Source organism: Nomascus leucogenys, chromosome 21 (assembly GCF_006542625.1).
Source record: "Nomascus leucogenys isolate Asia chromosome 21, Asia_NLE_v1, whole genome shotgun sequence".
NCBI lineage: Eukaryota > Metazoa > Chordata > Mammalia > Primates > Hylobatidae > Nomascus > Nomascus leucogenys.
In genome coordinates, this window is record NC_044401.1 from 66,506,517 (window position 1) to 66,650,695 (window position 144,179).

General features: G+C 39.5%; 1 long non-coding RNA gene across 1 annotated transcript; it reads right to left on the minus strand.

Moving 5' to 3' along the window:
* Nucleotides 1-12,480: 12,480 nt before the first annotated feature.
* On the minus strand, nt 12,481-83,299 carry LOC115832127. Its single transcript, XR_004027567.1, has 4 exons — nt 83,187-83,299; nt 82,461-82,509; nt 22,156-22,341; nt 12,481-13,296 (listed from the first exon to the last, which is right to left on the minus strand). It is a non-coding gene; the product is annotated as an uncharacterized LOC115832127 (long non-coding RNA).
* Between the last annotated feature and the right edge of the window lie 60,880 nt (nt 83,300-144,179).

Below are 144,179 nucleotides of genomic sequence, written 5' to 3' on the forward strand. Positions count from 1 at the left end.
GCAAAGGAGACCGAGAAATACAGTCTTCTGTGCCCAGGAGGAAACGGAAACAGAGTGTAGGAAACACATGGCATTGCATCTGCCCCAACTACTTAAACACTTTTGAAAGTGACCTTTTGAATAATCTAGAAAAAGCCATAAAACTTCTCCCTAGGAAAATGCATGCATTCACATCATTTTATATATAATTCACAGGTTGTATGGATCCAGCCTAAAAAACCCCACTCTCCAACTCAGAGTTGACTATGTAGATTTGCCATGAGTACTTTCCATAACAGAAAAAAAAAATCATTGGACAATTTCAATGATTATAAAACATGTATACTCTAGTCTGTCTTCCATATCTCCCAATCATTCTCATAGGAGTGCAAACCCTATTGTGAACTGCACATATCAGAGATCTAGGTTGGATACTCTTTATGAGAATCTAATCCCTGATGATCTTTCACTGTCTCCCATCACCTCCAGATGGAACCATCTAGTTGCAGGAAAACAAGCTCAGGGCTCCCACTGATTCTAGATTACTGTGAGTTGTAGAATTATTTCATTATACCTTGCAATGTAATAATAATAGAAATAAAGTGCACAATAAATGTAATGCACCTGAATCATCCTGAAACCATCCCCTCTCACCACCCCAACCCTCAGTTCATGGAAAAATTGTCTTCCACAAAATTGATCCCTGGTTCCAAAAAGGTTGAGAACTGCTGTGTTAAGCTTTTCAAATATTTGAAGAATTTTTTCTTTCAGTTGCCTAGGTCAGAGGCACAAACCATCTAAGGACTGAAATGGGCTTGCAGACAGGTGTTATTTAGACTGAACTCCTTTTTTAGGCACTGAGGTTGAATGCCTTCACACCAGGCATTTTCTACTCCAGTTTCCACCACACCTTAGTTTATACCCAATGACTTTCTTCATTAAGTTCATGCGTGGTGCCTGAAGGCATGTGAGTTTGCAACCCTCTGCTTTAAGCTACTTCCTTTCTAGGTAAATCAGGAGTGGTAAATAAGTTTATCTCATGTGCCAATTCCGTGAAAAATGTCACAAGTGCATCCAGATACAGTGGCAAAGAATCTTGTGACTGAAGGATCATGTCTGCTGTGAAGACAGGAGATGGGAGGAATGGCTTATGTACCATTGTTTGTAATTCCTGTGCTAATCATTTACTGTCCCTTCAAGCATCTTTTAATAACTTCATTTCTAGATTTGACTTTCCTCTAGTGCCCTAGTTTGTCAGTGAACCTTTTTAAAAATGGTTCGAAGAATGTGGATACTACATGTGGTACAAACAGCAAATGAGACAAAATGGACTATGACTTCTGTAGACCTGAAGGTATTATGCTAACTCAACCTAGGTTGCATATTTGGTATGAATGACATATAAGTAATTTGTGTCAAACAGATAGTGCCACAATATCCCGGAGTATTCTTCACACAAACTGCAATAGCATCTGACTTTTCTTTATGCCATTTTGGGGGTATGATTTTAAATATTATACATATATATATGTATAAAATCTGGCCCAATAAACTCTCTTTGAATCCTATCATTTTAATCTAAGCTATTTGCTATCTTTTCTAATTTTACACTTTTAAATTATCTGTTAATATGATGACCAGCCATTATCATTTAAGATGTTTTAGCTGCAAGAAAAATAAGGGCAAGTCAAATTTGTATAAATGGCAAAGGAGACTATCAGCTTATTACCAGAAGTGCTGGGATAAACCTTGCTTTGGAGATGGATGTTTGATCCGTTTTATAATATGTTATCCAGGACTCAGGGGTTTTCTACTCTTCCTTCAGCAACAGTGTCAGCAGCATCCTACGGCTGTTCTTCCTTATAGTCATGGGTGCCTGCTATAGCAATTGGGGCTATAGACTTCCACGCTTATGTATAAGAGATGATACACCTTCTATTCCAGTGACAATTTTCCAGAAGCTCCAAGAAAATATCTCATGGTTTCCCATGGGGCCACCTCCTCTCAAACCCTGATGTCAGGGAAGTGCCATGAACTGAATGACATAAGCCTGGATTCCAAACCAATCATTGGCAAGGATTATAGGATGGTTATGATGGATTTAACTAATCAAGTCCAATGCCTGGAAATGGTATCAGCATCTAGACCACTTAGTCTTTCACAATGAAGTTGGTGTGCAATGAATATCAGCAAGGTAACATCAGTGTCCAGTATACTGGTCACTTCCATCTTTATCCAAATCATTGATGTATTTTTTTTCTCCCAGGAGTCACATTCTTCCACACTCACCCTTGCAGTTTACCTGGTTCTGTTTTAGTTACCTTTTCTCTCTCATTCAAGACAGCATTTTCTCCATACACCTTCCTTAAGCTTCTATTACTTTCTCTCTCTCTTTGGTGACCCTATACACCCTATAGAACCCTAATCCTGTCATAGTATGCGGGGTATAGTATAGTATGTATCACTTCCTGTTGTTAGTATGTTCTTCTTTCTTTGGCTTCTCACACTAAACTGCAAGTATCTTGAAGGTGAGACCATGTCTTAATACCTATGGCATCCCCGATGCCTACCCCAAGCACCTGACACATGGTAGGACATCTATAAATATTCATTGAAATGAAAAAATGTTGAACAAGAAGAAACTACCTTCAGATTTTGTGATCACACCACCTAGAATGTTTCTAAATTAATTACTTAAATTCAGTAATTTGATTTAAATAACAATAGTTGAAGTCTGGTTGGCCAAAGAAGTGGCAGTATATCTGACTATACTACCACCCTATCCAAATTTCTTCAAATGGATATCCTGAAAACCTAAAACTAAGCCTTCACTGAAATAGACTATAATTGGCCCACATTTCAAATTTAGCAAATGTCAGAAAATGAAATTCATTTGTGGGACTGGTTCTTAGTAAACCTATTCTAGTTTTCTCTCTCTCTTTTTTTTTTTTTTTTTTTTTTTTTTTTGAGATGGTGTCTCACTCTGTCACCCAGCCTGGAGTGCAGTGGCACAATCTTCGTTCACTGCAACCTCCGCCTCCCAAGTTCAAGCGATTCTCCTACCTCAGCCTCCTGAGTAGCTGGGACTACAGGTGCGTGCCACCACGCCTAGCTAATTTTTATACTTTTTGTAGAGACAGGGTTTCACCATATTGGACAGGCTGGTCTTGAACTCCTGACCTCATGATCCGTCCGCCTCAGCCTCCCAAAGTGCTGGGATTACGGCATGAGCCACCGCGCCCGGCACCTATTCTGGTTTTCTAAGATTATTGATGGTTTCTTTTCTTTTATTCCTACATGTCCACAACTAATCTATTCATTAACAACATAAATAGAAATATTCAGTATGGTATCACAGATCTAAGTCGAATGTTTCTAGCCATTGTAATGTAAGGCCAGACTTAAGCACAGACAAATAGTGGATGCACCAGTTTGTCATGTTGCTAACTGGGTCTGAAGCATGGTTTTTACTTTCTATCAGTGTTACTTTCTAAGTATTGATTATCACCCCTCTCCCCTCAGATTGTCAGCATTCCTGCCTGTTGTTACATGGGAGAAATTCAAAGTGTATGAATAATGTATGCTTTTCTTTTGTTATAAAATTTTTCCTGGATTTTTCTCAGGGAGACTAATTTCACATAGTATAAACTGAAATTACATATTTCCATAAGACAATCCAGAGCAAAAGAAAAACCAAGAAAAGCAATGTTTTACACGAAGCCAGTAGAAAGCAGGCAGATTAGCTCTAAATCAACTTGCAGTGTGTCAGAGAAGTAAATTTAACTGCTCAGAGTCACAGAGGGAGAATCCATCTTTGTCTCTGTGGTTTAAGTAAGATTTTGACAAGAAATTTAATAACATGAAAGAATAAATGTGATACTATACACAGTGGTTTGTTTCATGAAAGAAAAGGATGAAAAAGTCACTAGATGTAAGTCATTGTTCTCAATTCATTGTTTCTAATTCATTGCATCTATTCGTGAAAACAATCCTCACTCAGCCTCTGTGACTTTGGCATTTGGAAATAAAAATGGAAGGAGAGAAGGAGTTCCCCAGAGCTTTTGACTGTCTGAGTGTTTGAGGCCATAAACACCAAAGCAATATATTAAAAAATACTGCACCATGAAATGCAATACATTCTTATAGACTGAAATTAAAAATAGATTAATTCTAGATTTTCTGATGGTAAAATTTTGGATAAGTACATCAAAACTAAATGTTTATCTTTTCTCTGGTATTCAAGTTTTACAAGTCTAATAAACATATGCCTGCCAGTTTTGCCAATTGTGTAATCCCACACTGGAATGTCTATTTGTTCCAATGGGTTTCTACTGTTTCTAACCATTTCTTAGCAATGGGAAAGATACCTAAAACATCAAACATCTTGTCACACCTAAAATGCGCTGTGTGGTTTACATGCCTGCTTTATGACTATGTGCTTTATGGAAGAATTGCATTATTTCTAGAGCTTTCCTGGAGTAAGATGTTTCCTAATGAGAAAGTGCAGTTTTCAAAGATAAGCTGAAGGATTTTCTTGATCTCTGAATTTCTTAATACCTAATGTAATGTCTGATACTCTGTGGTGCTCAATAAACATTGCTTGAATAATAACAGAGAGTGGAAAGACCGTGGTTTCAAAACCATTAAGACCTGAGTTCAGATTCTAACTCTTCTATTTATTAGCTCAGTGACTTGGAGCAATTTCCTTTTGTTCTCTGAGCCTTAAATGAAAACAATGACATAAGCTTTGCAGATTGTGCTGAACACTTGAGACCATATGTGAAGGGAAAAAAAAACAGTAGGCATGTAATACAATTGCGGCTGTCAGTTGCATTGTGTCCCCCCACATTCATATGGTGAAGTTCTAACCCCCAGTACCTCAGAGTGTGCGATCTTACTTGCAGATAGAATCTTTACAGATGTAATCAAATTGAAATGAAGTGATTGCTGGAGGGAACCTAAGCCAATATGACTGGTGTCCTTATAAAGAAAGGAAGTCTAGACACAGAGATTTGCATAGAGGGAAAATGATACTAAGAGATATAGGGAGAAGACAGCCATCTACAAGCCAGGAGAGGGGTCTGAAATGGGGCCTTCTTTCATAGCCCTGAGAAAGTACCAACCCTGCCAACACCCTGATCTTGGACTTCCAGCCTCCGGAACTCTGAGACAATAACGCTCAGTGGTTTAAATCACCCAGTTGAAGCCAGTTTGCTATAGCAGCCCTAGCAGACGAATGCACTAGTTCAGTGAAACCGGTTTATTCCTCACACATGACTCTTTGGTCTCATTCTTCTATTGAATTTCTCATTCTTTTATTGAATTTCCCTTCCTTGAACTCACAGCATTTTCTCTTTGCTGTGTCTGTGGGTGTCGTCTAGGAAATGGCCCAGAGTCACCAAATCTTACTCCGGTCCACACTGAATCTTGTGGCCAACAGAACTTAATCACGATCATCATTTTTTTGTGTCCAGGCCATATCTGTTTCAAGCCAATTAAGTGGCCCCAATTTAGGCAAGAAGGTCAATAAATGGAATACAAATCAATGGTTCTTGTGTCTAGAAATAAGTAAAAGGTTTAATATAATTTTATCAAGATATAATTAATAACTCCACTGTGGTATAGTGCTACATTTTCTAAAATTCATGTCTAAGAATTAAAATTAAGAATTAAAGAAGAGTTTCGAATCTCCTGGATGTGGCTAGCTTAATTCAAGAGCCCAGATGATAAACCACTCTCTCATCCATTTTCTTGAGTTCAAATTTCTTTCCTGTGTACTTTTTAGTATAAAGATAAAAATTGTAACCATATCTAGTGCCTTCCTTGGGTAGTAAGAGATGAATCACAGCTTAAAGATTCTGACCCTGCACTAAAATTGCATTTTGTCCACAGCAAATGGACTGAGGATTTAGTAGTCCTGAATTCAGAATCTTTTAGCTGTTCCAACTTGACACAAATGTGCATTTAACTAGCATCCTGGCAAAGAAGCAATTCCCTACTAGGAATTAACTAAATGATGTCTGTTTCCATTATTTGTATTTGCCTCCTTCGGCTAAATGCATTTTCATTTCCCCTTGGGTTTCACTTCTTTCAATATTTCTTGGCTGTGATTGGTTTGATTTCTGACATTTTGGCAGCCTCAGTTCAAGAGATGAATGCAACTAATTTGGTAGATAAAATTCTAATCTTCTCTGTCTTTATTGTCAATTTTTGAAAGGTAATCTAAGATGATGTCTCTATCCTATAATTTATTTTGTCTAGATTTGACTAAAGCCAGGTTTGAGCAGTTGATTACATTCTCTGATCTGATCACCTGAAGGCTAAGACCAACGACACAGGCTCTATTTGAAGAGGGGGAAAAAAAGCATGGCCCTAAAACCTTTTGTGACAAAACATTAGCCCTAAATTTGCCAGTTGAAAAAAAGTGTTGATGAAGTTGCTAATGAGTGAACTTGGCTTTCTTCCTTGAGGTCTGCCTTCCTCTGCTATCCTTGGTCCAGCAGAAAACTCTGTTGGCATATTTATGAAGAACTAAGAAAGATTTTCTTTCAGAGAGAATTCCCTTGGCTCCAAAGAAAACTCCATTCCACAAAGAAAAAACTTGATTTCAGCCTAAACAGGTGCCCGATGCTGGTATCTGGCACTAAGAAATATATTTATTAGGTTACACTTTTAGTTCAGAAGCCGTTGAAAAAGATTTCTACAATTTTAAGTCATCAAAACTGCTTGCATAGCTCTCACTTTTTATTTTAAAATTATGTGTGTGTATATATACATATACATGTATGTGTATGTATATGTGTGTGTGTGTATAATATATACACACACACACACACTCCTTTGGAACTCACTATCCCTTAAATCCTTTAATCTCTTCATCTTGGAAGATTGTTTACACAAATGACTTTGAATGTTTTCACTCAAATTCTGTGTTTTTCTATTTAAGCCAATAATGAGCTTACCCATCCTTCTACATTGCTAAATGGAAAAGCACCCCTGGTGTCTACTGACATGATCACCCCACACTAGGCCAAGGCAACATCACCTCAACTTTCTCGGGTTTAACCTTTAATGTAGTATGCAGCATCCTGAGACCTGCATGCATGATGAATGGAATCTCCAGCCCATCTGAAAACGAGTTTGTGTCAGCAAGAAGATTTAATACCCCCTGTGCACCCTCAAGATAAAAATTCGTCTGGGCTTGTGGGAGCAATTTGTCTAAGAAGAGTAATTTTAGAAATTCTTGCAGTGACTTTAGAGGGGCTGAATTCATAGCAGTTTTCCCCTTGATTTTATTTCAAACACCTGTTCATCATGAACAGGCATAATTCGAAGCCAAGGTAATGGGGACTCACGGATGCACAGAACACGCAGAACTGACTCGTGCCCTTTGTGAGGTTTCTCTCTACAGATCACATGTGAGCCCGTGTGTGCTTGAAGAACATTTGCTAACACTGGTCCTTGCGTTTTCAAAACTAGAGTCTATTATGAGGCACTCTCAGTGTGATAAGTCTAATTGATAAATTATGGAAACAAAAATAGAAAATTGATAGCTGCGATAAGTTTCCTTAGTGCACAGCTGGTGCAAACATCTTGCTCTCCCATCTGTGTGTCAGCGTCTGTATCCTTTCTCCAACACCACAGGCACTTATTTTCTTCTCTGAAGTAAATCTCTTTGCCAGAAAGTCTGTTTGTTTGTTCTGCTCAACAAATGGCACATGTTCTTAGTATGAGCCCTCTCCCAGTTTTTCACAAGAACGCTTTCAAACATTTTTTCCCCTTTTACTTAGACTCTTGACCATGCACAGAAAACTATGTCTTCTCCACATAAGGCAATACTGTAAGCAAAGTGTGTCTCTGGCCTCCTTGGCATTTCTCTCAAAAGCCAAACACTGCGACATTTAGCCCATGCAGTTTGTCCTACTGCCCTTTGTGAGTCGGCCAGTCTTGGAGACCATGAGCACAGGGCTCTAAATCTGGAGACATGGAGTCTCTTATGTTTGCTAAGTGTGTGATCTCAGAAGAATGACTCCATCTGTCTTGGGGCCAGGTTTCCTCATCTGTCTTTGTTCACAATATCACAACAATGACACTTGTCATATATGAAATATAGGCAGGAGATTAATTTAGGCTAAAGAGAGGCTTTATAACACAAAGGCCATGCTAACAGAGAAATTTGTATTTTCCACACCTAAGTGTCTGAAGAGAACATTGCAGATTAGTGGGTGGCTCTATTCAATGCAATCACTCGGAGATCCTTCATTCCACGATCTTACTCTGCTACCCCCTTGAAATTCATTTTTATCTTCTAGATTCAAACAGGCTGGATTTCCATGGGTTCTAGCTTGCTGAAAGGGGGACAGAACATCAAAGAGACCTGCCCGTAGTCTTATGGCACCAGCCTTGGCACCAAACATATCACTTCCATTCATTTTCCATTAGAATGAACATAGTCACGTGACTACATAACTGCAAGGAAGGCTGGGAAATATAGTTTTGCCCAGGAATATGGAAGACAGGTTAAGCATATAGACACAGTTAAGACACAGTTATTGTATCTCTGTCACCATAGGAGTAGATTCTATCTTAAAATCCCAGAAGATTAAGTGAAATAACATATATTTGACCTTGAAATATAGTCAGTGGTCAATAAACGTAAACACACATTACTACTAGTGGTAGTATTTGACAAACTCAAGTGTTAGAGTGAAAACAGACTACTAGACGATTTAGTATTAGCACGAATACAACCCACATCTGACAGGCTATTAGGGATTTCTGCACCATCCAAAAAGGGATCTGGAATGAGTCTACATCTCAATGCTTACTGATCTGGAACACGTAACTTATCTGCCTAAGCTTCTGATATGCCTCAGTGTCCCTCTTCAATTCTTTGCTAGGCTAAGACGCTTCCCACTCCACCTAGTTCCTGCCAGTTTTTTTTTTTCTTCATGGTATGGATCCAGCTTCCTCTAACCCCAAGCATCTAATTGGGCTCCCCTGCCTATTTGGCCACCATGTATAGATTAGGATGGAGACCAGCAGACTAATTCCTGTGCTCTCTGGTGCTATCATGTCACATGGTTCATCTTATTGTAACTGCTTGCTCACTTGACTGTCTTCTGCCCAAAACAATGAATTAGCTGAGGACTAGGACTGTGTATGCCTTATTTACTACATATTCCCAATGCTCATCAAAGGACCTAGCATATAAGTGCTCAAAAACTATCTGAAAGAATAACAAAACAAAAAAGCAGAAAAATATCCCTAGAAACTCAATATATCAGTTAGCATTCTTAGAGATACTGGCAGCTGAAGTAGACAGTGTAAAGATTAAGGCAGATAGAGAATTTATTTGAAAAGGCTAACACATGGGAAGTCACAGAATTATTGAAATAGGCCAAGTGACCAACATAGCACCCAGATCCACACCAGAACCTTGGTCAGAGGAGAGAACTGGCATCACCACTGATTATGATGACATTTGTGTTGGTGCTCTTTCTGCTCTCAGAACTTGATTGTGAAAGAACAACCAAACCATGCATGGCAGCTTCTGATTGTTTGAGGCTATGTCACATGCCAGGCCCCTAGGAGTGCTCAGCATTTGTGGTGTAATTTTATATCTGCTTTACCCCCAATAAACTCAGAAAGGGTTAATTGGCCAAAAAAAAAAAAGATAATTATTTATTACACTCAACTATACCTCTTGCTATTTTCATGCTCCAATCTAGTCCAAAAAGAGCTGACCTAAGACTCAAGAAACACTCCAAGGTCCTATTTCACTTTGTCTTACTTTCTCAGCTCTACATGCATGAATATTTCTGAAAGATTTCTTGATTTATTTATTATGGTACCAAGCCATACTTCAACTCTCTCTGGACGTAGAGAAGAATTGCTCAAAGATTTATCAAAATCCACTACTTTACAAAGACAAGTGCTTATTCATACGCACAAAATTAAGGAGGAGGCAAAGTCTTGGCATGGTGGTATGTTTCCTCCATGAGAGGACACAAGACATATTTTGTATTTGTATATTTATGCGTTTGTTTATTGCCTTGTCCCTTACAGAATACAGTCTTTATAAGGGCAGGGACAAAGGCATTTGTTTTTGTTTGTTTGTCTTACTGCTGTATCCCCAGAACCTAGAACAATTCATGATATGCTGTCGGCACTCAGTAAATGAATGGTGGATGAATAAACAGATGGGTATCTGTTATAGGAGTGGAGTGGTTAGCACACAGGTGAACATTCTGACCGGATTTGTTTCTCCTTCACAAAGTGTTGGTCTTTACATGTTATCTTTCCATTAAGTCAGATAGGGGATTGTGGGAACCCATGAAGAACTTAAGTCCTGTGCTCTCTACCTCTGACATAGTACCTAAACCCCAAAGTGTGCAGTTCTGAAATTTCCTTCTCTGAACAAAGGCCCCCCGCTCCCACTTCTCTCTCCCAACCTGCAACCCTCCTTTGGCTCTCCAAGGCCTCTAGGTTTTTGCATTCATCATCACCCTTGTCCCTTCTTGACTGCCCTGGCAGTAGTGTACACTCATCATGTCAAAGATGCTCTTACCAGCAGCACTAGGCTGCGTAACGATCTCAAAACCTTATGTTAACCCAGAACCTCAGAATGTGACCTTATTTTGAAATATGGCTTTGCAGTTATGATAGAGTTAAAATGAGGTTATATTGGATTAGGGTGGGCCCTAAATCCAATGACCCATGTTCTTATAAGGAGAGAGAGAGATCCAGAGCCAAACATAGACATACAGCGAAGAACACCATGTGAAAACAGAGAGAGACTGGAGTTACGCTGCCATAAACTGAGGAATGCTAAAGCTCTCCAGCAACTACCGGAAGCTTGAAAAAGTCAAGAAGTGATCCTCCCCTAGTATCTTCAAAGGGAGCATGGGCCTTTTGACAAACTGATTTCAGACTTCTGGTCCCAAAAATGTGAAAGAATGAATTTCTGTTGAAGCCACCCCATTTGCGGCACTTTGTTAAGGCAGCCCCTAGGAACGTAATATGCTAGCCCTGGAGTCTTCACCACTCTGCCCTCCAGCCACTGTCATGATTCCCATCCCCAGCCCTGAATCCTTCCTGTTTCTACTGCTGCTTCCCTTTAGCTGAGGAGCCTGCTGGTAAAGCCACACATAGGCATATTTTGTTTTTGTGTAAATACAAAATCCCTCCCTCCCACATTCCTGCCCCCATTTCCCTCCACCTACCCCAGCATCTTATTCCAGCAAAATACCCACCTCCCACAATCCTGCTTCATCTAGAATGCCTCTCTCTCACTGGCCCATTTGTAAGCTTGCTTACCCTGAAAAAAGACCTCCCTATGTCCCTCTGATCTCTACAGGACTGCCTTTCTTCTCTCTCCCTTTTGCCAGGCTTCTTAAAAGAATAAACATATACCAGGTGCGGTGGCTTACGCCTTAATCCGAGCACTTTGGGAGGCTGAGGCGGGAAGATCATGAGGTCAGGAGTTCGAGACTAGCCTGGCCAATATGGTGAAACCCCATCTCTACTAAAAATACAAAAATTAGCCAGGCATGGTGGTGCATGCCTGTAGTCCCAGCTACTCCAGAGGCTGAGGCAAGAGAATCGCTTGAACCCAGGAGGCGGAGTTTGCAGCAAAGTTTGCACCACTGCACTCCAGCCTGGGTGAGAGAGCAAGACTCCATCTCAAAAAAAAGTGCCATCTACCTCATCCTTTAAAACATCAAAACAGCCCCATAAATGTTCTTTACCATCCTTGACAGCTCTGTGGTCTTGGGCACTACTGAACCCTCTCTTCTTCCTAAAATCTCTCTCATACACCCAATTCTGAGACTGTTTTGTCCTGCTCTCTTCCCACCTTGACAACTTCTTTTCAAATTATTTTTCCTCCCTCCCATATCTCTTAATAAAGGCATTCCCTTAAGTTTGGCCTTTTACCTTATGTTTTTTATTGTTTTCCTTGACGATCATACCTATTTTCATGAATTTCTCTGTCCTTTCTACTTAATTTATCACATACTTTGGAAAGATCTCAACACATGTTTGAATAAATAAATGAATGAAACCCAAAATCTTGATCTTTCAGATCCACATTTCTAAATGTGTACAGAAATAGGTTTTGTTATGTGTTTCTAATGCCTAGTTGTGTTCTTTACATGCTAAATGAATGAGAATAAATGAATAGCTATTAAAGAAAGGTTCAATAAATCCAGATTTCTCCATCTGTACCCACAAGCCAGCTCTTCCTTTTGACTTTTTTCCCCAGCTATGAGTGTTTCACCAATACCAAGGGTTTGCAATCTTGGGATCATTTTTCATTTTCTCTCATTCTCTTATACTTTATCTGTTTCATAATCTTTTAAATTCCATATCTTTAAAATATTTCAAATATCTCTTCTTTTCACAATCCCAATGCTTATGCTCTAGTTTAGCATTCATTTCTCTAGTGTTTTCCATGTTCGTTTTCCTCCATCTTAAATATCATAATTATAACTCGATGTATTTGTCTGGTTTTTATTGCTTATAATAGAACACCCAAAACTGGGTAATTTATAAAGAAAAAATTATTTATTACAGTTGTGGAAGCTAAGAAGGCCAAGGTCAAGGGGCTGCATCTGGTGAGGTCCTTCTTGCTGGTAGAGAGCCTCTGCAGAGTCCCAAGGCAGTACAGAGCATCACATGGCAAGGGTGCTGAGTGTTCTACCTCAGGTCTCTCTTCCTCTTCTTATAAACCCACTGTTCCACTCCCATGATGATCTATTAATCCATTAATCATGAATGGAATAATTCATTCATCAGGGCAGAGCCCTCACGATCCAATTCTGGGACTCCATGTTAAAGACCCCACCTATCAGTACTGTTACTTTGGGGATTAAGTTTCAACATGAGCTTTGGAAAGAAAATTCAAATCATAGCACCAAAATTCTCATATCTTATCCTTTTCTATCCAGCCTGATTGTCAAGAATATCAGTTATGGTGTAAGCTGGACTCAGACAGAATCTCATCTCTGCCACTTACTAGCTGTGTGATCTTGGGCAAGTAACATAATCTCTCTGAGCCTCAGCTCCTCTTTTATAAAATAGGGGAAATAACAGTCCTTATTTCACAAGTACAGGGCTTGTTACCTGGCATATAGACAGTGTTCAGTAAATAGGGGGTTCATGAGGGTGAAGGTGGTGGCTGTGGTGGTGGCAGCAACAGTAGCCAGAGATCTGGTCTCCATCCTCCCTTGTTTATGCAGTAATCTTTCATGAGCTCCTGAAAAACTTGCAAGTAGTGACCAACCAACCATTCATTCACAGGTAGCCTTGCAGATCCTGTGAAGAAGAACACAAATGTCAGGAGTCGACCAGCTAAAACCAATTGCTAAAATCAGTATCAGAGAATTTTTATAGGAATTCTAAGAGAAATTTTGTATTAAAAAGGTCAGCCCAGTGCCTGGCCTAAATTAAACAGTCAAGGAATGAAATTATTCTTGGAGACATTTTAGAGGGGTTTGAATTGTAATACTAAAATGAGGATGTATACCAGCTGAGGAGACTGTAGCAGACGTGAAAAGATTTGTGTCTCCTTGCCCTCTTGAATTTAGTCATGTCCAAGTAATTTGCTTTGGTCCATGAAATGCTAGCTAAGGTGACCTTTACTAATTCCAAATAGAAACATTTAAATATTAACACTCTGTTCTCCAAACTTCCCCTGCCAGGCAGAAACTCTCTCTTCACCTTCAATGGAACATTTAGTGTGAGTAAAAAATAATTCTTTGTTTTTCTAAGCCACTGCAGTTTGGGGGGTGTTTATTACTGCAGCATAACCCAGCCTATCCTGACTGTTAGGGTTGATAACCAGTGTCAGGGAGAAATCCTATGGCCTCAGAAAGCCACTTAAATGTTCTTCTCACCCTTGATCTATTCTTATTAATAAAGTGGGCTACACAGTTTTCAAAGTTGAATTAGTTAATAAGATCCTTGGGGCTTTGTCTTTAATGAGAAATAACACTGACATGGGAAATGGAACTTGCTAGAAAACCAGACACTGCAGGAAGCTCATCTCTGCTCTTCAGCTTTTATAACTATTCCACTGCTACTCCAGAGTTTCCTTTTGGCTTATGTCTCCTGCTCCCCACTTCATGTCCACCCATTCTGCCACAGCTCCTCAAGTTACATTAGATGAATATTATCCTAACAACTCCATATTTCCTTCCTTCCCATATGCATACTCACTTCTGCCTCTACCTGGAAGGCCTTAAAAAAATAATCATTCCTTTATCTGCATGTCTAAATCTTACCAATCATTCAAGGTCCATCCTAAGTCCTCTCTCTCTAGAAGACTTCTTGCCCTTCCCAGCAGGGAGTTATAATCCCTTTGTGATATCCATATGGCATTGTATGTATATTTTCTTTGACTTACTATTTTTAAATCTTGTATTATTTTTTATCAACTTATATATGTTAAATGCCTTAATGGATTGAAGCTGTTCAAAGGCTTGATCCATGACTTACATACCTTATCCTGGGCAATTTAATAGATTTCTTTGGCCTTAGGATGTCCTCATAGATAATTGTAATGAATGATGATAAATGGAGTATTGATATTTAGCTGTATGACAAGACTTGGCAATATATAACACAAGAAATAAATTGTACTAAATTTTTTTAATGTCACAATTTGTAGAAAACCTAACCACTCATCATTACCTCTTCTGAATTCTGACTCAGTTTTGAAATTGGCCCAGAAACTTTGAGTGATCATCTTTATTAGTGATGAAACTGAATTGGAAAAGGTAATTTGGATTGAAGGCCAAAATGGGGCTTCCTACAACAGGACTCTGGAACCGATTGTGTCCAACCAGTCGCAGACACAGCAGCTAGAGGTGTGCAGGCCTCCCTGGCAGACTGGAACAGGAGGGCCTGGTCCTGGTGAGATTATGACATAATGGCCAGAGTTACAGGGAGAGAATGCAACACTTGCTGCAGGCGTAAGAGAGAACCAGGCTCTAGGCAAGCCATGAGCAATGACCTTCATCCAGACTCACCAATGAAATAAGAAAGGAATAAGGTTTGGAGAGAAGTATTTCCTGCTTGAGAGGATCAGGAAGAAACTCAGGAAGCAAAAGAGCAGGGTTCTCTAGCAGAAGACATGCTCATAAGGTTAGGTCATTAAGAACTAAACTACATCACTTAATCACAAGACATAAGAATACAGAAGGAAGGACACACAATTTTTCAAATTTCCTGTGGGTTTGATGTCAGATTTTTAAGACATAATACATATGCTAAGAAAAATAGGCTTTAGATTATGTTTGGAGAATCGTATATGCTTGCATTCTCCAAAGTAAATTATTTAAAAATATCGATTTTGTACTGTTTAGTTACTCACATACAAGTTTTGCACTTTAATTAAAGGATTATATTGTTAGAGGTCAGAAGATAATACGTCAAAATGAAGGCCTCAGAAGCAAAAGATTCTCTCCAACCTTTCCCTGTCTTCCTGTCTTTCAGTCCGGTTCTCCCTCAAGGCTAGCCATAGAAACTAGAATCCCTCTTCCCCAAGGTGGTCATAGACTCCAGAACCCCTTTTTCCCAAAGTCAGCCGTAAAACCTAACATATTACTCTAACTTTTGTGTTTTCCTTTCTGTGTAAAAACTGGCCATAAAGAAATTATCTGGCCTATCTTGTTTGATTATAGGTCATAAGACCTTCCACCCCATACCCAGAAGGATGACATGTTGCATAGAGAGGCCAAGAAGAATCTAGACAGACAGACCATGCTGGGATCCCCACTCAACCTGTTAGCACTAAATCATGTTTTTTTATCCAGTCATATTTCTACACAGCTGCTCCAACTTTGTTGATTCTAAGCATAAAAATAGACAGTTTCCCCTGCATGTTTTGGTCTTCATTCTGAAGGCTCCTATGCCCTGTAAAAGTATGATTGAATAAATTTGTATGCCTTTTCTCCTATTAGTCTACCTTTTGTCAGTGATTTTCAGTGAATTTTCAGGGGGCAAAGGGGGAATGTTTCCTTGGCTTCTACGATATTAACTGGGCTGTATTATGTTGACCAAAAGTCTTAAGAGAAACAGCAGCTTTGAATAGGCACCGCTGTCTACTGACTGCCCAATTGGGCCCAGGAAGACCATGGTGGCATGTATACACAAATGAGGTCACATGTTCATACTTGAAATCTGCAACATTTTCATTTCTGACACTATAATCTTCCCACCTGCAAACATCCCATGTTTTTCCGGAAAAATGTCAACTCTAGAGATGTGGTAATTCAGCAAGTAGCTGGCTTCTCTGGTGAAAAACTACATTAGCTCTCAATAAAATACATTCCATTAAAACTTAGCAGCAGGACAAAAGTGTGTTACTGCTTTTATTGTCTGAATTGTGTCTCCTGTGTGGGTTTGTAATGCAATATTACATGTTAGGGCATTTACAAAGAGTTTTCAAATCATTAAAAGGCTATTGTCAATAGAATGACGGAAAAAGAATGAGAAAGTATCCCCTCCCCCTCCACAATCCTCAGCCCTCCCCAAATACCAGCACCTGGAACAAACCATGCTGTGCCTTCATAAAAAGCTGTTGGAAGCCTGAAAAAAAACAGGCAAGATAGAATTAAGAAAAATGGACATATCCCACTGACCCTGAGTATAGAAGAGAAATGCAGAGAATGTATGATTTATTAGCAGAGTAGAAAAATATTTTATTTAAGAACCACATCTTCACAGCTCTGTCTGAAAGGTTTCACTCAAACTGCAAAAAAATAAGCCTAAAGATTCAAAGCTCAGGATACTCAAGGATCTATCATGTTGTGTGTAAAAGAATCATAAAATCATCAGCAAAAAGAAGGACACAGTAGGAGTCCCAACTTGTAAAGCATTAAGCTCCTAGGCGTGTGTCATACTTCATCCTAAGGGATAAAAAGAGGAGTTTCAAGTGAATTCCCCAGCTTTGTTTATGGCGTGGCTCTTTCTGACAATAAGGTTTATCTTTCAAAAAATCAAAGTCAAGATTTGGCTTGGTTTTGCTTGGCATTCATCTTCAGCAACAAATGAAATACATTTGCATTTTAGGTCCTCAAAAGAAAAGATTTCAGAGAACCCATTGCCAATTGTTATCAAAGAATGAAAGAGATAGGAAAGAAAACAAACAAAAAACGCTATATCTTGGCCATTAACATAGTGAGTCCTTGAATGACAATTCATGAGTAACCAGGACAAGGGCTATGTCTAAGAAGTATACACAGCTGCCCAAAAAACTGAGAACCTGATCTTCATCTATGTTAAATGGTCTGTCTGTGTTTGCTCACTTCGTCTGCACAACAATCCTGTAAGTTGGTGCTGACAGAGAGCTAAAACCGTCTTGCTCAAGGTCACACTATTTGTAGAAGGCAGAGCAGGAGTTTGATTCCCATCTCTGACTCTAAAGATATGCTTTAAAAGAGGGTTTCTCGACCTCATCAGTATTGTCATTTGGGCAGAATATTCCGCTGTTGTGAAGGACACTACAATGTAGGGCATCCTTGGCTTCTATCCACTAGATGCTATAGCACCTCTCACTCAGTTGTGACAACAAGAAATGTCTCCGGACACTGCCAGATGACCTCTGGGGGACAAAACTGCCTCCAGTTGAGAACCCTGCTCTAAACTAGTTTCACTCAAAAACGTAGACTATGCACTAGTTAACAGACTGTGAACATAAACAGCGTGTGCCAGCATATGCAAATCAACTATGTCACTAAGCATACTGTTTACTTCGAATGACATTTTTTTTTTCAATAGCAAGACTTTTTTAGTAAGGAAGAAATGTTTGGATTTTCATTTTGGAGCAAGCTCTTTATCTCATCAAACACCAGCTCTATGGAAAGTGCTGCTATAAATTATCGTGGTATATTGCCTCCCTGAAATGGTAATATTCAATAAGGATTTGATAAATTACTTTTAAAGTTATTTTCCCCCTTAAGCCTGTATTAGATAGTCTTTATTCTGGCAATACACTTCTCATCAATGATCAAAAATTATTGTAAAGCTGAGTTTAATAAATGGCTCTTAGGTTTCATCTGAGTGTTTGATTGTATTGCTCTCTCCCTGACCTTCAGGTTACTAGATGACATTCCTGATTGGAAAAGCTCAGTGCCCAGCTAGACAGCTTGCCCCACATTAGGCTATTATAAGGTCTGACAACTTGGTCCAGAATAGTCATTGCAATCTACAAGTAACTGGAGGCTGTGTGGTTCCCGTCCTCTCCCACTCCCCTTAGGGACACTGCAGTTGGGGAAGATGGGAACTACAGAGTCTCCAGTTACCTGTAGATTGCAATAACTATACTAGCTCTTTTCCCAATAAGAATTCTATTGTCTTATCCTCCTTTACCATCTCAGCAACTAATACTCATAAATAGCAACATCTTCTGAGAGTTAAAGTACTAACAGCAGCAGCAGCAACACTATTTAAGAATAACTGAATGCTTCATTATGTACTAAGCATTAAGATCTGCATATACATTAGCTCAGATAGTTTTCATAATAACCATATGAAGTAAGCACTATTATAATATCCATTTTACAGATAAGGAGACTGAGATCAGAAAAATCCAGTGCCATGACAGAGGTATTTTGGCTGGAATCAGCCCAGATAGAACTCTGAAATTTGTTCATTTTTTTCTTGAACTTTTTGTTACATAGAATTTCAAACATAGAAGAAATAATAGACAGAAGAATATAATAAACTTCATAAATAAGTCACCAGTTACAACAATTAGCAACTCATGGACAGTCTTGCTTTAATCCAAAACCAAATCTGCTTTCTTTCCCTTTTTACTGGGAAGCAAATCCCACACAGCATCATCCACAAATATTTCAGTTTGTATATCTAAAAGATAAGGACTATTTTTAATAAACATAAGTTTCAAGCCATTATCAGATGTAAAATATCATTGATAATATCTTAATATTATTAAATATCATCAATTGTATCACAAATGTTATGAACGTTTCTTTTTCTAGTTTATGGTTGTTTAGTTTGCATCGGAATCTAAGTAAAATCAATTCATTGCAACCAGTTGATCTATGACTTCAGTCTCTTTTAATCCCTCCTTTCATTTGCAATTTGTTTGTCATAAAAGTTGGGTTGTTGGACAGGTAAGGTGGCTCACGCCTGTAATCCCAGCACTTTGGGAGGCTGAGGCAGGCAGATGACCTGATGTCAGGAGTTCAAGACCAGCCTGGCCAACATGGTAAAACCCTATCTCTACTAAAAATACAAAAATTAGCCAGGTGTGGTCGTGTGCGCCTGTAGTCCCAGCTACTTGAAAGCTGCTGCAGGATAATCGCTTGAACCCAAGAGACAGAGGCTGCAGTAAGCCAAGATCACACCACTGCACTCCAGGCTGAACAACAGAGCAAGACTCTGTCTCAAAAAAAAAAAAAGTTGGAATGTTAATCCTATAGAGCAAGCATCTGTGTCGTATATTGTTTATTTTTTCAAACTTTTAAAAATATAAATACATACATAAATACATAAAATAGATCAATAATATTTAAAACCATCTTTTAAACCATTTTTAGCTTGAGGGTGTACAAAAACAGTCAAGGGACAGTTTAACCAGTATAGTAGAATATTCCATAGTCTGAATTTTGAGGATTGCAACCTCATGTTGTCATTAACATATGTATTAGTCCATTTTCACACTGCTATAAAGATACTACCTGAAACTGGGTAATTTATAAACAAAAGAGGTTGAATTGACTCATAGCTTCATATGGCTGGAGAGGCCTCAGGAAACTTCTAATCATGGCAGAAGGTGAAGGGGAAGCAAGGCACATCTTACATGGCAGCAGGAGAGAGAATGCAGGGCAAACTGCCACTTTTAAAACATCAGATCTTTTAAGAACTCCCTCGCTGTCATAAAAACAGCATGGGGAAAACTGCTGCCATGATCCAATTACCTCCCACCAGATCCTTCCCTCAACACTTGGGGATTACAGTTCAAGATGAGAATTGGGTGGGGACACAGAGTCAATATCAACTGTATCAACGTGTTTCTCTATTTTTTGTATTTTCTATAAATTGTGGCTGGATCTAAAGCTTGATGAGATTCAGGATCAATCCTATTGACAAGCTACATCATAGGTGGTATATTCTTCCACCAAGAAGGACATAATGTCTGGCTTTTATTCTTCCGAAATTTCATTTTTAACATTAATGTTCTGTGTAAGTACTTGACTTCAAAGAACTTCAAAGTATCTTATGGGCACATAAAATACATACATATATATGTGTGTGTGATATATATATATATATATGTGTGTGTGTATATATATATATCTCAAATAAGTGGTTTCCTTATTCTTACAGTGTTTTTTGAGTGACTTCTCTGCTAGGCGTTGAATTAGGTGTGTGGTATATCGAGATGAAAAAGCCAGAGGCTCCACCATCAAGGAGTTGTCTTGTGGTGAGTGTTTCATGAGGCCATATAGCACAGCCAGTCAAATAATGAACCTGGCTTGTAGTGAACCAGGGAAGCTGCACCCAGCAAGAAGGAAATAGAATGATAAACATTCATAGGAAATAGAGATCAGGTTCTCTTGCTCTGGGACAAGGATGCTTTGTAGAATTATGATGTCAGTTGGACTAAAGACAATGGGAAAGACATAGAGAGATGAGGTCAATCATCTCTGTAGATTCCAATGAAGAGGAATCCTATGAGCTGCAGTACCAGTGCAGAGGGGCATAAGATGTGTGCATGGCCAGGAAGATGAGCAGCTGGGTGAAGCAGTGGGGCTGTTTGAGGGTTATCATGGGCAGACCTATCATTTTAGGCCATCCCATTTATAAAATCTCCAGAATCAGACAATCCTTTGGTAACCATCTAGTTGAGTAACAACAGCAACAAAAACAATGATATCAAGAAAATTTTTATTATTTTATTGAGTCTTCATAGCAATATCATTGGGTAAGCATTATTAGTCTCCATTTTACAGCTGAGAGAAAGGAGTTCCAAAATTCTTCATTCTCCCTCTACTCAAGTTTACCCAAGTTGTAAATGCCAAGACAAGGATCTGAACTCAGGTCTGTGCTACGATTCATTTATATGGGCACAGATTTCACCTGAAAGAATACCATGTTGACCCAATCTCTCATGAAGGATCTCTCATATTGGGGGTTGTTCAGGATTCCACATCCCAGGAGGGGCTACCACATTCCTTCTTCAGATACTTATTTCTGCCCCTAATCATTTACACGACTTTAAAAAAAAAATGTTTTTTCAAGAGAAGAACAATATGGTAAAATAGCAAGCTTGAGAAAAGAGGAGTAAAGCAAATGAATTGTCATTCTGGTCAATACAGTTGCTCTGATATAAAATCTGTCTCTAGGCACCAAGAAAAAGAAGGAAATAGAAATAAGAAGTAGAGAAGAAACTCATATTTATTGAGACTGTCTGTGCCTGGCACTGTCCTGGCACTAATTATTTAACATAATTCATATAATGTCAAAACATCTCTGTGAGGTAGCTGAGAGATGATAGTTTTTTTAACTTTTAAGTCCAGGGTACATGTGCAGGCTTATTATTTAGGTAAGCTTGTGTCACAGCAGTTTGTTGTACAGGTTATTTTATCACCCACCCAGGCATTAAGCCTAGTACCCGTTAGTTATTTTTCCTGATGCTCTCCCTCCTCCCATCTTCCACCCTCTGATAGGACCTGGTGTGTGCTGTTCCCCTCTATACGTCCATGTGTTTTCAGAGAGATAATAGATTTTTTAAAGACAAAGTTCCCACATGTAGACCAAAAGAAATTTCTCACGTAGGAGGATATTGAGTTATATAAGAGCCAATGCTACAGTATCAGCAAAAACTTTGAAAATAGCACACACAGGGACACCGCTACCAGTTAATACCCAAATTCCCAGCCTTGGCCACCTTTGCCTGTTAATACCCACATATTGGCACTCATGTGAATGAAATGATCCTGCTGTGCAGTTTTAGTCTGTCCAAGATTTATATGGGTTCAGACTGAGGTGAGTAGTAAAAACTAGCAAGAGCCAAGAAAACTGGTAAGCAGAAATAATAAGCAGAACAACAATAATTATAATACATGCAGACAAGCAGGTAGTCATCTGAAAAATAGAGTGGAGAATGGAGAGTAAAATAAGGAAAAAATGCAAAATGCAAACCTGTATAACTTGAACTCCAAAGGCAGATTGGTAAGGCCAACTTCTCCACAGCAGACAGCCTCAAGAGAATGGATTTTGCTGGTTCAAAGTTGGATTCTGAAAGACAGTTTTCCCCACAGATATTTTTCCTCAGTCCAGTCAGTTTAGCTTCAGTAGCATCTGGTGGTAGGAGAACCATGGGGTATCCTGTAGAGACAGAGGGGATGATTTGATTATTCTCGTAAGAATATTCATGCACAAGAATGACATGGCTAGATGTTAAAGTTGCGGGGGGAGGCCAGGCGTGGTGGCTTACACCTGTAATCCCAGCACTTTGGGAGGCCGAGGCCGGCAGATCACGAGGTCAGGAGATAGAGACCACCCTGGCTAATACAGTGAAACCCCGTCTCTGCTAAAAATACAAAAAATTAGCCAGGCGTGGTGGCACACGCCTGTCGTCCCAGCAACTTTGGAGGCTGAGGCAGGAGAATCGTGTGAGCCTGGGAGGCAGAGGTTGCAGCAAGCCAAGATTGCGCCACTGCATTCCAGCCTCGGCAACAGAGCGAGACTCCGTCTCAAAAAGAAAAAAAAAAAAAAAAGTTAAGCAGTGGGAGGGAAATGTCCATTAAAATATCTTGTTCAAAGTGTCCCAAATTAAAGTATTTCCCAAACAAGCTGAAAATAACATTTGCTAAATGAAATTAAATATTTGTATTGAATTTGGCCATTCCTTAAATGCTACTAAACTCAACATTTCCTGTGGTCAGACCATGCAGATCTCCTCTTATGATGAACGGTAATTGCCGAATGATTATGGGTAAATATTCCCCTGTCATTTCTTTTGAGAGGGAACCTACTAGGTTAATGTGAACTGTGCTAAAAATATTGATTCCAGAAATGAGTATGAAATGTTGTGATTTCCAATTGTTCTAAGAAATTGGTCTTTGAAATCCTAAATTATGAAAGGATAAAGTGGCTCCAATTTAATCTGTGAAACAGGACTCTATTTAGACTCCATGGTCAAGTTCCTAGGAAAAAACTTTAGACAGGAATAACGGTTGGCATGTAATATTGTTGACTGGTGCCCTCCAGTGGCAAAACTTGATGGAGTATTCAATCCAGTAAAATTCAAAGTGTCTTCTATTTCAATTCTCAAGCCTTTTGAACATATGATCCTAAACTTTTTAAAAGCCCAATAGTTGGTAATAAAACCACAAAGGCTTTAGATTGTACTTGGTTTTACATTGTATGGTCATAAAATGCTAGAGAAAAAGGTTGTTTGCCTTTAAAGTAAGGCTGGAAAAAGACGGAGAGCCACAGGAGATTAAAATGACTTGGCAGGAAGATATTGGGCAGGCATTTTAGAATCTTCAGGCTGTATCCTCACCCTTTCCCTGTTGTATGAAACTCCTTTATGGTATTTCCTGTTTAGCTGGAAGGAATGGCATATCCCCAAATGCGCAGGTCCTGGGCATTGAGGAAATGCCAGTTATCCTGCCTGTTAATATGAATGTGCCCTGAGGATACTGATGTTTTTCACATGACAAATGTCTAGCTTTGGATGTCCTAGTCATACTGTGGGTCATTTATTTTCTTTCTTATTTTAAAGTCTTTTCTTTGGGAGGCCAAGGCAGGTGGATCACTTGAGGCTAGGAGTTCACGACCAGCCTGGGTAACATGGTGGCCCAGCTATTCAGGAGGCTGAAGCAGGAGAATGGCCTGTACCCAGGAGGTGGAGGTTGCAATGAGCTGAGATCGCGCCACTGCACACCAGCCTGGGCAACAGAGTGACACGCTGCCTCAAATAATAATAGTAACAATAATAAAGTCTTATCTTGACCTCCTCAGGATGCCGTGTCCCTGGGCCCTCTCTGTTTCCTTTCTGATCTCCTACATTGCTTTTCCCTGCCTCCCACCAGGGTCTTCCTTTTAGCATCCATCCATGTCCTCAATTCCCTTTGGATCTGAAGGGGAAGACAAGCCTGTCAGCCATCAAGAGAGGACCAGACTCCCTCTAAATTCTTGAGGATCTTGATATATTAAAATATAAAGAAATGCCAAGTTATATTTAGTGGTATATTTTGTTTCTGAAATTGGAGTCTGTTTTCCTGTTAATAATTTTGACACAAATGCAATATAATTGTCTTATTTGTAAGATGATTACAGAGAGTATTTTTAAAAATCTAGCTCTAAGTGTACTAAGAGAAGGGTGCTCCAGAACTAGGTCACAGATATGAAAGTATATGATGACATCATTCTCCTTCAATCCTGTCAATACATCTCTCTGACAGTAAGTATGAATTGGTAGAGAAAATATGATACCATCAAAATGCGATTGCGGCTGGGCACAGTGGCTCACACCTGTACTCCCAGCACGTTGGGAGGTGCAGTGGGCAGATCACTTGATCTCAGGAGTTTGAGACCAGCCTGGGCAACATGGCAAAACCCCATCTCTACCAAAAATACAAAAAATTAGCTGGCATGGTGGCGCATATCTGTGGTCCCAGCTACTCAGGAGGCTAAGGTGGGAGGATCACTTGACCTGGGAAGGCAGAGGTTGCAGTGAGCCAAGATCATGCCACTGCACTCCAGCCTGGGCAACAGAGTAAGACTCCATCTCAAAGAAAAAAAAAAATGTAATCGCCTACTGGGTTCATCTTCCTGCCCACTGCATGGACAAATTGATTAACTGAGACTGCAAGCATTGCGGTAAAGAGTTTAATTGACACGAGGCTGGCCACATGGACATAGTTACCACTCAAATCAGTCTCCCGGAAGGCTTAGAGATTAGGGTTTTTGCAAGCATAATGTGGTAGGCAGGGGGCTAGGGAATGGGGAATGTTGATTGGTTGGGATGAAATCACAGGGATGTGGAAAATGTTCCCTGTGCACTGAGTCAGCCTGTGTGGGGATCACAGGACCAGTTGAGTCATGAGTTGCCAGTCTTGGTGAAGTCAGCTGCTTGTCAGAAATGCAAAAGTCTGAAAAGAAATCTCAAAAGGCAAATCATGGGTTCTACAATAATGATGTAACCTACAGGAGAAATTAGGGAAGTCACAAATCTCATGACTTCCAAACAGTAGCTCATTATCACTTAACTATACCAACATCTTAACAGAACTCAGGTCCCTCTCATAATTCTAACCTTGTGGATTTTCATTGGTTTTACAAAGGCAGTTTAGTTTGGGGAAGAGCTATTATCATTCTTACTTTAAGGATAAACTATAAACTAAATTCCTCCCAAAGTTAGCTTGGCATATGCCCAGGAATGACTAAAGGACAGATTAAAGTTTAGAAACAAGATGCAGTCAACTATGTCAGATTTCTCTTACTGTCATAATTCTGCAAAGGCGCTTTCAAAAAGTCTAACATTGTATATCAATAGTCTAAGCCCTTCCTGAATGTGAACTGTGGCCCAAAGGGTGGCTCAACCTGCTCTGGGAGAGTGAGTAAGAAGTAGGTATATCTATGCGACTAAACAAGGAAGCCAGTTTGGGCACAGAAATGTGTCGGTATTGAGGAAAGTATTTCAATTAGGACAGATAGTTAGAAGTCTCTTAGTAATATCCAACCAGAGAACCCACAGTTAATTCAGATTCAAAGTGCACAAATTTTAACTGCACAAAAAGAATGTGAGTCTCCTCACCCCTGCATCACAGATTTGGGGAGAGCGTGTATCATTACAGTGAAAATAGTCACCTGGGACTGGAGCTAATGGTTAAGGACCTTTGTTTTTAGATGCTCACATCCACTAGAGATAGTTCATATTCTAATGATTTTATCAACTCTTCCTAATATTTTATAGCATCTAGAGGAAATAGGAAAAGCTAATTATAGCTTACCTTCATTATCCTTGTCATCGTAGTTAAACTACTCCAGTCTGTGTCTGCAGATTGACATGGGCAGTTAGGCAGACTTTTGAGTGTGAATCAGAACAACTGTTTTAGGAAATAACGCTCCTATTCTCTGTACCATTTATCTCCGTTACTTCTCAGTGCCCTCTGAGAAAGGATGGGGGTCATTCTCACTCAGCCTAGCTCACACAGCTGCCTAGAAGATGTGAGTTTCTTGACTCCCAATCTCATTATCTTTCCATTTTGCCAACTTGACAGTTCAATAATAATGACCCTCCCATTGCTAAAATGTTACACATAATCCCTCTCCATTGCTGTAATATTTTAACTAGAATCTACCCCTTCATGGATTTTCTTGCTAAGTAATGCTTGAAGAGAAATATTCAAAATCAGTACTCCAACACTAAGGAATCAAGACAGAAAAGCAATGGTACGGTTCAGAAAGACCAAAGTTTGGGGAGGTCATTATGGTAATTTATTTCATTTTGAAAGAATACAGGCAAATGCTCATATTTAGGGTTTGAACCAATTGGCGATATGCATATAGTGGCATAATTTAACATCTCTTTCTATTCAGTCAGTGATTCTTAGCCTGTTTTGGATCATAGATACCTTTGAGGAGTTATAGAAAGCCATAGACCCTTTCCTCCCCACTTCACCCCTGACCCAAATCACATAGGCACTAAAGGTTGTATTCAGTTCCAGGGGATTCACTGAGCTAGTTTTAGAATGCTTATGCTAGATACATGGCTCCAGACTGGACAATGTTTCCCTTGGGGGACATTTAGAATGTCTGAAATATTTTTGGTCTTCACAACTGGGAAGGCACTACTCACATCAAGTAGACAGGTGTCAAGGACATCTGCTAAATAGCCTATCATGAGTTGTGCTGCCCCCACAACCAAATACATTTTTGTTCAAAGTCCCTAAAGTGCCAAGGTTGAAAACACCTGCTACGGACCTGCACTGTCCAATACAGTAGCCAGGAGCTACACAGAGCTCTTGAAATTGTGGCTAAACTGAATTGAGATATACTAGAAGTACAAAATACACACCAGATTTCAAAAACTTCATACATAGCTGTAAGATATTGCGTTAATGATGTTTTGTATTGACTACATGTTGAAATAATATTTCAAATTTACTTGGCTAAATAAAATGTATTAACATAAAGTTCATCTGTTTCTTTATACTTTTTGTAATGCGGCTACCAGAAAATTTAAAATTACATATTTGTCCATAGCTGTGGGTCACATTACATTTCATTGGATAGACATGCTCTTAATGCTTTATAAAACTGAACTATTGAAAACTAATTAAGATTCTGATTCTAAAGCAAGGCTCAGCAAACTAAAGCTAAAACTCGTCCACTAGCTGTTTTTGTAGGTAAAGTTTTACTGGAACAAAGTCACACACTTTGTTTGCCTATTGTTAATGGCTGCTCTCACAACAGCAGAGCTGAGTAGTTGTGACAAATACTGTATGGCCAGAAAACTCTAAAATATTTATGATCTCGCTTTTTACAGAAAACGTTTGCCAATCCCAGATCCAAGGTCATGTCCTCTACAGGGGCGGGATAAAAACTTTGCCATCCTGACAGCAGTAATATTTTCATATTTAAAGTAAGCAAATTTGGGACATTTGAAGAAGAGCTGCCTGAAAGGATGGAAGGCAGGTGTAACAGAACACACTAATTGGCTATGCTGTCCTCATATGATTGTATTTTATGTTGCTATTCAACTGGAATATGGCTCTCTATGACAGAATAGAAAAGATAATATCTCCTGTTAGAAATGGGTCATTGAGGCCAGGCACAGTGGCTCACGCCTGTAATCCCAGCACTCTGGAAGGCTGGAAGGCCGAGGTGGGAAGATCATCAGAGATCAGAAGTTCGAGACCAGCCTGGCCAACATGGTGAAAACCCATCTTTACTAAAAATTAACAAATTAGCTGGGAATGGTAGTCCCAGCTACTCGGGAGGCTGAGGCAGTAGAATCGCTTGAACTCGGGAGACAGAGGTTGCAGTGAGCCAAGATCACGCCACTGCACTCCAGCTTGGGTGACAGAGCAAAACTCCATCTCAAAAAAAAAAAAAAAAAAAAAAAAGGAAAGAAAGAAATGAGTCATTGATTCAGCCAGCAAGTATTTATTGGGCACCTAACATCTGCTAGGCACTGTTCTTGGAGTTGGAAATACAACAGTGAACAGAAATAAAGTCCCAGCACTCCTGGGGCTTATAGTCTACTGTGACAGAACTCCTGTCTGAGATAGGTGAAATATCGAGAATGTCAAGTATATCAAGAAGAATACTCGAGTATGTCAAGTGGTGATAAGTGCAAAGAAACACAGAACGAGTTAATAGAATAAAGAGCCTTGGGGTGGAGGTGATACAGTTTGATTCGGAATGCTGTGGTCATGGAAGGCTTCTCTGAGTAAGCACATTGCAGGGTGTGGAAAACACAACTGTAAGCCTTCCCTGAGGACAATCTGATACTACGTGTCTAAATCTTAAGTGTGACCCAGTAATTCTACCTAGTTACTTAACACAAGCAATTATGGGAACTAGTGTTCCAGAATGTTTCCTGGAGCATTTTCACCATAATAAAAAAAAAAAGGAAACTACTTAAGTATTCAACTAAATTTATTAATATAAACAATGTACATGGCATAGTAAGCTTTTTAAGAAAAAATATTATATTAATACTTATATAATTCCAGTTTCATAAAAATATAAAAATATTGTGTTTGCAGAGAAAAAATTCTTAAAGTCTTAACCCAAATGTTAGGATCCCTAAAAGATCAAATTTTAGGTGTCTCTTACATGCATCGGTATATCTCTCTGTAGCATCATCTTTTAAAAATAACTCATAAACAAATAGTTATAAAAAAAAGAAAGGAGACAAGGCCTGGTGGCTCACGCCTGTAATCCCAACATTTTGGGAGGCCAAGGAGGGCAGATGGCTTGAGCTCAAAAGTTTGAGACCAGCCTGGGCGACATGGCAAAACCCCATCTCTAGAAAAAATACATAAATTAGCTGAGAGTGATGGTGCATGCCAGTAGTTCCAGCTACTTGGGAGGCAGAAGTGGGAGGATCACCTAAGCCCTGGAAGTCAAGGCTGCAGTAAGCCTAGACCACACCAATGTACTCCAGCCTGGGTGACAGAACAAGACTGTTGAAACTGCCTTTGCAAAATTATGACTGAGACAGTGAAAGAGATCTAACTGACTCCACCTTGCTTCTAACCTCCAAGCTGTCTATTCACTCCTGGGCATAGGCTGAGCTAACTTTTGGGAGAAACTTAGTTTGTAGTTTATAGTTTAAACAAAGACAGTAACAGCCCTTTCCCAAAGCATATCTCCTTCTTGCCTGGGGACTAGACTAACGTTATCCACAGGATTAGAAATTATGGTTTAGGAGTGATGCAGCTGGAGGCTGCAAGACTCTGATCCTCCCTAAACTGCTCCTAAGATCAGTGCTTGAGATATTTTGCAGATCCTGTACTTGATGGATCAGCTGGTACCACCCAGATTGGTAAACTGGCTCATCTGATCTTGTGGCCCCCACCCAGGAACTGACTCAGCGCAAGAAGACAGCTTCTACTCTATGATTTCACCCCTGACCAATCAGCACTCCTGGCTCACTGGCTTCCCACTACCGACCAAGTTGTCCTTAAAAACTCTGCCCCCGAGTGCTCCGGAGACTGATTTGAGTAACAATAAAACTCCGGGCTCCCACACAGCCGGCTCTGCATGAATTACTTTCTCTATTGCAATGCCCCTGTCCTGATCAATCAGTTCTGTCCAGGCAGTCGGCAAGGTAAACCCCTTGGGTGGTTACACTGTCAGAAGGAAGGAAGGAAGGAAGGAAGGAAGGAAGGAAGGAAGGAAAGAAAGAAAGAAAGAAAGAAAGAAAGAAAGAAAGAAAGAAAGAAAGAAAGAAAGAAAGGATGGAAGGAAGGGAGAAAGAAGACTGAATTTGTCAAATATGCATATGAAAAAAATTCCCTTTAATGTTAATCCTAAGTATGATAATCTTCCATTGAACCATCAGGAGCTAACAATGAGTAAGAGAATTAACTTAATGAACACAATGAATTGTCTTTTTAAGCAAATCTAGTAGATTCTAGGACACTGTTCTCTTATATTATCTACCAGAGAATTAAGGTCAATCCAATTAATTCCTTATCACACAGCCATGTTAAAAGGCCCAGGATATCAATGAACCAATGGGAAACTCCAGAGAAAGCAGACAACACCCACCAATTGCAACTGGCAGTTATAGATACTACAATAACCAAGACAACTCAAAGCTTCTAGAGCTTCTCAAAGTTCAGTCACGGGACCTCTACAGGAGCATCATTTGATAATGGTGATGGTTAGGGAGAGGGAGGAGAAGATGTGTGTTTAAAATGTGGAGTCGGCCAGGCGCGGTGGCTCACATCTGTAATCCCAGCACTCTGGGAGGCCAAGGCAGGCGGATCACCTGAGGTCGGGAGTTCGAGACCAGCCTGACCAATATGGAGAAACCTCGTCTCTACTAAAAATACAAAATTAGCCAGGCTTGGTGGCACATGCCTGTAATCCCAGCTACTCTGGAGGCTGAGGAAGGACAATCACTTGATTTAGGGAGTTGGAGGTTGCAGTGAGCTTAGATCACACCATTGCTCTCCAGCCTGGGCAACAAGAGCAAAACTCCATCTTAAAAAAAAAAAAAAAGTGGAGTCTTGGGTCCTACCCACAACATTACCCAGGTGCGGTCCATATTTTGCATGTTTCAAAGGTTCCTTGACTAATTCTTATGCAGACAAATCTCTTGAAGCTTACAGCTGCTTACACTGGGCAGAGAAAAAGGAAAACCTCTTCTGACTATCTAGAGAGATGTTATTTCTGATCAGAGTCCTTGAGAAAAGAAAAGATAAATTGGGACTTGCCTAATTATCAGTTAATTATTGAAGGAAGGCCTCTTGCTTATGTATGTATAAGTCTCAGTTCTCCCTACAGGGCCATTGTAAGCAAGAGTCCTTTGGCCTACTTTTGAATATTGCTGGTACATTTTGTCTGAGAACTGACGCCAACCTAATTTCCTGCCCTTGGTGAAATAATTCTGGGACCAGGCATATTTTCTCATGTGTATATTAAACAATATTGAGAACAGGCAAAAATAAATAGCTGCCTGTTTCTGGAAGGAAATACTTATTCCTGGAAGCTAGGACTGCCTACAAATTAAAACAGCTTACTTATCAAGATGCATGACTTGCTCATTAAGACTTATTCAAAGCCAGGTGCTGTGGCTTACACCTGTAGTCCCAGCTACTTGGGAGGCTGAGGCAGGAGGATCAATTCAGCCTGAGAGTTTGAGGCCAGCCTGGGCAACAAAGTGAAACCCTCTCTCTTAAATAAATAAGTAAATTTTAAAAAAAGACTCAATATAAAACCTTCTTCTTTCTGAGTCCTCCAGTGAAAGCTAATATGTCATAAAATATGCCCAATCCCAACCATTCTCTACCTTGCAAGACTCAACTTAAAAGCATTCAAACCCTCCATCTCTTCCCAGTCTTTCCTGTTTTAAAACACTACGAAGACTCTGCCATGTTGGGGGTTTCCCTTATGGCAACAGGCCTACTACACATGGTTTGGCTTTTGGCTTAATCAGCAGCCTATTCTGATGGCCCTTGAGACTTTGAAGGTCCAGATGTTATCATTTCAGTTGATGTAGGTTGGCATACTTCAGTCTCCCTGAGGTGCCCACTGTATATAATTCTTTTTTTTTTTTTTTTTTTGAGACAGAGTTTCACTCTCGTTGCCCAGGCTGGAGTGCAATGGTGCGATCCCAGCTCACCACAACCTCCACCTCCTGGGTTCTAGTGATTCTCCTGCCTCAGCCTCCCGAGTACCTGGGATTACAGTCATGCACCACCATGCCGGGCTAATTTTTTGTATTTTTAGTAGACACAGGGTTTCTCCATGTTGGTCAGGCTGGTCTCGAGCTCCCAACCTCAGGTGATCCGCCCACCTCAGCCTCCCAAAGTGCTGAGATTACAGACGTGAGCCACCATGCTCGGCTATAATTCTTAAAATTCGGTTTTCAACCTTCACTGTGTCCCTTTCAAGAAGACTTTTAACTTCTCTTATTCCCAGCTAAGGCTCTTGGCAAACATCCCCAGCTAAGCTTGTATATATCAAAGTATCCAAATAAGGCCAGGCACAGTGGCTCACACCTGTAATCCCAGCACTTTGGGAGGCCGAGGTGGGCAGATCATCTGAGGTCAGGAGTTCAAGACCAGCCTGGCCAACATGGTGAAACCGCATCTCTACTAAAAATACAAAAAGTAGCTGGGCGTGGTGGTGCGCGACTATAATCCCAGCTACTTGGGAGGCTGGGCAGGAGAATTGCTTGAACCTGGGGGGCAGAGGTTGCAATGAGCAAGATCGCACCACCGCACTCCAGCCTGGGTGACAGAGCGAGACTCTGCCTCAAAAAAAAAAAAAAAAAAAAAAAAAAAAAAAAAAAAAAAAAATCCAAATAAAAAGCAGAAAAAAAAGGAAAGAAAGAAAGAAACCAAATCTGTTGAAGTTCCTCTAAGAGTCTCTTCTAGTTTAGCTTCTAAAGATGCTTGTGAGCAGGGGCAGCTGAGTTCTACCCTCTGTTAACTTTCGTAGTTCCACAGCTGCGTTACTGATGCTTAGGAATTACAGTATAGGCCCCAAGCTTAGTGGAGAAGACAGACGAACATAAGAGAAGTAATCCCAGCCGTTTGGGAGACCGAGGTGGGTGAATGGCTTGAGCTCAAGATTTCGAGACCAGCCTGGGCAACATAGCAAGACCCTGTCTCTACAAAAAACACAAAAATTAGCCAGGCATGGTGGTGCAAGCCTGTAGTCCCAGCTACTCTGGAGGCTGAGGTGGGAGGATCACTTGAACCCAGAAGGTTGAGGTTGCGGAGAGCTGAGATTGCACCATGGCACTCCAGCCTGGGTGCCAGAATAAGACCCTGTCTCAAAATAAATAAATAAAATGAAAGCAGCAAAAAAAAAAAAAATGCACAAATGAAGAGCTTGGGCTTCAGTCAGACATATCATAATAAATATTTGTCTCTCCTCTTTGCTGCCTATGAGATATTTGGCATCTCAATGTTCCCAAACATCAATGTATTCAACTTTAAAATGGGAAAACAAATTGTACAGTAAGGAGGATTACATGATAAAGCTTAAACACAAGCTCTAGAAATGGTAGCTATTATTTTATTTTTATAAACTATATCTGGTGATGAAATCTGAATGGTGTAACTTCAGATTTACATTTTAAATATTGGTTCTGTCTCTTACTAGCCTTGTGTCCTTGGATAATTAATCTTTTTAAGTCTTAGTTTTCTCATCTACAAATCTGAAAACACTACTGTCCCCTTGCTATGGTCTGAAAGTTTGTGTCCCCGCCCCCATCAAATTCACATGTTGAAACCTAATCATTATTCAGAAGGAGGGACATCTGTTTTTTGTTTTTTAGGGAAAAGAAAAGAAACCTAATCATTGCTGTGATGGTATTAGGAGGTGGGCCTGTGGGATGCAATTAGATCAGGAACGGGATTAGCACCCTTTAAAGGAGGCCCCAAAGAGCTGCCTGACACTTTCTACTATATGAGGATGAGGACACAGTAAGAGGGTGCCCTCTATAAAGCAGGAAGGGGGCCCCCACCAGACACCACATCTGCTGATGCCTTGATCTAGGACTTCCCAGACACCAGAATGGTTGGAAATAGGTTTCTCTTGTTTATAAGCCATCTAGTTTATAATAATTTGTTAGAGCAGTCCAAATGGACTAAGCCATCTCTCAATAATAAATAAAATAATGTATTTAAAACACTTAGCACATTGATCCATTCAATCAACTTATATTGAAAACACAGACTCTAGAGTCAGACTACTTATATATAAAATTCCTGTTTACTCTCACATACCTTGTTCAAGGTATGTGAACTTTCTGCGCTTAATTCATAGATTATCCTGTGTACTGAATTTCCCTCAGAAACAGAGATTTTTGAGATCATTGCAGTGAAACTCACCATTGTACTAAGGCAAGGTTCCTCTCCTCCCTCCCACAAAGTCTCTGATGTGCATCAGTTTGAACTCTAGCCCGACTTTCAAAAAACAAAGAAACTCCTACAGTTCTAAGTCTTTGGCTTTTCTCTGTGAATCACAGCTACCTTATCAGGTTTCTCCCGTTTTGTCCTCCTTCTTTTTCCTTTTCGTTCTATGCTTCTGCATGCATGCTTTAATCAGAGATTTTTAAGAGACTTATCCACAAAGTAGTCAAGAAAGAGAATATTAGGACCAGTGATCTGATACCTCTTCTGTGACTGAAAATTATAAAATTGGAAGTATGTTAGGAAGAAAATAGTTCCATGGTCTGTTAAGATATTCAGAAGCTTTTCACTAGAACAAGTTTGCATTATTTAATTTCTCCAGGAGCAGGCAAGAAAAATATCAAGAGTCTGCCTCTGGGGAGATGCCATTTCATGAGCGATGAAGCAGTAATGAATGGTAAAGATGGAATATCAAGGAATCATTTTTGAGGGGGAAATGCAACTCTAAAGCTCTAAACCGAAGTTCAGGAGACTGACATGGATGTCCTTACTTTCAACTCTATTTTTTCCAACCACCTATCTGTCCATGCATATTCATTTAGTGACTACAGCAGGCAGTGTAGTATTGAAAAGAAATTACAGGCCATTCACGGTGGTTCATGCCTGTAATCCTAGCACTTTGGGAGGCTGAGGTGGGTGGATCACCTGAGGTCAGGAGTTCAAGACCAGCCTGGCCAACATGACAAAACCCTGTCTCTACTAAAAATAAAAAAATTAGCCAGGCATGGTGGCCAGCACCTATAATCCCAGCTACTCAGGAGGCTGAAGCAGGAGAATCGCTTGAACCCAGGGGGGTGGAGGTTGTAGTGAGCCAAGATCATGCCACTTCACTCCAGCCTGGGTGAAAATGAGAAACTCCATCAAGAAACGAAGGAAGGAAGGAAGGAAGGAAGGCAGGAAGGAAGGAAGGAAGGGAGGGAGGGAGGGAGGCAAGGAAAGGAAAGGAAAGGAGGGAGGAAGAGAGAGAGAGAGAGAGAGAGAGAGAAAGAAAGAAAGAAAGAAAGAAAGAAAGAAAGAAAGAAAGAAAGAAAGAAAGAACAGCAAGTGCATTGAAGTTGTGTCCAGAGCAAGCACAATGAGACAGCCCAGGAATCTGAGACTAGAGTCAATATTGAGTATGCTGGGACAATGACAGTAAAAAGGAACTGAAAGGAAATTATACACAGAACATACTTCAGACCACCTCAGCCTGATGGAGGACAAGGATAACGTCCTATTACAAATTTGCAAAAGAAACTTAGAGGCATGATTCAGTAAAGATGTGAGGTTTCACCGATTCAAGCACATGATCTGAATTTGCATCTGATCCTGAAGTCCTTGCTTCTAACCACTACACTAGTGTCCCCTTTAAAATATTTTGTATGTCTGAACAAAAAAATCGTTGATAAAGTCCCTTTTAATCACACTTTGGTATCTTTTCTTCTCCCATGAAGGCTTCCCAGATTCGTAAGTCTGTTTTAGCTTCCTGCCTTTGTTCTCCCGTAGCAGCCAGTTCCTCTTCTAAAATGACTCCAATCATTTCATATCATTGCTGCCTTGTCTTTCTCTCATAGTGGGATACAGCGTTCTTAAGACCAAGGACCACCTCTTGTTCTCTGTAATCTCCCCCAGTGCCTGCCATATTATGAATGCTCAGTAAGTGACTGTTGAACATGGGGATGGATGGGCCAATAGGTGGATACATCTGTAAATGATCAACACACTGAGAGAAGTCACCACACAACTGTTTACCTAAGAGATGTCTACGATAATTAACATAAAAGTAAATAGTAGTCAAATTGGCTACTGTTTGTCAACTTAGATGTCACTTATTGATTGAATTGGAATTTGTATTCCAAGGTATAATGGTAAGTTTAGTCTAAGCGAGGAGGCGGTAATTTGATGGTTACTGCTCCATTCTGTCATCTCCAGGGCCAGGCTCCCTGCCCCATAACCGCAGCTCTACTGTCATCCCCATGCACATGTGTGCTTTGAGTACATACAACTCTAACCCAAAGTGGCTACTGCTCAACTTTCTCCCTGTGATCTAGCCTCAGGCAAGGAAGCAGCTGGAGCTCCTCTGCTGCTGCTTGGCAACTCTTTACACCATGCTAATGGGGAACAAGGCAAGTTATAAAACACCATTCATTGTAGGACTCCACTTAGGTTAAAAAAGAAAGAAAGTCTCTTACATGTGTGTAAAAAAGATAGAAAGGGCATGCCCAAATGATAATGGTAGGTATTTCTGGAAGTAGACAGACGACGGATGGGGAATTTTCTGGCTTTTTATCCCTATTTCCTAATCTTTTCTATAACTATACTAGATTTCTGATAAAATAAAAACAACACTTAAACAATAGCAATTCTGAATTCACAGCAACATTTGTGATGACTATTGCTTTATCATTCAATATATATCGCCTTTCCAATTCACAGTAAGTTCCTTGGGATCCAGTCACGTGATGCCCTGAAGTGTCAACTTCTTAGCCCCTAGCGAAGGGCTCTGCAGAACAGGGTCTAGATAGCAAACAAATGAACTCTCAGTTTCTGTTTATAATTCAAACCCTCATGCTTAGGAATTTTTCAGATTCTCCTCCCAAATTTTGTGAAAGTCTAAAGGATATTTGTACATTTGGGGATTGTCAGTCCTTGGAATAATGTTGGCTTGAGGTCAGAAAGAAGAGAAAGTAAATGTCCAGTCAGTTATGCAAAAATATGCATTGATTATGACCAGCTTTTAATGATAATCCTTTTTGATCTTTTTTCCTCATTTTTCTTAAACACATTATTTTCCATTGCAAAGCAGACCTGTCTTCATGGTTCTTTGTGCATAGGCTGAGAATCCAGGGAGAGACAAGAGGCCAATGTTTAATTTTAAATTAATCTATCTTTTCTGAAAATGCCAAATGTGTATGGCCATAGCAAAACTGGCAGGATCTTACTCAGAATGCATTTCATTAGGACTGTCATTTTTCCTGGGCTTGCAGCAGATCTGGTGAAGAGCTGACCTCAGGCCTCAAGCAGTCAACTTTAATCATAAATACCAAAGATGAGTACAGTACAGGAGGACTATCACGTGGCTGGATCTTGATTTGTGCCTCAAAAATTAGGGCTATGTATATATCTTCCAAATGGAATCAAGAGAGACTCCTCACACAATATGGAAAGAAACTTCCAGGAGAGCAGGGAACAAAGAGTTAACAGCACAAGCTTTGCCATCTGGTAAACTTTAATTCAGCGCTATGCTCCACTGGACCACTGTGGGTCAATGTCTCTTAACCTCATTTTCCTCATCTGTAAAATGTGGATATTGGTGGCTATTCCACAAATTCCCTGAGAGGTTTAAAACAGATGACATGTGTGTTTCACTTAGCAAACTGGGAGTGCCCAAAAGACATTTTTATTAACATGAGTAGTTGTAGCACAGCAATGTGCGATAGTTGAAGAAAAAAGCCAAAACACCATAATGAGAGGCTGTGGGTCCAATCTCTATTTTGCCACTAACTACATCATCATGGACAGTTGTGTAATTTCTGGTTCTCAGTTCCTTCATTGGTGAAATAAATAAGTTGGCCTGAATTTAGGATTGCAAACTGGCTGACTACCGATGTGGTTTATTTGGAAATTGGAGAAATTCCCCCAAAATTGAGAAATTTCTCTAAAATACCTATATGCCTAGTTTCTAAGAAAACTCAGGAGAGTATCTCCATATGGCTATAACTGAGCAGCAGAAAGCTTTTAAACAGGGCATCTACTCTCTAGTTCACCACAGTCTCCAAAAGGTCTTATACAAAGATCACCTAATTAATTTGCATTAATTTCCTGCTCCCTGTAACCATTTAGGTTTGCAACCCATGGATGAGACCAGTGATTCTTAACCTGGGTACATGTTAGCATCACCTGACAACTATTTAAAAAATAATAGTGCTGCAGCCTCCCCGAGACCAGTTAAATCAGAATTGTCAGCAGAGTCTGGACATCTGTATTTTTCAAAACCTGTATTGTTAAAAAGCTCTTCAGGCATTTGAAATCCACAACCAGGATTAAGAACTGCAAGACGAGGTGTTTTCTATGATGGTGTCAATGAGGTAGTATCTTGATTTCATAATCATTCATTTTTGTACCACTCTAGCCTACATGTATAGACAACTGTTATATAAAAATTGTAATATATGTTCAAAATATGACTACTATTCATTAAAACATGATGAAACACAGCAAATGATAACCTAAGTTAATTCCTTCTGTGTCTTCCCTTTCATAGCCACAAGGACTTGGAAATTAACTTTTTGCTTATCCCCCAAATTACTTTATTTTTAAAAAAATATACAATCTTTGTCACTTTTATGTTTTCTTTTTTGCATCTTGTTAGTTACTAGTTCCTATATGAAGCTTTGAAACTTTTTCTAGATTGAATGTTTCGATGTTCTCCTGTAATTACTCTAGGCAAGGAAGAAAATGCATGCTATTACTCACATGCCCCATATTGCAAAGTAACATTAAAAGAAGCCATTAATTTCTTTAGAGAGGGACACCATTTCCAAGTTCCAAAATATTTTCTTTACCCTCCCTTTTTCCTTTTGGCTCCTCTGAATATTTAGAGAATCTTCTAATAAATTTTCTCATCTACTTACAACTTTGAAAGTTTATTTTTATGCTCTTAAACTTTTAATTAAGAAACGGAACATGTCTGATTTTATTACTTTAATTCACTTACGGTTGAATTTTTCATTTCTATCCATTGTGCTGTCTACAGAGTTTGGAGCAAAAAGTTCAAACGCAAAATTAAGGTTGATATAAACCAGTGATTTTCAATCCAGGGAGATGTTGCCCCCCAGGGGGCATTAGGCAATGACTAGAGATATTTTTGGTTGTCATGATTGGGTGTTGATGCTGCTGGCAACTAATGGATAGAAAACAGAAATGGGGTTAAACATCCTACAATGCACAGGACCCCACAACAAAGGGTAGGCTGACCCAAAATAATAACGGTGCCTAAGCTGAGAAACCTCATATAAAACTTTTTTTTTTTCCACTTTGCTCCACATGGGTAACTAAGTTGTGGGTTTTCAATCCCTGACCACGGAAAAATCAATTAAGAATATGCCTTCAGTTTAAAAACATGAACTATTATATTCCGCCCCCCTTCAAAGAATTTTGTGCCCTGAAATGAAGGGATATGTATAAATTCTGGCCAATTCGTCTGTGGCTTATTTAAGAGCAGGAAGAGGAAAAGGACAAGGTGTGGCAAGGACTCAAGAAAGGAGGCAACCAAAAAAAAGTGTTTCATTATATTTATGCTAATTATTCATGCTTTACGTCTTCATAAACATGGGAAATTCGTGTGGAGAATGATAGCTCTTTCATGGGAAATGAGAACTTGCTGGTATTAACTGGCATAATTACAAACTGGCATGGGGGATCTGTGCATTACACTGTTTAAAAAAATGCATTATCCACAAAGAATGGCCAGAGGTCTGCTCAAAAGATATATGGTCAATTTCTAAGACTTGAATCCTCTGGCTTTTAAGATGATGCTATGTTGAAATGCACATTCCTGAATTAGGAGTTCTCACGGACCACAGTTATACAAGATTCATGAATTTTTTTTTAAAGATGGCTTTTGAAATGTGACTGGGATAAGATTAAAAACACCCTGTAATAGCTTTCTCTCTCTCTCTCTTTTTTTTTTTTTTTTTTTTTTTTTTTTTGAGACATGGTCTCACTCTGTCACCCAGGCTGGAGTCCAGTGGCATGACCTTAGTGCTCCCTGCAGTCTAAGCCTCCTGGGCTCAAGTGATTCTCCCAGCTCAGCCTCTAGAATAGTTGGGAGTACAGGCATTCGCCACCATTCCCAAATAATTTTTGTATCTTTTTGTAGAGATGGGGGTTTCACTTTGTTGCCCAGGCTGGCCTTGAAATCCTGGGCTCAAGCAATCCTGCCACCTTGGCCTCCAAAAATGCTTGCAGGTGTGAGCCACCACACACGGCCCCAAAACACCCAATAACCAGTTTCCTTTGGTCAGAACTGCTAAATTTATTTGGTAAAGGGTTCTTCTTGTCTCTAGCTCTACCTGGCCATTTCAGGAAGCTCAATGAATACATCAGGAGTACAAACTACAAATTAGAGAATGCATGTTCCAGATAACGGTTAAAAGAGATAAGAACAGATAAGACACATCATGGGACCAAACCAAAGAAAACACACCTTTGGGCTGGGTCTAGCCCACAGGCCACTAGCTTGAAACAGATAGACAAATAAGCTCTAAAGTCTCTTTCAGTCCAAAAATTCTGTGGTTTGATTTTTATCAAGAAAACTCACTGCTGCTAGGCATGTTTTTAAAATGCAGTTACTTCCCTTATTTTGTCATTTCTCTGCTCAAAAGTCTACAGCTGTTCCCTACTGTCCCTCAAATTAAATCCAAGCTTCTAAAAATGCAGAGCTCTAAAATCTGGTCCAAGCCTCCCTTTTCCCCCTAATTTCACAGCATCTTCTGACATTCATTCTAGCTTTCAGCCCCAGAAGATTTCACGTTGCCTCAGCAAAAACATCACCTTCCTATCATACTTCCCCTCGCTATCATACTTCCCCTCCCTATCATACTTCCCCTCCTGGAGTCTTTCTTTGCCCAATCACTATCTCAAAGCAGACTGCTCTCTCCTACCCTGTCTTGTCCAAAGCCCGTCATGCTCCATTCTCAAATGTCTTCCTTTTCAAGTCCTTCCTAATTCCCCCAGTGAGATGACTATTATCCTTAACACTTGAACACACCTCTGGCCACAATCCATCTGACAGGGTGAAATAGATAAGAACTTAGTCCTGGGCATCAGCTTTACCATTCACTAGCTCTTAACTCAGGGCAATTTATTTAACCTGTTAAACCTCAGCTCCCTCACCTCGTTAATGAGCATGTCACCCAGGTGTGAGCTGTAACCCTTGTTCTCAGCAGGTGACTGCTTAATCTCTCCATCAGTTGTGCTTAGTTCACAAGCTGGTTTCTATAAGAAATCTAGTTATACCATGCATTGTAGAAGCTCATGCTTTTAAGTGAACACCTCTTTTACTTAAACAAGTATTTATATCATCTTCAAATTCTTCCCTCTACCTAGGCTTTCTTCTGCCACCCCACGTCCTCAGCACTTTAACCACTCCCTCACTTCTGATTTTTTTCTCTTGGTCTCTTCAGACATTCTAGATGTGTCCACTTTGATTATGCAGAAAATTTCACTCTGTCTGTGATCCTACATTCATGCTTACAATCCTGAAGTCATCTTCCATTTTCATAAAACAAGGAAATTCTTGGCTTGTTAGGAAGTGCTGGGATTGCAGTGCTATTTACAATAGCAAAGGCACGCAATCAACCTAAATGTCCATCAATGACAGAATGAAGAAAATATGGTACATATATACCATGGAATACCATGCAGCAATACAAAGAATAAAGTCATGTCTTTTGCAGGGACGTAGATGGAGCTGGAGGTCAATATCCTCAGAAAACTAACACAGGAGAAGAAAACCAAATACCACATGTTCTCACTTATAAGTGGAAGCTAAATGATGAGAACTCACGAACGCATTGAGGGTAACAACACACACTGGGGCCTTTTGGAGGGTGAAGGGTGGGAGGAGGGAGAGGATCAGGAAAAATAACTAGATTTAATACCTGGGTGATGAAATAATCTGTACAACAAACCCCCATGACACAAGTTTACCTGTAACAAACCTGCACGTGAACCCCTGAACTTAAAAGTTAAAAAAAAAAGCAATGGAGATATTAACAATTTTTTTCTAACAATAGTAGTACTCATCTTATGGTATTGTCATACAGAGATGTAATCCGTATTTATAGGGTTTAGCATAGATCCAGCACATAGTTAAGTGCTCAAATCTTAGGATATCGTGATTACAGTTCATCTTGTTTTGTCTTGTAAGATTACAGACACTTTAAGGGGAAGACCCTTATTTTATTCATCTTTCAATAAATAGCACAAAATTCTGTTCTCTGCCTTGGCTCCACATCAGTCACCTAGAGACTTTGAGCAAATGCTCACATCCCCATTCTCCACATCAAGGACATCAGAATGCCTCAAGTGGGGTCTGCGTATTAATGTTTTCCAGGTAACTTTACTGTGCACCCTGGCTTGCAACAAGCATTTAACCTATTACCTCACGTGCAGCAATAATAACTGCTACTGCAGGTCACACTCTTCTTACAGGATAAGCATTATCCTAAGCGCTGTTTTGCCTGGATTACCTCATGGCAGTAGTTGCTAAAGATCCCCAGGTAATTCCAATATACAGCCGAGTTTGAGAACCGGTTCCTTATTAAACTCTCACTACCGCCTCTTGCAGTAGAGTGTGTTATCCACGTCTTACAGTAGAAACTGAGGTGTAGGGAGCTTGAGCAATGTGCTGGAGTCCTTCAGGGAGCAAGTCAAGGGTGAAGATGAAATTCTGACTTCATTCACAGGTCTCTCCAGGCTTTCTTAGGAGGAAACAAGTAAGTGTTGCTAGGTCGAGTTCTCTTGCCCTTAGCCTCACAGCAGGTGTTGCTAAGTGGGAGAAATGTTTTTGTGATGCTCCATTTTCTTTTCCCTGTCACGACCCAGGTCATGTTTTTCACTAGCTGTTCATATTGGTACTGCATTTCTACCCTCTCCATGATGCTTCTTAGCCAGAGAGAGTTAAAAGCCCTGATATGTTATTTTGTACCGTAAAATAAATCCTGAGATCTTGGCATAAAGGAGGACATGCGTTGATTTCAAATCCATATTTGCAAATAAGAATATTCTCCCATCCTGTGCATTAAGATATTTGGTAATAATAATGACCTACTTTTATTATAGTCTTTTATGGATTTTAAGTGAGGTAAGGTGGAATAATGTCTCTTGAACTCTAAAAGGTTTGCGGTTTGGGTTCCAGCTATGCATGTGAGTAAAATTTTAGTTACCTAAGAGATTTAGCTTAATCTCATAAATGATTTTAATGTCAGAGAAAGTAGAAAACAATCTAAGCCAACATTTCCCTTAAAGTCTTGATAGAAAAAAACCATAATTCTCTAGCTGGAAGAAAGAAGTAGCCAAGTCATAATATTGCCAATACATAAAATATACGTTTACCAAAAGGAAATATTTTTGATTTGCTAATTTATGAAGCCGTGCAGTTGGGCTACGCTTTTCTTACTGGTTCCTCCTCCCTATGCTACTGTAAGCATGCAGGATTCCCCTTATCCCCCATTCACCTGCTCTGTAGAAGCCCCCACTTCCAACATCCAGATCAATGGTTCTCAAGCTTTAGGACACATTAGAACCACCTGGCCAGCCTGTTAAACCACAGCGTTCTGGACCCCACCCCCAGAGCTTTTGATTTGCAATTCTAGGAAGTCCAAGTATTTGCATTTCTAAAAAGGTCCCAGGCATTGCTACTGATCCAGGAATAACACTTTGAAAACCATTAAGTTATACGATCAAATGATCTATTAAAAGCTGAAAATTTTGTGCTTTTTCTGAAATTTCAATAATCAGGAGCGTAAGGGTAAAGCATGAATATCTTTTCGTGTCTAAAGAAGCGCTTTGACTAACAGCTGCTGACAATAATACATTAACAAGAAAGCGACAAGTATTTATTGAGCCCGGCTAGAGTCTAAGTAGATGCCCATGTGTCTACTTAATATTGACAAAAGCAACTAGGTTTTGTGAGAATTGTAGCAGCCCTGGTTACCTGTAGGTGGCAGAATATTCTAGCATAAATGACTTTTTAAATTTTTCTCGTAAAATGGTAACTTTCAGAAAGATTTACCAAAATCACTGTTATTTTTAAAAAGAGAAGGAAACATTTTAAAGTATAATGCATATAATATTCTATACAAGAAAAGGAATGTTATAATTTGCATCATTTATTTGGTAGGTATTCAAAAAGCAATATTTAACAGTGCTTATGAAAAATAAGTATTAAATACTATATGCAAAGCTATGTATTAAGTGTTTTACATGAGTTCTGCGGCCTAATGCTCGTGGCAAGCCTATAATGTTAATATTCCAGTTAAATAAAAAAGAAATCTAAGGTTCAAAATTCTACTCGTTCTTCAAGTCCTGTTACATGTAGGCTTTTAGTTGTTTCATAAAGCTTTTCTTAGCATCCCCTTATAGGAAGCAATCTCTTGCGTTCTTCCTCCTCTCCATCTCTCATAGTAGTTTTCATATTGTTTGTTGGATTACTGGTGTTCATGCAGTCATCATCTTCCTCCTTTACAAGAATGTTATAAGAATTAAAATTTTAAATGAGGCAATGTATATAAAAGTAATTTGTAAATACACACACATACAAACTATTATAAACATATTCTGTTTAATGAGTTGAATGGTGGCCCTTGTAAAAGAAAATCTCAGAACCCCAAAAGGAAAAAAAAAACTAAGCTGAAAGCTGAGTCCTGCAAGAAACTGCCTTCCTTTTGTTCCTAAGCAGATAGTTACAGATGAAAGGTAAGATATCTCCACAGGGTTCACTTTATCCTTATGTAAAGTGATGATTTACTGAGCATGAGGCAAATACAGAATTGACTATTTTGCTCCTTTTCTCTTGCGACATGTGGGTTCAGTAATATGACCGTACCCTCCCCCTTTCCCCTCCTGCCCCCTTTTCCCCTTTAAATATTGAAGCCCTCAAAATCATCTTTGGAAAAAGGAACGGACCACAGACTGCTTCCGTGATTGTGTATTTTTTTTTCCGGGCATGTTCTTAACCTTGGCGAAATAAATCTCTAAATGATTGAGATCTGACTCAGATACTTTTGGGTTTAAACCCCAAAAATGGTATGTTCACATCCTAATCTCCAGAACCTGTTAATGCAACCTTATTTGGAAAATGAATCTTTGCAGATGTAATTAAATTAAGGATCTCAAGATTAGATCATCCTGGATTATCCCAGCAGGTGCTAAATCCAATGACAAATGTCATTAGAGAAGACATACAGGGAAGACAAACACAGAGAGAAGAGAAGGCAATTTTAAAACAGAGGCAGAGACTGGAGTTGGGCAGCCAAACACTGAGGAAAGTCTGGAGCTATTGAAAACTGGAAGTGGCCAGGCACGGCAGCTCATGTCTGTAATCCTAGCACTTTGGGAGGCCGACCCAGGAGATCACTTGAGATCAGGAGTTCAAGACCAGCTTGGCCAACATGGCAAAACCCCATCTCTACTAAAATTACAAAAATTAGCCAGGTGTGGTGGTACTCACATGTAGTCCCAGCTACCCGAGAGGCTGAGGCAGAATAGCTTGAACCTGGGAGGCAGAGGCTGCAGTGAGCCAAGATCATACCACTGTACTCCAGCCTGGGTGACAGAACAAGACCCCATCCCAAAAAAAAAAAAAAATAAAGGAAAGAAAAGAAAGAAAAGAGAAAGAAACTGGAAGAGGCAAGGAATGACTCTCCTCTAGAGCCTTGAGAGAGAGTATGGCCCTGCTGACACCTTGACTTTTGGACTTCTGGCCACAGAACTTTGAGATAATTAATTTCTGTTCTTAAAAGTTACGCAGTTCATGGCAATTTGTTACAGCAGCCCTAGGGAATCAATCCATACTGTAATAATAAAACCTAAGATTTATGGAGCTCTCAGTACACGTGCGCCAACCCAACACACAAGTTCGTTCAATCCACATAACCAGCCTATTAGTTGAGTCCTCTTAGAATCCATATTCTACAAAACAAGAAACTAAGGTCTAGAAAGGTTAGGTAACCTGCCCCAGGTCACACAACTACTAAAGGGCAGTTAAGAGACTCCAACTCTAATTGCCCTGACTCTAAATATCCATCCAGCCACTACCTTTGTTTTTTTTTTTTTTTTTTTGAGACAGAGTCTCGCTCTGTCGCACAGGCTGGAGTGCAGTGGCGCAATCTCGGCTCACTGCAAGCTCCGCCTCGCGGGTTCACGCCATTCTCCTGCCTCAGCCTCTCCAAGTAGCTGGGACTACAGGCGCCAGCCACCACGCCCGGCTAACTTTTTGTATTTTTAGTAGAGTCGGGGTTTCACCGTGGTCTCGATCTCCTGACCTTGTGATCCACCCGCCTCGGCCTCCCAAAGTGCTGGGATTACAAGCGTGAGCCACCGCGCCCAGCCACTACCTTTAAAACCTTTTTATGTACTATAGGAAATAAAAGGTGAAAAGAGAGACATTCCTCCTTTGTTTAATGAGTAGGTTCATAACTTTTTAATGAAGGGGGATTTAACAAATTCAGAAGGAATGTTTTCTTAGTAACATTGTCTTAATGGCACAGTCATTAAGATTGTTAGGAAGAAATTTTGTTTTAGACCTATTAGCAAGATAACATTGGAGCACAGAAATTGTCAAACCGAACACAGTCCCCATGATGTGGAGAAGAAAAATCAGAATCTCCATGGGGAGATGATGCAATTAAAGTTTGAAGGAGCATATTCAAAGTTACAATTTTATATTTCTTAGGTGAAAAGAGTTACTTTTCTTTTTAATATTTGTTTATTAGATGGGGTCTTTCTATGTTGACCAGGCTGGTCTCAAACTCCTGACCTCAAGCAAAACTTTCATCTCAGCATCCCAAAGTTCTAGGATTACAGGTGTGAGCCACTTTGCCCGGCCAATTTTTTTAACTTAAGGAATTTTCTTCTGGAGTCTTCCTTTAAGTTCATGTTCCTCAAAGTGTAGCCATTGCTTGTTTGTTTGTTTTTTAATTTCAGAGATAAAGTCTTGCTATGTTGTCCAGACTGGTCTCTAACTCCTGGCCTCAAGCAATCCTCTAGCCTCAGCCTCCCAAAGTGCTAGGATTGCAGGCGACAGCCACCACACCAAGCTAGTGAAGCCATTTTACTCCAAGTGCCCACTTCACCTAAGTGCTTGGTTTGTTGTTCTTGTTGTTTTTAAAAAAGAAAACTCATGCCCAGACCTACTGAATCAGAATCTCTGCATGTGAACGTGGGTATAAGCCTTTTAACAAGCTCCGAGGTTGAGCAATAAATTGGAGAACTCCTGCCTTCACATTGTCCACAACTATGGTGCCACCAAAGGAAGATTTCATATTACAGCAGCCCTAGGGAATCAATCCACACTGTAACAATAACAAAAGCTAAGATTTATGGAGTTCTCAATACATGTGCACCAACCCTACACATAAGTTCATTCAATCCACATAACCAGCCTATTAGTTGAGTCCTCTTAGAATGGAATTGGTTTTAAGTCAATCAGTGGATTTCAGATAGGGTCTTAATGCCACTAGTCACTTTCTAATCTTGGGCATCAAAACCCTGAAACTCGGTACAGTGAGTGGTGTATCATCTTTATGCTAGCAGAGTAAGTGTGGTGGATGGTAAATTTTAATGTAAAAACATAAAGCAAAAATCAGTGATATTTAAAATTATTCTTGAAAAAGGAAAATAATTTCAGTTGCCCAGCATTGAGAAATTTCTGCTTCTTCCATTGTAAATGAAGACTTTTTGCTTTTAAGAAGTGTGTGTGTGTGTGTGTGTGTGTGTGTGTGTGTGTGTGCTGGGAGGGAAGGTGAATGCATCTTTGAACACTTGACTTGTTCTCACCCCAGTGTGATTTTTCACCCAGTGAGAGGAACAAAGTGGTGGGGATTAGGGGCAGAATAAATAACAGGTCTACCTCTTCTTCACACCAACTCCTGGACACAAGATCTTTATGTAGAACATAGAACAAATTTGGAACATCATTTTTTCTCCCTTCTTCCTTCAGCTTCTTTCTCCCTTTCTTTTTTTTTTTTTGCCAAAGGACTGTCATCAAATTCACATCAGTGAAATAGATTAATGATGGGATTCCAATACATTCTCCTCCGAAAAATGGATATCACACCTTGAGAGTGTTTTAAATTACATCCTTAGTGCAGTGTCTGGCATGTCATAAACATTCAGTAATGGGGAGTGATCTTTTTCAAAGCTGCTCCTGCTACTGTCATTAGTATCAGGGATGTTTGAGAAATAAACAAAAGATATATCTAAGAAAACTAGAACATAGTAGATGCTTTCAAAAATAGCTAGTATAATTATTTTCATAGCATGACCAAATACCTAGGCCTTGAAGATGCTGAAGACATCCCTGCAGATTGCCATCCTGTATATGAGAGGAACATGTCATACTGGCTACATGAAGGAATTATGAGTTTGTGTTTACATGGAGGATTTTTTTCATCTCATATTACAATTTCTATCAAAAAAGAAGTCTTTGCTTTGAGAATAAAATACCTAGGAATGCAACTTACAAGGGATGTGAAGGACCTCTTCAAGGAGAACTACAAACCACTGCTCAATGAAATAAAAGAGGACACAAATGTAAGAACATTCCATGATCATGGATAGGAAGAATCAGTCTCATGAAAATGGCCATACTGCCCAAGGTAATTTATAGATTCAGTGCCATCCCCATCAAGCTACCAATGACCTACTTCACAGAATTAGAAAAAACTACTTTAAAGTTCATATGGAAAGAAAAAAGAGCCCCCATTGCCAAGACAATCCTAAGCAAAAAGAACAAAGCTAAAGACCTCCATGCTACCTGACTTCAAACTATACTACAAGGCTACAGTAACCAAAACAGCATGGTACTTGTACCAAAACAGAGATACAGACCAATGGAACAGAACAGAGGCCTCGGAAATAACACCACACATCTACAACCATCTGATCTTTGACAAACCTGACAAAAACAAGCAATGGGGAAAGGATTCCCTATTTAATAAATGGTGCTGGGAAAACTGGCTAGCCATATGTAGAAAGCTGAAACTGGATCCCTTCCTTACACCTTATACAAAAATTAATTCAAGATGGATTAAAGACTTACATGTTAGACCTAAAACCCTAAAAACCCTAGAAGAAAACCTAGGCATTACCATTCAGGACATAGGCTTGGGAAAGGACTTCACGACTAAAACACCAAAAGCAATGGCAACAAAAGCCAAAATAGACTAACGGGATCTAATTAAACTAAACAGCTTCTGCAAAGCAAAAGAAACTACCATCAGAGTGAACAGGCAACCTGCAGAATGGGAGAAAATTTTTGCAATCTACTCATCTGACAAAGGGCTAATATCCAGAATCTACAAAGAACTTAAACAAATTTACAAGAAAAACCCCTATCAAAAAGTGGGCAAAGGATATGAACAGACACTTCTCAAAAGAAGACATTTATGCAGCCAACAGACACATGAAAAAATGCTCATCATCACTGGCCATCAGAGAAATGCAAATCAAAACCACAATGAGATACCATCTCACACCAGTTAGAATGGTGATCATTAAAAAGTCAGGAAACAACAGGTGCTGGAGAGGATGTGGAGAAATAGGAACACTTTTACACTGTTGGTGGGACTGTAAACTAGTTCAACCACTGTGGAAGATAGTGTGGCAATTCCTCAAGGATCTAGAACTAGAAATACCATTTGACCCAGCGATCCCATTATTGGGTATATACCCAAAGGATTATAAATCATGCTACTATAAAGACACATGCACAAGTGTGTTTATTGTGGTGCTATTCACAATAGCAAAGACTGGGAACCAACCCAAATGTCCATCAATGATAGACTGGATTAAGAAAATGTGGCACATATACACCCTGGAATACTATGCAGCTATAAAAAAGGATGAGTTCATGTCCTTTGCAGGGTCATGGATGAAGCTGGAAACCATCATTCTGAGCAAAGTATCACAAGGACAGAAAACCAAACACTGCATGTTCTCACTCATAGGTGGGAATTGAACAATGAGAACACTTGGACAAAGGGCAGGGAACATCAAACAAGGGGGACTGTCCTGGGGTTGGGGGCAGGCAGAGGGATAGCATTAGGAGAAATATCTAATGTAAATGATGAGTTAATGGGTGCAGCAAACCAACATGGCACAGGTATACATATGTAACAAAACTGCACATTGTGCACAGATATCCTAGAACTTAAAATATAATAAAAAAAATATATTTGCTTTAAAATATTTGCCAGACCAGCAGTCTCCTGAAATACTGATCTACTCCTTACAGGTCATTAACCCAGCTAGATATTTTTTCTTCTTCTTCTTCTTTTTTTTTTTTAGAGAGGGTTGCCCAGGCTGGTGTGCAGTGGCACAATTATAATGATCCTTCCTCCTTAGCCTCCCCCAGCTAAACATTTCTAATCGGCTAGAGAAGAAAAAGCTAGTTTGAATGACCAGCCTCTTTCCTAATTTCTCATTCCTAAAGATATTGAGGAAAGAAGAAGAAATGTCTTGACATGTCTGTACATTACCATGATCAGTTTCTCCATGGAGCTAAATTTGACTGGTCATTTTTGGAAACATAATATTATTTATTCATTTACAAAACCACAGATCCCTGTCTGCAGTTCTGTTCTTGTGTCATTAGCCCTCTCCACTGGATAGAATTATCTGCTATATAATTGCATTCTCAGACTCCTCCATTCTTGGATCCCTGATGTGATTGACCATAATGACTCCTCTGGTTCCCACTGGTATATTTACACAAGCCAATAAGAAATGCAGCAAATCACTCAATATGATATCTGGTTTTAGGCACTGCATCTGGGATATAGCACATCATCCTTAAAAACTGTAAAGAAACCTAGGAATGTAAGAAATCCAGGATGAGGTGAGATCCATCAGTCTATTTCAGTTTCTTTGGTATTTTTTAATCTTTGAATACTCCCCACTTCATGAAGTCATCTTAAATATTTCCTCGAAAAAAATCTATGGAAAAGAAAATAAGAAGGAAAGCTGAAAAACATTCAAATGAGCTTCCAATTGACAAAAGGCAACAATGAGAACAGATATTTAGACCTCACTGTAGACGAACTACTGAGAGGGAAGAATTTAGAACAGTTAAGACACACTGCTGTTTTTTAAAGAGCTTCATTTGCTTTCCTTGACTTAATTTATTTTAACATGTAAGCTGTATCATCTATTTTGGGACTAACAATTCTTTAGTTTGTGGAAGCAGTATTTCATCACAGCATTTCAAGGCCTTAGACACTTAAACTCTAAGGACATACCATACATACCAGATAAGTGCAAAATGGAACAATGTAGGGCTCAATTTTCTCTGACAAAGTAGGTATACCCATTTAAGTAGCAGTTAGATCAAGAAATAAGACATTACTAGCACCCTAGAAGGCCTACTCAAGCCAAGGAGCTACTGTCCCCCAACAGGTAACCAGTGACCCGTAACACCAGAGATTTGCTTCACCTGTTTCTGAACTCTTCTTAGACTCATCAATTTGTGTTCTTTTGTGCATGACGTGTTTGCTTGACATTATATTTCTTTGATTTTCCCATGCCATTACATTTGCTTGTTCTCATTGCTTTGAAAGGTTCCATTGTGCAAGCTATAGTACTTTTTATGCATTTTATTATGGATGCACATTTGGATTGCTTCCAGCTTGAGGCTACTGTGGATAGTCTTGTTATGGACACTCTAGTACAAGTCTTTTATGCACAGCCTGGCCAATTATTTTGGTTATATAGATAGGAGTGAGTTTGCTTACATATGTTTAGCTTTACTAAATATTGTCAGTTTTCAAGTGGTTGTATTTATTTGCACTTTTACCAGCAGTACGTGAAACTTCCGGTTGTTCCATATCCTTACCAATACTTCGTATTATCTACCTTTTTAGCATAGCCTTTCTGGTGGTCTGAAATAATCTCTTAGGTTTAATGGCATTTTCTTGACGACTGTTGAAACTGAAAACCTTTCTTTGTGTTTTTGAATTTTAATTGACATAAATAATTGTACCTATTTATGGGGTACAAAGTGATATTTCAGTACATATACATAACCTGTAATGATCAAACCAGAGTAACTGACATTATCCATCACCTCAAACATTTATTATTTATTTGTGTTCAGAACATTCAAAATCCTCTGTTCTAGCTATTTGGAAATGTACAATAAATTATTAATGATAGTCACATTACGGTGCTAATCAACAGTAGAACTTATTCCTCCTATCTAGCTGTAATCTCATGTCTATTAACCAATCTCTCCTTATTGCTCTCATCACCCTTCTCAGCCTTTAGTGATTACTACTCTACTTCTCCAAGCTGAACTTTTTTAGTTCTCATATATGGATAAGAACATGCGGTCTTTCTTTCTGTGCCTGACTTCTTCCATTTCATATTATGTTTTCTAGGCTCATCCATGTTTCCACAAATGACATAATGTCGTTTTTTCTATGGCTGAATAGTATTCTACTGTGTATATATACCGTATTTTCTTCAGTTGTTCACCTATTGGTAGATTTAGGTTGATTTCATACCCTGGCTACTGTAAACAGTGCTGCAATAAACATACGTGCAGAGAGACCTCTAATATACTGATTTCCTTTCCATTGGATAGACCCCTAGTTGTATGATTGCTGGATCATATGGTAGTTTTATTTTTAGCTTTTTGAGAAACCTCCATACTGTTTTCCATAATGGCTTTACTACTTTACATTTCTACCAACCACGTGAAAGATTTCTCTTTTCTCCACATCCTGGCCGGCATTTGTTATTTTTTGTCTTTTTGATATAGCCATTTTAACTGGGGTGAGATGATATCTCACTGTGGATTTGACTTGCATTACCCTGGAAATTAGTGATGTTCAGCATTTTTTCATATATTTGTTGGCCATTTGTACGTCTTCTTTTGAGAAATGTCTATTCCGATCCCTTGCCCATTTTTTAAAAATAGGATTTTTTTTTGCTATTAAGTTATTTGAGTTCCCTGTATATTCTAAATATTAATCTCTTGTCAAAGGAAGAGTTTGCAAGTATTTCCTCCCATCCTGCAGGTTGTCTCTTAGCTCTGTTGAATGTTTGCTGTGCAAAAGGCTTTAATTTGATATAAATCCATTTGTCCATGTTTGCTTTTGTTGCCCATGCTTTTGAAGTATTAATCATGAAATCTTTGCCCAGGTCAGTGTCCTAAAACATATTCTCTGTTTTCTTCTGGTAGTTTTATAGTGTTTGAAATTAAAGTATTTAATCCATTTTAAGTTGATTTTTATATATAGTGAAAGACAGAGGTCTAGTTTCATTATTCTGCATGTGGATATTCAGTTTTCCCAGCATCATATGTTAAAGAGGGTATCCTTTCCCCAGTTTATGTTCTTCCTACCTTTGTCAAAAATCAGTTGGCTGTAAACACATGAATTTATTTCTGGGTTCTCTATTCTGTTCCATTGGTCTATATGTGTGTTTTTATACCAGTACCATGCTTTTCTGATAAATATGGCTTTAGAGTATATTTTGAATTCAAACAGTGTGATGTTTCCAGCATTGTTTTTGTTTATTTATTGTTTGGGTTTTTGTTTTGTTTGCTTAGAATTGCTTCAATTATTCGGCATCTTTCATGGTTCCTTACAAATTCTAGAATTGTTTTTCTTTTTCTGTGAAGAATATCATTGGAATTTTGGTAGATATTCCATTGAATCTGTAGATTGCTTTGGGTAATATGGTTATTTTGACAATATTCTTCTTCCAATCTATGAACATGAAATGTTTTTTCTTTTTCGTGTGTCTTCTTTGATTTCTTTCATCAACGTATTATAGTTTTTATTGGTAGAGATATTTCACCTCCTTGGTGAAATTTATATTTATTTCTAGGTATTCTTTTCTGTAGTCATTTTAAATACAACTGCTTTCACAATTTTTTGCAGCCAGTTTGTTTTGTTTTGTTTTGTTTTGTTTTGTTTGAGACGGAGTCTCGCTCTGTTGCCCCGGTTGGAGTGCAGTGGCTCAATCTCGGCTCACTGCAAGCTCCGCCTCCCAGGTTCACACCATTCTCCTGCCTCAGCCTTTCCGAGTAGCTGGGACTACAGGTGCCCGCCACCAGGCCCGGCTAATTTTTTGTATTTTTAGTAGAGACGGGGTTTCACCATGGTCTCGATCTCCTGACCTCATGATCCGCCCGCCTCAGCCTCCCAAAGTGCTGGGATTACAAGCGTGAGCCACCATGCCCTGCCCAGTTTGTTATTACCATATGGAGATACTACTGATTCTGATTTTTGTGTGTTGATTTTTGTATCCTGCAATTTTACTCAATTTATTTATCAATTCTAAGGGTTTTCTGGTAAAGTCTTCTAGTTTTTCTCTGTATAAAATCACCTCTTCTGCTAACAGGGACAACCTGACGTTCTTTCCCAATTTGGATATCCTTTATCTCTTCTCTTGCCTAATTGCCCTGGCTATGACTTACAGTAATAGGTTAAATAAGGTGGAATTGGGCATCCTTGTCTTATTCCAGTCCTTAGAGGTAAAGCTTTCAACTTTCCCCATTCAGTAGGATGTTAGCTGTGGTTTTGTGATATATGGTCTTTATTTTATTGAGGTGCGTTCCTACCATATCTAATTTTTTGAAAGTTTTTATCATAAAGGGATGTCAAATTTTATGAAATGTTTTTTTCTGTATTCATTGAGATGATTATATGATTTTTGTCCTTTATTCTGTTGATGTGACTTATCACATTTTTTGATTTATGTATGTTGAACCATTTTTGCAGCCCTAGGATAAATCCCGTTTGATCATGATGTATAATCTTTTTATTGTACTATTGGATTTGGTTTGCCAGCATTTTGTTGAGGATTTTTACACCTATGCTTATCAGGACTAATGTCCTGTAGTTTTATTTTTCTGTTGTGCCTTTTTCTGGTTTTGATCTTAGGATAATGCTGACCTCATAAAATTAGCTTGGAAAACTTTTCTTTCTTCATCATTTTAGAATACATTGAATAGAATTGGTTTTAGTTCTTCTTTAAAAGCTTGGTAGAATTCAGCAGTAAAGCTATCCAATCCTGAGATTTTCTTTGTTGGAAGACTTTTTGTTACTGATTCAATCTCATTATTTGTTATTTGTCTGTTTATGTTTTCTATTTCTTCTTGGTTCGTTCTTGGTAGGTTATATGTTTGCAGAAATTTATCTGTTTCTGCTAGGTTTTCCAATTCGTTGGTATGTAGTTGTTTATAATAGTCTCTAATGATCCTTCTCAGTTCTGTGGTATCAATTGTAATATCTCCTTTTTCATTTCTGGTTTTGTTTATTTGGATCTTCTGTCTTTTATTAGTCTAATGGTTTGTTGATTTTATCTTTGAAAAAAACCAACTTTTTGTTTCATTGATCTTTTGCATTTTTAAAGTGTCTGTTTCATTTATGTCTGTTCTGATCTTAATTATTTCTTTTCTTCTACTAATTTGGGGTTTGGTTTGTTCTTGCTTTTCCAAGTCTTTGAGATGCATTGTTAGGCTCTTTATTTGAAATCTTTCCACTTTTTTGATTTATGTTTTTATTGCTATAAAATTCCCTCTTAGTACTGCTTTTGCTGTATCCTATAGGTTTTGGTATTTTGTGTTTTTAAAACTTCCTTCTTAATTTTTGTACTGACATGTTGGTAATTCAGAGGCATGTTGTGTAATTTCCATGTATTTGTACAGTTTTCAAATTTCTTCTTATTGATTTCTAGTTTTATTGTAATCTGAAAGGGTATTTGATACAATTTTTATTTTTAAAAAATTGAGACTTGTTTATTGGCGTAACATATTGTCTGTCCTAGAGAATGTTCCATGTGCTGATGAGAAGAATATGTATTCAGCAGCTGTTGGATAAAATATTCTGTAAATATCAGTTTGATTTATTTGATCTGTAGTGCAGTCTAAGTCTGATGTTTCTTTATTTTCTGTCTAGATCACTTGTCCAATGCTGAGAATAGGGTGTTGAAGTCTTCAGACATTATTATATTGGGGTATATCTCTGCCTTTAGCACTAATAATATTTGCTTTATATGTATATATGGGTGCTCCAGTGTTGGGTGCACATATATATTTACAGTTGTTGTATTTTCTTCCTGAACTGATTGCTTTTTCATTATATAATGACATTTCATTATATAAATTACAGTCTTTTGTCTCTTTTTATATTTTTTGACTTAAAGTCTATTGTATCTGATATAAGGATATCTTCTCCTCACTTTTCGTTTTGATTTGCATGGAATATCTTTTTCCAGCTATTTACTTTTAGTCTATAATGTCTTTACAGGTGAAATGAGTTTCTTATAGGCAGTATATAGTGAAGTATTGTTGCTATTGTTTTTAATCCTTTCAGCTAGTCTATATCATTTAATAGGGAATTTAAACTACTTAAATTCAAGGTTGTTATTGATAGGTGTAGACTTACTCCTGTCATTTTGTTAACTGTTTTCTGGTTGTTTCTGGTTATTTAAAACATCCTATATTCCTTTCTCCCTTTCTTTCTGTTTACCTTTAGGGTTTGATGGGTTTTCGTAGTGATAAGGTTTGATTCCTTTCTCTTTCTCAGTTTTATATCTGTTTTACCAGTGAGTTTTATTCTTTTGCATGTTTTCATCATGGTAGTTATCATCCTTTTGCTTTCAGATGTAGGACTCCCCTAAGCATTTCTTGTACGGCTGGTCTAATGGTGACGAATTCCCTCAGTTTTTGCCTATCTGGAAATACTATTTCTATTTCAGTTTTAAAGAATAGCTTTGTTGGGTATAGTATTCTTGGCTGCCAGGGTTTCCTTTCTTGGCCTTTAAAGTTTCTGCTGAGACATCTGCTGTTAGTCAGATGGGGATTCCCTTATATATGATTTAATGCTTTTCTCTTTCTGTTTTTAAAATTCTCTTTGTCTTTGACTTTTGACAGTTTGACTCTAATGTGCCTCAAAGAGGATTCAAAGGGATTTTGAGCTTCATCTAGGTGTTCATCCCTCTCCCAAGACATGAGAGGTTTTCTGCTACTATTTCATCAAATAAGTTTTCTGTGCATTTTCCCATCTCATCTGTAATTCAAATGCAAATGTGAATATTTGTTCTCTTAATGCTCTCCCATAAGTCCTGTTGGATTTCTTCAATTTTGTCCTCTTCTTCCTCTTCCTCTTCTTCCTCTTCTTCTTCCTTGTCTTCTTCTTTTTCCTCTGCTTCTTCCTCTTTCTCTTCTTCTACATCTTCCTCTTATTGATCTGTGTTATTTCAAAAGATCTGTCTTCAAGTTTAGAAATTCTTGCTTCTGCCTAGTCTATTGTAAAAGCTCTATTCCATTTTAAAATATTATTAATTGAAATCTTCAGTTCCAAGATTTCTGTTTAATTCTTTTTTTATAATAGGTATCTCTTTGTTGAATTTCTCATTCAGATCCTGAATGGTTTTTCTGATTTCACTGAATTGTCCATCTATATTTCACTGAGTTTCCTTAAGATCATTTTCAACTCTTTTTCTGGAATTTCATAAATTTTATTTTCTTTGGAGTTTCTTGCTAGAGAATTATTGTGTTCCCTTGGAGATGTCATGTTTTCTTGTTTTGTCATCTTGCTTGTGTGGTGTAACAGTCACTTTTTTAAATTTTATGAAGTAGCTTTCATAAGGAAATACCTTTTCCTGTATATGTGCCCTATAGCATTTGTTGGGTAGTATGCTTTGACTTTTATTCTGGCTGGGCACAGGAGTGTAGTTTCCAACAGTGTCAGACTCCAGACAAGTGGACTTCTGACCTTTTTCATATGGGTGAGATGCACAGAAGCTCTGATCCTGGGTGGGGTTGCTGGCAGCAGCAGGCCCAGGTGGGTCAGTTCTTAGGCTCCTGGGTGGGGGGACATGGGCACTCAGCAGCTCCACTACTGAAGTGGGCAAGATTGTTGGTTGTGGGCCCCAGGCAAGCTGGCCCTTGGGCCCCTGGGAGTGGTATGTGGATGCTTAATGGCAGAGTGTGTGAGGTTGTCAGTGAAGACAGGCCCCAGGCTCTCAGCAATCAGACCCTAGAGAGTGCATATATTGGCTCCCTCTGTCTTTGAGGCTGCCTCCCTGCTGTGCTGGACAACCCCAAGGTGCCAGGTGCAATGTGGGCTCAGGTGCGAGGTTTATGGCTGCATTGCTGAGTCCAACAGAGGTTGTGCCCCTGCAGCCTTTTGTGGGTATAGTAGGATAATGTCAGTACTCCAGAGATGTGGAGACACGGGGGCTATTGGGCCCCTGGGCAGAATGCCTTACATATATTAACCTTTTGGGTAACTCTTTTTGGTCAGCTGCCTGTTCAAGTCTTTTGCCCATTTTTCTATTAGGTGATGTAAATTTTCTCTTATTAATTTGTTGAAGTTATTATATATCTGGTTCCTAATCTTTTCTCTTAATTATGTTCTATAAATATCTTCTTCTACTTTTTCACCCATAAGTGGTATTTTTGGATAGACATTATTTTAATATGTTTCAAATTACTATTTTTGTTTTTATAAGAGCACTTTGTGTGTTCTAGACCTACTCTAGGTCAAGGAATAGTGTTTTATTTTTCTAAAATTTTTATCTTTTTAAGTTTTATCTTTCAGATTTCGGCCCATAATCAATCTAGAATTGAGGCTCTTTGTATGTTTGTGTGTGCTTGGAGTGAAGTGCTGGTCAAGATTCACTATATGCTATATAGATGTCTAATTCCACACAGATTTTGTTCTAGTTACTTAGACCATTTCTCCACTGAACTATATAAATTATAACTCATTTTTCCTATCATTTTGCACAAAGGATATTTTCAAAAATTGAATCACATTTTACTTATTTTTATACTTCATATTTTGTAACCTAGATTTTATATGTTTGTCATAAACCTCATTAGAATATAGATCTGCATTACTACTTTTTATAACCATATAATATTCTATTGGATGGCTGTACAATAATTTATTTAATCCATCTTCTTTCAATTGATATTTAAATTGGTCCAAATCATTCAGTAAAATAATCAGTGCTATCAAGGTGATCTGTGAACATACAGTTTTGCGTATTTATTAAAACAATTATTTTTAATACAACCAAGAATTAGGATACCGACATTTTCAGGCTTTTAATCAGAAGCAGCTATATATACTGTGAAGCTAATGAAGCTTAACCTTCAGGGTCCTTCATTTACTCAGGCTCTTTTCACATTCCTGTGCCAAATTTCTTATTTATAATTTTGTGTCCTTTAGCAGTGATTAAGAGTGGTCATTTTCCTCCAACTTTGCCCCAAGTGGCATCATCAACTGAAGGTATCATTTACAGGGTCCATTGTGGCTTTGGGTGTAGGCTACCTTGGGTTTGTTAAGTCCACTGATTTCTTTTCCCTGCACTTATTGTCCAAGTACTGATTTGTTAATGGGAAGAAGAACTTAGCTTGCCCAGTTATATGGTGTGCCTCTCTAAAGGACTTCTGGTGACATTTTGTACTGATCTTTTCATAATAATAAAGAATGTCATCCGTTTGAATCCCATTAGGAAGGAAATAGTGAGTACATGCTTGTCATTGTGTTGCAAGGAAATAACAGTATTTAGAGGTGTATGTGTGACAGTGTAAATAGCAAAACTTTAAAAAATACAATTTATTTTTCGGAATTCAAGTGATCTGAGCTTGATTTAAAAGGAAAGTCAAAGTCAAACTACCATACCATATGCTTACGTTGCAGCTTTATGTCTTTACCCATAAATTTTCACTATAAATTTTTTCTTCTCAGGCAGATAAAAATATGAGAAAAGGAGAAATAAGGGTATCTAGCCTGTTTTTGCTGAGAGGTGTGATAAATACAGTATAATCTGATCTGCTTTTCTGTTTAAATCATTAAAATCTTTATCTAATCTCAGTCACTGAGTAATCATAAGAAATGAGTGATAGAACTGCTCTCTGCCCCATTTAAAACATATACTCTAACTACCCTTTCACTTAAAACTTTAAGAAAAAATAATTTAAATTTTGGAAGCCCTATTAATAAAAAGGACATTGTGGGAGTCATTCACATGGAAAATTAATACAAAACCTACTTGATTTATAAAGCATTTCGATTCATGTTTCTCCCTCATACTTATCAAAACTTTTATTTCCAGTTGGTGGCTTTTTTTTTCCTTTAGATGCACTTTTCGTCTTTGAGTTTATACACACCACTCTTTAACAGAACAGCTTGTTGGCCATTTGTGCAAGAAGTAAAAATGCTTTCATGAATACAAGTTACTCGTTTTTTGATGTAGGGTTTGGCTTTGACCATAACTTTAGGTAATCGTTGCAGTCAACAGATGTTAGAGGGTGCCATCCATCAGGATGAACAAACCCAAGCAGTCAGATTGAGTAAAGGAATCTGGAAACAGCACAACTGAGAATAGGTTTTATGACACCTGGCAAGCAGCCTTCTTTTCTTGTAATACCTAAAAGTTTCTGAGTAAAGAGGGCATTGGCTGATAAGCTTTGTAGAAATGTCACCTAATATTAGGAGAAATGATTTCCTTTCAGAACAAATACCAAAATGAAAAAACAACTCAAATGGGGAATGATATAAATAAGTAAATAAAACCCTAAGTTTTTAGGGGACCTCTTTTGAAGGTGGATTTTTTTTCTTGTCAGCTGAATATTTCCTAAATTCTGTTTTCCATTTTCATAGCCAAATCTACTTATATGGATAGCTTCACTGAACAGGCACTTCTCTGGGCTGGGAATGGCATAAAAAAGAACTAGAAAGGCCCTAAATTACATCATTTCTTTCCACCATAAGAATTTTTTTTTAATATTCCCGAAAACACTGCATGTTCAATTCCATCCAAGTCCCGAGGGTTCTTGATTATTTTTAAAAGGTGTTACTGTGAGATATTTCAAACATACTATTAAGAATGAATAAAATTATAAGCAATACCCGTGCATTCTCCAGTCAACACTGTTATTTCATTTCTTCATTAAAGAATTAGACAAAATATAATTGAGCTCCTCTTGTGAATTCCTCTCTGATTCATGTATGTTTTTACAATTTTATTATTTTATATTCATAAACATTAACTATTGTTCTGATATTTTAAAACATTATGTATAGGGCATATTGTACTTTTATTTTGTAACTTGGTCAGATTTCTCAATGTTGAATGATTATGTAATAATCTATACTATTTATTCATTCTTCTATTAATAGACATTTAGGCTTCCAATATTTTGCTCTCACAGGTGTGTATAAGAGAGGAGATGGAATTGCTCAGATGATAGGTATGAGCATCTAAACTTCAGAAACGTTGCCAAATTGGAAATACAGCTGAACAATGGGGTTATACCAATTTTTCCTCCTTATTTCTTAGATAGTTTCTACTGTTTCTATTTGAAAGTCAGCTATTATTATTCTTCTTATTTATCCTTTGGAAGTACCACGTCTTTTTTTTTCTCTGGGTGCTTTTAAGATTTTCTCTTGTCCGTTTGTTTTCAACAATTTGATGATGCTAAGTCCCAGAGTGGCGGTTTTTATTCATCCAGTATAGGATTCACTGAGCTTATGGAATCTTTGAGTTGAGGTCTTTCACCAGTTTTGAAGCATTCTTTGTCCTTATCTCTTTAGCCTTTTGTCTAGTCACCCAGCCTCCCATGTATACTCCAGAACAAACTGTCTCATGGGGAAAACCAGCCAGATCTCCACAAATTTCCAACCCATCCGCCAGGATCAAGCACTCATAAAAGTCCTCAAATTTGTTCTTTCCTCTAGTAGAGTCACTGTGTTTGGATTAAGCCTTACCCTATCTGCAGCCCAAATCAGCAAATATCCCAGGAGAATAAATGACTGGTCAGCTCAGGTCTGAAACGTTTCCCCACCCCCGAATTCCAAGTTATCTAGTCTTTGTTACTTCTATAGCTCCCCAGTATCTTTAACTGTACGACTTCGGTAACTTATCTAGCTTTTTCTAGTTTTTTCACTGGGAGTGTTGATCTGCTACAAGTTATATCATCCTACCTGGAAGCAAAAGCATTCACTGCATTGCCTAAAATTTGAGAGATCTGAAAGTTGGCATAAACACTTTACAACTGCCTTTGAGCTAGCTTCTGCCATCAAACCATAAGCTATTCTCGACAATTGAATATTATGAAAAAAATTAATAAACTGGGCTTTAATCAAAATTTTAAACTTTATTTTTTTAAAAGACTCCTTAAAAAACAAGGAAAAGGTAAGCCACAGACTGGGGTAAAATATTTCCAATAACTACATCTAACAAAAGGCCCATATCTAAGATTTATATTTAATCTATAAAGACAACTAAGAGGACAAACTCCATTTTTTTAAATGGGGAAAGGTTTTGAACAGATATACAAATGACCAGTACGCATTTGAATAAGTGCTCAACGTTATTATTCATCAGGTAAAACCACAATGAGTAACACTACAAGCTCACCAGAATGGCTAAAATTTAAAAACTAACACCACCAAATGTTGGCCATCATATGCAGCCACTTGAATTCTTTATTATAGCTCATGGGAGTGTAAAACCATGCAAATACTTTGGAAAAAGACTGAGATGTTTCTTTTAAAAGTAAACACAAGACTGACATGGAACCAAGCAATTCTACTCCTAAGGCATCTACCCAAGAGAAATGAAAGCCTATGTCTACACAAAACTTGTACATGAATGTTCATAAAGCTTTATCCTAACAGCCTCAAACTAGAAATAACACAAACATCATCAATAGGTGAATAAATAAATGAGATATAATCCCCTTTAAAAGAATTACATGGGCCGGCCATGGTAGCTCACACCTGTAATCCCAGCACTTTGGGAGGCAGAGGCAGGTAGATCACAAGGTCAGGAGTTCAAGACCAGCCTGGCCAACATGGTGAAACCCCATCTCTACTAAAATACAAAAATTAGCTGGGTGTGGTGGTGCGTGCCTGTAATCCCAGCTACTCAGGAGGCTGAGGCAGGAGAATTGCTTGAACCCGGGAGGCGGAGGTTGCAGTGAGCCAAGATTGTGCCATTGCACTGCAGCCTGGGCAACAGAATAAGACTCTTTCCTAATAATAATAATAATAATTACATGTTATATTTTTGAAACATCATTAATCAAGTGACATCATCAAGATTTTTTCCTTTGGAGGAGTAAGGAAGAATCATTATTCATGCATTGAAATCTTTTTGTTGTTGCAAATATCCATTATTGCGGATATTATACTTGGTAATGGTTTAGATATACAATGATGAACAGATTGGGTACGGTCACTGCCTTCATTTACAATCACATGACAAAACTTCTGAGTTTACAAAGACAAAAGTGTTTATGGACTGTTTATATTTGTGTGTTTGTTAAACAGCAAAGGGGAGAGTGATTATTGATCTTGATGTAGCATCTGGAAATAAGTTTCTATTTAAGAATTTGCACTCTGCTTAAGTTTGCCTAGGTGGACGTTTTATAGTTTGGAGAGAGAGACGATGGCCACTGAGAAGTTTGGAGCTTTGATGCTAATCTCTGCAGCTTCCTTTAACAAAACTTAGGGTCATTTGATCTTTTTGCATTCTCATCCCTCCTTCTTTAAAAATAATCCCGATTTTAAGTGTGGGGTGTTAAAGGACCTTTAGCCTGATATAACCGCCCACCTTGTATTTCTGACTTTAATAGCACTGGATTGCTTATAATCTGGGCAATTTCTCTGCTTATTTGGCTGCTCACTTCAGCTCACTTCAATTCCTTCTCTTCCTCACACTGCACATGTGCTTTTTTTCCCCCCCAGTCTTCCTTTGCTGTTTAACTGTACTTCATACATGCAGGTATCATCTCTTTATGAAGGTTTTCAAATTAAGGAGGGTACCACTTCCCTCTGCCCACCTCTACATACCTCTGTGTGCCTAACTTCATTATATCAATGGATGAAAATCCCACAGCTGAAAATAGGCACTAAAGTACTTCACAATCTGAAGCTGGTCCAACAACATGCTCTAAAAGCTTATAAGTTGTTGCCCAAAAAGTCCCTATCACAACAAAAAACTCCACCTGCTATTTCGAATTCACAAAACTGACTTCTTGAGAGGAGAAGGGAGTCAAAGTCAGATGCCAAATACTTTCCTCAACAGTACAATCCCTTCGCATGTCCCCTCCCCAAGGACTTCATCGCACCCCACCATCCAAGTGAGAAAGGTTTTGAGACATCCATGCACAGAAAGAAGGAATGTATGAAATGAGGGAGAGACTGGCAATTCTTGCCCTGGTTGGATATCTGCTTAGGCAATGGACATGGTTTCTTTCTACTCAAGGGAAAAGAAATCTGGAGAAAGAAGGCACAATCACTTAGTTATCACATTTTAAGCCACTTTACTATTAAATCGCCCAAGAGAGCTGCCTCCCAGCCAAGAGAGACACAGCTGGAGGTTGTGGGGTGGGCCACCAAGAATAGAAGCTGAGGGGGTGGAGGAGGGGGCTGAATCCAAATCTGACTCTGGGGTCAGCTGCTGCTCCCGAGTACCACTTCTGTACCTCACGAGCTATGTGAGCTTGGGCAAAAGACTTAATTTTTCTGAGTCTTAATTTTCCCGTCTGTAAAAAGGGATAGTCTAAGTATTGATGTTACAGGATTTTAAAGAAGCTTACACAAAATACTAGGAAAAAAAAAAAGATGCTTCACACAGCACTTAGCATGAAATGAAATCATATTTAATGGTACTAAATATAATAATTGCATTCTCTGCTTCTAAAACAGACTTTATCCCAGATCTTTATTGGAGTTGGATTCCTGAACCTTCTTTCCCTCTCCCTTCATCCCTGGCATGCCTCATCCAACCAGTGTCCAGCTTAGTTTCAAGGTCTCGGTCTTTCTTATCCTATTGCTCTGTAAATCCTACTGTAGTTTAATTAGCTGTGTCTGCCTATGTCCACATATCACTAAAGAGCTGAGTTTGGTAGTGCAAACATTTTTATCCTACTTTCTAGAATACTCTGAATTGTGTGATAAGAAGGTACTCTGGAAACTTGCAACAGCCAGACATTTAGCATATCCTAGTGCCCATATTTTGTAAAGAAAACACACACCCTGAGTGTAGCGGTGCTGCAAAACTCATAAGACAGAGTACAGTAAAAATATTAAGGGGCTGAATATACCAATGGAAAATGGCTAGGCCATGTATAATAATAGAACTTTGACCTGCAATCTGCAGCAGCATTCCAGGAAGCCAGGCCGTTCTAAGTCAGACTTGTAGGAAGCCAAATTGCTATCTCGTTACAATCCAGGAAGCCAAGGAACAACCCCTGTAGCATTTGGCCCCAAACAACCAGGGCTTGATTAGTACCTGACAGCTTCCCTAATTGTCATCCCTGCTTACAACAAACCAAAGAAATCCCCTAACAAAATAGATAGGATGCACTACCTCTTAGCTCACCTACAGCTTCCCTGTGTCAACAACTTCCAATCAGTGCATACTTGAAGCCTGCCCTTGTTGCCTACTATAAAGTTTTCCCACTGTTCTGCCAACCTTTCAGCCTCTGTCAAATGCGAGTGACAGTGGCTGACTCCTATACTACAGCAAGCTTTGAATAAATAGTCTGCTTGTCCTGGTTCGGTCTCTGTTTATTTCCACAATATTTAAGTACAAAATCTTATTTCAATTTTATCTTAATGAAATTGGGCCACATATTAAGCTTTGGCTATGTGGTATCATGCATAATGGCTGGTCTCACTGTGGGGTACCACAGAGGCTTAAGCTTAACCTTTGGCATCTCAAAGGCACCCAAAAGTGAAACACAGCTGAATAAGAAATATCAGGACCCCAGAGTTCCTGCCGGGAAGGAATCAAATATTTAACAAGCTGTAAACGTCAATGAGGACTTTGCCCTATTCTAACTAGGTTAACTCTAGGAGAAGATGGCCTGGCTGATCTGTAAGGTAATTAGCAAGTGTCACATTAAAATTAGTTACACAGTCTGACGAACCATTGAGTCCCACTAACATCATCATAAATAGTCAACTCATTTTCTTTATGTTACCCATAAACCCCAAATGTATTGGGAATTACCAAACTTTCTGCAACAATTTTTTTTGGCTGTTTTTCCTAACCTCTATATAACATCATTTTAAAAATAGTGGAAAGTAAGGCCAATCTATTATTTAATAAATAGAGTATTTGGGCCTATTAAGAAATGTTCAACTTTGTTCAAATGATTACCTCTATTTCTTTTATTTTAAGGCCAAAAGAACTAAGCTGTTTCAGAGGGTTAATTGGTATGATCGAGGAGGGGAGACAGGAGACCAATCCTACCGTACCGTGGAACTTGGAAGAGAATTACTCTAAAACTTTATTTCAAAGTATATTTTGACAATAATATCCCCAGGCTATACAGCTAAATTGCTTTGTTCATTTATAAGGATCTGTGTCTCCTCAGTGTCTTTAACTCCCACAGGGGAACAATAAAGCCAGAAGTAGTGGCCATTATTAATCCCCACTACGGTGGGGAGTTTAAAATAAGGCCTGCTTGTGTTAGACAATAGTTTCATGTATTAAGTTATTTTATATATGTATATAAAGAGAGAATGAGATTTAAATTTGTTGCATCTGCAGCCTCTTGTGCCTACACAGGGAGTGTCAGCGAGTGTAGGTGGCAGCTAACAGCACCTCCCGCTTACTCTTTAGGTCTCAAACTCTGCATGACCATCATTTCCTCCCGGCAGCCAATCTGCCTCTTCCCATCCTCCATCCCTTAACGCCACAAAGTTCTACCTCTCTTTCCCCCTTCTCCAACACTTTACACTGTTTCGCTTTGGCATTTGTTTAGTATGACTGTCTCTTTAACATTTGTTTCCCTAATAAAACTGCAAGCTCCACATGGTAAAGACCTAGCACAGTTTTGCTCACTTTCCCACAGTGCCAGGTTCTTAGAAGGGACTCAAATATTTTTTGAGTGAATAAATATATTAGTGCCTATGGGGTGTGGCTGGAGTGGTAGAAGACTGAGACAAAGAAAACTAAACTTTTCTACTTCAAAAAGCAAGAACTGAGGAGTTAATACAGCAAGGAGGCCCTGGTGCCCAGGTAATGGGTTAAAAAAATGGTGGATGGGCAACATGGCAGTTGGCATGGGGGTACAATGGAAGCCATGGTGCTAGTTGAAGCCACTTATATGAAATAAATACCTAATGTTCAATTTCTTCGTTATTTGCTAGCTGTGAATGATGGGAAGCCATTTCATATCATGGAAGGACCAGTAACATCCACTATCAACACAGTCTTGAGTGAGTAGAACCCAGTGAGAAAAAAGAACACAGAGGCCCAAACAGAACTGAGAGGAAACCTTAGGAATAAACTTGGGACAAATGTTCTTTCCTCACATCTCCAAATATACTAGAGAGAGGTGGCCAGGGTCGATGCTAAGGCAAGTATGGTACAGAGGTACCACTTGTTAAAGTAAAAAATCACTTTCATACTGGCTAGTAGAATCACTGATGTTGACCCTTTTCTCAGGATTTCTTGAAGGACATGAGCCCCTTCCTGACTCACAGGGTGGACTCACAGCAATCACAGAGTTAACACCTACCATAGAAGAGGGGGTCCAGGCCAGGTATCTATCTTTATTATTGCTCCAAGGGGCACCCATGAAGGGAAGACAGAGGCTAATATCTAGGTTTTACTCCAAAGCTGCCTCAGACAGCAGGCCATAAAGAACAGAATACCAGTGAGTTTCAGTGGTATCTCGACAATGCTTTCACTTGTTCCACTTTTAGAAATATTACCAATTGATCATCAATGTGATTGTGCAAGTTATCCTCCCACCTACAATGTATGAGTTTTTGTCCACATACTCACTGTTATGTCCATACAAAACAAAAATGAATGTCCACCACAGCTTGAAACATAAAGGTCCCAAACCAGAAACAACCCAAACATCCATGCACAGATGAATGAATAAATGAGATACATGACCTATACAAGGATTATATGTTGGATTTTTATTATACTTTTATGGTTATTCACATCCATCCTCAACTATTTTAAGTTTATATCTAGCAGAAACTATCAAAACTTTTTCTAAAGTGATAGTACTACTTTATACTCTAATTATGTATGAGAATTCGAGTAACTCAAAATAATTACCAAATTTTATAGTGTTAAAGTTTAATTTTTGTCATTCGGGTGGACATGTAGACATATCTAATTGCAGTTTTAACTTGCATTTTTGATAATGAATTAGGATACTGCTAACTTTCCCATGTTCTCCCCTTCCCTTGTTTCTGTAAGTTGGGTTATTTGTCTTCTTACCATTGAGTTGTAATTCTTTATATACACTGGACAAAAATCTTTCACCAGATGTATTTTACATATGTAGTGTGTGTATACACACACACACATATACACACACACACGAAAAATAGAAAGCAAAAGAAATTAGAAAATCTTGAAGGCATCCAGAGAAAAAAGACTTTGTATTTTCAAAGGAGAAACAATAAGTCTAAAAGCTGAAATTTTAGCAGAAACTATAAAAATATATATGTTACACACACACACACATATATAGTAACATATCTTATATATACATATATATTACTGTATATACTCTGAGTTTGGGGCTTCTCTTTTTATTTTGTCAAGGTGTCCTTTAAAGAGCAAAATTTTAAATGTTTTATTAAAGTTCCATTTATCATTTTGTTTTATAACTCTCAAATTTTGAGACTGATGTATTGTTTGCATGGAGACTTTAATCTCAGAGACAGTTGCAAAATGTTTATACTGTCCTTATACTAAAGATATCAACTCACAGATTCTGTGAGTTCAATGATATCCGTGCAGGATAAATAAGGAAAACCATGGCTGGGTACACTATTTTCAAACTCTTGAAAAGCAAAAGAAAATGGAAAATCTTAAAAGCATCCAGAGAAAAAAGACTCACTATTTTCAAAGGAGAAGCAATAAGTCTAAGAGCTGAATTTTTAACAGAAACTATGAAATCTGGAATAAAACAGAATGGTAGCTTCTGAGTACTGAAGGGAAAAAATCATGCTAGAATTCTGTCTCCAGGAAAAGTATCCTTCAGATACTGGTATAAAATTGAGACAAAAGCACTGAGAATTCATTACCAGCAGACTTCTATTTCCAGAAATTATAAATGGAAGTTCTTTGGCTAAAGGAAATAATTCCAGATGGAAGCATGAAATAGTAGTGAGGAAGGAAGAGCAACATACAGATAAAAAACTAGAATAAGAGTCAAAGAATATTTACTGTGACAATATTAATCCCACTAGTGTCTTGTGTAGATTATAAAGTCTGATAAAATAAGTGGCATTCATAACTCCATGGGCAGAAGGAGGATAGAGTTAAGTTCTCTTAAATTTTTTGCTTCGTTTGGGAAGTGATAAAAGTACTAACCTAAGATAAACTGTCACAAATCAAGGATGCATGTTGAAATCCAGGGTAACCACAGAAAGGATTACAAACAAATGTACAATTCAAAGCCAAAAGGACAGAAAAAAATAAAAATAGAATAGTCCCCTCAAAAAAGAAAGCCAACAGAAATAGCATAATCAAACTGTAAATAGACCAAAGAGGTCACCATAGCTAATAAAATATTGTATTTCTTTCTGCCAAAGTATGTAATCACAGTTCCTAATCCATTACCCACCTCATGGCCTGCATTCATCCCAGCCTGGTAGATGAGTGTTTTTATGCTGAACATGAAAAAGAGGATTCCTCTTTTCCATGTTCCACTCAGCTATAAACTTCATGGTCAGAGGCATCGATACTATGATAATCTTCTGGCCAAACTTTCCTCTCAGTATCCATTTTTAAGTGTTGATTATAGATAAAACAGGAAAGAGGTGAACAGAATAAAATAAACACACTGTATTAGTTAGGTCTCTTTAGTTTATGCTGCAGTAACAACCCTGAAATCTTAGTGGTTCAAAAAAATAAAGGCTTATTTCTCACTCATGTAACATGACAATGGAAGTCAACATTAGCTCTCCTTCAGGTTGTCTTCATTTCTGATCCTAGCTGAAGGAGTAGCAAAAGGGTAAGAGAGATTACCAAACAAGGCCATAACTTAAAGTTTCTGCTCCAAAATAGCACAGGTCACTTCTACTCACCTTTCATTGCAGAATCACCTCCCATGGCCAAGACTGATATCGAAAATGTTAAGTATTGTTCTCCAGCAGGGTCAAGCCATATGAGGTGGTGTATTAGCTTGTTTTTACACTGCTATAAAGAACTACACAAGACTGGGTAATTTATAAAGGAAAGAGGTTTAAGTGATTCACACAGTTCCTCATGGCTAGGGAGGCCTCAGGAAACTTACAATCATGGCAGAATGTGAGGGGGAAGCAAGGCATGTCTTACATGGTGGCAGGAGAGAGAGAGAGTGAGGTGAAAAGTACCACACTTTTAAACTATCAGATCTTGTGAGAACTCACTCACTATCATGAGAACAGCTTGGGGGAAACTGCCCTCATGATCCAATCACTTCCCACCAGGTCCCTCCCTCAACATGTGGGGATTACAATCTGAGATGAGATTTGGGTGAGGACACAGTGCCAAACCATATCATTCCACCACTGGCCCCTCCCAAATCTCATGTCCTTCTCACATTCCAAAACACAGTCATGCCTTCCTAACAGTTCTTCACAGTCTTAACTCATTCCATCATTAACCCAAAAGTCCAAGTCCAAAGTCTCATCTGCAACAAGCCAAGTCCCTTCTGCATATGATCCTGGAAAATAAAGAACAAGTTAGTTACTTCCAAGTCACAATGGGGGTACAGGCATTGGGTAAATGTTCCCATTCCAAATGGGAGAAATTGGCTAAAACAAAGGGGCTAAAGGTCCCATGCAAGTCCAAAACCCAGCAGGACAGTCATTACATCTTAAAGCTTCAAAATGATCTCCTTTAACACCATATCTCACATCCAGGTCATGCTGATATAAGAGGTGGGCTCCCAAGGCCTTGGGCAGATCTGCCCCTGTGGCTCTGCAGGGTACAGCTCCCATGACTGCTTTCATGGGTTGGCTTTCATTGATTGCCTGTGGCTTTTCCAAGCACAAGAAACAACTGTCAGTGAATCCACCATTCCAGGGTCTAGAGGATGGTGGCCTTCTTCTCTTAGCTCCACAAGGCAGTGCCCCAGTGGGGACTGTGTGTGGGGTCTCCAACCCCACACAGTTGGGAACCTCTGCATTGCCCTAGTAGAGGTTCTCCATGAGGGCTTTGCCCCTGCAGCAGACTTCTGCCTGGACATCCAGAAATTTCCATACATTCTCTGAAATCTAGGCAGAGGCTCCCAAAGCTCAACCCTTGCCTTCTGCACACCCACAGGCCCAATGCCACGTGAAAGCCTTGAAGGCTTGGGGCTTACACCCTCTGAAGCAATGGCTCAACTGGTACCTTGGCCTCTTTTAGCCATGGCTGGAACTAGAGCAGCTGGGACACAGGGTGCCATGTCCTGAGGCTGCACAGAGCAGCAGGTCCCACAAAACCCTTTTCCCTCCTAGATGTCTAAGCCTGTGATAGGGAGAGCTGCCTTGAAAATCTCTGACATGTCCTGGAGACTTTTTCCCTATTGTCTTGGCCATTAACATTTGTCTTCTCTTTACTTATGCAAATTTCTGCAGCTGGCTTGAATTTCCCCTCAGAAAATGGGAGAAATGGGTTTTTCTTTTCTACCACATGGTCAGGCTGCAAATTTTCCAGACTTTTATGTTCTGTTCTGTTTCCCTTTTAAACAGAAGTTCCCATTTCAGACCATCTCTTTGTAAACACATATGACTATACACGTTTGGAACAGACAGGTCACATATCAAATGCTTTGCTGCTTAGAAATTTCTTCTACCAGATACCGTAAATCATCTCTCTCAAGTTCAAAGTTTCACTGATCTCTAGGGATCTGTAGGGAAGAAGCAAAATGACACCAGTCTTTTTGCTAAAGCATAGCAAGAGTGACCTTTACTCCAGCTCCCAGTAAGTTCTTCATTTCTATCTGAGACCACCTCTGCCTGGATTTCATTGTCCATATCACTATCAGGATTTTGGTCGAAACCATTCAACAGGTCTCTAGGAAGTTCCAAACTTTCCCATATCCTCCTTTCTTCTTCTGAGCCCTCCAAAGCATTCTAACCTCTTCCTGTTATCCAAAGTTGCTTCCACATGTTCAGGTATCTTATAGAAGTGCCCCACTTCTCTTGGTACGATTGTTGGTGGCCTGAGAGGAATGGGTCTGGAAGAAAGAAGCAGTGACTATTTTGAACAAATACTATGATCTACCACATATGCGATATTTCCTAACCGTTATATTTTTGTTATGTCATCATTCAACTATTATTTAGAAATTATTTCAGTTCATGTGAGATTGTGTGACTAAAATGCTTCTTCTCTAAGGCTGAGGCCAACATGACATTGTTTCCCATTGTCTTTTTTCCTTATAGATTCTTCTGTTCATTTCTAAACTTGATGTTTCTACATAACATGTATGTGTGTGTGTGTGTGTATATATATATATAAATATATATATAAATATATATAAATATAAATATATATAAATATATATAAATATATATATATAAAATATACACATGAAAATCTGTATGTGTGTGTATATATATATATATACAGACACACACACACACACAGATTTTCATGTGTATATTTTTTCCTAAGAGATATATTTGAACTAAACGTGCTTATGAATCAATATCATTTTAAAGTACCCATTTTAGGCCAGGTGTGGTGGCTCACACCTGTAAACCCAACACTTTGAGAGGCAGAGGTGGGAGGATAACTTGAGTGCAGTAGTTTGAGACCAGTCTGGGCAACATAGTGAAATCTTGTCACTAAAACAAAAAAAACATATAAAATATCGATTTTATGTACCAATTCCACCCATGTAAACATAAAGCAGACATTTTTTCTCATTTTTACAAGAGCTATTTATCATGACTGTGTGAGAGCAGAGGAGTTCTCAGCTGAAATCATATAACTTATTTTCCACATAGTTGATGAATAGAGTAGACAGAAAACATGGACTATATCATAAAGAAAAAGTTTAATAGCTGACATTTACTGAAAGTGTTGGACACAGATGCATCTCTTTTAGTAATCAACAATCATGAGCTTAAAACTGACTTCCAGAGTCAAGACATCAATCACCTATGTAATTCTCTGCCCCATGTTTCCCATAAAATTGCTACCCATGGCATCAGGAGCTAGCCAAACCAGACAAGGAAGAAGGGAGAAGCTGTATAAAAACAATAATAATGGTATCTTACACATACAGCATGCTTTGTAGTCCACGAAGCAGTTACGTGTCTATTTATTAGCTCATTTCAACTTGAACACAACTTCGTTGTGAGCAAGACTGGTGGTGTTATCCTCATTTTATTCAAGAATGAAACAAAACTGAAATATTAAGTGACTTGTCCAAGGCCATCCAGCTTTTTAGATATAATATTACCGTCCAGTAAAACTCATATGGCAGAAATGCCCTGTGCCCTGTCATTCCTTGGAGACAGCTCTAAAAAGGTCAAACGCCAGGCCTTGATAGGATGCCAATTCACTGATGGACATTACCAACTAATACTCCCCTTATCTAAAAATCCACATTATAGACAATTAAGCACTTCTATTTTCTTGACTGAGTTTTCCTTTCCCCTTAGTTCTTTTAAGAGGACTTTGAACATCAGGATTTGCAAACCAGAATTTTGTAGGACTAATACATGTTTAACGAGAGAAGTCAAGAATAATGTTTTAGAAAGATGTTTTTTTACCTATCAGGCAGGTCAACATCAAAGAAAAGTCTCTTAATGAACAATGACCTGGTGATTTTTCAAAAATGGAACAAGAAGCTTTCATGTCACCATGAATTTAATACTGTCTCTTGTGTTTCCCTTTGCAATCTCTTTGATTGGATTATGTTCAAGGATACACGGGGCTCTTGTCTTTTGAGTGCATTTAAGAGTTCATTTTCCAGCTTTGACATTCAGCTCAGGAGTTTCAACAGCAATTAATCAGAACTATCCATATCAGAAACATTGTTAATCTTTACCAGACAGAAGTGGTTATGTTTGCAACTAAACTTCAATAGACTCTTTGGATGTAGGATTTATTGTTTTGCAAATGTTTTGAAAGGGAAGACATAGCTTTGAAGCAGAGTGGGAGAAACAGTTTTAAAGAGTTAGAACCAAAATCCAAGAGTCACTCAAGCAGACCTGGAAGGAAACATTTGCTTCTGCTGCAGGTTATAAGAACAGTCACTTCAAGGTTGAACATCATCCAAGCATGCATTAGGGCATATGGTTATTCATCCTCCATATTTCAGTCCTCAACCTTTCTCTGCCCTCTCCCCTGCATGAGCTAATTTCTTCCTGATTTCAATTATCACCTCAATGTCTCAGTGTAGATGACTCACAGATTCATTGGTTACCCAGCAGGTATTGAATTCCCACTGCAATAATATATGGCATCACAATAGTTTCCATTTGTTGAGTTCTCACTATTGTCAGATGCTGAGCTAACCCTGTCTGTGCACTGAGAGAAATAAAGTATGGTGGTTGGGATGGTGCATGGTCTGGAGGCCAACTGCCTGGGTTCAAATCCTGACACTGCCCATGTAAATTTTCTTACTTTGGGCAAGGTATTCAGTTCTCTGGCTCTGCTTTCTTATCTCTAAAATGAATATGAAGAGTACCTACCCATAGGGTCTTGTTTGTTTTGTGCTTAGAATTAAATAAAAGATTCCACATAAGACACCTTACTCATAGTAAATTTTCAAACATTGGTTATAATAATTGTTACTAATTGTCACTTATTTTTTATACAATGACACAATATTCCTAAGATGAAGGCACTATTTTATCCAATTTAAAAACATGCCTGTCTTCTTAATCAGCATGATAAGGGCCTCTCTAAATTATGGCCCATGGGAATAATGCATTGTTAGAAAAGATATCAGTCCTAGACTGCAATTTGCAAGAATATGCAAATAAGAGGACTGACTAACAATCTCACAAAGTGCTATGAGAGCTCAAGATCCTAAATGTCTATCTGTAGCCTTGTTCCCCTAAGCTGTTCAGAGTCACAGAATGTCAGAGCTGAAACCACAGTAAACACAAAAACATAGAACTGTAATCACAATAAAATGCTCCATTTACAGCAAATGGTATTCATCTCAGAGGGTCGAGGGATGTGATGACAGTCACACAGTTAGCCACACAGGCAGAGCTGCAGACTCTGGCCTCTACTTACTATGTGGATGTCCCATCATCAACACTTTCCAACATGTTCAAATGTAAACATGTCAATAAACACATTCATTACCTATTTGCTACTGTTTGGAAAGTCCCATATTTAGCAAGTCCCATGTTTAGCAAAATGCTCTCTTTCTTACATACACCACATTGCAATTCACCAAAACTATCCACATTGGAAATATTTTTACTGTTTACCAGACAGAAGCAGCTATGTATGCAACTAAATTTTAATGGGGTTCATCATTTTGCTGATGATTTGAAAAGTGAGGTGATATGGTTTGGCTGTGTCCCCATTCAAATCTCATCTTGAATTCCCACGTGTCATGGGAAGAACCTGGTGGGAAGTAGTTAAATTATGGGGGCAGGTCTTTCCTGTGCTGATCTCATAATAGTGAATGAGTCTCACAAGACCTGATGGTTTTAAAAATGGGAGTTTCCCTGCACAAACTCTCTTCTCTTGTCTGCCGCCACGTGAGATGTGCCTTTCACCTTCGCCACGTGGAACCGTAAATCCAATAAACTCCTTTCTTTTGTAAATTGCCCAGTCTTGGGTATGTCTTTATCAGCGGCATGAAAACGGACTAGTACAGGAGGCATGGCTTTGAAGCAAGGTGAGACAAGTGTTGCTTTTTGAAGTGCTCAGTTAAAACAAAACAACAAATTGTTTATTGAACTAGTCCTGGAATGAATCTTTTGTTACTGCTGGAAGATATGAGGAGCTCATCCCCTCATATCCTGTCCAGCAGGAACTTCTGTTGGCTGGTAACATCTCAAGAATCTAACTGCTTCTCACCTCTTCCAGTGCCACCACCCTGTTCCAAGCCATGAGCATCTCTTAGTGTACTGTGAGGCCTCCTACTTATACAATGTGCCTTTACTTTTACACCTTAAAGTGTATACTTCACAAAGAATAGACTCTACAGAGTGAAACTTTTAAAACAAAGTCAGATTATGTACTTCCCGTATAGAAACCCCCAATGCCTTCCCATCAGACTCAGAGAAAAACTCAACTCCCTTCTGATGACCTAAGGTTCTACACTCTGCTCCCTACCCCTACCTTCCCTGACCTCATCTCCTACAGCTTGCCCCTCATTAATTCACTCCAGCTGTGTGAACCCCCCACTACACACCCCCAGCCCCACATTCCTTAAAACTTTAGAACCTTGCCCTAATTGTTCCTCTGCTTCTCTGCCTGGAGCAATCTTCACGGAGATACCTGTGTGGCTCACTCTCTCACTTTCTTCAGGTCTTTGCTCAAGTCCTTCCTCAGTGAAACTTAGCTGGATCCGCATGTTCAATTATTGTATGGGGCCCGGAATGTGAACACGTACACACCTGATTCCCATTAACTGCAGTTATGAATTTATATAGCATCTAAAATAAACCAGGATATGTTTTAGAGCTAAAGGGGATGCTGCTAATAGTTATGCTGGCACAACAGAAATAAACTAAGGCTGCCTTGGGCAAACTGGGACATATATCCACCCACATATAACATGCTCTGATTTTTTTCCCTTGGCATTTATTGCCTTTTGACAAACTGTAATATTCACGTATTTCTGATGTGTTTTAGCTATTGTCTGTCTCTCCCTCTTAAAGGATAAGCTCCATGAGAGCAAAGACATCAGTCTCTTTCTTGATGTATTCTAAGTGTCTACAATAGTTCCCAACAGCCTGGAACAGAGTAGATTCTGAATAATATTTTTCAAAATAAATGAATAAATGATATAAGGAAGTCAAAGATTATCTCAAAATTTCTTTCAAACTTTTAGCATCAGATGCATTTTTCAGTTCCATTCTATCAAAAATGGTGAAAATGAACAAGATGAGTATGCAAAACCACAATTGGCATCACAGCCACGAAATTCTAGATTCTTAATACTGGATCTGGAAGAGAAATGAATGGATGATCTGGCTCTATTTTCCTTCCTTGAAGAAAGCAAATGTTTAAATCAGTATTCTCCAGTTATTTTCCTGCTGTCCATCTGTATTAGTCCATTCTCACATTGCTAATAATGACATACCTGAGACTGGGTAATTTATAAAGAAAAGAGATTTAATGGACTCAGTTCCACATGGTTGGGGAGACCTCATGATCATGGTGGAGGGCAAAGGAGGAACATAGGCACATCTTACATGGCAGCAAGCAAGAGAGCTTGTGCAGGGGAACTCCTCTTTATAAAACCATCAGATCCCATGAGACTTATTCACAATCATAAGAGCAGCACAGGAAAGACCCACCTCCATTATTCAACTACCTGCCACTGGGTCCCTCCCATGACATGTGGGAATTATTGAAGCTACAATACAAGATGAGATTTGGGTGGGGACACAGCCAAACCATATTACCATCCTTGAATGTCTCTGACTTGCTCCTTTTCATGTTTAAAAAGCTCAGGTGGAAATTCTTTCCTAAAATTTCCCATTTTCTTCACTCCCTCAACCTAAGAAAAGTCATACTCGCAAGACAATGTTACTGTTCTCTTATGATGTTATTTCTGTACCTCATACATGTTCTAAAAATTTATATGTCTCCTTACATACATTCTGCCCTGTCACTTTCCACAGTTTACTATTTATAATATCTTCCATGTCTTTCCTGTGCCTTCAGTGGACTGTAAGTTTCTTAGAAACAGGTGCCCTAACGTTCATTTTTGACTTCACAACAACTAGCACAGTACGTGGTACACAGTGAGCATCATACATGTATTCATCAATCTGAATTGGACTTCATTTGATGACTATTAGATTGGATTCAATGACAACTGCACTAACCAAACTACCCACCCAAACCTGGCTGTGTGACTGCTACACTCCAGTTTAACTCTTAAGACTTTACATCATTGTAATATCAAAAGCCCTTTCTAGCACAATATTTTCAATCACTTATAATTTCTTTCCCTACAACTGACCCCACCCCCAGCTATACATGATCTTTAAACACTTGTTGCCATATTAGAGAGGGCTACTGTTTTCCTTGTAATAGTAAAAATAAGGAGTCTAAATTGGGTCCTTCTGTTAATGAATAAAACAATTATTAAAAATGAATTTGAAGCTATCAAATCTAATCTATCTTTACATGAAAACTCCTGCAGTTGTATTGTCACTCATAATTTCCCACATACATAATGGAATACATACACACCCATGCATCTATCCCTAAAATATATGGAATAGATATTACCAAAACACATATTCTAATTCCTTAAGATTATTTTTTGACCCTCTAATATTTTGATGCCTGTTGGCCAAGTCCTTATTGACTGTGTTACTGAATAATTTGTCCATTTCTGCTCATATTTTCTGCTTCTGAGTGATTCACCATATTTCATCCTGAGATGCTTTTACCATATGTTTAGTACCACTCATCTTTGTTTCACCTTAATTATACTCAATGTCTACTGTATTCTTAGCTGGAAACCATCTCCTTTTCATCCCTCAAAGCCTACTTTAGACCTGACTCTCCCAACAATGAAATGCCCAGAAATACCTGAAATACAGCGTATCATCTAGGCAAGACTATTCAGACTTGCCATTAGCTGTCAAGTTTCATGTATTTCGCCTTCTACAAATCCATCCGTGGAGCCTTCTGCCATGAAAGTATCCAATGTGAATAGGTGTTAATCTCCATCATTTTAAAATCTCCCCCCATTGGCTCCATCAGAGAATATAAAGTGTAGCATATTTTCCCCCAGACTTTCCCAGGATGTTTCCTTTGTTCAATCTAGAATCAGGCAATTTAAATGACAGGTACACTTGATTTAAAGTCTGCTGACTCCCCTCCCCACCAGTAATTCCAGATTCTATCTCCCTTAAATCATCATTCCAATGAGGAGTAGGGAGAAATAGACAAACATTACTGAAAATCACAAAGGCAAGTTTCTCACCAGGTTGTGCATATCATCAGATGATCTTGACAAAGTCCAAAAGCCACCAGGGGTATATTGGAAATAGTTGCAAGGGTCAAGCCCTCACAATTATCAGAAATTCAAGCTGCCTTATGTATGTGTGGAAAAGATGTGTAAACTACTGGCTCTCCAAAGCACCTTCAGGAAAACATCCTGTTCACTCAGATGATATCTGTATTTCAGCAAATGTCAGCAAGTCCACATACTTTGGCAGAACAAATGTTATTTTTCCTTTCATTACTGTCCTAAGAGGAATTGTGCAATCCTATAGATTATCGCATGGAGCTCTCATTGGCGTGTGGCCAAGGCTGAATACTCTTCTCCAGAGGAGGCAAATTATGAATTAGGTTCACCGCTGGCAAATTGCTTTTTGTGTTCGATTTAATTTCGTTTTCATGATTTTTCCTGAGGGCTCTTCCAGCCTTGCTCAACTAACTGGTTTAACAGATCGGTTTAAGTTCAGAAAAACCTCAGTATTTCCAAGATTTCAGAATGCCTTTTTACTGAATTCCTGTTTAGGACAAGTGAGAACAACAAACGTTTTACAGGTGTTCAATTCTCTAACACAGATATTGTTTAGAAGAAGGGGGAAATCACAATAAATTACATTGAGTATAATTTTACTCAAATATGGGAGCTAGGGGGACAGGGGTAGGAAGGGGAAGGAAAAGAATGAGTAAAGAGCTTTTCACTTAAAGTGAAAGTTACATTATCTGGACAGTGACTTTTTAAAAAGTACATTGAACAGTCCATGAGTAGCAATAATAAGACAACAAAGAAAATTAAGGATTCATGTTCAAAAGAAGAGACATGGATCCATGACTCAAAATGTACAGAAACTTGTTTTCCATTCACACTAACCAGCTAGAAGAGTTAGCTGTGAATAAACTCAAGATACCAGACTGGCTCCATTAATGAAACATTATTATTGGAATAATATAGTTCATAGATTTTAATGATAAACTTGGGGGATGTGTTAGTTGCCATTAGATTCAGGTGCATAGAACATATACATGGAAATAAAAATTGAAGTAGTTGAAATGAGGCAGAAATGTATATCTTCTTTACATCAAAGAATTCTGGACATAGGTAGTCCAATATGGAGCGAATAATTCCCTACTCACCAAGGACCCAAACTCTCCCTATCTTTACACTCTACAATACTATTTTGTGTCTTCAATTCTTAACGTTGCTTCATGTTCCAAAATGGCTGCTGAAGCTACAGCCTTTATATCTGCTTTCCAGGCAGGAACAAGAGGGAAAAACAAAAGGCAAACACCTCTTAGCTGAGTCAGCATTACTTGTAGAACCTTCCTAGAAGAAACACCCTACTAACTATATACATGGAGAGTGGAAAATGTAGTATTTTAGCTAGACATCCTAGCCAAAATATTGGTGGGAATTACATCCTAACCAAAATGTTGGTTCAGGAATATAGCTATTGATTAGGCAGCTTCAGTGTCTGTCATATGAGTAAAGTAATATTTTTATGAAACCAGAGAGGAGACACTTTGAAGTCTATTGGCCTCTTTCAATCATTGTCTTTATCTTACATAAATAGTTTCTTAATGCAAATGCTTATTTGGTTCTTTTTATTTTATGACAAAATCATCCTGTGAACAAGTAAAATGTCATGCAAGAGGACACATTGCTGGTTTCTCACAAAATGGTAGTGCTACCCTCAACATGGCACCAGGAAGCCTCATCAGACCACAACCATCCATAATATATTGCCTAAAGCATCCATCATAAAAGTTATTGCTTCTGCATCAAGATGATGTGGTTTTAAAAAATCTCACTTAAAGTGAGTATATGTTAACCATTATGCCATTCAATTCCATTAATCCATTTCTCTGTATTAGTTTGTCAAATTAAATATCGTCATGGAAAAAATAGAGCAAGGCTCTGAAGGAATAGAAACAAGTTAGGTACATTTCCAAGAGGTAGGCAGGAGAGAAGTTGAAGGCAGAGTGTGAAAACGAGGGTGAATTTGGGAGAATCCACCTAGCAAGACAGAGTATGTAATAAGAATTTCATTTCTGAATAAATGAATGAATGAAATAAAAATAAATGCACAGAATAACTTCTCAATAAACCTTTCTGGTTGACTATCAGATAAATGCATGAAGAGATAGATTAATGTATGAATAAATCCTCAAAGGTGAATTTTATCAATGATGATTCTTTTATTTCTTCATGCCACTATCCTTGCTTGTATGTGTACTCCCTATAGCCATCATTGGGAGTTGTTGATTATGCTAAATATTAGAGTAACAAATACAAAAAACACTCAGAACCATAGATCACATCCCAAGCTAAGTGCTGAAGCACCAATGAGGCTAGCCAGAGAAGTAACCATTGGGTTATTACTATCAGCTTTAACATGTAATTATTTCATCCAGCACTGAAACAGAGAGGCACTCAAAATATAAACACTCAGCATAAGACTAACAGACAAAGACTTTCCTCTCTTGACTATGATCAAATGGGTGTATTCAACTTAACTATGCACTATATCATAACTTTGAGTAGGACTTCCTTTTCTGGTTTGGAGGCTGCGTGGTATAATACTTAAACACATCAGTTATGGTTTCAGGAAAATTTGAATTCAAATGCTGCATCTCCACTTGTTGCACAGCATTGAGCAAGTTACTTAACTGTTTCACATCTAAGTTCCCCCATCTTTAAAATGGAAGGAATGCTATTGCCTACCTTGTAAGTAATTGTGAGGAGTAGATGAGGACTCAATGATATCAGCCACAGTTGTTAGTCATTATGTGCTGGGATCATGAGGGACTGTATAAGCCAGAGTCCTTCTGAGAAACAGAACCATTAGGAGACATATATGAAAGAGAGACTTAGTTCAAGGAATTAGCTTATGCAACTGTGGAGGCTAACAAGTCTACATCCGCAGGGCAAGCTAGCAGGCTGGAAATTCAGTTGTGTTGGTGTTGCAGTCTTGAGTCTGTAGGCTGGCAACTCAGGCAGGGTTTGTATGTTGCAGTCTTGAGTCAGAATTGCTGCTTTCTTGGGAAATCTCAGTCTTTGCTCTGAAAGCTTTCAACTGATTGAATGAGGCCCACCCATATTATGGACACAAATATGCTCTACTTAAAGTCAACTGATTTAAATCTTAATCACATCTGAAATATTTTCATAGCAACATATAGACTGGCATTTGATGAAACAACTAGGTGCCATAGCCTCACCAAGTTGACACATAAAATTATCACAGGGACACAATAAATATGCCCATCCACACCCGCATTCTTCACAGAGAAACAAGACATAAGAGTTGCAGATTGGAAAGTGCAACTCTAACCTGTATGACAGATAAAGACTAGGAGGGAAGCTGTGGTTTGTATTTCCAGGATTCAATGGCTTCAGATACTCCTACCCTCAACCCTCTGGCAGGTAGGTTAACACAACCAACCGAGGCAGTGGTGCCATGTAAGACTTACAGCATGGAGAAGCTGGGAAGAACTCACATTTCTGCTGATGAGTTCATATCTGAGAGGACAAAAAGGAAGAGCTAGTTTTTCTTCTGAAATTTTCCAACCAGATAAGTGATGCCACAGGTGAAGGCCCCACTGTTTCTGTCAATTGCACCCTTTCACAGAAAGGAACTATCATGAGCCAAGAAGAAACATTTCCCTCAATATCCTCCTCTCTTCACTACTGCCATTGTTTTTATCACCAGCAGACTGTACTGTTTATATTTCTTGTTGGGACCCTCAAAGACTTAGCCTCTGAAATTGAAACTCTGGAGGGTTCTGAGGCTTCCAAAACCTAAGGAAATTTTCCAAGACATATCCAGAGAAGTATAGTCCTATATTCAACCAACAGCATATTTCCTCTATCCTAGAAATCACCCTGCTTTCCCATCCCCCAAAAACTTCAGTTGAGAACGAGCTGGAGTTTACAGCACCAGGCTTAGTGTGGATCTCTTGACACCTCTGAAACAAGTTCCCCATCACATGGGAAAACTGCTCTGTCCTTCCACAGCAGTCCTGGGAGCCTCTGCCAGCTTGATGCTGAAGAAGCCTGACATCCCCCAGGTAGGGGACAGCCGAGATCTCTTGGGCTCTGTTGGGGCCCACTTAACTGTCCTTTTAAAGTGCGCACCTTTCCCTCATCTGTAAAGAAGTCTGAGGGCAGAAACCAGATGTGCTGACCTCACCTCTCACCTCTCTCCCCCTGGCCTGGAATCCAGGGTTGTTCACTTCCTATTCACAAGAAGCAGCTTGCCTGGGCAGGACTGGTGTCATACTTCGTTTCAGTCAGCACAGGAGAGTGGAAAGTTGCCGGCAAAAGGCAGATGAAAAATTAAAGTGATCTTTGGCCAGCAGATTCATTCAAAATGCAAATTCACTCGGCAGCGTAGGAACAGTATGGCACAGCCCCCATATGGGAGATTAGAATGCAGCCTCTCACCACAGCTCTTTATTCCAAAGCTGGCAGAAACTGGCTAGGCTTGGCATTTATCTCTTTGCCCTAAAGCACGTTGGGGAAATTCCTGAATGAGTCCCTAAAATTCCCAGTGATTGGGGAAACCTGAAGGAGTCTAAGGAGCCACTATTTGCACCCAGCCCAACCTGATTTGAAGAGCTGTATGGAACCAGGAACCAGGAAGAGAATGTGGGCTTTTGAGCTAGTACCCCAGCTTACCAGCCCTGAAATCTTCAGCTGATTATTTTATCTCTCTGAGAAACGTATTAACCTCTCTAGGCCACATTTTGAGGGGACTCTAAAGCTGACATTTTGGAGCTAACATTTCCCCTGCCAGGAGAAATTACACGTGTATTAGTCCATTTTCACGTTGCTGATAAAGACGTAACTGAGATTGGGAAGAAAAAGAGGTTTAATTGGACTTACAGTTCCACATGGCTGGGGGGGCTTCAGAATCATGGCAGGAAGTGAAAGGCACTTCTTACATGGTGGCACCAAGAGAGAATGAGAAAGAAGCAAAAGTGGAAACCCCTGATAAACCCATCAGATCTCGTGAGACTTATTCACTATCATGAGAACAGCATGGGAGAGACTGGCACTCATGATTCAATTACCTCCCCCTGGTTCCCTCCCACAACATGTGAGAATTCTGGGAGATACAATTCAAGTTGAGATTTGAATGGGGACACAGCCAAACCATATCACTCTGCCCCTGGCCCCTCCAAATCTCATGTCCTCACATTTCAAAACCAATCATGCCTTCCCAACAGTCCCCCAAAGTCTTAACTCATTTCAGCATTAACCCAAAAGTCCACAGTCCAAAGTCTCATCTGAGACAATGCAAGTCTCTTCTGCCTATGAGCCTGTAAAATCAAAAGCAAGCTAGCTACTTCCTAGATATAATGGTGGTACAAGTATTGGGTAAATATAACCATTCCAAATGAAAGAAAATTGCCAAAACAAAGGGGTTACAGGGCCCATGCAAGTTCAAAATCCAGTGAGGTGGTCAAATTTTAAAGTTCCAAAGTGATTTTTGACTCCAGGTCTCACATCCAGGACATGCTGATGCAAGAGGTGGGTTCCCATATTCTTGAGCAGCTCTGCCTCTATGGCTTTGCAGGATACAGCCTCCCTACCAGCTGCTTTCACAGTCTGGCCTTGAGCATCTGAGGCTTTTCCAGGCGCACGTTGCAAGCTGTTAGTGGATCTACCATTCTGGTGTCTGGAGGACAGTGGCCCTCTTCTCACAGCTCCACTAGGCAGTGCCCCAGTAGGGACTCTGTGTGGGGACTCCAACCCCACATTTCCCTTCCACACTGCCCTGGCAGAGGTTCTCCATGAGGGCCCCGCCCATACAGAAAACTTCTGCCTGGGCATCCAGGCATTTCCATACATCTTCTGAAATCTAGGTGGAGGTTCCCAAACCCCAGTTCTTGACTTCTGTGCACCCACAGGCTCAACAACATATGGAAGCTGCCAAGGCTTGGGGCTTCCACTCTCTGAAGCCACAGCCCGAGCTGTGTATTGGCCCCTTTCTGCCATGGCTAGAGGAACTGAGACACAGGGCACCAACTCCCTAGGCTACACACAGCACTGGGCCCTGGGCCCAGCCCACGAAGCCAGTTTTTCCTCCTGGGCCTCTGGACCTGTGATGGGAGCTGCTACCATGAAGGTCTCTGATGTGGCCTGGAGACATTTTCCCCATGGTCTTGGGGATTAACATTAGGCTCCACGCTACTTATGCACATGTCTGCAATTGGCTTGAATTTGTCCACAGAAAAAAATGGGTTTTTCTTTTCTGTCACACAGTCAGGCTGCAAATTTTTCAAACTTTTATGCTCTGCTTCCCTTATAAAACTGAATGCCTTTAAAAGAACCCAAGTTACCTCTTGAATGCATTGGTGTTTAGAAGTTCCTTCTGCCCGATACCCTAAATCATCTTTCTCAAGTTCAAAGTTCCACAAATCCCTAGGGCAGGGGCAAAATGCCTCAAGTCTCTTTGCTGAAACATAAGAAGAGTCACCTTTACTCCAGTTCCCAAAAAGGTCCTCATCTCTATCTGAGGTCACCTCATCCTGGACCTTATTGTCCATATCTCTATCAGCATTTTGGGCAAAGCCATTCAACAAGTCTGTAGGAAGCTCCAAACTTTCCCACATTTTCCTGTCTTCTCCTGAACCCTCCAAACTTTTCCAGCCTCTGCCTGTTACCCAGTTCCAAAGTCACTTCCACATTTTCAAGTATCTTTTCAGCAATGCCCCACTCTACTGGTACCAATTTACTGTATTAGTTCACTTTCATGCTGCTAATAAAAACATACCCAAGACTGGGAAGAAAAAGAAGTTTAACTGGACTTACAGTTCCACATGGCTGGGGAGGCCTCAGAATCATGGCGAGAAGTGAAAGACACTTCTTATATGGTGGCAGCAAGAGAGAATGAGGAAGAAACAAAAGCAGAAACTCCTGATAAACCCATCGGATCTCATGAGACTTATTCACCAGCACAAGAATAGCACAGGAAAGGCAGCCCCCATGATTCAATTACCTCCTCTTAGGTCCCTCCCACAACACATGAAAATTCTGGGAGATACATTTCAAGTTGAAATTTGAATGGGAACACAGCCAAACCATGTCAGCATGGTATAGTGGAAAGAGCTAGTTAGGTCTGGTTTAAATTTGAGATTCACCATGTGTCCCATGTGACCTTAGACAATTGCTTAACCTCTCTGGGCCTCATTTTCCCCATCTATAAAAGGGGAACAACTGGCTGGGTGCGGTGGCTCACACCTGTAATCCCAGCACTTCGGGAGGTCAAGGCGGGTGGATCACTTGAGGTCAGGAGTTCGAGACCAGCCTGGCCAACATGGTGAAACCCTGTCTCTCCTAAAAATACAAAAAATTAGCCAGGCATGGTGGCACGCACCTGTAGTCCCAGCTACTTGGGAGGCTGAGGCAGGAGAATCGCTTGAACCCAGGAGGCGGAGGTTGCAGCAAGCCGAGATCACACCACTGCACTCCAGCCTAGGCAACAAGTGAGACTCCATCTCAAAAACAAAAAAAATGGGGGCAGGGGGAACAAATAAAACTGTCTCATAGAGTGGCGTCAGGAGAATTAAAATAATTAAGCTCTTGGTAGTCTTCCAAAAAATGTGCTTGCTTGCCCTTTGGTGTCTTTCTTAAAGACTTTGATATTTGGAGAACTGAGATTCAATTTTCAGGTACAGACAACCACCCTTTTCTGTATTTCTTGATTTTTTTTTCTTTTGACCTCTAATATCTTCTATTTCTCTTATGCTTGTCTGGGATGCTCACAAGAGGATCTGTGGCAATAGTAATCTGCTTGATTGCTTGATTCCCTGGGGTGAACTTGTTCATTGGGTTCTTAGGGAAGGAGTTGAGTAGATAAGACGAAATGTTCCCCACGTTTTTGCCTAAGCAGCTTGGCACTGATGAGTACTGGCAGCCGCTCCTTGAACTGTGTTATAAATTTCTGACTGCTGCACAAATGTACCACGTGGGTCAAAGACCAGCAGAGCTGCCCAATTCTCAGAATAGAGTTCATCCTCATCAGAAAACACCCTGAAGGCCTGTAGTCCCGACAACAAAGTCTTATACCTAAGAAGGTTATGAAGTAAAAACATTTTAAGGCAGAAACAGGCTCCAATAAAATGATAGTAATATTGGTTAGCAGAGTTGATGAGATTAATGAGATCAATGGGATTAGTATCTTTAAAAAAGGGACCCCAGAGAGCTTTTTAGACCTCTTTGGGCTAGAATTATTAGTGGTATTTTTTAAATTTTTTTAAAAGAAATGAAAGAATTTGTGTATCTGCATACTAATCCACATCATATTTTTAAAATACTAGTATGCCATATTTATCAACTGCTTAATTTTTGTGGGGTGCTTTTCATACAAAACCTCATTGAATCATCATAATGATTTTAAGGCACAGGCATAGTGACTGTTCATTTTTAAGATCAGTAAATTAAGGCACAGAGAAGTTTGATGACTTTCCCAAAGTCTTATAGCTACATGTAAACCCAATTTATAGCCGCTACAATGTAGCACCCTCAAAAATAGCAACTACCACTGATAGAGATACAATATTGGGCTTTATACCTACTCTCTGAATTCATTTAATGTAATTATCTCTAAAAACTCAGAAGATGATGCAATTGGCTGAATGTCTGTGTCTCCTCCAAATTCATATGTTGAGACTCTAGTCTCCAGGAGATGGTATTAGGAGATGGAGCATTTGGGAGATAATGAGGTCACAAGGGTGGGGCCTTCATGACTGAGATTAGTTCCCTTATAAGAGAGTCCCCAGGGAGCTTTTTGACCCTCTTTCTGAAATAGAGGAATACAATGAGAAGTTGGCGGTCTGTAACCCGGAAGAGGGCCCTCACTAGAACTCAACCATGCTGGCACCCTGATCACAGGCTTCCAGCCTCCACAGCTGTGAGAAATTTCTGTCATCTATAGCTTATAGTACTTAGTCAGTTTAGGCTCCTATGCTAACAATGACAGATGATATTAGTACTCTAAGTTACAGATGAGAAAACTGATACTCAAATATACAGAGCATTTTCCCAGTACCACACAGTGAGAAATCTGGGACTCAAATCCAGGCCAGATGGCAGGCTTCTATCTCCACAGAACATCTTGAACTTCACACGGACTTTGCTCCATGTTCCTCACACACAGAGTGCTTTATTATCAAAGATAAGGTGTTCACAGGTGACCCAAGGCAATCTCACATATGCAGGAATTACATGCCACCACTCAGCTTCCACAAGGCTGGCAAAAGGAATCAGTAGTTCTCACTAAGTGTTCCTCAGCCTCTGCCTTCTGCACACACAATAGGATCACACCTCCAAGCCCTTAAGGTTGGATGAGGCCATGTGACTTGTAGTGACCAATGAGCTATGAGCACATGCAACATGTGTCACTTTTGGGCTTAAGCATTTAATTGTCAATTTGACACCACCCAGAGCTCTTGCCAGCAGCATTTGAGATGGCAGCTGCTCCATCAGTCTGGATCCCTAAATGACTATCACAGCAATCCTGATGGGCATGTTTCATGAGCAAGAATTAAACATCTGTTATTTTAAGCCATTGTGATTTGGGGGTTGTATCAGTCTGTTCTCACACTGCTATAAAGAAACACCTCAGACTGGGTAATTTATAAAGGAAAGAGGTCTAATTGCAATACTCAGAGTTCCACATGGCTGGGGAGGCCTCAGGAAACTAACAGTCATGGCAGAAAGTGAAGGGGAAGCAAGGACCTTCTTCACATGGCGGCAGGAGAGAGAAGAGCCAGCAAGAGCAGGAAAAATTGCCTTATAAAATTATCAGATCTCATGAGAACTCATTATCATGAGAACAGCATGGGGGAAACTGCCCCATGATCTAATCACCTCCCTCCAATGACGTGGGGATTACAGTCCCCTCCCTCGGCACGTGGGGATTACAATTCAAGATGAGATTTGGGTGGGGACACAAAGCCAGACAATATCAAGGGTATTTTTAATATAAACTACAAACAAAACTAGTCTACCCTGACTGACACAGAACCAGACCCAAAGGAGCTTTTTAAACCTCCCAAGAGACCTAGCAGGTATTAGAATTCTCTATACCCAGAATCATAAACTCAAGTGCTACAGGGATCAGGTAGGGCAGGTAACTAAGGAAAGCAGCTGAGCACATGATAATAGAAAGGGGAAGGGACTGGGTCAAACTGGTGAGCACATGCCAAGGAAATGTGGGCTCCCTGTTGCTAAATCTTGCAATTTTTCAGAAGAATTTGGATATTTGTGTGACTTTTGGATAAAATGGATAAAAAATTGTACAAATAAAACAAAACTGAACTGCAGGTTAATTTCACTTCAGGGTTTTCAATTTATAGCCCCTGACCCTCTGCCTCAAGTTCACAACCAGGTTCCCATTTATCAGCCATAATTGAAAGATTTAGAGCCAGTCCTGTCAGTTACTTGCTGTGGGGCACTGGGGATGTCAGCCTGGTTGTTAGTACTTCCATCTGTAAAATGAGTCCGTGGGAGAAAACTGATGGTTCTTTGTTTTTCTCGGGTACATCTGCACAATAAAATTTCATATACACACAAACATGCAATCTTATTTACATATTTCATGGTTTCCAATGATGCTATAAACCTCAACCCCTGACTACCCTTCCCCACAACAGATCCATGAAATCAAGGCTAAGAAATCTTGGCTATACAATGCCAAAGTTTTCATCCATGTGAAAATATCATTTTATCAATGTCAGTGTGTCAAGAGGAATGGGATATTTTTCTTCCTGCTGGAGATTCTTAGCATGTCTTCTAGTAGAAGAACCCATGGCTCTGATGTTATAGTTGCCTGTGGTCCACATAAAAAGATGGGGCTACAGGTTTTATCATGATGTTTAAAATGGGATGGCACCTCTCACCCTTGTACACTATTGTGCATCTAATCAGAGGGAGACCTAATAGGTGAGTAGATATATTTGGTTATATTCCTCTTTGTGAATTTCTAGGTTCCAATTTAATTCCAGTGGTTCTAATTTAGTCATCCTCGGCCCCCTTCAGCTTTGTAATTCAAACCACCAAATGTATTGCTGCTTTTAAAAACAATCTTTCCAAACTCACATCCAAACTGCCTCCCTCTCAGTGCAGATTTGATGAGTGGTTTCCACAGAAAGTATTTAGAATAAATATTCTGTGGTCACGTTCTCAGCTTCAGTCTATAACCCTTAAAAATACATCCAGATAGGCCTTCGGAGGGAGCAATTGTAATGGGGCCAAGAGCATGAAATCACCCAAGTGAGCATCAAATAAATGAAGCAAAGTTCTACTCCAAGTGGACTCTGATTTTTCTCCCACTTTGATAGCATATGCTGTTAATACTTTCATCAATAGCACCTTTTACAGCCTGTCTTTAATAAAGAGGATTCCCACTCCATTTATCAGGATCCTGAGTATATGAAACTAGTCCCTGGGAACCCCTTGATGTGGTTAGAATGAGACTGAAATTTTTATTAAACAATCATTCAGTGGGAATAAAATTTATCATAAAGGGCAACACTAACATGAAATCTTTCTATGTAGCAAAGAGGTCTTAATTTGAAACAAACAATAAAGTGCAGAATTCGATTATGTCAGGAAACAGGTCCAAGGTCATAGGATGAATGAGTCATAACCAAAACTTTAAAGCTAGAAAGAGAAAACTAAATGGCATTTAAAACTTATACTACATTCAAGGTAGCTACTGCAAGAAGCAATCATACCCAAAGGTACATAGAAATTTCTGGAGATAATCTGATTCTTTTTGGCTGTCCTGCCAACTGCATGTAATCCTCCTGTCAAGAATAATTATTGTATAGTTCCAAACAGCTAAAAAAAAAAGAATTTTGAATGTTCTTAACAAAGAAAAAATAAATATTTGAGGTGATGAATATGCTAATTAGGCTACTTTGATCATTCCACAATGTATACATGTATGGAAACATCACATGGTAACCCATAAAGATATACAACTGTTATTTGTCTATTAAAAATAATACTTTGAAAGGAAAAGGAATTTGGGCTGTCTCACTGCTCATATTCTTGAAATATGTGTTCCATTCAACAAATATGTAATAGGCTAATGGTCCTTTTATTTGCAAGGTACCTTACAAAGTCCTGAAGGGACTACCAAATAAAAAGACTCCTAATTTAAGGCAGTAGTTTCCTAAAGTGGACGTGTAGGCTGGTGACATCTGAGTCATCTTGAGTACCCTAAAAATACATATTCCTGGGCCCCATTCCAAGCCAACAAAATCAGAATCTCTAATGGTAGCATCAAGAATCTGCATTTAAAATATATTCATCAGATGAAACTGACACAGAGTAGGTTTGTTCCTACATATGCCAGAATTTCTCCATTATAAGTGACAGACATCTAACCCCAGCTGGCTTAAACCAAAAAAGGAATCCATCAACCCTAGTAACTGAGAAGTTCAACGGGGAGAACAGGCTTCAGGCACAGCTGGATCCAAAGGCTCAAACAATGACATCAGAGATTGAGTAGCTACCCTGTCAACTCTGCTTTCTTCTGCATTGGCTTTATTCTTATGTACCACAGAAAGTACAATCATAACAATAATAGAATTCTTACTATGATTTAGGCACCACACTTTACCTGTATTGTCACATTTAGTTTTTATGATGATAATATGAGGTAGGAGGTATTATTTCCATTTAACCAATGATGAAGCTAGCTCAGAGAGGCAACATGATTTATCCAAAGTCACACCGTGATCAAAAGAGACGGAAAGAATTGTATCCAAGGCAGTTTGCTTGTTGCTCCCGCTCTGTTGCCCATACTTATGTACTCAGAGGTAAAGCAGGCCAAGGATCCATAAAATGCTAAAAGAAAAATAAGTGTTAGAAGGCAAAAGAAGGGCAAGAGAGTATAATTCAGAGGGCAATCCTTATTTGTGCTTATAGAATGTCCCATATGACCTCTCTGTAAGGCTATAATAGGCCCAGGAATCTGTACTTTGAATGTTTCTTCAGTTGGTCTAATTCACACCTCCTACAACTACAAGAACGGTGATTCATCACAGCTCAAGATTTGCTGAAGTGTTTGCATCCATCGACAACATGCACAGGACTACTGCTGGACTTCAGTTTTAGTAAAGAAGGTATGGAGGGTCATCAGCAAAAAGGCAGAGAAAATTGTTCCAGGGCTGCTGGAGGCAGAAGGCTAACAAAATCTTTGTAGCTTCTGGCTGATAGGGGCTGATAAGCCATAGACTGGTGGTCTCACTATAGAGGGGGTAAAGGGAAGAAGAATGTAACACAGAGAAGCAAGATTTAATAATTAAAAGCATATAAAGCATGAAGACAGCTGTTTATACAAAGCAAATATTAAAAATGGTTATAGGGCGCTGGGTGTGGTGGCTCACGCCTGTTATCTCAGCACTTTGGGAGGCTGAGGCGGGTGGATCACCTGAGGTCAGGAGTTCGAGACCAGCCTGGTGAACATGGCGAAACCCTGTCTCTACTAAAAATACAAAAAGTAGCTGGGCATGGTGGCACATGCCTGTAATCCTAGCTAGTCAAGAGGCTGAGGCAGGAGAATTGCTTGAACCTGGGAGGCAGAGGTTGCAGTAAGCCAAGATCGCACCACTGCACTCCAGCCTAGGCAACAGAGCGAGACTCCAGCTCAAAAAAAAAAAAAAAATAGTTATAGGGGTTAATGAGTTCCAGATTATTTCTAACTCGGCCTGTCCTAAGAAACTGTGGTAGACTGTGGGCCCCATAAACCATGACTTCTGGCATTCCAACTTTGGGTTACTCTGAAATTGGTCATATGATTTGATTTCATCATGAGACACATCACATGAGCAGAGACTCAATACGCACTAGTATATTAAGGATTGTCCGTTGGAATTCTCCCTCTTGCAAGGCTAACTTGAGACTGCAATGCTGTTAGGAAGTTCAAGTTCACCACATGGAGATGAAATAAAATATTGTGATAAACATCCCCAGCTGATCACAGCCTCCAGTGATCTGTCAACTACATATATGATCCCAAGTCACATGTGTGACCCCAAGCAAGATCAGCAGAACAATCACTCAGCCAATGAACAGAACCCTGAAAAAATATAAATCATTATAGTTTGAACCACACGTTTTGGGGTAGCTTGTTATGCTGCTATTGATAATTAAAACAAACTGGAATATTTTCATCTGGATGACAATCTACTCAATTGTTGAATCCTTTGTGTTTCCCTCTTTGCCCTAGTTGGTAAGAATCTCAGAGCTAAGTTGTATGTTCATTGCTGCGTCTTTCTTCAACCAGGAATTCTCATCAGAATTGGTCCATTTCTCTTTCAGATTTTTGTCTTTTATATTAATTGGTTTGGGTCTCACTATACCTCTGGTTTTCCTTTAAACTGACTAAAATTATTTGGAAAGTAGTCAGTGTACCTGTAAAATAATAAATAAAGGTTTGTGGTAGATGAGTAAAAGAATAATGATTGCTATAGGGAAAATAATAGTAATTATTAATATGTGAATACAACAAAATGTTAATATATTTTTAAGCCAGGCCCTATTCTAAAATATTTTCATGCATCCTATTATTTAATTCACCCAGCAATTATGAACAAGTACTGCTATCCCCCATTTTACAGGTAAAGAAACTGAGGTACAAAGTTGTTGTGGCTTGCCCCAAAGTCTCATAGCTAGTAAGTGGCAGTGCCAGGGCACAATTCAGGCCTGCCCAATGTCAGAGCCCACATTCATGACCATTATGGAACACTTCTTCACATGCCTTTTCTATTGTGTTTAGCCTATTTTGCTATTGTATCCAAATTTACAAGACAAGGAATTATCTCCTAAGAACTTTTAAGTGTAAAACTTGTCATCAGGTTATTTAGTTCTATAAAGAAAAGATTAGAAAGTTGGAAATGGAGCAGCTGTTCCTGAATCGGGCAAACATAGCATTCAAAGAAAATTAATTTTCTCCACTTTCAAAAATGAAATTCAAGCCCTAGTTGCTGATGCCCCAATCATTGCAGTTAACAAAGCCATTTTAATAACCTCATTTTGTCCTTTGATAGATGGATGTTCTTTCAAATGTGTATTCTCAGAGAAACTAGTGCTTTTGCAAGACTATCTAAAATGCTCTGAAAAAAGTAAACTGCTCTGTAAATAAAGGGCGTTATTGTCTGCAGGTGATCCTCAAACTGTACAACCAACATATTGAATTTAGCTTTTATGCTTTTATTTTTAAGTGAGTACAAATTGGAAAGCAAGAGTACTGATTCTAATGATCGATTGTGTTGAAAATTAATGAAAACCATAAGTTTGAAAGAAGTTATTAGGCATGCCAAATGTGAACTACTTTTAACCCCAGAAGGATTAATTTTACTCTCAGGTGGTCAATTAAGAAGGAAAGGAACAAAAATTTAAAATGTGTGTTAGGGAGCTAGGTCATTGAATTTTGTATCAAAAAGGTAAAATATAAATCAGAAATGTATAATTTTTAGTTTTTACTTTATGAACAGGAAGTCTGCAGTTGCAGCATTCTTTTATGTCTAACTCAAAAATTGGACAGCCTCAATGAGAGATTCAAAATTATGTTTGTCAATTTCAGTGTAAGTTCAGCCCTGAACTGTTATTTCATTAAAGTTAAATATGCCTTTTTGAGGGATATCTGCCATAGGACGGTCACTTTTCTGATGTCCTTTATGTATATCCTGCCCAAAAGCAGGATGCTGGCCAGGTTGACCTCATGAGACTCACTCTGCCTGAAAGATTCCACTCTCCAGTCAGTGAGACTGGCTTTCCGCTCCCCAAAGGTAATTTGAACTTGAACAGCCCAGAAAAGTGAGGAGCTTCTCTGTCCTGATTTGTTCCTAACAACCAGGTTCTCACAGAGCTAAGGCCCCTGCCAATCAGACCCCCCCATTCTGCCCCACACAAGTGCAGATATGAATCTGGCCCTACCTCTCTGGCTTTGTCTAGGCTACAAGTGAGAGCTTTCAAGATTTCACTGCATGAAGACAAAGCTTTCTGTTTCCTCTCAAATTCTCAATGACAATCACACTGACAAAAATATTTTGGTACAGTTCTTTTTAAATGTTCACTCTTAATGTAGTGTGGGAAGCAAATGTTTGCTAAAATAAACAAAGTGCTAAGAAAATACTATCACTAGCAAAGCCATCACTCTGCAGCTAATAATTCATGACCACCTCATAAATAATTGTCAGCCTTCTAATTTGAATGTGTGGATGGTGGGAAACAGGCCTTTCCCAAATCCCCCTTCAATATTTTGTCATCCCTCCTGGCCTGTTTTCTCCTCGAGGTCATTAATTTTCAGTCACCATGGATAGGGGGACAAAGTTCTGTTTAGAAGTTATTTCTTCTTCCCAAGGATAAGATAGTTCAGAGGAAGAGAAACATCACCCTGTCCTTATTTTTTTTAAGTAAGCTCCATTAGTTCCTATGCTGAAGAGAGCAATTTCTTATATTGGTGAAGAACAAATGCAGGAAAAGATTAGTAATTCTCCAAGGTTGTTGACAGCTTTTGCTCCTATCCTAGAATTCAAACCACAACAAAGAACCACTTCAAAGTTACCAAATTAAAGAGTTCTCAAATTTTAGTTAATAGTAAGATTTCTGCCTATCCCAAGTCTACTGGGTACCAGAAAATTTTTCTGTAAGTGAAAAAAAACCACATTTTAAATATATGTTCTTCCCCATGCCCCCTAAAATATTATTTACTTTCAAATAAGAGAGAAGCGAAAACAAAGATGGACACCCCAAACTTGATTATTTTTCTACATGGTTTTGGGAATGGGTAGCTGAATACGGAACAAGATAATTTGTGAAAATTTTGCAAGTAGAGTCATTGACTAGTCAGGATCTTTTTCTTCTAAAATTATAGCTATTATTTTCAGGGTAAAGGGTTCAGAAGCGGGTGATGAGCTTCTAAAACTCCTATTTGGTATGACTTGGCTAAACTTTAAAGCTGAGAAAAAAAATCCATACAAGCAGGTGCTACTGAAATAATGAATGCCATAAATGTGAGAGCTTTAAATCACAATGGCAAAAGTAATTAAACAGAAAGATGACCAACAAACACAGAAAAGGGCCAGAGATAAGATATAAATAATTTGTTCCAGCTGCTGGCTTGCTCTTAGAAGTGATGCAGTGTGTGCTATTTTTATCTCCAAAGGGAGAGCTTTTTTTCATCCTATAATTTTTTTTTATCCTAAATTGAGTATGAGAGCTTTGAGGTGAAAGGAAAATAAAAACTTACCAATGACTCTCACATCTCAATTTTCCTTGTACAGCCACTTCAAATTGGCGGTGTTTCATCTGACCCATCAGGGGCTGCAGGCAAATTTAGAAGTCTAAAACCCAACCATTTTTCTGGAACTAAAAAGCAAAGATACTGTTGTTGAGCCACTCTTATGGGAACAGACATTTTGAATTGGTTGGAAATACAACATAGACATGTACTTATGTCTGTTGAATCCTTTCTTCTCCTCCCCCAATCCAGAATCCCCCAGAACCCTTCCACACACCCCCTCATTTCCACCCCCAAACCCCACCATCCCTGCTGCAGACCCAGAAAACTGCAGCTACTACAATGGGGTCTCTAGCACATAGAGAAAGTCATGAAGAGAAATGAAAGGGTGTAGCTTTAAATGCCAGTTCTGCCTCCTCTTAGCTCTATAACACTGGAAGAGTCACTTTCTGAGCCTTGGTTTCTTGTCTGGAAAATGAGGAAGCCATAATTTCTAATTTTTGGAGATGTTGTGAGGATTCAGTCACATGACCCACAGAAAGCTCCTGACATGGGCCTAGTAGGTATGAGGAATTTAAGGTTGACTACTGATCTTAGTCCCCATCTCCCCTCAGTTCCTAACTCCATTGACTAGCCCCAGCAACGCTGAAGTAGAGTTAAGGGAGAGTGTAGAAGAAAAGAAAAGCCCGGAAATAGGAGGGCAGAGCAAGGCCACAGGCCCTGGAGCAGTGACCATTCTTCTCCCTTCTTTTCACCCTCATGTTAACAATAGCAAACAGCAACCACAGCATTAATGGTAGTTAACACTTTTTGAGCACTTAGTGCACTCCTGACACCACGTGCAGTATCTTATTTGATGCTTACAAGAAACACTATTGTTTGTTCATCACAGGTCACATCAGATTTTTTGCAGCCCTGTCTATTATTTATTCGCACTGAGTCTCAGTCTAAACCTTGAAGTCTCTTCACTTCTTATACTTGTACAGTTAGCGTTAAGTATATCTTCTGTATTGTTATCCAAGTCGTTGATAAAACCCATCATTTCTAAAACACTTTCAGCTGGTCCTTATCCTAGTAGGTGAGTCCTTTTGGATCTCCAGTGGAGTTTGGGGGACAAATTCTATAGTATATTCCCACTGTTTGTAGCAATTGTCTGGGAATACCAGCTGGTCCACCTCAAGGTTCTGGAGACCTTGAGGCCAAACAGGACTTATAGCTGCTCCTTGACAGAAGGGATACCCCCAACCCCATTAGAAACCATGTGCAGGTGCATCCCCTCCCAATGAGGGTTGAGGAGTCCTCCTCGGGTCCACCTGGTCCTTGCCTGGTCAGCCCAGACTGAGCTCTCACAGCCACATTTAGACAATTATCTAATGTTAAATACTAAAAAAAAGTTGAATTTCTCATGGGTTTCCTTGGCCCCTTAGAAAGAACTTATTTCTGCTTTCTTCCTTTCCTCCTACCCTCACCTGCCTGTCTCTGTCTCTCTCCCTCTCTCTGTCTCCTCTCTCTCTCTCTTTCACACACACACACACACAGTTCCTATTCCTCCCTCACATCTCCCTAAAAGAGGGGCCTGCTCTGCCTGGTTTTCCTTCATAAGGGTCTCTCTCTCTGCTTCTCAGTGATGACAGTGTAAGACCTGCCTCGGCTGTCCCCCTTAAGAAGACTCAGTCAGCTCTCCTTCTCCTTGTTTCCCTCCCTTGCTTTTTCTTTGAACACTCTCTCATTCCTGTGGCTGGTGTAGTTTCCAAACTCCGAACAGATACTAATGTTGGGGATTTGGAAATAAAATCACAATTCTCCAGAATACCCCAAATCATAAATTGTGATTAAAATATTTCCCATATTCCTCATGTACTAGTTCATTAGGAAAATCAAAAAATTGTTCAATAAGTAAGATACATAGGTTTAGTAAGACTATTTACAAAGAACTGTAGCCTAGATTGAATATATAAGAACTGGAAAATGTGAACATTATTGGGTGGCTTTTAAATGATGTAACATTCTAATCTTGTAAAATTAACAGCTCTACAAAGAACCATGCGTAGAGATCAATTGAAGAACTTATTTTGCTTTCAAAATTTTTTATTTCTTGGAACACCACCTATAGTTTTAGTAGAGAGGGTAACGTGAAGAACCTTAACATTCACTTTACCTGTAAGAATTTACCATTAGTGACAGACAGGGTCAGAACTTGTATTTATTACATGGCCACAGCTACAAGCAAAAGTGGTGAGACAGTGATTGTTTCTCCCATTCTTTCCCCTGTCCCAGTTACTGGAAATGTTGACTTTGACCTTCAAGTCTGCATGCCAGCTTTTCCTGCTCTTGCTTTCTTCTTGACATTACTGCATTCCTTTGAGAAGTAACATCTCTAAGTTGAATGTTAATCTTTTATTCTTACAGGAGAATTGCAATACTTCCCCCTCCCCATTTTTCTGATTTCTAAAATCCATTTTTCTCAGGATGTGGGATTCAGAAAAAATATATGATTTTCCCAAGAAATGCCAGAAGGGAACCCCCAAATGGAAACTGTTATGATGATGAATATCTATTGTTTTGGCCTAACCAAGAATAATTTCCCCTTCTTTTTGTTCATTTTGCTTGTTAGCAAGTTATTTTCCTTGGAACCAGGAAAACCTAACTGATTCCAAAGGCAAGGAAAATAGGCTCCAGAACTACTGGTTTGGCCAAGAAAGGTTTGATCAAATGGCCCATAATATGTCTGCTCAAGATATCAGGCTAATTTTCTCTCTCTCATTTGGACTTGCATCTTTTTGCTGCCTACATACATTTGGCCTAAAATAGATTTATCTTACTAACAGATTAGATGTCCAGGATTTTGGTGTGGGACTTCACAGAGTGATTCAAAAAAGTCCACCAACCATATAGTTTTGGTAATAGATCCCAGATTAATTTTTAGCCCAAGCAACAGGAAATTCCTCTTAGGCCTTATGGCCTTACCCTGCAGAAATATTTTTGTTGGTGCATATATTAGTCAGGATTGTCCAGAGAAACAGAATCAATAGGAGATAGATGATAGATAGATAGATAGATAGATAGATAGATAGATAGATAGATAGATGAAAGAGATTATTATAAATTATTGGCTCATGCAAATATGGAGGCAAAGAAGTCCCACATTCTGCCACCTGAAAGCTGGAGACCCAGGCAAGCTCTTGATGTAGTTCCAAGGCCTGAGAGCAAGAGAGCCAATGGAGAGCCAATCATAATCCGGAAAGGCACAAGCCCCATCACTAGAATCCTGAATGCTGAAATCCCAAGAGATCAAAATCCCCAAAACATAATTCTAGAAAAAATAATTTTAAAATTATCTAAAATATTTATTTACATTTTTAAAGTAGGATTTATCTGAGAAACATTAAAACATGAATGAATATTTCATAGGCCACTTTATATGATAAAATAATAATATACATATGTTTGCGAGTATAAACACTCAGATATTCTAACAACAGTCACATGGGTATAACACTTATGAGAAGATGTACTGTATTCATAAAGAGGTCAAAAATGGAAATGTATAAACACATATCACTGTGGTTGGTAATTGTGTGCACCTAGCTTTATAACTGAGGTCATCTGAAACACCATGACAAACCACCTAAGTCTTTTGATGGGACCAATCAAAACCACCATTTACACCATCCCCCAAAGAGCTCAGATCTTGAGAAATTCTTTCACAATGTAGATGTACAGAAAGGATAGCTCTTTATTTATTGAGGAAGTTTCAGCATTTTAATGTATATGCATAATGTTTAACCACAGTCCACGTTGTGATAATGTACTTCGTGGAATCAAATTTGAAAATGCATAAAAAGTATTAGAACTGTCCAAAAGTTCCTAGACCATTTACTCCTCCAGTATTGAAAATGATACAAAGATGAAATGCATAGTAAGTTGTAAAAAATAATACAATTTAAAATAGTAAAAAAAAAAAAACTAAGAAAGAAAACCAAAAATAAAATTTGACATATGAAGAAGTATATTATTACAAGGATAGATTGTGGGCAATTGCAGAGAGATAATCCCTAAGAACTGGCAGACTTTCACGGTCATTAACTATATTTTGAAGTCTTTCATCACAATGAATAGTTGCTTTTTTCTTTTAGGGCATGGCTCTCTTCAGATAACATGTTTACATTCATTTCCAATGTGGCACTGCTCTTTATGAAATTCTTCTATGATTCTAGGTATACTGATATGAGCATTTCCTATTAAAGCTTTCTACCTTCTGTGCCATGCTTCTGTGTTGTTTAGGGTTTGCAGAAATCCATTTCACATGCCCTCATATACAGAACACAAGTTTGGCAGAAACAATCCTGGTGATCGAACAGCAATGCCATTGTGAACATTACATCTTCTTATCCTACTGTGCACATAATAATTTTTGAACCAGTCAGTAAGCTTTACTGGCTTCTTCAGGCAAATTCAGCTTTAATTCATTAAAACCTCCTGAAATGTCAACAGTAGGAAGGTATATGATGCATTTTTAAACTGAAGTTTTCTTTGTTGCTGTATGCAGTGGCTAATCCACTCATTCGACTTTTCCACCAAATGCAAATAAATAACAAGATAATAGTTTTGCCTAACATGATGTAACTGTCCTGCATACAACTGAAAATGCACTAATCCCTTCCCCAGACTTTGGCTTTCAGGATTTCAACATTTGGGATTTTAATCTTTTGGGATTGTGAATTTCACAATTTTACACATTAGGAATTTTGATCTTTCAGGATTTAAACTTTTAGAATTTCAACATTCAGGATTATGACATTTGGAATGGTGTCTTCCAGGATTATGATCCAAAGGCAAGCCACTGATATAAATTCCAGTCTAGAGCTGAAGGGCTGAGAACTAGGAGCATCAAAGGCAGAAGATAAATGTCACAACTCAAGAAGTTAGGCAAAGTTAATTCAAACTTCTTCCACCTTCTTGCTCTATTCAGGCCTTCAAAGGGTTAGATGATGCCCACTCAACATTGGAGAGGGCCGTCTGCTTTATTAGTCCACCAATTCAAATGCTTGTGTCTTCTAGAAACACCACCACAGGCACACCCAGATATTTTAACCTGCTATTTGGCCCCCTGGGGCCCAGACAAGTTGGCATATAAAATTAAGTATCACAGTGCGGATAGTATTTTTACTTTAAAATATTGTGAATATTAGCTTGTTAATTAAAAATCTATGGATTTTACTTTTTAAAAATCTGGATTTCCATTTTCTTTTAAACAGGTAAAAATATCAAGAAATACTGAGGCCCATGTCCTAGAACAACAGTCCTTTAGGTGGATCACACATTCTCCACTACGCCAAGCTCTACTCAGTAAGTTTTGCTTCTTTGCACTTACCTGCCCAGCCCCTGTTGGTGACCAAGTTTGCAACATGTGCTCTGCATGATCCAGTGGAGCAGAGAACTAGAGTTTGAAACTAAATCCTCATTTACATATGCAATTTCCTTGTGCACCTAAAAGGATAGTAGAGGGCTAGTTAAGAATGGGATTCGGCTGGGCGCGGTGGCTCACGCCTGTAATCCCAGCACTTGGGGAGGCCGAGGAAGGTGGATCACGAGGTCAGGAGATCAAGACCATCCTGGCTAATGTGGTGAAACCCCGTCTCTAATAAAAATACAAAAAAATTAGCCAGGCACGGTGGTGGGCACCTATAGTCCCAGCTACTCAGGAGGCTGAGGCAGGAGAATGGTGTGAATCTGGGAGGCAGAGGTTGCAGTGAGCCATGATAGCGCCACTGCACTCCAGCCCGGATGACAGGGTGAGACTCCATCTCAAAAAAAAAAAAGAATGGGATTCAAAAATTCAGTATTCTGGGTCCAGGTCAACTTTTAATTTTTCCTCATATCCAATAAGTTACTGATTTGAGTATAAGCTGCTAAGACAAAGAAAAAAACACAATAGCAACAACAAAAATACACTAGCCCAAACAAACCAGAGATTCACTTCTTTTTCCTGAAATATTTCAGAAGTAGGCATGTGATGCAGGCTGTAGGTAGCTCCTCTCCACTAAATTACCTGAGCATCCATGGGTGGATGCTTCTTTCTTCTTCCTTCTCCCATGGTGCTCTGTCACCCTCTAGCGTGTTTCTCACCAACCTGGGTAAGAATGGTTCACACTATACATCCAAGTTCCTATTCATGGGGAGGAGGAAAGAAAGTAGAGAGGAAACAAATTGCATTTAAGGAGGTCGCTCAGCAGGTCTGCCTGTCACTTCCACTCTTGCTCCATTGGTGATAGCTTAGTCACAAAGCATCATTTAGCTGCTGGGAAGCATTTCTAATATTTCTAATTGGTGGCCATGTGACCTGCCAAAAAGCAGTGAGGGGCTGTCACTCAAAGGAGAAAAGAGCAAATGCAAATTGGAGAACAATTGCTGTTCCCTGCTTTAATGGTCCTTTAGGGAAAAAAAAAAAAGGAGGAGACAGAAAGGCCTTTTTTCTTAGTAACACCCCGAACACACACACACACACAAACACAAACACACACACCCACACCCATAACCACCACAGCCAACAACATCTATCTATATGCCCTGAATATTCACCATTTTTTAAACCAAACTGCAACAAACAGTGAAATTATGAGGAAATGATTTTCTTATTAACTTCATTGGACAACAAACTCTGGCTTTCAACGCCTCTTTACAGTTCTTCCTTTTATTTATTCACCTAATGGGTAAGACTTCTAATTTAATCAGTATGAAAATTAGACATTTCCTGAAATGTTTGGAGTGGAAGAAGTCCCTCCTCATTCAATGTTTATATTAAAAAAAAAACTGACCTTAAAAAAACCCGTAAACCTCTAGGCTATAGATAAGTACCCATGTTTGTGTGTTTAAATAGAGTGTGTCATATCCATTACATCCATCAGAAAAGATGAGACAGAAAGGCATAGTCAGGCATTGATCTTTCATTGTTTCTTCAAATCTTTGATTAGAATTGCCTAAAATCCTTTCTCACCCAATACCATATCCACACACATTTATTTTTCAAAACATACAAGCTACCATCTATGATTTTTATCCCACTGGAAACTTTCAAGGAAATTTTGCATTTAAAGCCACTTCTTTAAAAATGACTCAAAGAACATCTTTACTCTTCACAAGGAGCCATAGCATGCACACTATTTTCAACCTTTGTGCATGTCCCAGAAATCTCATTTTCAGAGCCACAGTGTATAATACAGAGTTGCTGATGCTCTGGTTAAAGCAGGGGTTGTCAGCCTGGAGCTCTGACCACTGAACATCACTGTCATCTGACAAAGAAGTCCCTGCAGCCTCTTTGGGGAGTCCCCTGACCCTCTGTGAGCATGTCTGAAACCATGCTGCATTGACTGTTTGTTCCTGGATTGAGTAAGAAAAAGGGAGAAAACGATCAGGAAAACTTACATCTTTTCCATGTAACACCAATGCAACTTGCCATTCTGTTAATTCAATGTCATAGGAGGAAATCAACAAGATCAAGCTTTACACAGACAAAGCAGTGGTGTTAGGAGACTTGTGGAGTTTCGTGTTTCAACCAGACTTGCTAATCTCGTATAGTCACAGCCCTCTTCTGACCTGTATCTGGATATATGTGAAGCAGTGGCTGTGTTGAGATGTAGTGAGATCGTCATCTTTTATTAAATAAGAGGCTTGGGAGCTTGGTTTCCCCTTCTGCAGACAGGGCAATCCCAGTGCTTTCTTGGCCTGGGCATAGGACCCATTCCCTTGCTTCCTCAACCTTACCAGAGAGACCTCCCTGTCCACCCTATTTAAATTGCACCCACCTTTCCTTCTGGCATTCCTTCTCTTTTTTATATAGTTATATATATATATATATATATATATATATATATCATATTTGTAATGTTTTTTATATATAAACATTTTTGAGACAGGTCTTGCTCCGCCACACAGGCTGGAGTCCAGTGGTGTGATCACAGTTCACTACAGCCACAACCTCCCTGGCTCAAGCAGTCTTCCCAAGGCAGCCTCCTAAGTAGGAGGGACTATAGGTGTATCCTACCATGTCCAGCTAATTTTTTTTTAATTTTTTGTAGAGATGGGGTCTCGCTATGTTGCCCAGGCTGGTTTTGAACTCCTGGGTTCAAGCGATCCTCCTGCTTCAACCTCCCAAAATGCTGGGATTATAGATGTGAGCCTCCCTCTGGCCTTCTCTATCCTTATCCTCCTTCATTTTTTCTCCATAGGGCTTATCATCACTTGATATTTTATATATTTATTTGTTTATCATCTCTCTCTCATCAGAATTTGACATCATAAGTACAGAAACTTTATTCTGTTTTGTTTGCTGCTATCTCCCTGGAACCCAGGAAAGTTTCTGTCATGGTTCACATAGTAGGTAATAAAGTAAGTTAGTTCTTGAGTGAACCATGAGATTGTTGTGGAAAAGACGAGAATATGTGTAAAATGTTCCACATGGTACATGGCACAAAGGCCCTTGACACAAATTAGTTATTTTTGTTATTGTTGTCACTTTTCCACAGAGACTCTAAGAATGATGACTATGATCTCATCCAGTTCTTCATGTCTTAGTGGATCTCTTTAATACACTCTGTAAGTTACAACAGAGATTCCCACAACAACAAAAGGAAGTAGGTGTAGCATTCTACAATTCTGGAGTCAGCACATGAGGTAAGAAAAAAATCACATATATTATGAATTGTCATTGAAGATTATTTAGGAAGACATTACATCAAAGATCAATGCGCCATTTTTCTCTAAACCCAACCCAAACAGGTTTTCTTCCTGCATCACAGTAGATTAGTGATTCTTTGGTTGAATACTCAATGGAATATTTGACTTGTGTTCGAGACTATGTTGTACCAAAAATAGTAATAAATAATTAAAGCACTATAATGTTAATAGTTACATGTTTAAACACCAGAGTGTTTTTCAAGGGGGTGAGATGCTCATACAGTAGGTGCCGAGACCAAATGTGAGGGGTGAAGAATCATGTGTCTTCTAAGTCACCCTGGCTAAACTGCTTCATAGATGTGAAGATGGGCCGGAATTATCATCACTGCTTCATTTATGTGTTTATTCTGTCTTGGTCTTGGGCTCTCTCTCTTCCCCTTTCCACTCCACCTACTCCTTCTCTTTCTGCCAGGCATGCAGTTGAAATACATTGAATTAAGTGTGTGCGTTTATAGACTCAGAAGCAGTGTCATGTAAGACTGTTATGCTCAGATCATTTTCTAGTTGGAAGGACCTTTAGAAGACATCAGACCGTTTTATTTTACACAAGATCCACAAGAAAAGTAGAAATAATTTGTCTAAGTCACACAGTGAGAGTTCCAGTGCTAGAAGTCAGTTCTGTGGCTCCCTAATCTGAGGAATTTTCTCCATCTTTCTCAGCTGCCTTCTAGTGTGTCCCATGTGACACTGTCATTCCCCTTTCACTCTTTCTCCTTTCCAAACCATTCAGCAAAAGGAGTGCTATGGCCTTTACTTCCTCTCCTACTTTGCTCAGGACCCAAGCCTCCTCCAATGAAGGCAGCACCCTCTGCTTCTCCCTGTAACTTCTTCAGGCTCTTCCCCCTTCCTCACTGCCTCAGGAATCAGTTGGATTTCTACACAGCCTCCTGAAACTGACTCACTGCTCTGTAATCGGGCCAGTGACTGCCTCCTGCATCCTTTGGCAGCTGCTGTCATTCTTAGTGGGAGACATCATTCATGATGCCCCTGGCACATCATGACAAAACTCCAATGAGTCTACTATTTTCTTTTTGAGTCATGTTGAGCAGGGGCAACTTCCTCACACAAAGATCAGGAAACACATCCAGACAGACAGCACAAATGGATAGTGCAGAGGACTTAGAGACTCCAACCGTATAAACAAATCTGCATTTCTGAAATAATAAGCATGCACATATAATGCCAGATTATTGTTGTAGATTAGATTGTGGCGAGGGATGAATTCACATTACTTGTATGGCCTGAGGGGGGTTTTGATGAGGTGAAACGTTATACAGAACAATAGTTTGTTGCTAGAGAGCCAAAAGAGTTCTAGAAAATGTTTGACCACTTATGAATTGGATCCTTCTTTAGTGTTTTGATTGGAGCCATTAGGCTGGTTTCCCAAGGATTCAAGCACAAATCCACCACCACCACCCTCAGTCTACCTCACCCCCATCTCTCCTCTTATTCATTCTCCCCACAGATCCCCAGCACACACACACTTCTTTTTCAAAATTTTGCCAACAAATATATGCATCTAATTTCCTCCCACTCCAGATGTGGCCTTTTACATATTCTCAAGGGCTACAACCATGGAGAAAATTATAGAAACTAAGACGGGGTGCCTTGAAGGAAAAGCTAAATTGGAACAATGCTGTCCATGGACTTCCCCATGGTCATTTGATGGTCTGAACTTTAATTACCAGTGTCCTCTGTCCTAGAGTTCTCTTTCCTTTTGATTCCTATTAGTGATCGTAAGCCTCTCCACATGTTGTTCCATTAGATGCTTTCCCTGCCATTCACCATAATATTAATTCAGGTAGGGGGGAGGAGAGAGAAGAAAAGGAAAAATCTGTATAAAATTTCTATCTGCACAACTCTTCCTTCAACCTTTTGGCTGCTGCCTGAGGTAACAACTCTAATAGGCTTTGAAGTTGAAAGTGGATTTGAGTATATTTTAGTAGGTGGCTTCACAGTCTGACTGATGACATTTCTTGTTTTAAAATCGTTTCGCTCCAGTGGTTTCTTCTCCTGGTGTTAGGATGGGAAAGCTCCAATGCGTGAGGATATTGTAGGATGAGTGGATAATAATCAATGGAGACACAGAAGGGTGCATAAATCCACCATGTGTGTTATTTTTAGAGCGTTCATGTGATATGATTCATCTTAAAAGCATTTCTAAATGCGAGGGTCTGAAACTATCACCATGATTTACTGAAGTCGTGGAGAACACATGTGACTTTCTTGTTTTGAAAATGACATTACGTGGGCACCATTGCTTTTTTCTTCCCCTTTAGTTTCTTACAGACTTGTTAGGCTAAACCAAAAGACCAGCATAAATTCTCTGTGGTACCCTGCTGTCCCTGTTCAAAGCCTGGGAGTATTTGGTGTACATGATCTATGTACCAAGGTGATATTCTAACAGAGACAAATTATGTTCGAACATCTGAAAGTCATCATTTCTATGCATATGCAGGCATTTTGAGAAAAATCTACAAGAGGATCAAAAACAAGATTAAACCACATCTGTTTGGGTTTAAATGACATTGTCTATGTAGTTCAAAGTTGTTTCCTTTTGTATAGAAAAAACCTGCCCAGCTGTTTTTTATCTTAAATTCTTAGCTTTTATCAAAGAAGTGTTTTCATTGGCTAGCCAGTATTATTTCTAAAAGTTAAAGTATTTAAGAAAGGAGGCTAAAAAAAAATGCTTTATTCATTTAAGGTCTATCTCCAGAGCCTTCCCTTGGCACTCACAAAATACTAATACAGGGGTTTTGTTCAATTCTAAATAGAAAGGCTGTATCTACTGTGTGTCATCGTGTAATAAATTAGAACTTCCATCTTTTTCTACAGGTAATTGATTACAATTGACACTGATAAGAAACATGAAACAAAAAAAAAAATGAATCCTAACAGGCATTTATTATTATATAAGAAATAAATATTTGACTTCCTGAATGTTATGCACTGTTAAATGGGAAAGGGAATGTTTTTGAAACCCACCATCTATCAGTAAATAGTCTTATTTAACAGAGAAGTGGATGTAGAGCAATTTTACCCTGGGAGTGTGTTTCTTCTGGACATCTGACACATTTATATATTAAAAAATCATATGTGATTACAATGTCCTCCTATCTTATGTGGAATAAATAAGCTCTACTCTGCAGCTCCACTAAATGGTTTGTTAGAATGAAACTTGAAAGCAAAAATAAAAATGAATCAAAGGAGTATAATATGACAACCAAACCATTGTAAGCAATTGCTTAGCTGCTTTCTGGTTAGATGATTCTTTGTGTAATTTTTAGTTGAGTTGAGCATAACAACATAATACAAACAGGTTCACACACAGACATTGACTCTATTATTCTTACCATGTGCCAACAATCAGCAGGTAATTCAAAGAGGACATTATTACTGAAAAGACTTCATTGTAACATTTACAATCAGTTCTCTGTTAGACCTAAACAGAATTCTTTTTTCTGATCAAACAAAGGCATCTTTACAGCTTTTTGTCCCTAATTTGTGACAAAGAAGTGGTTTCAGTTTTCCTCAATTTTAATTGACATTAGAACATATTTTCAAAAATTAATTAAAGTAAGCCCTGGGTATGAATGCAAAATCCAAAAGACATTCATTAGGTCTTTTCGATTTCTTGTTTCCTTAACATATTCAAAATGCTCAGTTTAGCATAGGGCTTGGGCTCTAGAGTCATACTGCCGGCCTTTAAATCTACTCCTAAGTCATTTGGGACCACTTGCCCTCAGTTTCCTCATCTACAAAGTGGAGATAATATGACTAACTTCATAAGGTTACAGTAAGAATTAAACAAGAAAAGTACGCAAAGCCTCTAACAGAGGACCTAGCACATAATAATTGCACAATAAGTATGTCATTATTTTATGGACAGCAGTCTAAATCTTCCCTCTGCTCCTCATCCCCTGCTGCCTCATAGCTATTTTGTGCACTAAAATCATAAACCAGATTCCTATACTGAAGAGGCAGTTGAATTATCTGGTAATTTCCATCTTGAGATTCCATTGCTAGATTCACCCTCCCTCTCTTCCTTAGCACCTACTCCTGGAAAGTCATACTCCTCCCTTTGAAAATGAGCTCCTCCATCTCTAAAGAGAGCACATGGGTTGTGCCAAGCTGAAGCCAATGGCAATAACGCCTACAGAGCTTGCTCAGGGGGAAAGACTGCCATGACCAAATGGTGCCATAGGCCCTAGTCCACGGAAAGGAGATGGAAAGAATGAGCGATGGATACATGCCACCAAGTCCCATATTCTTAATCCTGGTCCCTCTTGCCTCCTCTGAGCCTTTACTCATTCATTTGTCATCTTCCTCAATCATATTTTCCAGGCCTGCCTCTTGGAGATGATTAAAACATCATCTTAATAGGCCTCCTAACTACTGCCTGACCTTCTTTCATTGCCTCCCAAAACTGCTGCCAGGTTAATTTTGCACAGTTACTCCTGTTCAGAAACCTTCCTGGATTCTCTTACAGACATTAAAAAAAAAATTCGCTCTTCTTAAAGCTGATAGAAAAGAATATCAAACTTGACTGCCTTTATTGAGGAAAAGAAATTTAAATTGTCTTTTTAAAAGCAGATAAATTTATGGAGTTTCCTGTGCGCCAGACACTGTGCTCAATGCTCTGCCCCTTCTATCTCTTCTAATGCCTACGAGAATTCTATGACGTAGCCCTTGTTATCGCCACCCATTTTATTACTAAAGAAACTCAGCTTAGAGAAGTTAACCTTGCTTGAGGACACTTGGTTCTGTGTACTGCTGTGTAGTCATTTTTATTTCTGTGTTTCTCGTCTCCCCACCACCCTACCCCAACCACACCCCTACAAGTTCTTTGGCACCAGGGAAAGCATGCTAAATGAAGAGGAGGTGTCTGGTAAATTCCTTTTAAATCAAACTGAGCCACAGGCTTCAAACAAATCCCTCATCAGTCCCAAAGTACAGCTGCATCGCTCTTAGAGTCTTCATTTTTTTAAAAAAAGCTTATATTACATTGGGTCTTTTAGCTCTCAAGGCATCTTCCCATGCCTCTTATTTGACCCTCACAACAACCTTATGATCCAAATCTGAATATCCCCATTTTGCAGATGTGGAAAATAAAGTGCAGGGTGGTCAAGTGCTTTTTCCAAGGTCATACAGCACATGAATTGCCTAAAAAGAAAATGGACCCAAGATTCTCCCATCATAGCTAAAGGTTTCTTAAGCTAAGACTTTAAGAACACCTCTCCAGATGCCTGGAACAGGAGCTCAGAGGCTGCAAAAAGTTGGTAACTTAGATTATTTTTGAGTACAAATAGCCGTTGAAGATCCTAAAAGCTAAGCCAGAGTTCAAGAGTGTGGGCTCCCAGCGTGCGGCTTCTTTGCCCACTTCTTGTCTGGGAGTTGAGTTGAGGACAGAGTCTCGGCTTAACAGTGAATGTCTTGGTTTTCCTGAATTTATTTAACAACCACCCTGGATGTTATTTCAACACAGTTTATCTTCCTACGCAGTCATATGTCCCTTTATAATTTAAAGGCAGATCGGCACAGACTGGGGCTTTTGAGGTTTTTGGACAAAGGTGGCACTGAGGCTTAGTCAAGCGATTTGAAATTCAAATGGGCAGAGGAGGGCTTGGCGAAGCGCCTGCCTAGAGACGTTGGGCTGAAATGCCAGCAAGGAACATTAATGCTGCCGCTGTGTTCAGCTGATCTTCATCCAGGAAAGGAACAAGCAAACACAGAGATACTTCTTACAGTGGAATGAGGTAATCCAACAGTTTTTAGGAGTATTTTCATCTCTTGGTTCCAGAATGGTTTGGTTAAGCGGATTTTCAAAAAACAAATAATGAAATAGCCAGGTGGCGGGATCTATAGTCTGGCTAGCTCTGGAACCTCACTCAACAGGCACGGGGGTGTAGCGATTCTACCCAGAAGAGTCTGCGGCTTGAGGCTGGCCCTGTCCTAATGCTACAGGAAAGAGGTCCCGATCCAGACCCTAAGAGAGGGTTCTTGGGCCTGGCACAAGAAAGAATTCAGGGCGAGTCCGTAAAGTGAAAGCAAGTTTATTAGGAACGTGGAGGAATAAAAGAATGGCTACGCCTAAGGCACAGCAGCCCCCAGGGCAGCTGGTTACCCATTTTTATGGTTATTTCTTGATGATATGCTAAACAGGGGGTGGATTATTCATGCCTCCCCTTTTTAGACCATATAGGGTAACTTCCTGACGTTGCCATGGCATTTGTAAACTCTCATGGTGCTGGTGGGAGTGTAGCAGTGAGGAAGACCAGAGGTCACTCTCATCACCATCTTGGTGTTGGTGGGATTTAGTCGGCTTCTTTACTGCAACTTGTTTTATCAGCAAGGTCTTTATGACCTGTATCTTGTGCCGACCTCCTATCTTATCCTGTGACTTGGAATGCCTTAACCGTCTGGGAATGCAGCCCAGTAGGTCTCAGCCTCATTTACCCAGCTCCTAATTAAGATGAAGTTGCTCTGGTTCACATGCCTCAGACACTAGCATTGACTGAGTCTTCTGTTGGTGACTTCTGTATTTATCCTGCACATTTGGGATGAGTACACATCTTCATAGATTCAGCCACATCCATCTGTCATCTGAAATAGAAGGAAAAAATTCAACATACCTTGGACCAAAAGCATAGATTATCTGTTCCTTAGAAACAAATTTTCTGTAAGCTTACTATTTTACGGGGAACAACCAGAATTGTTCTTGACAAACCCAGCTGTTTTCCTTATAGCTAATAAACTTTGAAATTTTGGTGGTGTCCAAATTAAAATTTGGTGCTATCCACTTGTGTTATCATGGCTGGCTGTTTTTTAAACTCAGCTATCATCAAAACATAACCTCTTCCAACAGGCCTTTCCTTAAACCCCAAATCTAAAATAATACCACGAATTATTAACTTGTCTTTAGATGTGATCATGGTGGTGTGGTTTTGTATGAAAGGAAAAAAATGGTTAGTTATCTTTTGCAAATACTTAATGAAAGATTTGCAACTGAAATCTTCAGAGCTGGTGGGAAGATAAAATAAGAATGGCTATGAGATGACATTGTTGCAGGAGGCTGTGGATACATGGGGGTTCATTTTGCTGTTCTCTCTACTTTGTATGTTTGAATTTTCCCGTAACAAAGAAAATTTTGAATAGATTTTATAATTAATATAAAATGGTTCCCCTTCACTCTACAGTCTTCTTCTCTTTGTCCCATTTTGTATTTCTCCCAGTACCTATCTCCATGGAATCATCTTGTCAATGTGTTTACCACTGCATCTCCCACCGTAATTTAAACTCCTTGACGGAAGACACCTGGTCAGAATCAGTCATGTCCTAGTAAGAGCACAAATGATGAAACAGTCAGATCTAGGTTTAGTCTCAGTCTCACCATTTTCTATTTATAAAGACTTGCAAGTTGCCTAATTTCTGAGCATATTTTCTTACCTTCTACATGGAGATGGTCTCTGTTCCTCAGGAATGTTGAGAGTATGAATAAAGACATCTGTAAAGGGCCAATTGGAGGACTTGTCACTTACTAGTCTTTTAACAAATTAACTTCTTTAAGCTCTTTCTTTGTTATGAGTGTGGGAAATTAGTTAATATTTACATTTTAATTGTGTCTGTAATTTGGGGAGATTTGGTAACTAAAAATCTCTCTCTTTATTTTATAAATAGACCTAGAGGGCAATGTGTGTTCCTGGCTCTACCAGTTCTGACTTGATCTGTAAATGTTTTCGCTGATTTCTCCTGCAAAATGGAAAACCAGAGTACACAAGTTGGGGTGATTATTAAGATGAGAGAGCTAAAAACTATTTGGAACCTCCATATAAATGTCAAGCCAAATTTTATAGAAATCCAAAACGCACTTGAGATATTCAGCAGTTCTCCTGAGGCCTTATTACAGGCTTGATGGCCTTAATTTTTCTCTAATATATAATTCTCTGTTATAGTACTCTACAAAATGCTGTAGCATATCATTAATGCTTACAAAATGTCATAAAAGTACACAGAACAGAAAACCTCCCAGCTAGAGGAATTTTACAATCTGAAGATTGAGGCAGTTAGCTTTAATCTAGGAAGCTGAAAAACTAACCAGAATGGGTGAGTATCTTGTAGAGAATGCCTCTACTCATTCTTTTGAAGTAGGGAACAGTATTTGGGAATGGATGGTGCTTTGACTGTAGAGGAAAATCCAAAATAAGATCCAAGAATACTTAAGGTGAAGGGAAAGAGAAATGGGTACAAGGGCAAGAAATTCTGAACATAACAGAATCCTGTATTGAAATTGATTAAGGAACAAAAGAGAGAAATAATTTGTCAGCAGACAGATTTGCTTAAAAGGCAAATCTACATTTCAATTTGTTGGAGATAAGAGACAAAAACAGCATTATAGAAATTTGGGAAGCTGTATTACATTGGCCACAAAATGCACTGGAATACAAATAAACTCAGTACATGATTTTGCAGTTGCAAATAATCTGAACTGTTAAAAGCCTATGATGATTCTTCCTACAGTGAAAGAATCAATGTATCCCAACTGTTGAAATCAATCTGTGAAAGCAACAAGTATTTATTGAATACTTGCTGTTGTATACCAGGCAGTAGGGTAAGCACTGCAGATATATAAAGAAAATTGGGCAGACATAATCCCTGCCTTCATAGCATTTATAGTCAACTAAAGAAGACAGATAAATAACTATAGATAATTAAATTAAGGAAAATTAGCAAAATAACCATTCAAGAATCCTCAGTAGCATGTAATAAGGAGGTCTATCCAAGTTTAGGTGTATGCAAAACTGGGTGGGGGAGACACAGAAAAGTATCCTTGAGGAAATATCATTTATTCAAGCTTAGTCATAAACCACTGGTTATCAAGGGGAAAGGCTTTCTACAAATAGTGAATAGCTTGTTAAGAAAAAAGAAAGCCCCATGGCAGGAGAAAGCAAATTGAGTGGGTAAAACTGAGAGAACTTCAGTAGAGCTAACATGGAAAGGGAATCAGGACAAGTAGCCAAGATGAGACCAGAGGAGAAGGTAGGGGCTGGAAACTGTAGGGCCTTGTTAAGGATTTAAGACATTATTTTACGTGCAACAAGAAATTATAGGAGTTAAGGTCAAAGGAAGCGTAATGATTCTTCTTGTTAAAGTCATTCCATAGTGAGGTTAATTATCATTGAAAAGTGCTGGAAGACAGGTCATTTGTACACATTGGCCAAGACACCCAGACACCTCCAGAACTATAGGATTCTGAGAGCTCATTGTGTCCTGCAACTGAAGAATCATAATGCACCGTGCCAAAAGGAAGATAACCACACACACACACACACACACACACACACACCCTGGAGGTCATCACTGGAAAACAGACAAAATAATTCTGAACCACATCTGAAGTACAAGTACTTATGAAGAGATGTGAAGTGGGTGGAGTTGACCCACCCCAGAGGCCTGTTGGGAAATCGCAATAAATTGCTTGGGGTGGAGGGATAATCCGAACCATTGGCATCTTCAGAAAGTGCCACTTGCCACAAATGGGAGTGGTGGACTACCATCCCTAATTCTGGTTTGTGGTCTGTCGCACAGGAATCTGCTCAGCATATCTTGGGAAGGTTCCGCCCATTTGCTTAAGACAAAAACCTGGAAATCAACCCTGGTTCCGCCTCATTCTTTATTCCACATTCTGAAACCATCAGCAAAGTATTTGCTTTTCTTGCTTTCAAAATTTATCTTGAATCCATTTCTACTGCTACTACACTGGACCAAGTTACCAGTGTTTCTGGCCGTGACTACTGATAGAGCATCCTAGTCCTCTGCAGTCCATTTTCCATGTAGTAGAGAGTGATCCTTTAAAATGCAAATCACATCTTGTCACTTCCCTGCTCAGTGGTTTCCCACCACACTTATAGGAGAAAACCACTCCTTTATCGGGCCTACAGGGCCCTTCATAATCTGGCCCCCAACCACCTTGCCATTCTTATCCCATGCTACTCACTGTTCTTTAAAACTAGCCTTGGTTCCATTCTTCAAATGTGCCCAACTCTTCTTCCTCAAACCCCTAAACCAGTGCTTCTAAAAATATGATCCAACCACCTTCTGCATAATCTGAAAGGTGCTAGCAAATGCAGATTCTGAGGTTCTACCCTGACGTACAACATCAGAATTTTTGGGATGGGATCCAGAAGTCTGTGTTTTAACCAGCTCATCTGGTGGTTTTCTTTTTTTTGAGTGCTAACCTTTGAGAGTCACTACCCTACAAAATTTTGTTCCCTGGACCTGGAAGGCTCTAGGATTTCAGCAGTTTACCCAAAAGCAAAATAATAGGAGATGAAAAACGAAGAAATATATTTCTTTTCCTTGAAAAAGTCTATATGGGTAATCTGGGGATTTTACTTTTCCATAGACTCCTACTATCTTGTTGCTTCATCATTCATTGCTGCTGTTCTCAAATTCACATCATGATCCAAGATATCTACTCCAGTTCACTTTATGACCCAAGATATCTATTCCAGCTCTAGCTGTCATGGCTTCATTCTAGGCAACTGGAAGGAAAAAAAGGTTATGGCCTTCCCACTAAAGACCTCCCAGATGTTGCACACACCACTTCCATTTATATCCCATTGACCAGTGTCTAGTCATGGTCATACCCAGCTGCAAGAAAGATGATCAGATATAAATGTTTATTCTGAGTTGTCTCTATGCCCAGATAAAATTTGTGACTATGTTGCTAATATGGTTTGGCTCTGTGTCTGCACCCAAATCTCATCTTGAATTGTAATCTCCATGTGTCAAGGGAGGTAGGTGATTGGATCATGGGGGCGGTTTCTCCCATGCTGTTTTCATGATAGTGAGTGAGTTCTCATGAGATCTAATGATTTTATAAGTATTTGACAATTCTCCTCCTTCACACACTCACTCTATTCTACCGCCTTGTGAAAAAGGTGCCTGCTTCCCCTTCTGCCATGATTGTAAGTTTCCTGAGGCCTCCCCAGCCATGCAGAACTGTGAGTCAATTAAACCTCCTTTGTTTATAGATTACCCAGTCTGAGGTAGTATCTTTATAGCAGTGTGAAAGTGGACTAATAACAGCTGCTAAGGAAGAAGGAAATAATATACAGAAGAGGACATCCCCTACCCTACATGTGCTTATTTATTTATATGTACTTTAGAAATGGAGTCTTGCTATGTTGCCCATGCTGGCCTCAAACTCCTAAAGTTAAGCAGTCCTCCTGCCTCAGCCTCTCCAGTGGCTCCACAACACCCAGAAATATGCTTTAACTTAAATTTATCTTTCTGAAAAAGCCAAGCCACCAGGTCAGTAAACCCCATTCCATTGTTTTCTTTCACTCCACTCAAATTATTTACTTTATAACTCATAAAAAAGTGGGACATTGTACGTATATATGCACTGTCTTCCTTCCTAAACTATAAGCTATGTAAGGACACACACTATTTTTTTCCATACTGATCATCTAGCCCCTGGTACAGAGCATGGTACATAGTTGGCCTTTAGTGAATATTAGGAAAATGAATAAATGAATGAATAAAGAAATAGCTAAACAAAATAACTCTGCTGTGGCAGATTGAAAAGGTTGTGCAGAGAAATATGAGTGTCACTGGGGAGGAGCCACTTATCCTGCCCCTGCTATATGGATTGACATGTACTTCACTTAGGGGACCTCTTGTCCAAGCAACATGAAGAACTGAGCACAAGCCCTACTTCTGTTCTAAGCCTATATACTCTTAATTTATGTAGTAGAAGCCAGGGGGAAAAGAAGTATAAAAAATCAAAGAAAACTTCAAATAAAGGTCACAGAAATAAATCCAAATATATTGGTAATCACAATAGTATATACAAATAAAATTTGCCAGTTAAAAGGCAGAGGTTCTCAGGTTTAGATTTAGAAAAATAAAATAAAATTCACAGTTTACGAGAGACACATGTAGAACATAATGACATAGAAAAGTCTAAACTAAAGCAGCATAAAAATATATACAAGGCCAACACAAATCTAAAGAAAGCTCTTGTAAAAAAAAATGTCAGTATCACACAATATAGACAAGGCTAAAAGAATCGTTAAGAATACACATGGATGTTATGCAACGAAAAAAGTAAGATGTAACTATTCTGAACCTATATGAACCTAACAGAATTTCCAAATGTATAAGTCAAAAACTGATAGAACTGAAACGAAGAATTAGTCAATCTACAATTGTTGAGGGGGATTTAACACACCTGCCTCAGAAAGTGTTTATCAAAAGCTAAATATTAATAAGAACTAAAATGCAATGAACACAGTTAAAAAGTTTGAACTAGTACCTGTTTAGAACCCGTCACCCAACAATCTAATACTTTTAATCTTCTTCAAAAGGATGTGCAACATAGACTTTTTTTTTTTAAATTCAGCATACATGAAGTAACAAAGCAGTGTCAACAAATATCAAAGAATTTAGATCATGCAGACTATGTTCTCTGCCAAGGATACAGTAAAATTAGAACTCAATAAAAACAAATAGTCATCCCTCCACATACACTCTGCTATTAGTCATTATTAAAAGAAGAAAGCAAATTAAAATGTTTAAAAATAAGTGACCAAAAAATCCCTCATGTATAATAGCATAAAAGCTCCACTTGGAGAGCAATGTATCACCTTAAAAACAGGGATCAAGCAAAAGGAAAATTGAAAGCCAACGAGCTAAGTGAGCACCTCAAGAAGCTGAAAAAAAGAACAACAGAGTAAATGCAAGCAAGCCACAGAAAGGAAATTATAAAGATAAGAGCAAGATTTAAGACAATTTTAAAGAAACAAACAGTAATGAGGATCAGCCTAACCTAACTCCAGCCCTTTGAGAAGCTAATAAAATAGAGAAACTTATGGAATAATTTATGAAGAAGCAGAGGAGAAAGACTTGGTAAGTGGAATGAATGAATAATTAGCCCACAGGTAACTTGACTTCCGTGATTATAAGGATACAATGGAATTATATAGGTGAAAAGTATGGTCCAGTGCCTGCAACTCAGTAGGAACCCAGTAAGTATCAGTTTCTCTTCTCTAAACTAAATGAATTAAAATGAAGTATTAATGGACAATTATGGTTTAGCATAGTGATTTTGAAATCACTATTTGAAGGACAAATTTTAAATGGAATCTCAGAATATAAAACCAAGACTAGCAGAATGGCTCAGAATAAAGGTGGTGGCAGAGGAGAGAAACTCTTTCTTCATTGTTTCCCAGTAATCCCTTATATATCTCCTGGGAATGCCTAGGACTGTAAGACACCAGTTTCAAAACCAAGCATTTAATTCATTGCCTAACTCAACAAATACCTTTTGAGGACCCACTGTGCCCACAGTACTCTGCTCTCCATTGTCTTCATGTGTGACTGCAAGGAGTGAATGATATGATGGAGATATAAAACAGGCCAATTGCGGGACCTCTTTTTTGACTGCATGAGTCTTCTGGCTTTACTAAGGGTAAAGGTGTTTTCTCTCCCATTCTTTCTATGGCAGAACACAAGCCTAAACCACATCTACCATTGTTAATGTCTCTGTTAGAGTTCTTGGATTGTAAGGAAGGGAAAACTCTGGCCAACTGCCATCGAAATCATTTATTAGAAGAATCCTGGGTGGCTCACTGAATCCATGGAAGAGATGAATAGCAATGTACAGGGAAGGATAGGAAGCAGGACAGCTTCAGCCTTCGGACAGTAGGAGTCAAGGAGAGTTTATTCACACAGGCACTGCCATGAGATGAATTGAATCCAACAAAGACCCATCTCCATGTACTTCTGTACAAGATATACTTTCCCAAGACAGAGATTTCAATGGGGCCAGCATCATGACAGGCTGGACTTCCTGCCATGTGACCATGGTTGAGGACCTTGATGTCCAGCCCTCTGGATATCTGGAGAGCTGGATGCACCTCTCTGGATTCTGGCCCATTTTCCAAGTCTGATCCTCCAGCTTCCCTCTGAGTCGGTAAGCCATTGATATTCCCTAGACAAATCTCTTCTCTAGGATAACTATTATCACTGCCTGTTGCTTGCAACCAAAATCTTGGCTAATACAAAAGGGCATTGTTCAAAAGGTTGGGGATAATCGATACCCATATCGGGACTATGGACATTCTAATATTGGTATAATAGTCTAGAGTCTTATCAGTCTGTTATGACTTAAAGCTAAAAATAGTTGGGATAATAGACATAACTTGACTGAACATTTGTAGTAAAACCTAAAAGCAAGACAACAATTTCTGTTACTGGTTGCTATTATATATTTGTACCTTAGTCTGTATTCTGAGTGAATAGTTTTCATTGATTGCAGTTGTCTTCTTGCTTCTGACCATAAAATCTTGAAATTAAAGCAGAAAGTCCTGCAATACACCCTCGTCCCTGCCAAAGTGAGTTTGTCAAAACAACAGACAAAACAGAATTCAATTTGATCATCTCAAGAGAATGGAACTTAGAAATCCTTTGCCAAGAATATTTTCGGAGCAGGCCTTCAATCAGAAGGTGCCTTTTATCTTCAGAGACATCAGTAAGCTGACCTTAAGAAAATGTAGTTATATGCTCTCTAGCCTCAAATGTGTGGGAACCAGACATACGTCTCCATATGCCAGAATTTTTATTACAGAACTAACCCAAACCCCTCAAAGAGTATCGTAAATTCACAGTAACATGTCCATTGAGACTTTTACCCAGTAAATGTGTGGGAAAATACAAATACTGTCTAGGCCAATGTTCACCACACAACATCCAAGAGACCATTAGTGACCCAGCCAAGAGTCTTCAGTTGGCTTTCCCTGTAGTCTTTCCTTGACTTTTTACATTTATTAAACCAACTGCACATATAGAAAGTTTGCACGAAGAGAGCAGCTTTGTGAGAAAGAACAGAACCCCACAAATCTAGAGGATGTCTATGTTAAAGAAATAATAAAATCCATGAACTCGGACAGTTGAAAAAAATGACTGCACTATCTTTGGAAACCATATCTATTCATCCTTAAGGCACTTAACCCTGAAATATATGCCAAGAAGTGGCCATCTGATAAATAGTACCATGGAAATGGCCAGTAAACATATGGAAAGTTGCTTAACATTAGTAGTCATCAGGGAAATGCAAATTAAAATCACAGCAGGATAGCCCTGTACCGTCCAGAATGGCTAAAGTTAAAAAGATTCACCATAACAAATGTTGCGCAGGATGTGGGAAAACTGAAACTTTCAAAAGCTGTAGGTGGAAACTTAAATTGGTATAATAATTTTGGAAAACTATTGGGCATTATCTACTAAAGTTGAACAGTGTATGCACAATGACCTAGCAATTCCACTCCTAGGTATATGTTCAACAAATTTTATCACACATACACCAAGAAACATGTATGAGAATGTCCTTAACAATATAATTTATAATTTCCATAAACTGAAAGTAATCAAACATCCATTAACTATAAAAGAGATTATTCCTTTTGTACAAAGGTCAAAACCAGGTACAGCAAAACTATGCTGTTACAAGTCAGGATGGTGGTGGCCAGGCATGGTGGCTCATGCCTGTAATCCCAGCACTTTCAGAGGCCGAGGCGAGTGGATCACGAGGTCAGTTCAAGACCAGCCTGGCCAACATGGTGAAGCCCCATCTCTACTAAAAATACAAAAATTAGCTGGGTATGGTGGCACATGCCTGTAATCCCAGCTACTTGGGAGGCTGAGGCAGAAGAATTGCTTGAACTGGGACCCGGGAGGCGGAGGTAGCAGTGACAGAGAGCGCCACTGCACTCCAGGCTGGGCTAGAGAGCAAGACTCCATGTCAAAAAAAAAAAAAAAAGTCAGGATCGTGGTTACCCCTGAGGAGGAAAGAAGGGTATTGATTGGAAGGGGGCCATAGAGAATCTTCTGCAGTGCCCAGAGCATTCTACATCTTTAATCTCAGCGGTAGTTATAAGGTATTCTTTTTATGATAAAATTATTGTGCTTTACATTTATGTATTAGACACTTTTTTTTACATGTCCTCTTCAAAATAAAGAGTTTTTCAAAAATTGTACTGGAAGCCATTGGCATAAATATATTTCTAGGCCTCAATTGGAAGAGAACCATAGTGGGTAAATTCAGGGACTCTACAGTCAGTCCAGGATTTGTTACTCCTTGGCCTCAGTTTCCTCAAATGTAAAATAGACCTAAGAATTCCCACCTCAGAGGATTACCCTGGGCTTTCCTTTTGTCAGCCCTCTTCTTCCAGTACCTTTAACTGAATAATTCCTACTAGTCTTTATGATGCAAGTGTAGATGTCACTTGGTGTAGGAAGGCAGTAATTCCTGCACACTGATGAGATCACACCCAGTCTTTTCCATGTCACAGTGGGCATCATCAGGGTACCTACTTTTAACAACAGAAAGTGACCCATATCCAAAAGAAAAGGAGTTATGAAAAGAGTAATGAGGGCCCTAGCATCTCTGGAAAGGCTGAAGAAATCGCCAGGAAAAAAAAAAACATCAAAACCATGCTTCTGAGAGATTCTGATGAGGAAATTGCCTCACCCATCACAGTCACCATCAGAAAAATTAAATGCCTGCTCCATTCCTTGAGGTACCAGGCCCCTACTCAAAGTCTAGCAAGATGCTATCTGATTGGCAAAACCTGTGTCACATGCCTGTGACATAGCTGCAAGGGATGCTAGGAGAAAATACCCAGCATTTTTAGCTTTTATAGTTGGAGGAGGTCTTTGCCCCCATGTCAGACTGATAAGAAAAGGGATTTCTTAGTATAGAAAGGTAATCAAATGTTGAGTGGCCAAGATGAATTGCAAAAGTTAAACAAGCCATGTTGTAATCTCTAGTTTACTTGTCTGCTTTCCTTAGTAGACAGCAATTATCCATGAGACCAGGAGCCATAACTAACTTGGTACCATTTTGTCTTTGCACTCAGCACAATGACTGACACATATCAGGCCCAGAGTAAATATTGTTAAACAAATGAATCACTAATATAATAGTTATAAAATATTCAGCATAGTACCTGGCACACAAAAAAGTTTCTTTAAAGATATACAGTATTTATAAGATGAAGCAATGCGTTCTCTGTAGTCAGGGAACATTTCTCCTTCTATTTTGTGTCCCTAGCGCCATATCAGACAGTATGTATTCAACAATGTTTGTTGAATGAATAGTTGAATCAAAGAATGAGTGAGTATGCATCAATGTAATTAATCTCTAGTAGGGTATATCCAAAGAACTGCTTAGATCAAAGACTGATGAATGCTTGAAAGTTGAGCAACGACCCATTGAGGCAGCTGGGTCCTGCAGGAAGGGGAACATTTGGAGTGGAGAAGTTTGATGATGGGATGGGGTTCCTACCAACTGTCACTACAAGTCCACTGAAGCCCATATCTGCATATATAATCTGTATATGAACCAGAGATAATACAAATGCTTCTTTTCTCTTGTTCATCTACTTCTGAAGGTTCATATCGCTTCTTTTACTCCCAGTAGCCTACCCATGTAGAAACAGAAGAATATTCAATGTGATTCTCACTATAGAATCACTAGATGAAGTGTAACTCCTTCTGAAGAAAGCCCAACTAATAGTATGTCAAAATCCCATGTCCCATTTTGCTTTTTGAGCACTCATGGCTGAGCAAGATGGGAGCATGACTTCTAATTTCTGACAGATACTATTAACGTATCCGTTTGTTGTAACGGCAGCTCTCTTAAAGATTTCTTTGGAAGCCATCATTCTCAGCAAACTAACACAGGAACAGAAAACCAAACACCACATGTTCTCACTTATAAGTGAGAGCTGAACAATGAGAACACATGGACACAGTAAGGGGAACAACACATACCAGGACCTGTAGACAGCGGGGTGAGGGAAGGGAGAGCATCAGGACAAACAGCTAATGCATGTGGGGCTTAATCCCTAGGTGGCGGGTTGATAGGTGCAGCAAACCACCATGGCATACGTTTACCTACGTAACAAACCTGCACGTTCTGCACGTCTCCCAGAACTTAAAGTAAAATTAAAAAATAAAAAAAGGCTTCTTTAAATGAGGAGTATCTGACTCAGTGCAATCACAAAATCCCAAAGTTTGACCCAACTGCATGTCTTCAGGTGCACCCTTCAACACAAATCTAAAAATAGATTTGATCCAGACAGGAAGGAACTCTACAGATTGTATCAGGCTCCATGATTATGTGTAGTCCCATCAGAATACAGCATAATGCAATCATTTGTCAGGAGATAGAACATGAATCAGAGGAAAGCCAACTAAAAATGTTATCAGATTGTTTCAGCAGACAAGTTAGGCTAAATGAGGAGAAGGAGTTGAAAAACTCCAGATGGTTAGATTTCAAAAATTTCAAAAAAGCAAATTTTGAAGCATGATAATGTTTTCTTTTTCAAATTTAAAATAATTTTGGAACTATTTTTAATGCATAAGTTTAAGTAATGGTAAATTAAAAGGCTCAGTTAACAATGATTGCCCAGTTTCTGGAATTTTTAACATTCTGAAATACCAGTTAACTGTGACTGATCACCAGAAGATGGCAGCATTACCTCCACCATTTTAATCATCTGCCAACTCAGAGGCTTTCAACATTTGAAAGTTAACAATAGCAAATTGCATACCAGCTGCCCAATTTGTTGGCTGTTGTAACCTTTCTTTTATGATGCAGTTCTTCTCTTTTAGAAGAGATCCATTTAGCCGATATATCCTTTAAGTCTGTGCACAGTACTAAAGCTGTATTAGCAGTGTGCCATAGCAGTGTGCCAGCTTTCCTCTTTTTATTTCTTTCTATTGGCTTTTATATGAGCAAATCTTTGCATGTCTAACTGTATGGAGGCAATTAGCTGTTCTATAAAATGTTGTCTCCTCCTATCTTGCATGTGCAACCACATACATATAAAGGTACTCACAGGTACCAAAGCACTGCCCATGGGAACAGAAAGGTCAGAGGATTTATTTTAAACAGATTGTCATTCACATCCCAATTCTATTATTGAACTTCACTGAGCCACGTTCTGTTGTTATTTCATTTCATTTTGGTTTGGCTTGTTTTGGTATACAAAGATGAAATTACTAGCGTTAGTAGTATCTGCCCAGCAGGATTATTGCCATAAGTATATATACTAGTTGGATTCAGTAAATATTTCCTGAACCCCTACTATGTACCGAGCATTGTGTCAAGCACAGAGAATCAGTGCCTGAAGAAGGGCACAGTCTAGAGCTGTGCTTTCCAATGGAGTATTTACTACCCACATGCAGCCATTTGAATTTAAATTCATTAAAATTTAAATTAAAAATTCACTTCCCCAGGTGCACTGTCACATTTCAAGTGCCTGATAGCCATAGGTGAGTAGTGGCTGTGACTGTACAAATCGGGAACATTTGGATATGTAGATATAGAACGTTTCCATTATTGTAGAAAGTCCTACTGGATAGCACTGATCTAAAAGCGAAATGGACTCAGGAGTTTACGACCCATTTGAAAAGTGCTATCAGAGATGAATATATAAACAGATCAAACAAACTGGGGAGGATAAACTCTTTCCAGTGATGTCAAAGAAAGTCTGGATTAAATATAGATATATATAAGATTTTAATGGAAGCCTTTACACAAAAAATGATAAAAAGTAGTCTGAGGAGTGTCAAGGTGTTTTCAGGAAGACTTAAGGGGAGGAAGAAAAGGCTCACTTTTGATCATGTATAAACATTGAGAAAGACAAAAAAAAAAAAACAACGAGGTATTTTAGGAAATTTGAGCTGTTTTATGTTGTGGAAGGATAAAGATTGAGGATTGAGGAAGGTTACATGGGAGGACATGAAACTAAGAAGAGAGAATCACAAACTAGATTTTGAGTGTATACAGTAGACCGTCAATATGGGTCAGCTCTTCTTTTCCTAGTGTAAGAGAATAGTGACCCTTGTTATGCCTAAACCCAGGGAGAGGGAGCAGAGAGAATGATTCTTTTCACAACTTTCCACAACTGCATCTGAGTGGAAAATGAAACTAAGTACCTTCCAGAACAAGGCTACTTTCCTCACACAGACCTCAGACTGTGAGAACAACCCATCAGCCATGTCCCCAGTAACACAGCTTCCCCCTCCAGCCCCCCATGGACACGTTACCCCCAGATGAGTGAGGAACGCCTTCTGCCAAGGTTAGAACATATTCAAGCCTCATGAATCCCGTGCTTTGAACCAATCTCCAACTCTTTGTGGTTAGTTAGTTCATAGTCGGCTGGCAAAATGTGACTTCCTGGTTCTGAGATAAAAGAGTTGCGAAGGAGGGTGGAGGGGACTAAAAAAACTTACTTGACATCAAATGGTTCTTGCAAAATAGAACTTTGATGAGCAAAGCACAAATGAATCCTAATCATCCCGATTACATTTCTGAAAATGTCCACACTTTCAAAATTTCAGGAGGAGGAGGTTTGGTGGAAATGTGTTTGGGATTTCTCTAGCCTGAAAACATTTTGGAAAGAGTTGGAGGCATACGCTGACTTGCAGCCACAGCTGGGATTACAAGGGCCTTTTTCAGAGGAGAAAAAAGGGAAAGGAGAAAAAAAAAAAAACCCTGTTGTAATAGATGTTCCAAGAATTGCTGGTCTTTCATAAGAGGTGAGGTGGGGATGGTGGGGGAGGAATCCGGCTGAGCTCTTCATATGGTTTTATTTAAGCTTGAATAGAGATAATCAGCTCTGCTGTTTATTTCCATACCAAATGCTCTGGGGCCAGAATTCTGTCACATTCTTAACCCAGATAATTTTAGCAGCAATCTTTCTGAAATAGAAAACTTACTCAAGACACTTCCTGGTAAAGAGTTACCAAGAGAATCTAGAAGAGTCCATCCAGGACTCTGACAAGCAAAAGAGTTCTCCCACTCCCTCCCTCCTGGGTGGCCAATTATTTGTGTGACAACACTTCATACTTTCCACGTGATGCCATTTGACAAAGGAGAACCCTCATTAGGCACAATGCACACCCACTTGATACTCAATCTCTATCTCTTTATCAGCCCACTTAGAAAGGGAAGCTGGCGCCAAAGGTCAAGTCCAAATCCTCGTTTTAATGGTGATGCAATAGGGCGTGGTTTTTAAAAATCAAGTTGCGGCATAAAACCACTCTCTTTAGAAATGCTAGCTTAGCAACTTAGATACATTGCTTGACTCCTTTTAGCTTCCATTTCCTCATCTGAAAAAAACAGGAAATCTCAGGTCTACCCCACAGGGTCATTTTGAAATTATGTGAGCTACGTCACCTGGGTGCCTAGCACAGAGCTTGGCGCACACAGGAAGTGTTCCATTGTGGTGCTAGATATGGATTTTGTCATTAGAGTGTCACACAAGCTGATGACTATATTGCCGAGCCGGAGGGATGATGATTCTACTCTCACATTTTCAGTTTCCTTAAGAACAAATGGTATATCCAGGCTTTCTCTTGCCTGATTGCTCTGGCTGAGACTTCCAGTCCCATGTTGAATAGGTTTGGTTGCTTTGCAGCACTATTCACAATAGCAAAGACATGGAATCCACCTGAATGTCCAATAATGGCAGCCTGGATAATGAAAATCTTACATATACACCATAGAAAGCTATGCAACCATAAACAAGAATATGTTCTTTGCAGCAGCAAGGACAGAGCTAGAGGCTACAATGCTAAACAAACTTTTGTGTTCATTGTGGTCAGAACATTTAACATGGGATCTACTCTTTTAACACATTTTTAGTGTAGAATATTGTTAACTACAGGCCCAATGTTGTATGGCAGCTCTCCGGAACTTATTCATCGTGCATCACTGAAATTGTATGCCCACTGAATAGCAAACACCCCCCATTTCCCAATTTCTCCAACCACTGGCAACCACCATTCTACACTTGGCTTCTGTGTTTGACTATTTTAAATACCTCACATAAGTGGTATCATGCAGTATTTGTCCTCCTGTGACTGACTTTTTAAACTTAGGATAATGTCCTCAAGCTTCATCCGTATTGTCACATATGGCAGAATTTCCTTCTTTTCTAAGGATGAATTATATTCCACTGTGCGTGTATACCACATTTTCTTTATGTATCCATCCATAGATGAACATTGAAATTGTTTCTTCATCTTGGTGACTGTGAATAGTACTGCAACGAATATGAGTGCTAATATCTCTTTGAGATACTAATTGAACATTTTTGGATAAATATATGGAAGTGGGATACTGGACCACATGGTATTTCTATTTTTAATTTTTTGAAGAACCTCCCTACCATTTTCCATAGTTGCTGCCCCATTTTACATTCTCACCAACAAATTCCTCCACATGCTTGCCAAAACGTATTATCTTGTTTTTTCAAATAGTCATCCTAATAAGTATAAAGTGATATCTCTATTGGTTTGATTTGTATTTTGCTGATGATTAGTGGTGTTGAGCATATTTTCATACACCCGTTAGCCATTTGTATGTCTTTTTTTGGAGAAATGTCTACTCAAGTCCTTTGCCCATTTATTAAATTGCACTATTTTTTTCTGCTATTGAGTTGAAGGAGTTGCTCATATATTTTGGATAGAAGCCCCTTATCAGATATATAACTTACAAATATCTTCTCTCATTATATTGTTTGCCCTCTCACTCTCATGTTTCCTTTGCTGTGCAGAAGCTTTTCAGCTTGATTTTATCTCACTTGTCAATTTTGCTTTCATTGCCTGTGTTTTTGGTGTCATAGCCAAGAAATAATTGCCAAAACTAATGTCAAGAAGTTTCTCCCTTATGTTTTCCCCTAGGTTTTACAGTTTTCTTCTAGGTTGTACAGTTTCAGGTCTTACATTTAAGCTTTAATCTATTTTGAGTTGATTTTTATGTATAGTATAAGATAAGGCTTCAATTTCATTCTTTTGCGTGTGGATATAGTGTTCCCCCAATACCATTTGTTGAAGTTATGCAGCCCAAATTTAACTGCTCAGTACCTGGAAACCTTTTAAATGGACAAATCTGTCCTCATTGACAAAATTTGACCTGTACCTTCCTCATATTAGTCTAGCATCATTAATCAAAACCTTAAACTTAGTTTAACCTGTATCACCTCAAGGGATCATTTCATACCTGTGTTATCCATCAGGGAATGGAATACTTCCTTTCCTTGAAATCAAAGTGGTTTTCTTAAGTGTGATGTGGTTTCACTTGACAGAGGAGGTAGGGCCTTAAGAAAGAGGTCGCATGTTCCTTCTAGCTTTGCCTTTGCCATCATCCTTAGACTCCTCACCCTTCCAAATGGGAAATAATCCAATTTCTGTTGTCATTGTTTTTATCTTTTCCTCCTATGGAATGCTCCTGCCCAATTCCTGGTTTATTTTCCTTACTCTTGGAATTCTCCAGAGCTACACCTATTCAATGAAAATATTTTCTCTCCAATTTACAATTTGCAGTTAAATTAAACAAGCGGAGATAACTATTTTAGCAGAGCAAAGTGTAGCTGCCAGAACTTAGGTCTGGATGTGGTCATTTTGGTGTACCTGCCTAGGCTGTATCCTCAAGCTTTCTTCCTGTGTTTGCTTGTACCACTCCCAAACTCCCTACAAAAAACACCTAGCTATGCCACACTGAGTGCTAGCTATTCACGGTTTGACTGTGTCCCCTAAAAAGCATGTGTTGGAAATGTAATCCCCAGTGCAACAGCGTTGGGGAATGGGGTCTAATGAGAGGTGATGAGGTCATGAGGGCTCTGCCCACATGAATGGATTAATGTTGTTATGGCGGGAGTGGGTTTGCTATGGGGGGAGTGGGTTCCTTATAAAGAATGACTTTGGCTCCCTTCTCTTTCTCTCTCTCTCTCTCTCTTTGCCCTTCCACTATGGAGTGACGAAGAAAGAAGGCTGTTGCCAGATGTCCACCCCTTAGTCTTAGACTTCCCAGGCTCCAGAACTTTAAGAAGCAACTTTCTGTAATTACCCAGTCTCAGGAATTCTGTTATAATAGCACAAAATAGACTAAAACACTGAGGAAAAGAAAAAAGCCTATTAAGAAGTTGAATCTACTTCTCTTTAAATTAACTTTAGCAAGTATGTATAACCACTTACTTAGCATCCCAAAAGCCAAATTATGAGGGTAAGGATCATTATAACTTCTATTCTTAAGAAATATTTGAGATACTATACTATGGCATAATAAGAAATATATTAGGTCTTTTTCCTGGTACAGAGTACCTAAAACCGTTGGAATTTCCCCAGTGATTGATATGTCTTTCGTTATTCATAACCAGCCCCTTTCCTTCCACACCTGAGTTTATGCTAATGAGGTGTCTTAGGGGAGGTCCCCTAGAGAGACTCAGGATAGGGCTGCTCATCAGAAAGCCTAAGTTATTAGAAGGTTCGAACATTCAGCCCAACCCACTCACCTCTGAGAAGGACAGGGCTGGAGATATAGCTGCATAAACATTCTTGAACAAGGAAATTTCGTGAGCTCTCAGGATGCTGAACACATGGAGGTGCTAGGAGAAGGATGTACACAGACTTTGCCCTACACATCTCTTCCATCTGATCATTCCTGAGTTGTATCCTTTATAATAAAACAGTAAACATAAATGTTTTCCTGAGTTGTGTGAGCCATTCTAGCAAATGATCGAACCCAAGGAAGGAGTTGTAGGAGCCTCCAATTTATAGTGTTCGATCAGCAACATAGGTGACAACCTGGGGCTTTTGACTGGTGTCTGAAGTTGGGGCAGTCTTGTGAGGCTGACTCCTCAAGCCGTGAAATCTGATGCTATCTCCAAGTAGATAGTGTCAGAATTGAATTGAATTCTAGGATAGTCCCCAGTTGGTGTCTGCAAAGAATTGGAGAATGGTTAGTGTGGGAAAAACACACACATCTGGTGTCAAAAGTGTTGTGTGAGAGTATTGTGTCATATATTTTATCAGAGATACTTTCTGAGGTTGATAATTATATGGGGAATCCTCAGGCCTGGAGACGGGATCTCAAACTCAAATGTACATGAAGGCCAGGCACATAATATAAACGAGGGAAGCATGCAAGTATAAGAAATGTTTTACTTAAGTCTTAATTCTTTTTAATTATTCTATTAACTGCAAGTGCATTGATTAAAGATAGTTGTCACTAAGCCTGAGTGTTGGGGGTAACAGGGAGTGGTGGGGACTGTGGCAAACTAGAAAGGGTATGCCTAGTTAAAGAGGGCAGTCCCTCCTTATCTCCAGCTGATTGGTACCCTGTGAGAACAAGAGCCCGGTGTGCCTAGATGCTTCCATTTTTCAAGAGAAACCAGAAATTTCAGATTTTTTTAAAATTAAACCTTCTGGTTTTTAAATGTTGGCAAGTAATCTAGTCAACGCAATTAGAAGTAAAAATATTGATTACTCTTATATAAAAAGTACAAATAGAACTTTGGGGTGCTAGTAATGGGTTTTGAACTTTGTGCTAATTACACAGATGTATTAACTTTGTGAAAACTCATTGAACTGGGCACTTATATATGCACATTTCTGTATGTATATTACACTTTCATGAAAAGCTTTAAAATGTGTTGGCAAGTAATTAAAATTGTGGGGAAATTTTAAAACATTTTCTGAGCCAACATCATGTAGATCAAATAATGCCCAACTAGGGGCTGAATTAAACATTCGAGGTTATTCTTTTTTTTTTGAGATGGAGTCTCGTTCTCTTATGCAGGCTGGAGTGCAGTGACATGATCTCGGCTCACTGCAAGCTCTGCATCCTGGGATCACGCCATTCTCCTGCCTCAGCCTCCCCAGTAGCTGGGACTATAGGCACCCGCCACCACGCCCAGCTAATTTTTTTGTATTTTTAGTAGAGATGGGATTTCACCGTGTTAGCCAGGATGGTCTCGATCTCCTGACCTCATGATCCACCCTCCTCGGCCTCCCAAAGTGCTGGGAATACAGGCGTGAGCCACCATGCCCAGGCACATTCAAAGTTATTCTTTATAAGCTTTAATTTAGAGGATTTAGAAGGGCAAGAAAACGCTAATTTTTCTACCATTTATGTCAAAGACAGGAGAGGAAGGAAAGAGCCAAACATAGCTACTGTTCCAGCATGTGCAGATGTATTTTCAGGGCACACTACCATAGCCTGAGTACACACAGAGAGCAGCCCAGTTCTCAGGCCACGCCCTCCTCACTCCCCACCTATGACACCCTGCCTTCATTGGCTTGCCCTGTGCTTCCCTTGGTCAACCATTATTGATGACCCCAATTCTTGTTTCACTGGTTCTCCCCTTTTGGAAATTCAGGTCTCATGTTTCCTCTCATTGAGCTTAAAGCTGCACACTACAATGAAGCATCAGGAAAAAATGAAGGTAGTGTGATAGAGAAGAAAATAGACAAGATTTAAAATCGGATGCCACATGGTTCAAATACCAACCTTGCACTAACTAGCTGAGAAGTTGGCCAAGTTACTAACCACCCTGAGCTTTTGTTTTCCCATTTAAGACGTGAATACTGTTCACTAAAGGTATTAAATGCCTAAATAAAATGCGTAGCAGGCTAGGCACGGTGGCTCATGCCTGTAATCCCAGCACTTTGGGAGGCCAAGGCAGGAGGATCACTTGAGCCCAAGAGTTCGAGACCAGCCTGGGCAACATGGCAAAACCCTGTCTCTACAAAAAAAAAGCCAGGCGTGGTGTTGCACACCTGTACTCTCAGCTACTCAGGAGACTGAAGTGGGAAGATTAAAAGAGCTCAGGAGTTCGAGGCTGCCGTGAGCCAAGATCATGCCACTGCACACTAGCCTGGGCAACAGAGTGAGACCCTGTCTCAAATAATAATAGTGCGTTGCAGAGCAGTTGCTTTAGTCCATCCTCACACTGGTATAAAGAACTGCCCAAGACTAGGTAATTTATATAGAAAAGAGGTTTAATTGACTCACAGTTCTGCATGGCCGGGGAGACCTCAGAAAACTTACAATCATGGTGAAAGGGGACGCAGGCACTTCCAAACACTTATAAAACCATCAGATCTCATAGGAACTAGGAAGTCACTATCACAAGAACAGCATGAGGGAAACCACCTCCATGATCCAATCACCTCCCACCAGGTTCTTCCCTTAACATGTGGAGATTATGGGGATTGCAATTCAAGATGAGATTTCAGGTTGCTGAACCCATGGAGGTATAGGGACTCAGAGCCAAACCATATCAGCAGTGCTTCTCAAACATTCATATACATGAGAATTTTCCTGGGAATCTTGTGAATGTACAGATTCTAATTCAGTAGGGTTTGGGTGGGATCTGAAAGTGTGCATTTCTAACAGGCTTGCAAATGTGCCAATAATGCCGGTTTCTGGACCATGCTTTGAATAGCAACACTGTAGAGTGCTTGAGCACAGTACCTAATATATATTAGTTCCCCATCCCTACCTCCCATAACAGTTTATACTCCCAACAAGAAGTCTGAAATGGAAAGCTAGAGGCAGGTAGCTGTAGGCACTGATTTTGTTCATTTTGCACGTGATTCCAGTAAGCTCTGGGCAACTAGTTTCCTTTATAATGGTGACAACAAACTCCAAGCCTCAGCCATGATGACTTTCACATGGAGAAGCTGGGATCCATTCCAACCCATGGTGGTGGTCAACAGGGTTCCTGAATGAGGAAATGAGACAAGAAGAGTTAAATGCGCTTCTCTCTAGGAGGCTTCTCTTTGTTTCCTCAAGACAACTACCAAACTTACTGGATTGTTTTTTCATTTGAATGTTTTATTCCATGAATAGCCTAACAATATAAATGTGTTTCAAGTACATGAATAAACAGCATAATAATAAAAAGCACATGACTTTCCCAAGAATTTATCCCTGAAATTCTGAGTTAACAATAAGACAGCAACTTTCACTCTGGGGGAAGGGAATGAGGGCAAAGTTTCAAACGTACTTAAGCGACTGAAAGAGGAAAAGAAACAGGAGGGAGGGAAAGAAATTTTGTTTTTCACTATTTGAATGTTCCCCAGAACTAGAGGGTGAGGGAAATCTGGCAAGAAAAGATGCATCTGGTTTTGTACTGATTTTGAAGATAGGAAAAAGAATACTCTTTGCCGAGGAATATGAGAAAGAGCATAAGCTTTGGAATCACGCACAGCCTGCTATAAACATCATCTCTTTCACTGTTGGGCAAACCTGCATAGACTTTAGGTGGAACTAAATAAGGAACTACAATTACCTGAGTCTTAGTTCCTTCATCTATAATATAGGGAGAGTAATACCTACCCTGTTGAATTGTTCTATGAAGGCACTGAAACCCCACATGGGGAAGTGCCTAGCTCAGTGGTTACCTAGCCTCATAGACGCTTAATAAATGTGTGTTTCCCACCTTTTTCTTCTCTAGGAGACTGTATTAATCTGTTCTCACCCTGCTATAAAGAACCCCTGAGGCTGGATAATTTGTGAGGAAAAGAGGTTTAATTGCCTCACAATTCTGCAGGCTGTACAGGAAGCATAGCTAGAAGACCTCAGGATACTTAATGGTCATGGCAGAAGGCAAAGGGGAAGTAAGCACATTTAACCGTGGCAGAGCAGGAGAGAGAGTGTGTGAAGGGGGATGGGCTATACCCTTTCAAACAACCAGATCTCATGAGAACTGTATCATGAGAACGGCAAGGGGAAGTCCACCTCCATGATTCAATCACCTCCCACCCGGCCCCTCCTCCAACATGTGGAGATTACAATTCAACATGAGATTTGGAAGGGGACACAGATCCAAACCATATCAGGAACTGAGGCTACTGATCACAGACCCCGAACCCAGAAGGAGCACCATATCCTAATTCCCCAGATTCATCTAAATCGTCAGGGTAAGGCTTTGCTAGGCAGATATTCCACTCCAAGGTGGCAGACTACGGAACACATTCATAGAGTGTGTTACAAATCACCTGTGCTGTCACTTTTGCTCAACACCTACTATGGCCCCCATGGCCAGGCAGCCCCTCATTCAAACCCAGGTTCATCCAGCCTCATTTCACCCAGCACTTATTTAACCCCCACCCTGCACACCTCTGAGGCTGTTGAAATGGAGACAGTAAGCTCTAGGTATGAACTGCAGCTCCCCTAGTCACGAGCTGTGAGAAGTTGGGCACATTGCTGAACTCTACTAAGTCTTAATTTCTCCATCTGTAAAATGGGGTGATAATGACCCTGTTTTATAAGCTACTGTGAGATCAAAATGAAGCGTTAGCCCAGTGCCTGAGACATGGAAAGTACTGTGATGTAGTTGTTGTTGTTGTTCACAATGAGCTTTGTTCTCATTTATAGGTGAGGAAATTTACATTCTAAGTGAGCAAGTGATATAGCCAAGCTTGACAATTTGCTGGTTCCATTGGGACAAGGAGGCTCCAAAATGCAAAATAAAAGGTGTTCAAGACATTTAAAATATCTGCTGGGTCCAAAGCCCATGTTCTCTGCACAGCAGCACACTGCTAAACACTGAAGAAGGTATGAGGAGGTTAAGACAAAGATGCTGACCTAAAGTGCTTTCAAGGGCTTGTGTATTAATTCTATATATAGCAGAAAGCCGTGAATGCCAAGAACGGCAATGTCCTGCTTGACTTCTGGGATGTTAGTGTCGATGGACACTTTTCTTTCTGTCCTGTGGTTCTTACCTCCAGCTGAGTACTTCTACTTACCTCTACCTACAACCCCCCAGACATGTTCTGCTTTTATAATTGGTAAGCCTCATAGGTCAAAAGTCATTTCAATGATTAACTGATGTTACTAAGTCCTCACATCTGTTGAACTGCTATTCCATCTCCTGCTCTGTGTATTTATTGAGTACCTGGACTTGAACCTCCCACCTTCAGTTTCAGGATTTTGGACCTGTCAGACCCTTATCTAACTTGCTTATTGCCTGCTTGTTCCCCAAACTTCATGCTCAGTACCTGTTCATTTCAGGTTTGTCTGCCTTTATAGTTTTGGCTCCTCATGTGGCTCTAATCCTGAATATCCCCCGGGTTCCCTGAAGCTTGCCTTGGTTTCTCCAGTACCTGCCATTCAGCCTGCATTCACAATTCATTGTGCCTGAGAGTCTACACCTTCTTTAAAGCTGGTGTCTTATGCTTTGATTTAAATCTATCTTTGAGAAAAAAAAAAAAAAACCTCTGCTAGAGCAATTCTGTGTGCTTATAGTCTGGTGTTTCTCCTAATTAATGAAAAAGTACTGTAATAAATAAGCTAGAAGTGGCATTAAGTAAAATAGAGAAAAATAGAAGCACAAAGATTAGTACTTTTGTTTTGTACCTGGTTATAAAGCACCGTGGCTCTAACTTTCCATCTTTTTATTTTCTGGCAAATTCCTCTTCTTCCTGGCCTCTAAATGACAGAGTGTCTCAGGGTTCATTGAACCTGTCCTGTCCTATGTCTAGACTCACTTCCTAGGTGATCTCATCCAGTCTCAGCTTTAAATACCTCCTGTCCACTATGTCTCCTAAATGTGTGTCTCTAACCCAGACCTCTCCCTTGAACTCTGGACATATACATCCAACCACCCACCCAGAGGGTCACTTCAGTGACTTGAGTCTAACAGGCACACATTTAGCAGGTTTAATCCAATCCCTTCTCCACCCATCTTCCCCTTCTTGATTGAAGGTAGCACCACCTTTTTATTTGCTCCATAGTTTCTCTCACATACTACATTCAATGTATCAGCAAATCCTGTTAGTTCTACCTGAAAATATGTCCAGAATCCAACCCCAACTGTTACATCAGCTCTTCCAGGACTGTTGTGGTAGCCTCCGATTTGGTCTTCTGTTTTCACCTCATCCTCAATAGTCTGTTCTCAATAGAGCAGTCAGAGTAATCCCAACAAATCAGATCATGGCACTAATCCAAATGCCCATTGCTCCCAGGGTCAAGGCTAACATCCTTAAAATGGCCTCCAAGGCAATCTGACCTCCCCCTTCACTATCCTCTACTCGCACTTCTCCCTGACACACCTGCCCTTGTGCACTCCCCAAACATGCCAGGTACTTCATTCGAGCTGAAGGCCTTTGCACTTACTCTTCCCTCTGCTGAGAACACCTCCCTCACATTATCTGCATAGTTCATCCCCCATTTTATTTATGCCTCTTATCGATGGCCAAATATTCCTAGCCAATATTTCCGAAATAGTACCCATGCTCCTCAGGACCCACCATCATCACTCTCTAGCCCTTCCCTGCTTTGTCTCTAATGGCCCTCGTCTCCACCAGCCTTATCATACACTGAGAGGCTTAGGTGTCATCCACTTCCCCCATCGACCAGACTGTCAGACACTCTTTGAGCACAGATACTGTGTTTTATTTATCATTGTATTCTCAGCACCTCAAATGGTGCCTAGCACGTAGTAGTGACTTAATAAATTTGTGCCGAATGAATGAATATTGTTAATATCCTGGCTCTTTTTCTCATCTGACCCCAGATGGATCAAGGGTTACTCACAGAGTTCATATCAGTAGTGATGCCCTTGTTTACCTCTGAGTTGTCTTCAAAGGGCTTAGCAGCCTAGAAAATTGCATGGGTCTGTCTCCTCTTGACTAATCTGTCTCAAGTCCAGCTTTATAGGGTGTTAGTTCTTTAAATTCTCTACATTTTTGCATCTTTCATACTGTAGTATTCTGGCTTATTTTCACTGTAAGTTGCAGAAACCCAACTCAAACAGGTATAAGGTTTAAAAAAAAAAAAGCAGAGGTGGGGTTAAAGGGTTTGGGAGTCATTGGCAAATAAAACAGAAAACCCTAGTTCAGAAGCAGGTGGGAGAAAGTGCTCAACATATTACATCAGGAATATGCTTCTTTCCTTCTCTCAGCTTTGCTTTCCTCTATCTGATTTCATTTAAATTGATTCTCCTCAATTAGGGATACAGATGATCATTAATGATCCTAAGCTTATATTCTACCAGTTTAGCAACCTCAGTGTCAGACCTGACCTAAGATGGCATCAATTTCACTCAGATCAAGTGGGTTTAGGAGAGTTCAATGTGGTTTCCCCAAGAAAAGTCAGCCTGTTGAAACTAAAAGAATGAGGATGGTTGCTGGGCAGATAAAGAAAAAAAAACATCAATGCCCACTGCATTTATTTTACTTTGTATTCTTATCTTTAAGCTTATATTTCCTAACTCTGTGTTATCTAAGAATAGAGACTGGGGCTTACGTCTTTAAAATGCCAACATCTCACACAGGGCCTTAGTTAGACTAAACATGCAATAAGTGTTTGATAATAATGATAAAATCTCAAATCTAAGTAGCCCAGCCCTGTGCTATGACTTTATTTTAGGTGTTTTGGGGTTTTTTTGTTTGTTTGCCATCCCAGAGAAATTTAGATCTTCCTTCAAAGACCGAATTTCATTTCAAAGACTTCCTTTTTTGAAGTCTGCTAAATTCTTGCTGTGTTAGCTATCTATTGCTGCATAACAAATTATCCTAATAGTTGGTGGCTTAAAACAACAGCTTTTTTCATCTCATAGTTGCTATGAGTCTGGAATCTGGGTCCTCTGGCTCAAGGTCTCTCACAAGGTGGCAAGGAAGGTGTTGGCCTTGGCTGCAGTTATCTCAAGGCTCAGCTAGGGAAGGATCCAATTCCAAGCTCACTCACATCATTGTTGGCAGAATTAAGTTGCTCACTGTCTTTTGGACTAAGGTCCTCAGTTCCTCTCAAGCTCTTCACTAGAGCCTCCTTCATTTCCTGGCCGCGTGGGCCCCTCCACTAGGCCATCCAAAACATGGCAGCTGGTTTCCTTAGCGAGAGAGGACAAGAAAAAAATGCTGGCAAGATGAAAGACACAGTCTTTTGTAACTTGTTCCCAGAAGTGACATCCCATTATCACTTTTGCTGTCCCATCACCACAAAGCAAAAGTGATGATGGGATGTCACTTCTGGGATCAAGTTACAAATCATTAGGTCCAGCCCACACTCAGGAGGGAAGGGCAAGACAAGGATCCAGATGTCAGAAGGAATACTTGGCATGGTAGAAAGCTACCAAAAATGCAGGACACTTTTGGGTCACCTGGAGACAAACACTGATAGGCTGACTACCTGGAGCCTGATTTTGACAAGATTTCGAGGCCTCATGGACTTACTAGAAATGAGTGCCACCATTGATTAGTGATATCTGCCACAAATGAGAGATGGAAGAGGAACAGTGTAAACCCATATATGTGCATGCCCCATTCTAACAACATCAGAGCCCGTTTGTCCAGGCTGGATATACATAAGCATTTCTCCATGGCATTTATCAGAGGAAACGGTGAGCTGGCTAAAATTCATGTATCTGATAGCTGTGTCTCAATGTGCTCTGGCCGAATGGCACAGCTTGAGTTACTGTGAACAACTGGTGCCTTGTCTTGTTTGTTTTTTTAACATACGCCCCAGTCAATATTGAACCATTCTGTGCTTCTGCATCCAGTTCTCCACTAAAAACATGCTTAAGAAACAGAGCAGGATGTATTGTTCTATTTTTCTGGTTTGGGTTCCGAGGTTGTGTGAGGAGCTTAGCCCAGCTGCTGCAATCAGTCCCTAAGTTACATATTGGTGTCCTGATGGTAGATGACCGAGTCTTCCCACTCTCAGAGTCAGTAACTGTAAATGCTGGACCTATAGGTAAAGTAGCAGAGGGAATTAACTCGAATGTCACAGTTTTTGGTCCATGGCAAGAAACAAAGAAAAGAAGTCTGATTAAAAACATGTCTGTAACTACTCCCTTCCTTTTCACTTAAGCAAGAAAATAAAGCTCAATTATTTTTCCCTTACCCTCAGAATAAGTTTGGGATAACATAGTAAGTGAAAAAGAAGAGCCAATCTCTGCTACCTTAAAATATGAAGTGATGTTTCAGAAATTAAAATACTTATTTGCTCATGCATGTTGGGGCAACAGAGTCATGTTTCCTAAACTTTTTAGACAGTCAGTTATTTTAAACTAGTTTTGTAGTTTCCCCTCTCTCTCCTTCTCTTTCTTCCTGCCTCCATTCCTTCTTTTCTTTTTTCTTTCTTTCTACCCAATTGTATTCAAGGCTTGGGAATTAACAGTGGCGTCTACAAAATATAAAATGAAAAAAACCAAGACCAGAATAAGTTGTAAATATTCCTTATTTTAGAGTTTATTTTTGTCTTTTCTGTTTGGATGGCTTTGTTTGCCATGAGGGGACCAGGGCCATCCTGAGATTAAAACTTGCTCAGAGAATAAAATCTCCACTCCCACACATGCAAACTGCACTCCAGGCAGCTAGCCTTCCGGGAGTTTGCATGTTAGTATAGTCTCATGTCAAACTCAATCTGCTAAAGGGTATTACAGCCCCCAAAATCAGCATCTCAGGAAGCAAGGCCTGCATCCTGTGGCCATCTGGAGACTGCTTTGCTGAGCCATCTATTTTTCACCATATACACTGCAGAAAGGGTTAATCAATCCCCATGCCAGTTCAAACACACAGCCTTCCTGCGGCTTGCTGAAGCTCACACACCCCAACTCCCAGAGCTCATTGAACAAGGCCCAACATCAAAGCCAGGGCCTCAAAGCAAATGTGCCAAAAGCCCAAATGGAAGAGGCCAAATTGGAGAAGGCTTATGAAGTGTCACTTCTTCATACAGCCCACGATACCAGCAGAGGTGATGACACTGACACCCAAAGCAGAATTTAGGCATGCCAGCCTGAGTGGAGGCTGCAGCTTCCCACCAAGATCTCTAGTCTAACCTCGAATTTGCTTCTTTAATAACCTACCTTGCCAATGCCGCAAACACGAATGACCAAAGTGCCGTTTCCCCCGCGACACCAGAACAAGCCGTGCCCATGCACTCTTCTGTGGGCTTCCATGAAAATGTGCAGACAGCATGCCCCACTGCCCTTCTTGAACTTTGCTTTGAATTGGACACAGATGGCAATTCCTTGACCATTCTGCAGGTCCGCTAAGAAAGAAAGTGCGGCTGGAATAGTTCTGTTGTCTTTCCTGATCTGGCTCTTTGCCCCTTAGAAAGTTTTTCATTATCCCTCAGGGTAAAAAAACCATGTAGTTCAATCTTCCAGTTTCACCAAACAGCATCTTCAAAGTCAGATGGGCTTGTATGAGAACGGTGGCTCTGCTGCATACCCATTCTGTGGCTGTGCACCTGTGAGACTGAATCTTCCAAGCCTCCATTGTATCATCGGTAAAGTGAGGATAATAATCCTTGGGGAATTGCAACTGTTGGAAGGATTAAGTGAGGGAATGCTTTTAAAGGTTCAGAACAGTGCCTGCCAGATAATAAGCACTCAATATATGTGTGTTGCTGCTGCAGTTAATCATGTACTCATTCAGGAAGAGTCAGGACTGAGCTTGGCATTTCTGTTTGTGGACAGAAAGAATGCTGATGTGACTTGAGTACTGTGAGAAGCAGGCATAGAAGAATGAAGAGAGGATGGTGTGGTGGCAGCATTATTACTTCTGTACAAGTCCCAGGTTTTCACCTGACTCGAGTATGTTTGCATTTTGCTCTGCTAACTTCATTCTCAAATTTGCCAGTCCATTGCATCAAACAGTGAGAGTGTTAATTTTTTCTCCCATAGCCTAAAAGCCCCCCTGTGCTATTCACAAAGGCACAGACTGTTTCCAAGGGGTATGCAGAACCTGCAAATCAAGCAGCTTGGAAATTTCTGGAGGGAAGTTCACATACATGTCAGTGAAGGCAAAGTGGAAACATCTTTATTTACTTTCTCCAAAGCTGAAACGAACGTTATAATTGTAAGATACCCAGTGACTAATAATTCAACTCCATGTAGTCTTTCATGCTTTAGGCAGAGGCCTAAACATGTAATTATCTGTGTTGGCTCTTCTGTGAGATACAGTGGCTTGTGATAGAGAGAATATGCTATGCGGAATTATGTGCCGTGATTCGCTTCTGGGGAAAAGCTTCTCAGGTCCGTAACTTAATCACTGTGTGACCTAAACAATTATCTTACCCTCTCTGGGCAGAGCCTCTATTTCTTCATCTGTAAAATAGGGACAATAATATTTATGCTAGAATATTATGTTAGGGTTAGATAGGAGGAGGAGCACTAAGCATGGTGCTAGCCGTGAGTAGGGACACTCAGTGGATATCAACATCTGCAGTATCAATGGAAAATACTTGAGCTCAGCAGTCAGCAAATTGCTTCCCATGAGCCAAATCCTCACTCCTTCCTGTGTTTGTAAATAAAGTTTTATTGGAACATAGCCATACCCATTTGTTTCCATATTATCGTGGCTGCTTCCACACCACAACAGCAGAGGTGAAGAGTTGCAACACAGACTGTATCACCTGCAAAGCCTAAAATATTTACTATCTGCTTCTTCACAGAGAAAGTTTGCCAACCCATACTCTTAAATCCAAATGTTACTGCTCCTTCCAATACTTCAAAATGCCTGAAATTTCACTCCCTGTCATAAAATTCTCTTGCATTCCCCACTGTGACTTGCACATAGAAGGCAGTTACTACATAGCGATTTAATTGTATTAAATTAAATGGAATTGAATTAAATGTATCTATTTAATATGAATTACTTTGGGGCTGTTGCTGATGCTCAGCCTTTTATTTTCCCAGAAAGCCCTTGCCTCAGTTACATGTTCGTTTTCTTCAAATCAGTTTTGGCTCCTACAATATCTGTGCATGGCTGACAGATATTATAGGTGTGCAGTCCCCCAGATAACCCTTCCCCTTTATGGTATCTAATATCCATGGGTCCAGCAGACCCTGCCAACCAGCTGATGCTTGAGACTTCTATCTTAATGCTCTCACCCTTAAAGGTGTCAAGCAGAAAGGTTAAGTGACTTGCCCAAGGTCAGAGCAGGAATATGTCAGAGTGAGGGCTGGAGGACCACTTAATCTGACCCCCAAGGTGTACCTGGGGTCAGTACCCCTTGGTATATCCCATTTTTAACCATTCTACAAATATGGCTTTGTTTGCCATGTGGGGACAAGCATTGGAAGGGGTCACGCATTGGATGGGGTTACTGAGACCTTCTAACTGTCCCCAAGAAGGAATTGTAAATTCCTGGACTATAGGGGTCAGGAGATGGGATCTAAGTAAAGCAACCAGGACCAGGATACCCCCTACACAGGTGTCCCCACTCTGGCTTCATTTCCTGCCTTGCTAGCCCCGCTCACTCCAGTCCAGACACACTGGTCTATGTGCTGTTTCTCGGTCCCCCTCAGGCCTTTGCTCCAGCTGTTCTCCTGCCAGAGCACCCTTTCCGGAGATAGCCACAATTTTTTACTCAGGTTTCATCCTCTCAGTAAGTCCTACCCTGACCACCAATTAAATACTGCACCCTACAACCCCATGGACATTCCTGATGGATCCTCCCTACCCTGCTCTACTTTCTCCATCAAATGTATGACCTTCTGCCATACTCTGTTCCCTCCATACATGTAAACTTCACAAAAGCAAGGCTGGTGATATGCTTCGTTCACTGATATATTCCAATCAAGCCAATAAGTTACTGACTGACTTATTTATTTACTTATTTATCAAAGGCACACAGCGCTTATTCTGTGCCTGACGTTATTCTAACCTCTTTAGAAAGAATCAACTCCTTTAATGGTAGGTACTCAATAAATATTTGTAGAATGGTTAAAAATGGGATATACCAAGGGGTACTGACCCCAGGTACCCCTTGGGGGTCAGATTAAGTGGTCCTCCAGCCCTCACTCTGACATATTTCTGCTGTGTGACCTTGGGCAAGCCACTTAACCTTTCTGAACTTCCTTTTTCTCCCCTGAGAAAATAGGAATGAGAATTCTCATGTATAAATTTCAGGTAGGATTAAAGAAGATATTGTTTATAAGATCTTGTTGTAGTTTGCTCCATAGAGAAAGAGCTAATGGTGGTAACAAAGTGATGGTGATGGGGCTGTGACACTAGGCAGAGTCTTTAAAGTACCAGGTTGGCCATGATAACTTCCTGTTTCCGTGGCTCGCTCTCTTTATTTACAGGGCGAAAGAGAGATAAGAGGCCTATTAGAGTTGTCCATAAGATATCAGTTGTTTGAGACAAATTAAGGAAGGAACCAGAACAATTTTCTTTAGCTAAGTTCCCTTACGATCAAGAGGACAATTTTTTTTGAATTTCAGTTCTTGTGCGTTCTTTTTAAACTTTCAATGTAAACACAAGGATGGACGACTTAAATATAAAAAGGGATTTAGTCATGCAACAAACATTTATTGCGTTTCTTGAATACCTGATGTGTATTAAACCTGTGTGTCAGGAGCAGAGGACACGCAGTGCTCAATATGGTTGGGGTAACCACTAATACACAGCGCTCTCACTCCCACAGTGGTGATGGGTGGGTTAACAATGTGACAAATGCCAGGATGGCAGAACACAGAGCCACAAGTACACACAGAAATTACATTATAATGACTAAGGCTATTGACCTTACCATCTTTCAAGTACTGAGTACTATGGTAAACATTTACATATTAACATTTCATTTAATATTTCTGCCATATCTGTGAGGTAGTGTCTATCAGTATCCACTTAGTTTAAAGAAGTTAAATTGCCCAAGATCACAGAGTTTATAAGAGATGTAGGTGGAATTAAATCTACATCCCCAACCCTTAAGCGCAAGCATGGATTTGTAGTTGGCTGACACTAGCTCTCCTAACTTAGCTGATGGTCACTTTCTGAGTTTCTTGCCTTTTTAGAATTTGTTTTATCATCTGTGGAGATAGTGTCTACTACCTAAGATCATAAAAAGAATTAATAAGATAATAAATAGCAATCAGCCAAGACCTATCCCATATACTCAATAAATGTTAGTTCTCACACCTCTTTCTTCTTCTTAGATAACGTTATGATTATAGAGTTCTAGGTGGATGAATAAACATATATACCAAATAACTATACTGATAATAACTAACATCAATCAAACACTTACTATGTGCTAGGAACTGTGCTAAGTTCTTTTCATGGATAAACTCATTACATCAACCCCATAACCCTATGAGCAGGTACTATTATTATATCTTCTTTCTACAAAGGAGACAGAGCCACAGAGGTGTTAACTGCATTGCCCCAACATCGCAGAGTTCATACATGGTGGACCATGAGTCAATCTCTGGTGCCCTGGTTCCAGAGTTTACTCTTCACCACTTGCTGTCTACAGGCCATCATAACAAGGACTGTAGATGTCCTGGGAGGAAGTTGCTGGTGGTGGTGCCATAGTTGGTGTGATACAAAAAACCTAAGTACTTTATTTGTTCTCACAATAATGAAATACTAT